We start from the raw sequence: 144,179 nt of genomic DNA on the forward strand, positions 1-144,179 counted from the left end.
CTTATCTTGGGTGTGAAACAAGCCAGAAAGTATAACATAAAAAAAACGTAAAACATCTGAATATAATACTCACTACCCTCATCATTTATCAGCAGACTGTCAAAATAGGTAAATGTATTACAGTAAACTAGAACTCCTAATATTTACAGAATTAATACTCTGTCAGGATGCAACACAGCTCTGCACTTTTAATAAATTTATCATTCACAAAATACCTAATCTTGTCAGTTGTGACCTATTGCTGTCAAAATTGAAATCTGAAATTTTTACTTAAGCTGGTCTAACAGTTGCTGTTAAGAGATTCATCTGTAGAGTAGAAGGAGCTGCCTACCAAAAAGTCTTTCAAACTCTGTTTAAACTGTGCTTTATCTGAAACCAAGTTTTTAATGGTTGCTGGCGATTTATTGAAAATGTGTATTTCTGAATATTGGACCCCTTTCTGGGCCAAAGTAAGTGATTTTAGGTTTTTATGTAGATTGTTCTTATTCCTAGTACTGATAATATGTATTAAGCAATTGGTTGGAAATAGAGATATATTACTTGCAATAAGTTTCATTAAAAATAAATGCAGTATACTGAGAATCAATAGTTAGAATTCAAAGTTCCTTGAACAGGTTTTCTACATGATCTTCTTGAATTTACGCAACAAATGAATCTTGTTACATGCTATTGGATTCTAAAAACTGTTGCTCAGCTTCACAAGTTACTCCAGAATGTGATCCCATATGACATATTAGAATGAAAGTAGGCAAAATATATAAGTTTTTTGTATCTTCTACATCTGACATCGTTCTTACTGCAAATCCTTTCCCAACAGCATTTATTATCGAATTTTAATCCCAGAAAATTAACCCTGTCAACCTCTTCGATCTGCATTTGCTATGCACATGCTTGATTTGCTATACACATGCTATAACTAAATATCTAACAGGTTCCAGTGGGTCTTTTCAAAGTTTAATGACAGTGAATTAGCTCTAAATCATTTATTAATGTCAGTGAAAATTTGATTAGCAGCCATTTCTAAATTTGTACTTGACCTCCTACTTATTGCAATGTTTGTCTCATGTGCAACAAAACAAACTTAGCATCTGGTAATGTAATTGGCGAGAAGTCATTAAGGCACACAAGAAAAAGCAACAGACCAAAGATGGAACCTTGAGGAACACCATATGGAATTAATTCCCAATCAGATGAAGGCTGACTGTTTACTGCACAGATATTTCGCAACACCCTTTGTTTCATGTCACAGTAGTTAAATAAGGCTCATACCATTTCACAGCACTGCTGGTGACACCATAGTATTCTAATTCACTTAAGAGAATGCTGTGATTCACACAGTCAAACGCGATTGACACATCACTGGAAATGCCAGTAGCATCTAATTTGTTATATAATTCATTATGTTCATTATCACTGTACATGTAAATAGCTTTCTCTCTATCAGAACCCTTAAGAAACCCAAACTGTGATTTGGACAATATATTATTTGTAGTCAGATGCTTAAGGAGACACTTGAACACAACCTTTTCAAATGTTTTTAGAAAAGCTGGCAAAAGTGAAATTGGTTGATAGTTTGATGGTATCTCGTTATCCCCCTTCTTGTCAAGAGGCTTTATATTTTAGCCAGCATGGAAATGTTTCACTGATAAGAGATTGATTACACAAATAGCTGCAGACAGAACTCACCTTGCATGAGCACTCCTTGATTAACTTTGTTGATATATTACCATAACCACTAGAATACTTAGATGTTAAGGATTTTATGATGAATGCCACTTCTTTGTAAGATTTGAGTGTCATTGCCATTTTACTGCAGTTATTTGTAAAGAATGGTCTCAGGTACTCCATTGCACTGTTTACTGAACCTGAAAACCCCAAGCTGTCAGTAACAGAAACAAAGTACTTGTTTAAGTGATTTGCAAAACAACATGCACTTGTCACCAAAGTCTCATTTATTTTTAGAGCTATTTGTTCCTCTTGCTTTTTGGCCCTACCTATTTCAACTGCACAAACAAGGCACAAAACACAAGATTATTGTTTTATGTGTATAACTTGTTCTACTTCTGTATCTGTTCAACAAATTGACTTGCCCTGCAAAAAGTTGTAATTTGCTTATTTACCTGGCAGCTGCAGTTGAATGTTTTGCAGTGCCACATTACAATAAACTGGAACTGCTAATATTTACAGAATTAATACTCTGTCAGAATGAAACCAAGTTATAAACTTTTGATAAATTTATCATCATACACAACATACCTAATCTTGACTGTTGTGATTTCTCTGCCTCGTGATGGCTGGGTGTTGTGTGCTGTCCTTAGGTTAGTTAGGTTTAAGTAGTTCTAAGTTCTAGGGGACTGATGACCATAGATGTTAAGTCCCATAGTGCTCAGAGCCATTTGACTGTTGTGACCAAGTACTGTCAAAACTGAAATTTTTATTAAGCTAGTCTAACAATCGCTGTGAAGATATTCATGCACAGAGTAGATGAGTTGTCCACCAAAAAGTCATTCAAACTCTTTTTAAACTGTTCTTTATCTGAAACCAAGTTTTTAATTATTGCTGGTAATTTACTGGTAATGTGTGTTCCTGAATCTTGGGCTCCTTTTGGGACCAGGGTAAGTTATTTTAGGTTTTTATCTAGGTGTAATATATACTATTTTTATGTAAATATGCTATATATTGAGCTATTGGTTACAAATAGAGACATATTACTTGCAACAAATCTGATTAAGGCATACCCGATCCTTGTGTCTGTTCACTTCTACAATAACTTTGTCTTGACTTGGAAAGTGAACACACTAGCCTTTAGTCCTGACAAGTAAGTTCTTTGGTGCTGTTGCAGTGATAGATAATAGCAGGAATTGCCATAAGTGCAGAGGGGGAGAAAGTTATCCATTCATAAACTGTTATATTTAGCTGTTATAAGAATAGTATTAACCACAAAAAGTTTTATTCAATAGAAACTGTTATGCCCAAAAGTGTTTGTGTTTTGGTTGAATAGATTCTGGAAGCTCCAGCATTCCTGCTTGTTATGTTCAGTCCCTCTGATGGCCACATTCAGCAATAAGACTATATTTACAGAGGCGTGAGATACTGGTAGCTGCTTTATTTGCATCACGCAATTAAGTTGAAAATATATGGGTTAATCGCTATTATTGTTATTATTATTATTATTGTTATTATTATTATTGTCATCATCATCATCATCATCATCATCATCATCATTATCATCGTCATCATTGCAACTAAGGTATTAAACTTTACTGGCTCTCTCCTACTATTTTATGTCGATTCTTTTATGGCTTCAGTACTTCGACAACCCTCCACCTTTCTCCAGGCTTGGAACTGACACCATCAACTGCAGAGCTATTTAATTCACTCCTACAGTAACTGCAGGCAGAGTTAAAGTGATTTTCCACACCAACCCTTCAATTTCTACATTCACACTACAAAAAAATTTGCATCAAGTGTTTATGCTTTTAACTCTTATACACTTTAATTTTCTCAATCAATTTCAGTGCCGAAGATTTGAAATTTATAGGCTGCAAGACTGCTGGGCATGACTATCGATAGTTAACGAGTGTCAAACCATTGCAATGAAGTTTATCTTTTATTTCCATGGGCATAGCATACCTTGAATTAGTCAATTTACTTTGTTTTGCAGTATGTGTAAATATGTAATAAACTTATATAAGCACAGTGTTTGGTGGTGAATTGCTTATCTTACTCAGTTGTCAGTGTGTTTCTCAATAGCTATAAGAGATGGCACTATGGGTAGGCTTTCACTCTCCCCCGAGTCCTTTTGCTTTCCCCTCCCCTGCCTTCCCCACTCCTTCCCGTGTCCACCCTGCCCCCTCCCCTTCCTGTGTCCTCTCCTTCCATTGGCTCCCCCTTTTGCTTTTCCTCTCCTTCCCCCTCCCCCCCCCCCCCTCTTCTGGCCGGATCCACCCCCCCCCCCTCCCCCTCCAGTCTGTCTTTGAGTCTACTTTATAGTGCAGTATTTTAGTGATGTGTTGCACGTCCCATTTTTTTTACATCACTAGGTATGTTTTTTTTTTTAACTCTTGCGAACAGAAACCAGACTGTCACCACGTTTTTTTTTTTTTATTGTCCATGTCTAATTGTATGTGTTTAAATTAGCATCGCCAGCTCTTTGTTTTTATATTTTAATTTCTGCCATTTGTCGCCCTATTACAGTTTCACCCAGTCACTGTTTTATCACCTGTTTTTATTGTTTATTCTCTACTCATTATGTTTTTAAACTCTTCTGTAGGCTGCAGAGCGGCATATTATAATGTTGCCAGCCTGCCACCCCCCCTCCCCCCCCCCCTGCCTTCTCCTCTGGGGGGGAATCTAAATTCAACAAAGAAGAAAAAAAAAGAAAAGAAAATAGCCTTTTACTCAGTGAGAGATACTACCATTTAACTAAGCACACACAGCATCATATAGCGTACATAAATGGTTACTGTATTTTTTCTATGTAGCTGAACAATTTGACACTTTGTGCCGATTCATCATGGTAACTGAGACACCATGCATCACAGCTGTGCTTCGTGTACTACAGGGCCGGCCAAACGCTGCACAGTGTGCAGACGTGCGGAAGTGCTGCACATGTGTGCACGTGTGCGACAGCGAGCGACAGCGAGCGACAGCGACATCTGTTATTAGGCTTGTGTCCTATATGAACGGCGGCGGCTCCTCTTCCCTGTTTATGTGGTACAAGCAAGAGCGCAACATACCCAGTCTCGTTTACCCCTGGTGACCGTAACTTTAACAGAGAAGTACTGAGAAATGGCAGGTACTGTAAAAAAGCAAAGAACGGAAGATCTATGTTCTCAGTCGTTTTGATCAAGCATCAGTGATGAAAATCTCCCGCAACTGCTTGCGTTTGTCAATGAGCCGTGCTTTTGTGCCCGATATTAGCTATATCATTTCTCATGACCAGTGATAAACGTGTTTGGATTTATTCCTTTCATAATTAAAAATTATTGTTTACTAACTGTGCACTATTGCCTCATTCTGCTCCATGCTCCATTATTATAAGGAAAATTGGTCATTAAACCGATTGTTGTATACTTACATTTAGGTTCTTTTTTTAAAAAAAAAAAAATGTGTGAAGGGCTACGCTCAGCTGAAGTCGATAAAACATAACATTCATCTAATCGTCGGTTATTGTGCAGATTTCAGACGGAACTGATGAAAGATATAGCAATAATGGTACAGGTCATCATCGAGAGGTCTGCGGATGTCATTCTGTTCAGAGGTCAGTGAGACAGAAATTATGTGGGTATAACTCAGGGTACCGAGAATTAGTTATAGGAAACCTTGCATTAGTTTAATGTTATTTGAAATCATGACTAAGGTTCGCTGGAAGTCGCCGAGTGCTCTCTTTCTTAAATACTAGATCAAAAACACTAAGCGTATTTATGTACCGTCAGTCAAGCTGCCTTAATAAAAACCCACGGTTGTTAACTGTATTACTTGTCTTACTGGGTTAAACTGTTAACATAAAAGTAGACGTCTCAATGAGTAGACTGTGACAGTATTTTAAATGTTTAATACGCGAAATACCTTCCCATGGTTGACATGCAAGCTGTGGAAAGAGCACTAGAATGCGCCGGTACAGGGTATCTCAGCAAGTGGATAAAGCGACATCTGTGCGTAGAAACATGCACTACATGAACGCTGACGGCTGCGGCGTGCACGCTGTGACCCGGAAGTTGCACATGTGCAGGAGCACCACACGCGTGCAGAATTTCTGGCCGGCCCTGGTGTACTACATGCGCAAACAATGTTACACTCAGTGCGGTGGCTGATGGCAGCGACTGTAAATGGGAAATGCCTTTACGGTCGCTCCCATCAGGCACCGCTCCGATTGTCATCTTTATTTGCATGTGTAGTACACGATGCGTGATGCGTGACATCTCAGTTGCCATGATGAATCGGCACAAAGTGTCAAATTGTTCTGCTACATAGAAAAAATACAGTAACCATTTATGTACATTATATGACACTTTGTGTGCTTAGTTTATAGTCCACTGGTAGCTATTGCCTAGTACCTTCTAACCTTTCCCTGCAACATAAATTTTGCTATTATTCTGCTGTGTTTACATACGTAATTTCTGAACTGCCACTAAAGCTGCTGACAAATTATGCTTCTCAAAAACCTTACCTCTGTGCAAAATATTTTTTGCTTCTTTTTTTCGAATTTTATTTTCTAAATGACAAAACTGTATAGCAGTACAAAATGACAAAAGCATTGACATGAAAAATTTTCTTATTGTAGTTACTTAATCATATATGTAGCGGCACCACAGTTTAAGATAGGGAAGTTAGATTTGGTGCAATATTTCACAGCGCACGAGTTACAACCAGGTGCGGGCTGGATTGCAGTAGGTTACGCTGACCAGCAGTTGCGAAGTGGAATGGAGGTCACAGTGGCCATCAAACCGCTGAAAAGAGTAAACACAGTGGTTCGCATGTCGCAAGTTACAGGAAGAAGGGGCCCACTGGCGCAATCGTGGTGTGGGACGTACATGACTGTGAGTGATTGCGCAGCCGAGTATAAATAAGTGTTGTTTTCTAAAGAGATTCATTCAAGTGTGGCAGCTCTCCTGGACGGCGATACATGTCACACTACCGGCGACATATGGCAGCAGATGGGGCGACAGTGTCCCAGTCCATGGTGGGTCGTTGGTGCGAGCCTCTGAGGCCGACGCGGGGTCCGCAGACAGCGAGAGCGGGCCACTCTTCGGGTCACTACCATGGGCAGTTGTCTCGTCTCCCAACACACGCTGCAAACTTACGAGGCCAGGGCCGCAGGTTCGGATGCCAGAACGGGGGTGGTCGTTGCCGCCGCGTTCCCAGCTATGCCAGCCGAGGTAGAAACAGCAGCGGGGCGACCTACATCTCCCGGCAGAGCAGCGCGGAATCAACAGGGACGGTGGGCCCTGAGTCGGCTGCTGGCACAGCCATCCTGATGTAACTGGAATTCTACAGCTGGTGAACAAGGCCAGCACAACACAGCATTGCGTTTCACAGGCCGCTGGGGGTACTTCCTCAGCAATGCAGGGACTGTGATGGAGACTGAGGTGAATCAAACAATGTAGTGGAAACGAATAAATCATTTGGAAAGTTCTCGCCGAGTTTTAATATGGCACCTCCTGGCACCCACACACTACATTTGGTGTCAGGACAGCGGACGTCGTCTGTCCAGTACGGCGTTCGAGCCCACCGCCTGCAGGACAGTCACAAGATGTGTTGAGTGCTGTCAAAATGGTTCTTTTGAGTGTTGGACGTTTTCTTTCTTGTTGGTGTTTTGAGTATGGCTTGCCAGATGTCACATTTTAGATGTTTTGCGTATGCATATTATTTATTTTGTCAGAATAAGTGTTAGTGTATTTGGGACAATAAGATGTTTTTCGTGGCATTTGATTACTTTGTATTGGTTTATGATGTTACTGATTATGATGATATGGCGTTGTAGGAAGTCAGATTGTTCTGGTACTTAAATTTTTTTGTCGGGTCTAACTAAGAAAGGAGGCAACACAATGGCAGAGTCAAGGATGCAAAGTGTGTCAGAACCAGAAGCGATGCGGATTTTGTTGGAAAAAGTAGCACAACTGACAGCGGACAATACTCAATTGAGAAATGAATTAACATCTAGAAGTGAACGGGAAACCGCATGTGATAAGTCGTTGTTGCCTAAGGTGCAGGAGATTTATCCAGCCGCCGTGAGTTTGATTATTCCGTTTTCTGGCAAGGCAACATATGTAAGGTGTTCTGAGGCTTTGAGGAAGGCAGGACAGTTTAAGCAGTTAAAGGAAGGGCTTTTACAAAGATACAAGCAAATGCTACGAATACGTATGCAGAGGTGGAATGTTCAGTGGTAGGATCCGTAGGAACTAAAAAGTTTAAGATTTTGTTGGACGCAGGAGCGCAAGTGTCAGTGGCTACTAAGAATATAATGGGACGTAGGAAGTTAGACCCACCACGTTACATGTTGCGTGGAGTGGGGGATAAGGAGGTCATGCCTCTGCGGTCGGTGACAGTTGACTTTCGCATAGGGAAAGTCCGATTGTTTGCATGCATGGAGGTAGTACCATGGGTGAGCGAGTGCTACAACATGATCCTAGGAGTAGATTTCTTGCATCAACATCATGCCAAAATTGACCTTGGACAACAAACTGTGGAACTTGGTGGAATGTTATTTCCGCTAGGGGTTCAAAAATGGTTCAAATGGCTCTGAGCACTATGGGACTTAACTGCTGAGGTCATCAGTCCCCTAGAACTTAGAACTACTTAAACCTAACTAACCTAAGGACATCACACATATCCATGCCCGAGGCAGGATTCGAACCTGTTCCAGACTGTAGCGCCTAGAACCGCTCGGCGATTCTGGCTGGCAAAACTGTGTGCCAGACCGAGACCGCTAGGGGAAACTGTTGTCGGTGCAGAGCTGTCACCAGGGGCGTTCAACGTAATGAACAAACCAATTGAACCGCGTACATTCGCATGAGTGTGTGTCTAGTGGCACTGAGAAGTCGCTCTGGGTAAGTGTGGAGTCGAATCTACCTGTGGGTACAGTATGTGTTATTGAACCATTGGAGGATAATGAAGTTTTGGGTCCACTGGGTTGTTTTGTGAAACGTAGTGTTGTACGCGTACAGGAGGGGAATGACGGGTGAGTAGTTCCCGAGAAGGTGGATAATTTTAGCGCTGTAGACGCAAATTTGAGGAAAGGAGTTTTAGTAGCAAATTTGGATGTGCCACATGATGAAGACTGGTGTTCGAGAGGTAGACGAAGCGATCAACCACTAACTGACGATAGAACTGCATTGCGTGACAAAATTAAACATTTGAAAGGAGAAGAAAGGGAGCAGATGGAAGAATTATTGTGGGAATCTAAGGATTTGTTTTTTCCACAAGGGCCATTGCCAGCAACTCCATTCGTTCAACATAGGATACCAACAGGGACTGAAGCACCGGTTTACCGTAAACCATAGAGAATACCGAGGTATTTGCAGCCGATTGTGGAGGATTTCAATGATCAGCAGCTTGCGGACGGTATTATAGAGCATAGTAATAGTTGCTGGGGAGCGGGAATTGTCGTTATGCCTAAAAAACTACGGATGGAACTAAGAAATACAGGTTCTGTTGTGACTATCGATACCTCAATAATAAGACAGTAACGGACGCATACCCCATTCCAGACATATCAGAGACTTTGGATCACTTAGGACAGTGCCAGTACTTTCCTACGATGGATTTGACAAGTGGTTATCATCAGTTAGAGGTGGCTCCTGGGGATCGTCCAAAAACTGCTTTCTCTACATCTGGAGGCCTTTACCAGTACATTAGAATGCCATTCGGGTTGAAAAACGCTCCGGCAACATTTCAGAGGTTGCTAGACAGTGTATTTAGGTGTTTGAAACCACGGCAGTGTCTTGTCTATTTGGATGATATTATAGTGTTTTCAAGTAGTATGGAGCAACATAGACAGCGGTTAAGGGAAGTCTTTATGGTGTTAAGAGAAGCTTGTTTGACGATGAGCCTGGAGAAGTGTCACTTCGCGTTAGAAGAAGTCAAAAATATCTGGATCATATTATCAGAAAGACGGAGTGCGAACAGATACGAGGTTGGTACAGGCTGTAAGGGATTTTCGGGAACCGAAAACAGTTAAGGAAGTGCAGTAATTCATCGGAATCTGCAATTTCTATTGAAAGTTAATGAAGGGTTTTGCAGATTTAGCACAGTCATTGACGCAATTGTTATAAAAGGGTGTGAAATTTCAGTGGACAGAAGAGTGTCAGAAAGCATTTGACAAACTTAAAGAAGTGTTAACATCAAGTCCGGTTCTTGTGTTTCCAGATCTTGAAGAGGAGTTTATACTAGCATGCGATGCATCGAATCAAGCATTAGGGTGTGTTCTTAGTCAGGATATTGATGGGAAAGAACATCCTGTAGCCTATGCGTCTAGGCAGTTGAATGCAGCAGAGACGAATTACTCAACAACAGAGAGGGAGATGCTATGCGTAATCTATGGAATCACATATTTTAAATGTTATTTATACGGGAGAAGATTTCGGGTAGTGACAGATCATGCTGCATTGAAGTGGTTGTTGGAGTTGAAGGATCAGTCTACTAGACTCGCTCGATGGGCTGTGAGGCTTAGTGAATTTGACTACGGGGTGGTGCACAAGCTTGGGAAAAAGCACAGTAATGCGGATGCACTATGTAGGAAGGTGGCAAAACTAGAAGTCATAGGTTATGACCTAGCGGTGCGGCAAAAATTATAGGACGTGGACAATGATTGTAAACTGTATCGGACACAGCCACAGTTTAATGTGTACGACGGTCTCCTGTGCAGGGAAACGAAGTTAGGGCCAAGGGTAATAGTGCCAGCGAAGTTAAGGTATGAGGTTTTAAAGGAAGCACATGATCACGTGTTATCCGGTCATGGAGTGTGTAGAGAGACGAATAGGAGAGTGGCGGGGAGATGTGGATCAGTATGTCAAGAATTGCATACCATGTGCGCAGAGAGCAGATTTCAGTCGGAAACAGATACAGCTACAACGATTACCGGGGGCAACATGTTCCATCTCTTTCCTGGGGATTGATGTCTTAGGACCTTTTAGGTGAACACCATCTGGGAACAGATTCGTTCTGACAATAATAGACCATTTTTAAAGGTATGTGGAGATGGTGGCTATGCCAAATCAACAGTCAGCAATGGTCGCGCAAGCGTTAGTAAATAACAAGATTTTGATGTCTGGTGTACCAGAGACAATAATTACTGACCAAGGGACCAACTTCATGTCGGGTTTAATGAAGGAACTATGTAAATTGTTGGACCTAAAGAAGTTGAGGACGAGTGCGTTGCATCCACAGGCCAATGGAAGGACAGAACGGGTACACAGAACAATCGGGAAGATGCTGAGTTTTTATGTGCATTCTCATCACCATCAGTGGGACGAGTATTTGAAGCATATTGTATGCACATATAATGCTAAAGTCCATACAAATACCGGTTTGTCTCCATATGAGGTAGTGTACGGGCGAAATATGCAGTCCCCGTTTGATTTAGTGAAGATACAGAAAAGAAGGATTGGTAAATCTGTACGTCAATTCGCAAGGACAATTCGGGATGTTTGGAAACGAGTACAAAAGGCAAATACAAAGGCTTTGGAAAGGCATGGAAAGGACGTTTACTGCAGTATAGGGTGGGGCAATGGGTAATGCTGTCCAGCGCCTATACGCAAAAAGGGAAAACGAAGAAGTTCCTCACGATGTACAAGGGCCATACCAAGTTGTTCAGACCACATATTCCGTTAATGTGAAGCTTCGGCTGCCAACTAGAACGACGATAGTACACATTGGGCGATTACAGCCATTTAAAGGTTGCCTGCCCGAATGTGATTCCAGGCGTGTCAAAGGTAGGAAAGAGGAAGAAAGAGAGAGTGTAGAATGGTGCTAAGCGCAGATGAAAGATAGAGTACAGCATGAAGTACCATATGCTTTGCGTTCTAGAAAGTAGTAGAGTATTTGTAGTTTTTTTGTTTTCGTGTCATGTATCATTGGGTTTGTATGGATTAATTAGGCATTGTATTTTATATGTGTTTTCGGGTATTGTTAGCCTGCTAGGGGCAGCAGTCTTTTTGAAGAGGGAGGAAGGGTGATGGTGATCCCTGTTCTCAGGTTACTGAAAAGGGAAGTGTAGCGTCTGACGTATGTGGAGTGTTGTTGGAGGAGAAATGAAACGCAGTTCTGGAGAGATAAATGAGTCGGAGTAAATTTTTCGGCAAAGCCGTAATAAGTATGTGTTGGACGATGCCAGAGTCGTACGATTTCTTGTTTAAATTTTTAGTTATCAACAGGGCTGGGTCAGGAAAGTCGTGTTTCTTGCACCAGTTCATATAATGTGAATTTAAGGATAGAAGTAGCCACACAATCGGTGTTGAGTTTGGATAAAAAATAGTGAATGTTGGAGGAAAATCTGCGATGCTAAAAATATGGGACACGTGCATGGTGCAGTTATTTTTAGCTCAGGGGAAATAGAATAGACTGCCCAAGGAACATTGTTTAATCAAAATTGAGCTTGCAACGAGTCGGCATGCATTTGATCTTCTCCGTCTATGAAAATTTGGTAGTAGTGGCAAGTTGTTTTGAGCAAGGAGTGTTTATGGAAGCGAATGGTTTAGAGCTCGAGGGGAGCGGAATTTTAATCAATGGAACAAAGTGTAACATATTAGGACCAACCTTCCATCTGCCAGCGTCAATTTCAGGAGTCACACAATTGAATGTTACGCAGCCACAGCTGTACTGGCCAGAAGCCACTTTAGAGTTTTTGCCAAGGCAGAATCTGATCTTGTTAAACCAGACTCTGGAGCACGTCTGTTGAGATCCATAAACCAGTTCGTTATAGAGCAAGAGGGGCGCATATCAGCTGATCAGCTTGTTCAACATGTCACGCAGTATAGAGAAAGGCAACGGCAAATAACGATCATTTTGAGCACCTCTGGGCCAAGTGACATCGCAGTCTTAACTTTGTTTTGTGTTATTTTCTTTCTGATCAGGCGGAGAGCTAATTCCGAAAGGGAACCAAGGATAGTCCAAGTCCCAGGAGATTGGATACTGAGGGGGTGAGATGAGTAGGTAAGGGGTTGATTCAGCAGTGGTCGTCCAGTAAGGAATTTTTACGTTTTGTTTCATGCCATGGTTTTAAGGGGCACTAGACCACATTTAAGTTTTCTAGTAGTAAGTAAGCATCCAAACAAGTTTAAGAGTTAGTTAAAGGACGACCCGGGGACCGGGTCTTTCCAAAGAGGGGAATAATGTAGCGGCAGCACAGTTTAAGATAGGGAAGTTAGATTTGGTGCAATATTTCGGAGCGCACAATTTGCAGCCAGCTGCGGGCTGGATTGCAGTAAGTTACACTGACCAGTGGTTGCGAATTGGAATGGAGGCCACAGTGGCCATCGAACCGCTAAAAGGGTAAACGCAGCGGTTCGCATGTCGCAGGTTACAGGAAGAAGGAGCCCACTGGCGCAACCGTGGTGTGGGGCTACGTGACTCGGAGCAATGTGTTAGCGAAACAGAGGTGCACAGCCGAGTATAAAAAAGTGTTGTTTTCTAACGAGATTCATTCACATGTGGCAGCTCTACTGACTATTAAAAATTTACACAACTCTGATTGTTCACTACGCACTGGCAATACCACATTTTCTTTCTTATTCAACGGCTTTGATCAACATGTGGCCATCGCACTGAATATGAATGGTGCAAACATTATAAATTCTGGGTATCATGACAACATACTATTCGAAGGAAAAGGCCACCAATCTTTTTCTTTTCACTGTCTTATTTATTCCGATAAATTCTATAACCTAAACACACAAATTCTATAACCTACAACAATAACACACGAGAAATTCCGCCCAGTGGGCATGGCTTTACATTGGTGATTCTCTATCTTATGGTCTCGTAATTACTTAACGCTACAGTGCACTTTCTGGATAGGATGGTGGATCTTTTGCTATATATCACACTTTGACTCTCACACCCATCATCACGAAACTTTCCTCCAGACCGAGTGGTACAAAAAGGAACATGCATAACCCACTGCCTCTGAAACTATCTTGTTACTCTCCCATGCCAACCACACATACTTAAATTTCATGAAATACATCACACTGGCAACATACAATACAAAACAAGGAATAGTCACAGCATAATAATTACATCACTTGCAGCTTTCCCACTTCAATTAAAATTCATCCAAGTTTCACACGACACTGCCCCACTTCATAACTTTTCTTTCCTACTACGAACTCTGGAGGATATATGCATGTCTTCCTGTGCAATGCAAGCCTAGTGGCGTTGCTGAATAGATGGCTGACTCACCTTGCTTCACTCTCAGAGTATTATAGTTTGAATCAAGCGTCACACGGAAACATAACACACAAAGTAATATTAAGAACATATTCATCACACACGCGAGTCCTCAACTGATACCATGGACGAGTACTTCTCTTTATCCTTTGTCTCATACACAGATTGAGATTCACACAGTACTCACCACGTGGAAGCACTCGTCTCTAATTTCAGGTCCTGCACACGCCATTTCTTAAATATTTTCAACTTATAGTAGACACGCTAGTAATTCAGCTTAACTTAAGCACTCGGAAGTATTTCAACTTATTGCTACACGTGGTTTCATTGTGACCATTGGTCACTTCCGAAGATTACTATGATCTCCTTAATATTACCTGCCTGACATTTAATTCTCCCCACAAAAGTTCCTGAAATAGAGAAATTATTATTCCAAACTACTCTTAAGTATTTCTCATGCATACCATGTCTCCACTCTTTTGTCTTTATGAAGCACACCTAAGACAGGTCTTACCAACACAAGATCCAGCAGCAGAGTGCTGAAACATGGCCGTTCTTCAGGTCCTCTCGCACCTCTGCCGAAGTAGGGGAGCACCTTGCTACCGTATTGGTCAGCCACATTTCAGGCGCTCAAAGCTCCGGTAAATTTCATCTCTTTGGTTCCACCAAAGGTGACCAAAAGATCGTCTCAAAGATGATCATATATTCACATTCACTATCTGCGGTTAGCAGACGACCATACATTCATTCATTTCACAGATCTCACCGAACTGGATGTAGGGATTTATTTTGTGGGAGTGCACATGTGATCAGTTAAATAAATAAATTGTCATTCTTTCCCACACTGGTATCCAACTTCGCTGTATTAATTGAAATTGAGTTATTATTAGAAAAAATATGTTGTACTGACAAGAATAACGAAGAATGTTGTACCTATTTTCAATGTCGGGCGGTACTGTACCCTTTCAATATGTTAAAAAATACTTAAGAGGTTTTGTACACCAAAAGAGAAACTTCTGGGAGAGGCTTCTAAGACCATGTATGCAAATAAAAGTACCAGCACAAATGCTTTTAGTGGATGTACTAATGTACAAAGACCATCAATCCTTAGTGTTTGAAGGAATTTTTCCGCAAGACAAAGAAATTCAGTCCAATAATTTGCAGTTTCCGCTCTCAGTCGTTGCTTAAAGCCCTTAACATGAACTCTCCTGAGTTGCACCCATCAAACAGTTTATCAATAATTATGATGAATTCTACAGTGGCAGAGGTGCCATGAATATCTGAGTGCTTGGAACTTGCTAAAAATTTAATGGTATCATGAACGCTGAAGCTCATTTTCTGGGCTGCTAAAGAAACATTCATTTTTGTATTATAGAAATTCACATGTGAATCAGAGACTGAATTGGCAAATTTTAGAGATTCACACTCTTGCAGATAATGTAACTTCAAAATAAAATTCCACTTCATATCTCCAGCTTTAAAGTTAATAATTTTTATCTCAGCATATTGCATGGGTCGAATTGCGTGAACATAACTGTCATTGGCTGGATGCTTAAATTTTCCAGATTCAGTGAGCATCTAATATTTTTTCATTGTCAGTGTTGACAGCAGCACAATCACATATCACTGACCTCACAAGAACACCTACAGTAAATATTGGTTTCATGCAGGCTATTAATGGTACAGAGTTTGGCATTATGACGAGCTTGTACAGTAGAAATTTGAGCCATAAGCCTGTGCCAACTCTCATGTAGCTTCATTATATTAGCAGTAGAACGTGTGCGCAGTCCACATGGGTATGGAAATGGTAATGAATCCTTCAGACATGACACAGTTGGCGTGGCTGTTGCAGATATCTTTGAGTGACAGAGCCCAATAGCGTCGCTCACAACACGAACTGATGCTGCAGAGGTAGTAAGGGAGAGTGGCTCTTTCCGAAGACACTGATGCACTAAATCCATCATGAAAGCAAAATGATAGAAAAAGGCAGCACCGATAATTCCACCTTTGACATCAGCAACCACAAAGGCCAAAGTGGATTGCAGCTCATCACTGAAGTACAAAATCGACTGCATCATTCCAAACATGGCAATGTGGAGGCCGTTAACTGTTACAAGATTAAGTTCTTGCTCACTAGAGCAGTGCATATTATGTGACTTAGGGTAAACACTAATCCCATATCCTGAGTCCACTAAGAAATTATTCCCAATATGTTTGTCCTTCATGAAAAGTCTGTGAGAAACTGTCACTGTGGGTTCAGTTCCATTGTGTATGGCTTGTAGGTACTTTAACTGACCTTGACAAATATGCCCACCTACTGGCATCATCTGGGAAGTATCGGTAAAAGCATGGTTTCATACAATATCGAGCAGCTTTGCCAAAATATTTATGAAACCAGCACCATCTGTATGTTGGCCTGTCATTTGGAGGCTGCTGCTTCTTGTCATTGCAACCTGGCATTAAGGTAGGACAGCTCATCGATGACATGACTCATAGATGGCCCTGGCGCAGGAAGGGAAATGATGCACGGTGCAGGACCCCCAGAAGCTGCTGAGGCTGAAATGCTTGGCTCGAGGCTATCTGCCATAAGCTCAGCTTTCATTTCACACAAATTTGAATCAGCATAAGTGCTAGTCAAAGAGTCTGCTTTTCGTGCCACTTCATCAATGGGAAGGTCTGGAAAAGCTGATAATATTTCCCTGGACATGTGGGAGCAAACATCAGAACCAAAAAAGCTTTAGTGATTGCTCTGATAGTAGATTTTGTCCCACCAAGGTGCATAGGGCGTAGATCAGTTGGGAAGGGGAAGCACCAATCACTAACTCACTCTCCATGGTTTTCTCTAGGTGTGGTTCTGTGGGCAGTACAAAATGTTCCAAGATAGCATTTTGAGGAGTAGCGAAAGACTGTTTGTCAAACACATCTGCCAAAAGTTCACTAATTGTAAGGTCGTATTGCGAAATGGCAATAGTAAATTTCTCCATGTTGGAACCGATACTGTGAAAATGGAAAATTGTGGCAACTTGAGTTAACCACAGTTGTAAGTACTTCAGGTACTTTCTTCTTACGCAGCACACAAGTAAAAATATAGAGAAAAATACTTTATTATTTACTAAATGCACAAATAATGAAACACAATACATAAGAGAAGTCACATATTTGGGCTTCTATTTTCCAACCTGATCAAGGAAGATAATACTAAGAAAATACATTTTTATACAATAGGTTTACTCTTGGTGGTCAGTTGTATGACTACAGTCGACAAACATTCATTAAAGTGCCGGATGTTAATCATAAACTAATTTTTGGTAATTTATTGTATACAGCATAATGGATCAATGCTGGTTCCTTAATTCTATTTATGTTGCATTAGTATTTCTATTTAAGTGATTTCTCAAGTATCAAATGCACATTGTGAAGGAAATGAGACCCAGATGCCCCATTCCTTCGTAATAGCATATGAATATTAACTGTGTTTCTCTCGTAATAGGAGATGGAGAAACTGTATTTATTTTGACTGCGGCTCTTCATGTGACTTTCACTTCTGAAATAGAAGTTTTATTACCGGTATTGTATTACCAGATTCTGATTTTTTTTTTTTTTTTTTTTTTTTTAGACTCAAGCTTTTGATATTAATGGTAAACAGAGTTACTGAACTCCAGCTGAAATTTATTTCCCCAGTACCCATTCCATTTCCCAACAAAAATAGATGGGCATAGTACAACAGTGATTAATAATTTATTTATAAATCTAATATGCTCCCATGAAACAGATGAAACAGATGTTAGCCCAGTCATACATGATTTACCTGACCATAATTGTACTGTAGTAAGAAAGCATTCCTGTTAGCCAGTTCTACCAAGAACGGTAAAAGCACAGTTTCACAGAATTATACAGATGTTGACTGCGTCACAGTATAGTATTTAAAAAGAATTTACTGGATAAACAATGGAAAAGTGTGTGCTCTGATGTCAACCTTCTTGGGAGATTAACAGTTCTGTGTACCAGACTGAAACACAAACCCAGAACCTTTGCTTTTGCAGGCAAATGCTCTACTGACTGGGATACCCAAGCATGACTCTCAACTCATTCTCACAGCTTTACTTCCGCCAGTACCTCATCTCCTACCTAGACTAGCACTACACTGCTGAATGAAAATCTCATTCTGGAAACATCCCTTAGGATGTGGTTAAGCCATATCTCTTCAATATTCTGTCTTCCAGGAGTTCTAATGTTGCAAAATTTGGAAGGTAGGAGGTGAGGTACTGGCGGAAGTAAAGTTGGGGGGTGCTGGTCATAAGTTGTGCTTGGGTAACTCAGGCAGTAGAGCCACTTCTCTGTGGAAGGCAAAGGTCCCGAGCCTGTGTCTCGGCTTGGCACACAATTTTAATCTGCCGGGAAGTTTGAATGGAAAGGTGTTTGCCAAGGGCGTTGGGGCAGACAGTACTTTGATGCAGTGGGATAACTTCAATCAACATTAAAAATTCACTATCTTATGTCCAAATGATATTGGAAAATTCTGCACTGTGCCACCAAAAATTGTACTCTGAAGAAAAAAAAATGAACAACAGAAAGGCAACTTAGATCATTAGGAAAATTATAAACTTGGCAAGGCAAATAATGTTCAGCAACAGGGTGACAGCAGTAGTGAGACAGGTGATGATAAATTCAAACCACTGGGCACAAAATTCAGTGAATTCTTTCATACAGTAGCTGCAGACACTGACAAAAACTGGACGATTGAAAACAAACCCATTACATTTCCTAGTCCACAAGTAGGCAGTAGTTTTATGACATTGACTGTCCAGGATATTACAGATTTCTGTAGTTCACTAAAAAGCAATAACTATTTCAGTTATGATAATTCTTCAACATTGTTACCAAACTCTTGTACATACACATATCAAAATAAGTTCTGCATGAGCTCGGTTCCGAGAGTTCCGGAACCTGTACAGTAAATTGGAGTAGAGATCAACATAAATATCATTTCTGCCCTTTTTATTGCTCATGAAAACCACATGTTGCGTGTTGTACCACCATACAGCGAGACCTTCAGAGGTGGTGGTCCAGATTGCTGCATGCACCGGTGCCTCTAATACCCAGTAGCATGTCCTCTTGCATTGATACATGCCTGTATTCATGGCATACTATCCACAAGTTCACCAAGGCACTATTGGTCCAGATTGTCCCACTCCTCAACAGCGATTCGGTGTAGATCCCTCAGAGTGGTTGGCGGGTCACGTTTTCCATAAACAGTCCTTTTCAATCTATCCCGGGCATGTTCGATAGTGTTAGTGTCTGGAGAACATGCTGGCCACTCTAGTCGAGCGATGTCATTAGCATGTAGGACGTCATTAACATGATGTGCACAATGGGGGTGTGAATTGTCATCCATGAAGACGAGAGGCTCGCCAATATGCTGCTGATTTGGTTGCACTATCGGTCGGAGGATGGCATTCACTTATCGTACAGCCATTATGTCGCCTTTCACGACCACCAGCAGTATATGTCGGCCCCCTCATAATGCCACCCCAAAAGTCAGGTAACCTCCATCTCGCTGCACTCGCTGGACAGTGTGTCTAAGGTGTACAGCCTGACCGGGTTGCCACGAAACATGTCTCTGACGACTATTTGTTTGAAGGCATAAGCGACACTCATCGGTGAAGAGAACACGATGCCAATCCTGAGCGGTCCATTCGGCATGTTGTAGGGTCCATCTGCACCATGCTGCATGGTGTCGTGGTTGCAAAGATGGACCTCGCCATGGACGTCGGGAATGAAGTTGCGCATCATGCAGCCTGTTGCGCACAGTTTGAGTCATAACACGACATCCTGTGGCTGCACGAAAAGCATTGTTCAACATGCTGTCAGAGTTCCTCTGAGACATAATCCATAAGTAGCAGTCATCTGCTGCAGTAATAGCCCTTGGGTGGCCTGAGCGAGGCAGTTCCTGTCTCTCTGTATCTCCTCCGTGTCCGAACAACATTGCTTTGGTTCACTCTGAGACGCCTGGACACTTCCCTTGTTGTGAGCCCTTCCTGTCACAAAATAATGCGGACGCGACCGAACCGCGGAATTGAGCGTCTAGGTATGGTTGAACTTCAGGCAACATGAGCCGTGTATCTCCTTCCTGGTGGAATGACTGGAACTGATTGGCTGTCAGACTCCCTCTGTCTAAAGACACTGCTCATGCATACATCTTTGGGTGGGTTTAGTGACATCTGTGAACAGTCAAAGGGACTGTGTCTGTGATACTACGTCCGCAGTCAACATCTATCTTCAGGAGTTCTGGGAAACGCGGTGATGCAAAACTTTTTTTTATATATGTACATAATTCAGTATTTCAGTCATGATAATATTTCGATACTGTTACTAAACTCTTGTACACATATAATAGAACCAACAGGAATTTTGAGTTATCCTTGTAATTATTTGATGAATCAAGATATGTTTCCTGAAAGATGAAATCTGCAGTACCCTATTTAAAAAAGCGGAGACAAGCAGGTGATTTCTATTATAGACACATTTCCCTCCTTGTTGTGTTCAGAAAACACATTGAGAGGGTAGCTTGTAACAGAAAATTAAACCACCATTCTGATAATAATATTTAACAGAAGCTTTGTCTGACCTCTGAACAGGCTTTTCTACAGATAAATCCGTATACTATTCCACAAATTCCATTCAAGTAGAAATAAACAAGGAAAATTAGTCTGTTGACATATGATCTTATCTAGACTTTGTTTGGACCACATAGATCTTACAAGAAATCGAAAATGTAATGGCATTATAGGCATTCCCTTTAAATGGATGATGTCACATCTTAATTATAGGTAACAGGCATTCATATTAACAATTTATGTCACAGGAATAACGCTATATTCAGAGTGGGAAAACTACAATTATAGTTTCTTGTAAGGTTTGATGATTGTCTCACTCCTGTTATTGACCTACATAAATTATTTACCATGGATGTTGCATGATTTTTCAAATACTCTGATACTTGCTACTCAAAAATAATCCACTGAAGAGCTCAAGCTTTAAGGCTTAATCATACAAAGACTGATATTACACATTTCCAAACAGACACAAGTGACTTTAACGTATTTTAATTAGAGGTCAGTGAGCATACATTCGTTGAGGCTCCATATGTGGAGTTCACAAACATTCAGGTGGCTCCCACATATGAATGTATTAATCAAACAATTCAGTTCAGTTTAGAACTCTCTGTCATTGTGCTGATCTGCACACTGGATTTCTACAATGTTTTCATTCACACCCTCCTATACCATTCTCTTGTGGTGCTATCCAGCCAAGATAAAAAAAGTACCTATTTAGTAAACAGAATCATGCAATAGGAAGATAACGTAAAGTTTATTAAACAACCATCTTGCAGAAGCCTGTTTAAGGAGATACAAATTGTAAAACTTATGCCAATGCTCTTACTCCCTAATGATAATTGATGTTAATAAAAAGTATTAATCTAACATGAACTGTGCATCGTTAGTCTCTTGGAGAGAAGCTGCCATAAGGCCTGTGGTTTTCAATCATGATGAAATTCCTGTGTCCCATCGTCAATGTGAAGGTACGGGGGATATAGTAATTGTGTAGTAGTGTATCAGTTACAAGGTCCTGGTCTTCCAGGTGAGGTTACGTGCAGTGACCGTAGTATTGTTAGTCTCTTGGTGAGAAGCCGCCATGAAGCCTGTAGTTTTCAATCACATTGCAATTTCTGTGTCCCATTGTCAATGTGAAGGTGTGAGGGTTACAGTATATGGGCAGTAGCGCATCAGATGCAAGCTACCGTGCTGCCAAGATAGGCTATGCACAGTGACTGTAGTATCGTTAGTCTCTTGGTGAAAAGGCGCCATGGGGCAAGTAGTTTTCAATCGAGATGCAGATTTTGTATCGCATTGTCAATGTGAAGGTGCAAGGGATATAGTAATTAGGTAGTAAAGCATCAGTTACAAGGTACTGGGCTCCAAGGTGAGGTTATGTATAGTGACTGAAGTATTGTTAGTCTCTTGGATAGAAGCCGCCATAGAGTCTGTAGATTTCAATCGCGATGCAATTTCTATGTTGCATCGTCAATGTGAAGGTGTGATGTGTAGTAAATGGGCAGTAGTGCATCAGACACAAGTTACTGACTGCCAGGAGAGGCTACGAACAGTGAATGAAGTATTGTTAGTCTCGTGGTGATAAGCCGCCATCAGCCTTTAGCTTTCAATCGCAATGCAATTTCTGTGTCGCATCGTCAATGTGAAGGTGTGGGGGTTACAGTAATTATATAGTAGTGCATCAGATACAACATACTGGCCTCTCAGGTAAGGTTACGTACAGTGACTATAGTATCTTTAGTCTCCTGGAGAGAAGTCGTCATGGATCCTGTAGTTTTCAATCGCTATGCGATTTATGTGTCACATCGTCGATGTGAATAAGTGAGGGATGTACAATGGCCGCATCGTCAATGTGAAAGAGTGAGGGATATACACTCCTGGAAATTGAAATAAGAACACCGTGAATTCATTGTCCCAGGAAGGGGAAACTTTATTGACACATTCCTGGGGTCAGATACATCACATGATCACACTGACAGAACCACAGGCACATAGACACAGGCAACAGAGCATGCACAATGTCAGCACTAGTACAGTGTATATCCACCTTTCGCAGCAATGCAGGCTGCTATTCTCCCATGGAGACGATCGTAGAGATGCTGGATGTAGTCCTGTGGAACGGCTTGCCATGCCATTTCCACCTGGCGCCTCAGTTGGACCAGCGTTCGTGCTGGACGTGCAGACCGCGTGAGACGACGCTTCATCCAGTCCCAAACATGCTCAATGGGGGACAGATCCGGAGATCTTGCTGGCCAGGGTAGTTGACTTACACCTTCTAGAGCACGTTGGGTGGCACGGGATACATGCGGACGTGCATTGTCCTGTTGGAACAGCAAGTTCCCTTGCCGGTCTAGGAATGGTAGAACGATGGGTTCGATGATGGTTTGGATGTACCGTGCACTATTCAGTGTCCCCTCGACGATCACCAGTGGTGTACGGCCAGTGTAGGAGATTGCTCCCCACACCATGATGCCGGGTGTTGGCCCTGTGTGCCTCGGTCGTATGCAGTCCTGATTGTGGCGCTCACCTGCACGGCGCCAAACACGCATACAACCATCATTGGCACCAAGGCAGAAGCGAACCTCATCGCTGAAGACGACACGTCTCCATTCGTCCCTCCATTCACGCCTGTCGCGACACCACTGGAGGCGGGCTGCACTATGTTGGGGCGTGAGCGGAAGACGGCCTAACGGTGTGCGGGACCGTAGCCCAGCTTCATGGAGACGGTTGCGAATGGTCGTCGCCGATACCCCAGGAGCAACAGTGTCCCTAATTTGCTGGGAAGTGGCGGTGCGGTCCCCTACGGCACTGCGTAGGATCCTACGGTCTTGGCGTGCATCCGTGCGTCGCTGCGGTCCGGTCCCAGGTCGACGGGCACGTGCACCTTCCGCCGACCACTGGCGACAACATCGATGTACTGTGGAGACCTCACACCCCACGTGTTGAGCAATTCGGCAGTACGTCCACCCGGCCTCCCGCATGCCACTATACGCCCTCGCTCAAAGTCCGTCAACTGCACATACGGTTCACGTCCACGCTGTCGCGGCATGCTACCAGTGTTAAAGACTGCGATGGAGCTCCGTATGCCACGGCAAACTGGCTGACACTGACGGCGGCGGTGCACAAATGCTGCGCAGCTAGCGCCATTCGACGGCCAACACCGCGGTTCCTGGTGTGTCCGCTGTGTCGTGCGTGTGATCATTGCTTGTACAGCCCTCTCGCAGTGTCCGGAGCAAGTATGGTGGGTCTGACACACTGGTGTCAATGTGTTCTTTTTTCCATTTCCAGGAGTGTAGTAAATAGGCAGTTGGGCGTCGGATACAAGCTACCATGCTGGCAGGATAGGCTACGTACAGTGATCGTAGTATCGATAGTCTCTTAGTGAAAAAGTGCCATGGGGTCTATATTTTTTAATTGAGATGTAGTTCTTGTATCGCATCATCAATGTGAAGGTGCGAGGGATATAGTAATTACATAGTAAAGCATCAGTTACAAGATACTGGGCTCCAAGGTGAGGTTACGTACAGTGACTGTAGTATCGTTCGTCTCTTGGAGAGAAGCCGCCATGCGGCCTGTAGTTTTCAATCGCGATGCATTTTCTGTGTCACATCGTCGATGTGAATGAGTGAGGGATATACTATTGTTGCATTGTCAATGTGAAGGAGTGAGGTAAATAGGCAGTAGGGCATCGGATACAAGCTACTGGGCTGCCATGTGAGGCTACATACAGTGAACCTTGTATCGTCAGTCTCTTGGTGAGAAGCCGCAATGGAGTCTGTATTTTTCAATCACGATGCAATTTCTGTGTCGCATTGCCAATATGAAGTTGTAAGGGTTATAGTAATTACGTAGAAGTGCATCAGTTACAAAATACTGCCCTCTCAGGTAAGTTTAAGTACAGTGACTATAGTATCTTTAGACTCCTGGAGAGAAGTCGTCATAGAGCACGTAGTTTTCAATTGCGATGCAATTTTTGTGTTGCAACGTCAATATGAAAGTGCCAGCAATATAGTAAATGGGCAGCAGTGCATCGGATGCAAGCTACTGTACTGCCAGTATAGGCTACGTACAGTGACCGTAGTATCGTTAAGTCTCTTGGTGAAAAGGCACGACGGAGCCTGTAGTTTTCAATCGCGATGCGATTTCTGTGTCGGCTCGCCAATGTGAAGGTGTGAGGGTTATAGTAATTATGTAGTAATGCATCAGATACAAGATACTGGGCATTCAGGTGAATGAGTGAGGGATACACTATGGTCGCATCGTCAATATGAAGGTGCCAGGGATATAGTAAATGGGCAGTAGTGAATCGGAGGCAAGCTACCGTGCTGACAGGATAGGCTACGTACAGTGACCGTAGTATTGTTAGTCTCTTGGAGATAAGCCCCCATGGAGCCTGCAGTTTTCAATCGTGATCCAATTTCTGTATCGCATTATCAGTGTGAAGTTGCGTGGGATATAGTAATTATGTTGGAGAGTGTCAGTTATAATGTACTGGGCTGCCAGGAGAGGCTACGTACAGTGACTGCAGTATCGTTAGTCATTTGGTGAGAAGCCGCCATGTAGCCTGTAGTTTTCAATTGCGATGCAAGTTGTGTGTCGCAGCGTCAGTGTGTAGGTGTGGGGGATATGGTAAATGGGCAGTAGTTTATCGGATACAAGCTACTGGGGTGCCAGGAGAGGCTACGTACAGTGGCTGCAGTATCGTTAATCTCTTTGTGAGAAGTCGCCATGTAGCCTGTAGTTTTCAATCGCGATGCAATTTCTGTGTCGCATCGTCAGTGTGAAGGTGTGGGGAATATACTAAATGGGCAGTAGTGCATCAGATACAAGTTATTGGGCTGCCAGGAGAGGCTACGTACAGTGACTGCAATATCGTTAGTCTCTTGGTGAGGAGCCGCCATATAGAATGTATTTTCGAATCACGATGCAAATTGAGTGTCGCATCGTCAATATGAAGGTGTGAGGGATGTTGTAAATGGGCAGTGGTGCATCGGATACATGTCAGTGGGCTGCCAGGAGAGGCTACGTACAGTGACTGCAGTATCGTTAGTCTCTTGGTGAGAAGACGTTATGTAGCCTGTAGTTTTGAATTGCGATGCAAATTTCGTGTCGCATCGTCAGTGTGAAGGTGTGGGGGATATAGTAATTGGGCAGTAGTGCAACGGATACAAGCTCCTGGGCTGCCAGGAGAGGCTACGTGTAGTGATGGCGGTTGCGTTAGGCTCTTGGTGAGAAGCCGCCATGTAGCCTGTAGTTTTGATCGTGATGCATATTCTGTTTCGCATCGTCAGTGTAAGGGTTCGGGAGATATAGTAAATGGGCAGTAGTGCATTGGATACAAGCTACTGGGCTGCCAGGAGAGGCTACATGTAGTGATGGCAGTTTCGTTAGGCTCTTGGTGAGAAGCCGCCATGTAGCATGTAGTTTTGAATCGCGATGCATATTCTCGTCGCATTGTCAGTGTGAAAGTGTGGGAGGGTGGGGGCAGTAGTGCATTGGATACAAGCTACTGGGCTGCCAGGAGCGGCTACGTACAGTGACAGCAGTATCGTCAGTCTCTTGGTCAGAAGCCGCCATGTGTCCTGTATTTTTGAATCGAGATGCCAACTCTCTGTCGCATCGTCAGTGTGAAGGTGTGGGGCACACAGTAAATGGGCAGTAGTGCATCAGGTATAAGCTACTAGGCTGCTAGGAGATGCTACGTGTAGTGATGGCAGTTTCGTTAGGCCCTTGGTGAGAAGCCGCCATGTAGCCTGTAGTTTTGATTCGCGATGCACATTCTTTTTCGCATCGTCCTTGTGATGGTGTGTAGGATATAGTAAATGGGCAGTAGTGCATCGGATACAAACTACTGGGCTGCCAGGAGAGGTTATGTGCAGTGACTTTTACAATCGTTTGTCTCTTGGTGAGAAGCCGCGATATAGGCCGTAGTTTTGAATCGCGATGCAAATTCTGTGTTGCAACGTCAGTGTGAAGGTGTGGTGGATATAGTAAACGGGCAGTAGTGCATCGGATACAAGCTACTGGGTTGCCGGGAGAGGCTACGTGTAGTGATGGCAGTTTTGTTAGGCTCTTGGTGAGAAACCGCCATCTTGACTGTAGTGCTGAATCGCGATGCATATTCATTTTCGCATCGTCAGTGTGAGGGTGTGGGGGATATAGTAAATGGCCAGTATTGCATCGGATACAAGGTACTCGGCTGCCAGGAGAGGCTCTTTGTAGTGATGGCGGTTTCACTATACTCTTGGTGAGAAGCCGCCATGTATCTTGTTGTTTTTAATCGTGATGCATATTCTGTTTCACATCGTCAGTGTGAAGGTGTGGGGGATATAGTAAATGGGCAGTAGTGCATATGATACAAGCTACTGGGCTGCCAGGAGAGGCTACGTGTAGTGATGGCAGTTTCATTAGGCTCTTGGTGAAAAGCCGCCATGTAGCCTGTTGCTTTGAATCGCTATGCGTATTTTATGTCGCGTCGTCATCGTGGAGATGTGGGGGATATAGTAAATGGGCAGTAGTGCATCGAATACAAGCTACTGCGCTGCCAGGAGAGGTTACGTGCAGTGACTTCCACTATCGTTTGTCTCTTGGTGAGAAGCCGCCATGTAGCCCGTAGTTTTAAATCGCGATGCAAATTTTGTGTTGCATCGTCGGGTGAAGGTGTGGGGGATATAGTAAATGGGCAGTAGTGCATAGGATACAAGTCACTGGGCTGCCAGGAGAGGGTACGTGCAGTGTCTGCAGTATCGTATGTCTCTTGATGAGAAGACCCCATGTATCCTGAATTTTTGAGTCGCAATGCCAATGCTTTGTCGCATGGTCAGCGTGAGGGTGCATCTTATACAAGTTAACAGGCTGCCAGGAGAGGCTATGTGTATTGATGGCATTTTCGTTAGGCTCGTGGTGAGAACCCACAATGTGGCCTGTAGCTTTGTATTGCCATGCAGATTCTATGTCGCATCGTGAGTGTGGAGCTTTGGGGAATATAGTAAATGAGCTGTAGTGCATCGAATGCAAGCTACTGGGCTGCCAGGATGGGTTATGTGCAGTGACTTTTACTATCGTTTGTCTCTTGGTGAGAAGCCTCCATGTAGCCTGTAGTTTTGAATTAGGATGCAAATTCTGTGTCGCATCGTCAGTGTGATAGTGTTGGGGATAAAGTAAATGGGCAGTAATGCATCGGATACATGCTGCCAGGGGAGTTTACATGCAGTGACATTTACTATCGTTTGTCTCTTGGTGAGAAGCCGCAAAATAGCCTGTAGTGATGAATCGCGATGCAAATTCTGTTTTGCATCTTCAGTGTGAATGTGTCAGGCATATAGTAAATGGGCGGTAGTGCAACAGATACAAGCTACTGGGCTGCCAGGAGAGGCTACATACAGTGACTACAGTTTTGTTAGTCTCTTGGACAGAAGCCGCCGTGTATCCTGTATTTTTGAACCGCGATGCCATTCTTTGTCGCATTGTCAGTGTCAATGTGTGGCGGATATACACTCCTGGAAATTGAAATAAGAACACCGTGAATTCATTGTCCCAGGAAGGGGAAACTTTATTGACACATTCTTGTGGTCAGATACATCACATGATCACACTGACAGAACCACAGGCACATAGACACAGGCAACAGAGCATGCACAATGTCGGCACTAGTACAGTGTATATCCACCTTTCGCAGCAATGCAGGCTGCTATTCTCCCATGGAGACGATCGTAGAGATGCTGGATGTAGTCCTGTGGAACGGCTTGCCATGCCATTTCCACCTGGCGCCTCAGTTGGACCCGCGTTCGTGCTGGACGTGCAGACCGCGTGAGACGACGCTTCATCCAGTCCCAAACATGCTCAATGGGGGACAGATCCGGAGATCTTGCTGGCCAGGGTAGTTGACTTACACCTTCTAGAGCACGTTTGGTGGCACGGGATACATGCGGACGTGCATTGTCCTGTTGGAACAGTTAGTTCCCTTGCCGGTCTAGGAATGGTAGAACGATGGGTTCGATGACGGTTTGGATGTACCGTGCACTATTCAGTGTCCCCTCGACGATCACCAGTGGTGTACAGCCAGTGTAAGAGATCGCTCCCCACACCATGATGCCGGGTGTTGGCCCTGTGTGCCTCGGTCGTATGCAGTCCTGATTGTGGCGCTCACCTGCACGGCGCCAAACACGCATACGACCATCATTGGCACCAAGGCAGAAGCGACTCTCATCGTTGAAGACGACACGTCTCCATTCGTCCCTCCATTCACGCCTGTCGCGACACCACTGGAGGCGGGCTGCACGATGTTGGGGCGTGAGCGGAAGACGGCCTAACGGTGTGCGGGACCGTAGCCCAGCTTCATGGAGACGGTTGCGAATGGTCCTCGCCGATACCCCAGGAGCAACAGTGTCCCTAATTTGCTGGGAAGTGGCGGTGCGGTCCCCTACGACACTGCGTAGGATCCTACGGTCTTGGCGTGCATCCGTGCGTCGCTGCGGTCCGGTCCCAGGTCGACGGGCACGTGCACCTTCCGCCGACCACTGGCGACAACATCGATGTACTGTGGAGACCTCACGCCCCACGTGTTGAGCAGTTCGGCGGTACGTTCACCCGGCCTCCCGCATGCCCACTATACGCCCTCGCTCAAAGTCCGTCAACTGCACATACGGTTCACGTCCACGCTGTCGCGGCATGCTACCAGTGTTAAAGACTGCGATGGAGCTCCGTATGCCACGGCAAACTGGCTGACACTGACGGCGGCGGTGCACAAATGCTGCGCAGCTAGCGCCATTCGACGGCCAACACCGCGGTTCCTGGTGTGTCCGCTGTGCCGTGCGTGTGATCATTGCTTGTACAGCCCTCTCGCAGTGTCCGGAGCAAGTATGGTGGGTCTGACACACCGGTGTCAATGTGTTCTTTTTTCCATTTCCAGGAGTGTAGTAAATGGGCAGTGGTGCATCGGATAGAAGCTACTGGGCTGCCAGGAGAGGCTATGTGTAGTGATGGCAGTTTCGTTAAGCTCTTGGTGGGAAGCCACCATGTAGCCCATAGTTTTAAATCGCGATGCAAATTCTGTGTTGCATCATCAGTGTGAAGTTGTGGTGGATATAGTAAACGGGCAGTAGTGCATAGGATATAACCCACTGGGCTGCCAGGAGAGGCTAAGTGCAGTGTCTGCAGTATCGTATGTCTCTTGATGGGAAGCCTCCATGTATCCTGTATGTTTGAATTGCGATGCCAATGCTTTGTCCCATCGTCTATGTGATGGTGGGGGGGATATAGTAAACAGGCAGTAGTGCATCGGTACAAGCTACTGGGCTGCCAGGAGAGGCTACGTGTAGTGATGGCAGTTTCGTTAGGCTCTAAGTGAGAAACCGCCATGTAGACTGTAGTTTTGAATTGCGATGCATATTGAGTTTCGCATCGTCAATGAGAAGGTGTGGGAGATATAGTAAATGGGCCGTAGTGCTTCGGATACAAGTTACTTGGCTGCCAGAAGAGGCTACGTGTTGTGATGGCAGTATGTTTAAGCTCTTCGTGAGAAGTCGCAATGTAGCCTGTAGTATTGAATCACTATGCATGTTCTATGTCACATCGTCAGTGTGGAGGTGTGGGGGATATGGTAAATGGGCAGCAGTGGATCGAATACAAGCTACTGGGCTGCCAGGAGGGGTTACGTGCAGTGACTTCCTCTATCGTTTGACTCTTGGTGAGAAGGTGCCATGTAGCCTGTAGTTTTGAATTGTGATGCTAATACTATGACGCATCATCAGTGTAATGGTGTGGCTCATAAAGTAAATGGGCAGTAGTGCATCGGATACAAGCTAGTGGGATGCCAGAAAAGGCTACGTGTAGTGATTGCAGTTTCGTTAGGCTCTTGGTGAGAAGCCGCCATGTAGCCTGTAGTTTTGAATCACTATGCATATTCTATGTCGCATCGTCAGTGTGGAGGAGTGGGGGATATAGTAAATGGGCAGTAGTGTATATGATACAAGCTACTAGGATGCCTGGAGAGGCTACATGAAGTGATGGCAGTTTCGTAAGGCCCTTGGTAGGAAGCCAGCATGTAGCCTGTAGTTTTGAATCGCGATGCATATTCTTTTTCGCATCGTCAGTGTGAAGGTGTGTTTGATATAGTCTGTGGGCAGTAGTGCATCGGATACAAGCTACTGTTCTGCCAGGAGATGTTACGTGTAGTGATGGCTGTTTCTTTAGGCCCTTGGTGAGAAGCCGCCATGTAGCCTGTAGTATTGAATCGCGGTGCATATTCTGCTTCGCATCATCAGTGTGAAGGTGTGGGGGATATAGTAAGTATGCGGTAGTGCATCGGAACAAGCTACTGGGCTGGGAGGAGAGGATACGTGTAGTGATGGCGGTTTCGTTAGGCTCTTGGTGAGAAGACGCAATGTTGCCTGTAGTCTTGAATCGCGATGCATATTCCGTTTTGCATCGTCAGTGTGAAGGTGTGGGGGATATAGTAAATGGGTAGTATTGCATTGGATACAAGGTACTGGGCTGCCAGGAGAGGCTACGTGTAGTGATGGCAGATTCGTTAGGCTCTTGGTGAGAAGCTGCCATGTAGCCTGTAGTTTTGAATCGCGATGCATATTCTTTTTCGCATCGTCTGTTTGAAGGTGCGTGCGACATAGTAAATGGGCAGTAGTGCATCGAATACAAGGTACTGCGCTGCCAGGAGAGGTTACTTGCAGTGCCTTTTACAATCGTTTGTCTCTTAGTGACAAGCCGCCATGTAGGCTGTAGTTTTGAATTGCGATGCAAATTCTGTGTTGGATCGTCAGTGTGAAGTTGTGGTGGATATAGTAAATGGGCAGTAGTGCATAGGATATAAGCCACTGGGCTGCCAGTAGAGGCTACGGGCAGTGTCTGCAGTATTGTATGTCTCTTGATGAGAAGCCCCCATGTATCCTGTATTTTTGGATCGCGATGCCAATACTTTGTCCCATCGTCTGTGTGAAGGTGTGGGGGATATAGCAAATGGGCAGTAGTGCATCGGTTACAAGCTACTGGGCTGCCAGAAGAGGCTACGGGTAGTGATGGCAGTTTAGTTAGGCCCTTGGTGAGAGTCCGCCATGTAGCCTGTAGTTTTGAATCGCGATGCATATTCTTTTTCGCATCGACCTTGTAAAGGTGTGTGGGATGTAGTAAATGGGCAATAGTGCATCGAATACAAGCAACTGGGCTGCCAGTGGAGGCTACGAGTAGTGATTGAGTTTCGTTAGGCTCTTGGTGAGAAGCCGCCATGTATCCTGTAGGTTTGAATCGCTATGCATATTCTATATCGCATCGTCAGTGTGGTTGTGTTGGGGATATAGTAAATGGGCAGTAGTGCATCGAATACAAGCTACTGCGCTGCCAGGATAGGTTATGTGCAGCAACTTCTACTATCGTTTGTCTCTTGGTGAGAAGCCGCCATGCAGCCTGTAGTTTTGAATCGCGATACAAATTCTGTGTTGCATCATCAGTGTGAAGGTGTGGTGGATATAGTAAATAGGCAGTAGTGCATCGGATACAAGCTACTGGGCTGCCAGAAGAGGCTACGTGTTGTGATGGCAGTTTAGTTAAGCTCTTGGTGAGGAACCGCCATGTTGCCTGTAGTTTTGAATCGCAATGCATATTTATTTTCGCATCGTCAGTGTGAAGGTGTGGGAGGTATAGTAAATGGGCAGTATTGCATCGGTTACAAGCTACTGGGCTGCCAGAAGAGGCTACGGGTAGCGATGGCAGTTTCGTTAGGCTCTTGGTGAGAAGGCGCCATGTAGCCCGCAGTTTTTAATCGCGATGCAAATTCTGTGTTGCATCGTCAGTGTGAAGTTGTGGTGGATATAGTAAATGGGCAGTAGTGCATAGGATATAAGCCACTGGGCTGCCACGAGAGGCTAAGTGCAGTGTCTGCAATATCGTTTGTCTCTTGATGAGAAGCCGCCATGTATCCTGTATTTTTGAATTGCGATACCAATGCTTTGTCCCATCGTCTATGTGAAGGTGGGGGGGGATATAGTAAACAGGCAGTAGTGCATCGGATACAAGCTACAGGGCTGCCAGAAGAGGTTACGTGTAGTGATGGCAGTTTGGTTAGGCGCTTGGCGTGAAGCTGCCATGTAGACTGTTGTTTTGAATAACTTTGCATATTCTATGTCGCATCGTCATTGTGAAGGTGTGTGGGATATAGTAAATGGGCAATAGTGCATCGAATACAAGCTACTGGGCAGCAAGGATAGGGTACGTGCAGCAACTTTTACTATCGTTTGTCTCTTGGTGAGAAACCGCCATTTAGCCTCTACTTTTGAATCGCAATGCAAAAATTCTGTGTTGTATCGTCAGTGTCAACTTGTGGGGGATATAGCAATTGGGCAGTAGTACATCGGATACAAGCTACTGGGCTGCCAGGAGAGGCTACATGTAGTGATCGCTGCTTCGTTAGGCTCTCTGTGTCAAGCCGCCATGTAGCCTGCAGTATTGAATCACTATGCATATTGTATGTCGCATCGTCAGTGTGGAGGTGTGGGGGATATAGTAAATGGGCAGTAGTGCATTGAATACAAGCTATTGGGCTTCCAGAAGAGGTTACGTGCAGTGACTTTTACTATCGTTTGACCCTTGGTGAGAAGCCGCCATGTAGCCTGTAGTTTTGAATTGCGATGCAAATACTGTGTCACATCGTCAGCGTGATGGTGTGGGGGATAAAGTAAATGGGCAGTAGTGCATCGGATACAAGCTACTGGGCTGCCAGGAGAGGTTACGCGCAGTGACTTTTACTATCGTTTTACTCTTAGTGAGAAGCCGCCATGTAGCCTGTAGTTTTGAATTGTGATGCAAATTCTGTGTACCCTTCGTCAGTGTGATGATGTGGGGGATGAAGGAAATGGGCAGTAGTGCATCAGATACAAGGTACTAGGCTGCCGGGAGAGATTATGTGCAGTGTCTTTTACTATCGTTTGTGTCTTGGCGAAAAGCCACCATGTGGCCTGTAGTATTGAATCGCTATGCATATTGTATGTCACATCGTCAGTATGGAGGTGTGGGGGATATAGTAAAAGGGCGGTCCTGCTTCGGATACAAGCTAATGGGCTGCCAGGGGAGACTACATAAAGTGACTGCTGTATCGCCTGAGTCTTTGACAGAAGTCGTGATGTATCCTGTAGTTTTGAACCGCGATGCCAACTCTTTGTCTCATCGTAAGTGTGAAGGTGTGGGGAACATAGTAATTGGGCAGTAGTGCTTCCGATACAAGCTACTGGGCTGCCAGGAGAGGCTGCGTGTAGTGATGGATGTTTCGTAAGGCTCTTGGAGAGAATCCGCTATGTAGCCTGTAGTTTTGAATCACTATGCATATTCTTTGATGCATCGTCAGTGTGGAGGTGTGGGGGAGATAGGAAATGGGCAGTAGTGCATCGAATAGAAGCTACTGGGCTGCCAGGAGAGGTTACGTGCAGTGACTCTTACTATCGTTTGACTCTTGGCGATAAGCCGCCATGTAGCCTGTAGTTTTGAATTGCGATGCAAATTTTGTGTCGCATTGTCAGTCTAATGGTGTGGGGGATAAAGTAAATAGGAAGTAGTGCATCGGATACAAGCTACTAGGCAGCCAGGAGATGTTACGTGCAGTGACTTTTACTATCGTTTGTCTCTTGGTGAGAAGCTGCCATGTATCCTGTATTTTTGATCCGCGATGCCAATTCTTTGTCGCATCGTCAGTGTCAAGGTGTGGGGGATATAGTAAATGGGCAGTGGTACATTGGATACAAGCTACTTGGCTGCCAGGGTAGGTTAGGTGCAATGACTTTTACTATCGTTTGTCTCTTGGTGAGAAGCCTCCATGTAGCCTGTAATTTTGAATTGCGATGCAAATTCTGTGTCGCATTGTCAGTCTAATGGTGTGGGGGATAAAGTAAATGGGCAGTAGTGCATCGAATACAAGCTACTGGGCTTCCAGGAGAGGTTACGTGAAGTGACTGTTACTAACGTTTGACTCTTGGAGAGAAGCCGCCATGTAGCCTGTAGTTTTGAATTGTGATGCAAATACTATTTCGCATCGTCAGTGTGATGGTGTGGGGGATTAAGTAAATGGGCAGTAGTGCATCGGATACAAGCTACTGCGCTGCCAGGGGCTTCTACGTACAATGTCTGCAGCATCGTCTGTCTCTTAGTGAGAAGCCGCCATGTATCCTGTATTTTTCAATCGCGATGCCAATTCTATGTCGCATCGTCAGTGTGGAGGTGTGGGGGATATAGTATCAGGTACAAGCCACTGGGCTGCCAGGCGAGGCTACGTGTAATGATTACAGTTTCGTTAGGCTCTTAGTTAGAAGCCGCCATGTAGCCTGTAGTTTTGAATTCCAATGCTTATTCTATTTCGCATCGTCAATGTGAAGGTGTGGAGGATATAGCAAATGGGCAGTAGTGCATTGGTTACAAGCCACTGTTCTGCCAGGAGATGCTACGTGTAGTGATGGCAGTTTCATTAAGTTCTTGGTGAGAAGCCACCGTGTATCCTGTAGTTTTGAGTCGCGATGCATATTCTGTGTCGCATCGTCAGTGTGAAGGTGTAGGGGATATAGTAAATGGGCAGTAGTGCATCGGATACAAGCTACTGGGCTGCCAGGAGAGGCTACATGTAGTAATGGCAGTTTCGTTAGGCTCTTCATGAGAAGCCGCTATGTAGCTTGTAGTTTTGAATTGTGATGAATATTCTGTTTCGCAGAAATCAGCAGCCAAAATCATCACAGAGCCAACATAGACTTTGTTTGAGACAATCCACTGGTCTTCAAACCAAAGGAACCCAATCACCTCTATAAACAATGCTGCAAATTGCCAGCTGTGATTGCACCCCACAGGCGAGGCCAGCAGGCTTGTCCACTTTCAAGAGCCACCACCATGAACTGAGGATAGGCTCAGAACCCATGCAACAGGCATCATTGGTGCCAAAAGCAGCCAGAACTCACAGATGACTGCAGCCTGCATGCTTGATAGCTGCATGCAAGGCCTCCTCCACTTTTTTGGATGTGGCCTTCTGGCAGATACATTGAGTACACATTGGCTTTCTTACCGGCCATAAATGCTATTTCTCTATGCAGCTCTATAACATACTTAACTGTGGAGATCCCAATAGGCAGCAAATCCCAACCCCCATTTGCCTGTTCAGACCCTGCTGACAGACTGATGTGAAAGCATTATCACCCACAATTCTCACTGCAGTCAAGGTGGACACCCCTTGCTGGGCCATCTGGAGGCTGCCTCAGTAGCAGAGCCTGTGGGTCTAACAAGTGACACCTGAGGTTTCTCATGCGATATGCTAGATGCTCCACCACTGCTACACCTCAAGTCAGCAGACTCAGGATCGCTGACTGTAGCCAAAAGTACCTTCAGCTGTTCGCAAACTGTGGCCAGCTTCTCCTGCATCTGCACCAAAGCATTTAAACATCCTTTACACCCCAGGACTCGTAAGAAAGCACAGAAAAAGCTAAATACATAACTTGCTGCTCTGCAGGTATGTAGCAGGCAACAGTTGGAACCTGGACCATATTGCAAGGTTAATTGGACTTCTCAATTAAATCAATGAATTACATGACTATAAATACGGAAAAAATTGCAACAACTTTAGTAACAAAGACATTTATGAGTATATTAAAGAAAAAATGATAGAAATAATAAAAGTACTGCACACTGAATTTAGTGATGTATTCTGGAATCAAATCATGCCTTCATAGTGAGACCTAGTGCATTGGATAGTTTGGCAATTATTTCAGTTAAAGCAAAAAAAGGTATCTCCTTCTGCTGTTGCTGCAAATTTTGTAGTATAAACTACTGTCTTATATAATTTTACTTCATAGTCATCAACATACATTTTAATCACTCCAGAAAATAATTGTGACTACTTGTGACAGTTTTATCTTGTACCTTAACTACAATGAAGTCACCTTTGTGCACTGTTTCATCATTTACAAAAGCACTTGTGTACAAGTTAGCATCAGAGGAATCAGCGTACTGGACATGATCATGATCTTCAGAGCTACTGCCGCTTTCTGCCAGTATTTGGCATACTTAATTTAATTTATGCTTTTTTGGCAATAGCTTTGCTATTCTGCCTTTTGGTGCTGCCTCTGTCCATTCCATCTATATCTCGTTGTGTTCCTCACACCAGTCTTAGTAATTTCTGTTTACTTATCTTCTGGCTGGTGTCCAAGATTCTCAACATTGCCATCTGCAGATGTACTTGCATGCTCTCCCAATAAATCTTTGTTATTTGTTGCTGAATTGGGAGAGGTCTGTCCAGCACATACAACAATAAAAATATTAGGCATTAAATATGCGTGAATTGGTAGGTTTGATACTACTAATACTAAAGCCTTTCCAAATATCAGAGGCAGTAAATACCAAAGGAAATGCTACACCAACAAGGGCTGTAGTGTTATATATGGTAATTCTTGGGCACTATAATGTGTTTCTTTGAAATTACTCATGAAATCAGAGCAGGTTAACATAAAGTTGAATTTCCAGGCATTTTCTGACAGAAAGCAAGTGAAACTGCATGAAAAATGGTTTTTCCGTGAAAGTGCAAAGCTTACATTTATGTAATCTATTAGATGTTTGTATAAAAGGCATTTTCATTCATTAGCAACTGTCTGGGTTTGACTGAACCAATCCACTTAACCCCAAATTTTACTGGTACAGTTAACCCCACTTTCACTTTATCAACAATTTTCAACATGAAGGGAAAATGACTCCATGCACATATTTCATGGAGTATCATAAAGCAATAAACACTGAATCTAACTCAAACAAGTAAAACTGTAGGAGAAATTGTTGAATGCAAAAATAAATTACTCTTACCAGCGGATTTCAGTTTTTTATCTATATCTGCAAATGTAGCTAACAAAAAAAATGGTTCAAATGGCTCTGAGCACTATGGGACGTAACATCTATGGTCATCAGTCCACTAGAACTTAGAACTACTTATACCTAACTAACCTAAGGACAGCACACAACACCCAGTCATCACGAGGCAGAGAAAATCCCTAACCCCGCCGGGAATCGAACCCTGGAACCTGGGCGCGGGAAGCGAGAACGCTACCGCACGACCACGAGCTGCGGACAAATCTCTGTAGCTAACAGACAGCACCCATATTAGCTCACACAGTACAGCCGATCTAAAGGAACATGTTTATGGTACGAAAAAAATTATAATTTTTACTCTTGAATTGTTTATAATTGTGATGGTCCAATTAGCTTTGAGAATCAGTTAACCCAACTTCCCATAAATATATGAAATTCAGAAAGTCATTGGTCTCATGTAAAATGTTATTATCTTTAGTTGCATGTATGAAAGTTCATCTTCTCAGTACGTGTGTGCCATATTATAAGTCTTTCAGGCCAAGATAAACAATATTGTATTAAAAATAAATGTTGTGGAGATTAAATTTTTGTGAGATCATTTGAATAAGTTTTGCTCTGCTGTGTAATAGAGGGAAATGTCTTGTCTTTAATGTGGGTGGCTGCTGTTGAGAATTATGCCGTAGAGTCATTTTTTTGTACACAAAGTGAAGCAGAATGAATATATGAAGCAGCAATGTATTATGTAATGGAGAAATATATAATAATGAATCAATGAAATATTAAATGAATGTGAAGTGACAAAGTGAATGAAGTTCTATGAAGTATATATGAAACAGCAATGATTATGGACCACGTCTTCGTAATAGCTTCTTTTGCAAAAGTACATCTTCAGTCAACATGTTTATAAGGGAATAAATAAGCAGTATAATGAGCATTGATAAATTGGAAAGTGAAATGATATACAAGAGAATATTCTTTTGTTGTGATGACATACCTAAGTAAAATGACGTAGCTTGTTGTTAAGCTGTTGGACATTACTGCACTGTATTCAGAAACAAAATGATGCTTTTATAATAAAAAAAAATGATAAAATACTGAAAATTATTTAATGAACCTACATGAAGTACTAATTTTTTTAATGAGTTGTTTAATATAAATTGCTGCAAAGTTCATTTCTCTGATACTGTACTGTTTACCTCCTACTTGATGTTATTATTTTCTAACAGGAATTAAACATGCAGAGAACTTCATTTCAAGAGGGTTAATTGGCCATAGTCAGAGGAGACCAATTGAGTAAATAAAGCAGCTTCCATTCTCATTTGATTTATAGACATGCTTTGTTGTAAATTTTCTGTGTGACATTATACTGATAGTCATGTACATTTATAATGAGTAAATTTCCAATTAATGAGTAATCATTTGTACTAGAAATTTAGAGACAGGAATTACTAGTGCACTAATTTAGAAAATTTGTTGCCTTTTTGTTTGTAAATGCTGAAACCACTTTGGATCAATACAATACAAAACAATACAATGGACATGAGTGAAAATTTGAAGCAGAAATCACAGAAAGAGCCTACAGCAGACTATGACAGTGGTTTTTGTGATGATGGTGCCAATAATGAGTAATGAACTGTGTCAACAGAGTGAAAAATTTGTGAAATATGAAGACTAAGTTGTGGCCCATGACGTTCTCTGATATATATGTGTTTTGAAATATTATAGTTATGTACATATAATGCTATGCACTTGTATGTTTAGAAATTTTATGAAATTTTATGTCATAAGACGGCCACGGATGGCTGTTAGGTAACATCTATTTAGGATACCTGATTTGAAGATCAGTTTAAAGCATTATGATAACAGTGTTTCTTTTTTACGTATATTGATACATGTAATAGACTCTTACAGGCCACTGAATTATCCAGTAAGCTAATTGTCAATAACAGTCTGTTTAATTCAGTTGGTGGGTGAAGAGATGTACCAAGCTGTAAAATGTTCCAACAGTTGTGTTTTCTGCTCACATGAATAACTAAAATTCTTTCACTTTTTCATTCTGTTTCTAATGCTGTCACACACGTAATTGTTCGTTGTTTGTATTTATCTCCCTGATTAAAATTATATAGTATCACTAGATGGCTCAGAAATTAAAAGTTATAGCTAATTAATGTTCCTATGACATCACTTAAGGGATTTTGAGCTAATTGGCAGGATAGGAAGTATTATTACTACTCATTCAAAAACATACATTCCCAATTTTTCAAGACCATATTTTGAATTATCTGACATTAATTAACGTACAGAATAATTGACATTAGAAGTTTGGACACTCATAATTTCAGTGTCTGTTTTGCTTTAATTTCGGTGAGATTTTGAACTTTGATGATATAATTTTTTTGCTTTATTTTTTTCTGAATCAGACAACAGCTGTCACTAATTAATTCAGTCACTAATTAAGATTTTGGATAACAGAGGTTCATAAAATATGGATTTCATGATAGATGCCCTACTTGTAGGTAGGGGATTTCAGACTACAAAAACATAATGATGTTCCACATGCTTTTATCATTTTTTAACCTGAAACGTTTTTCATAAACCGAATAATGGTAAAGTCCTTGAGTCCATGCAAAATAATGAAATCTAACCTAGCAAAATTTAAAAACATTAAGTAATTTCATAAATCACATGATGTTCTTGTGCTGTCTTTAAAAAGCCACCCCTCCCCCAGAATCTACGGTCTGTGTCCAACTAGTATGTTACTCACATCTCTGTGTCAATTAAAGGGAAAGTCTGTGAATGGTGAGCAATCAGGTAACATCTCTATGTTGAGTTGTGTTAGACTCATGGGTGCACTACCGAATGAACAACATCAATGTATCAGAAAGTTCTGTGACACGCTAGCACTCAGAAACATACTATATCATTGAGAGTGAAAGTCCCAGGCTAAATATCAAAGACGTAATACCTCATGTGAAAATCTGTGCTTTGACATCATCTGCATGACACCTATGTATCACATATGTAAACTCAAAGTGTTATCTTACTGGACAGTATAATTCGTTTTGGTGATTGTATAGCAAGTTATATAATGCACACTGTTGACTGCATATTGCTGTCACTGTCGCATAAGAGGGCCGCTAGTAGTGCCACTATGAGGATTCAAATCAGGTTTCATTAAACACACGCTGTAATGACCATAGCATTGGTGACCTTTAGGACTAAACATAATGAGTTGATGTTAGTCAAGTACATCTTTAAGGCAACAAAGTGCCATTATCAGCACCTCACTGAGTTTGAGCGAGTTCATGTAATAGAGCTATGAGAAACTGGATGTTCCTTCTGTGATATTGCCGTAAGACTTGGCAGAGATGTAACCACTGTACATGATCACTGGCAGCAGTGGTCACAAGAAAGTACAGTCACAAGAAGATGAGGGTTCTGGATGGTCACATGTCTCTACTGAGAGGGAAGACCATCATATTCGGTGTGTGGCTCTGGTGAATTGTGCTGCATCTGCAGCAGCAATTTGAGCAGCAGTTAGCACCACAGTGACACAACGAATTGTTGCAAGTTGGTTTCTTCAAGGACAGCTCTGAACCAGATGCCCTGTAGTGTGCCTTCCAGTGACCCCAAAACGTCTGTCGTTTGTAGCTTCAGTGGTGTCAAGTGGCTCATTGGAATCTGTTGTGTTTTGAGATGAAAGCTGGGTCTACCTGAGTGCCAGTGATGGCTGTGTGTTGTTATAAGGAAGCCTGTTGAGGGCCTGCAGTCAACCTGTTCAAGTGCTAGACCAGGCTCATCCAAGAATTGCACCCGGCAGCATAGGGGCGAGAGAGAGAGCTGCAGAGCGAGTGAGACCGCACAGCACTGCTCTGTGCTGGACTGTTCCACAGTCAGATCCAACGCAAACAAAAGGACAGAGGAAGCGCACCTCTGTAAAAGAGGTCCATGAGCGGTAAAACAAGCAAACCATTTGCTGTTTAGGTAACAACTAGTGTACGTGTGGCAGAATTACTACGCAAAGCTAGAGAAAAGAATATCCAAAACAAGAATCGAAGAATAACTTAGTAGTTTTCTGACCCACAGGTTGATTCTATTAGTACTGCACATGCACACTTGTCATATGTACCATAGGTGTCTTCTGAAAAATATATCAGTTTCTTAAATGAACTAGTCATAAATACTCTATTTTTGAAATAATTTTATGTAAGGGATATAGAGTCTCATTCTTGCTGTTAATAGTTACAAGTAAATATTTTCTGTTGTACTTCATGCTACAGCTTTTTGTATTCCTTCTCAGAGTTTAGAAATCGGGTGCTTAGTTTGCTGTTTTGTACATAATAATTTTAACTGACCAAGTTTGAAAACTTATTAAAAAATAAAATTAAGGTTATGAATCTCTTTAATTCTTACAGTCAACATTTTTAAAGAAGACAATTAACATTTTACACTTTTTTCTTTTTCGAGGAAATGGTTTTGTCAATGTTTGGTACAATATTCCCTGAGACTGATAACTTCAAAGAATTAGTCAAATTTTCATTGCCAAGTAATGAACGGTTCTTAGTTTTAGCAAGCTTTAAAAGAGAGAAAAAGCACTCAACACTGAGAGAACTTAGGCCGCGTGCTTGTGCAAAAGAGGATATTTCTCTCGTGGAAGACAGCTGTAAAAGTCATTCAAAGTTTTACACATGAGAAAGCGGTCCTTCAGGCGGATATCGCACTGCAGGTCAATCAGTTCTAGTTGAAGCACTTGTGAGACGTCCTATGCCGAAGGGAAAATGGGCGAACAAATATACCTAAGGCCAATTGAAGATCATTTGTCTCCAAAAATCTGTTTTCAAACCGTTTTTGTAATTCGCAAATGATTGCAACATAATCTGAAAAATCCACATCTTCTTTAATGCTGTCTAATGCAGGAAAGTGTCCACAATTCTTCTCGCACAATTGTTTCTCCCACAAAATAAGTTTTTCTTTAAATGCTTGAATCGTCTGCACTAAATCAACGACATAGTGATTTTCGAGTTGGAGTGTAATGTTCAAAGTATTTAAATGACCAGTAAGGTCACTCAAAAAAAGCCAAATTCACCACCCACTTAGGATCACAAAGTAATTCTTCTGGATGTCCTTTCATTTCCAAAAAGGTATTTATTTCGCCCCTCAAGGAGAAAAACTGATGAAGCACCTTTCCTCTGCTCAGCCATCTTACTTCGGTGTGGTAGGGGATATCTGGGTATTCCGCTTCGATATCAGCTAGAAATTTTTTAAATTGGCGATGCGTGAGTCCATGCGAGTGAAGATAATTAACCGTTCGAAGAACTGCGTCCATAACATTTTTAATGTTGACAATCTTTCCACAAAGTGTGTCCTGGTGAATCAGACAATGGACTGTCGCAAATAAGGAACAGCCAACTTCAGCCATTTTTGACCTCACGTAACTCAGAAATCCAGTGCGTATCCCTCGTAGCACAGGGGCTGCATCACGTTTTCCACGGCTAGAAAAATATCCAAACCCATGGTTGTGTCTTTTAATGGTATAAGATCGAGAAATTCTTCGGTGACACGCAGAGTGCCGTCAACACCTCGAATGAATATGACGAGCTGAGATATGTCCGCAACGTCCGCGGACTCTTCAAGAGCGACAGAAAGTGAAATGAAGTTTGCCGCTATCTCCATTAATTGCTGCTCCATATCTGAGACCATATCTTCAACTCTGTGAGCAACAGTTTGAGGAGAAAGAGCTATTTTTTCAATTTTTTCCGTGAGGTCTGGTGGACAAATACAAGCCACCAAGTCGACCAGGCAACCCTTGATGAGATTCCCAGCAGCAAAGGGTGTCCCTGCTTGCCCAATTCTCAGCGATCATTTGTAATTTGCGCACAAACTTTGCCCACCTGTTTCCTGCTCGTACCATGCCAAAAAAGAACATACAATTAATTTTGTACAATCCTGTTTTTAAACACTTTAACATTTAATTGTTTCGTTCATTGAAACTCAAATAAAAAACTAACAAAAAAGATTGGTTTTACATACGTTTTCCCCCAGGTCTGCTGAAAAGGACAGCGATGTGAGGTCGCAAAATAGATTTTTATCTATTGCAATATTTGCATACCGGCATGCCGAGGCTCGGCGGGCAGTCCGCACGGCCAGCTAGGCGACACAGCTCGGCCACTACGACACCACACGAATTCGCCCGGGGCGCTGGCCACGGGCGATCGCGGGTGCTAGCGCCCCAGGGGCACAGTTTGGACGAGCCTGTGCTAGACACACAGTACCTACATCTGGAGTTATGGTCTGGGGTACGGTTCTGTATGACACCAGAAGCAATCACATGATTAGTCCACGCATCCTGACTGTAAATTTGTATGTCAATCTGGTGATTCAACCTGTTGTGCTTCCATTCTTGAAAAGCATTACAGGGAGTATTTTTGAACAGGATAAAGTTCACCTATGTACTACTGTTGTAACCCCACATGCTCTACAGAGTGATGAAATGTTACATTGGCCTACCCAATCATGAGATCAGCATTCAATCAAGCACATATGGGACATCATTGGACGACATCTCCAGTGTCATCCACAAGGAGCACTAAACATCCCTGTGTTCATTGGTCAAGGGCAAGACCATGAAGCTCCATCCCACAAACTGTCATCAAGAAGCTGTACAACACAGTGCATCATGTGTGAATGGATGCATTCAGAACTGTGTCAGTTAAACTGGCTATTAATGTACCAGCGTTTCATATTTGCAATGGCTTGTCTCGCACTTACATTTACCTGTGATCTTGCAATGTCAATCATTTAAATATGTTACCTACACAAATGTATTACTGAAATTTCAATAGTCTACATTAATTATTGTTTGGTGTTTTGATATTTTTCCTGGCAGTGTATCTTCCTCTCAAAGGAGAAGTATTTGTGGGTGAGGATGTAATCGGTAAGGAGGATACATACATCCACCCTCCATCGCATGGAATCCCTGATGCGCTGATGTAGCCCTGGAGAATGGCGTATTGAATCACAGCCATCCACAATACGAGCACGAAGAGTCTCTACATTTGGTACCGGGGTTGCATAGACAAGAGCTTTCAAATGTCCCCATAAATGAAAGTCAAGATGGTTGAGATCAGGAGAGCTTGGAGGCCATGGAATTGGTCCGCCTCTACCAATGCATCGGTCACTGAATCTGTTGTTGAGAAGCGTACGAACACTTTGACTGAAATGTGCAGGAGCTCCATCGTGCATGAACCACATGTTGTGTCATACTTGTAAAGGCACATGTTCTAGCAGAGCAGGTAGAGTATCCTGTATGAAATCATGGTGGTGAATCGAGGAAGTACTGTACATACTGACGAAACTAAAATGAGCTCTAACATGGAAATTAAGCGTTTCCGGACACATGTCCACATAACATCTTTTCTTTATTTGTGTGTGAGGAATGTTTCCTGAAAGTTTGGCTGTACCTTTTTGTAACACCCTGTACATTAAGCCCAAATGACTGATGGAAAGTGAGCTAAACACAAGGTCCTCAAAATATGGTGTAGAGACAGTGGAGGTCCTGAACCAAAGATTAAATGTCCTTTGCCATGTTGCTACGAATGATCAAAAGTAAAACATGGTCAAAAATCCATGTGTCCTTCACTAAAACAGCCAACAAATCAGACAGCAAAAATATATGAGAACATAAATGGTTAAAAAAAAAAAAATACCTGCCAGGTTAGCCGAGCATGTCAATGTGCTGCTTCCTGGACTTGGGTAGGCTAGCCGGCCCCAGATTGGACCCGGTGAATTAACGATGAGGGCTGGTGTGCCGGCCAGCCTGGATGTGGTTTTTAAGCGGTTTCCCACATCCCCCTAGGTGAATACTGGGCTGGTCCCCACATCCCGCCTCATTAACATGGCTCGCAGACATCTGAACACTTTCGCACTATTCCATGGATTATACTAGTCGCAGACAGTTGGGGTACACTAATTCCTTCCAGGGGCGTACGGGGTGGTGATGGTTCAAATGGATTTGAGCACTATGGGACTTAACATCTGAGGTCACCAGTCCCCTAGAACTTAGAACTAGTTAAACCTAACTAATCTAAGGGCATCACACACATCCATGCCCAAGGTAGGATTCGAAGCTGTGACCGTAGAAGTCGCGCAGTGCTAGACTGAAGCACCTGTAACCGCTCAGCCACCACGGCCGGCTAAGTTGTTAAAACGAGGACATTCGGTCAGGAAATGGTGAACCAGCAAAAATTGATGACAATGAGCACAAAATGGTGGGGGATCACCACTTAACAAATGGCGATAACTATAACAATACTGCCAAATATGCAACCTAGCTAAAATGATTTCCTCATGGCAAGGGGGGCTGAGATAAGCTTGGTTAAGCCACTGGGAGGGGTTTAATTCCCCGGAGCTTGTTCCCATGAAGAGTGCACCAGTGATGGTGCCAAAGTGACACCACCTGCCGACAGATGGCAACATAGAGATCATCCAAAGGGATGGAAGAGCAAGCAGACTGAGGTAAGAAGACTGCAGCCTCGTGAGCAGCATCAGCAGCCTCATTTCCCATCAGACCGACGTGACCACCATTCTAAATAAACATCACAGTGCCTCCCTCAACACAGAGCAAATGGAAGCTTTCTTGGGCCCATTGCGCTAAAGGATGGACTGTGTACAGCACACAGAGGTTCAGAAGGGCACCAAGAGAATTAGAGCATATGACACAATAAAAAAGGCTGTGTCGCTGGATGTATTAGGTAGCCTGATAGAGGGTAAAGAGCTCTGCTGTAAATATTGGGTGGTGTTGTGTAAGCTAATACCAAAAATGGTCAGTGACAATGACAAAGGCACACTGGACACCACAGTCAGTCTTAGGACCATTACTGTACACAAAGGTGCTGTCACTATATTGAGTGTGAAGGTCGAGTGTGAAGTCCAAGATGAACACAGGCCACTGCGTGATGCCAAGGTGGTGAAGGGTTCACACCCACTGGAAAATTGGCAGGGAATGTGAAATTAAGCTGCTGGAATAGGAGTGGAAAGCGAACCTGGGAAACGGCAGAGAAGAGGGATGCATCCCATACTGTCAGCCAAGGCAGCATCGAAAAAGGAGGTGCAGGATGGGTGGCTAGGCATGGCAGACAAATGTCAAGCGTATCTACTGAGGAGAGCATCACACCCATATAGCAGCAGTTGTCTGGCAGCTTCTGCATAGGGACTCTCAACTGGGCTAGTGTAACAGGCACCAGTGGCCAAACGGATTCCATGATGGTGGATTATATTAAGGTGGTGTAAAATGGATGGACATGCACATGAATAAATGAAACACACATAGTCTAATTTCAAATGGACAAGGGATTGGTACAAACAGAGGAGGGTGGTCCGATTTGCTCCCCAGAAAGTAGTGCTTAGATCATATAAGACATTAGGAGACTGGGTAAAGCATGCAGCCAGGTAAGACACATGGGAGGACCAAGAAAGTTTTCTATGAAGCATGAGCTCCAGGAATTTCATAGTTTCAGCGAATGGAAAAGCAACAAGCCCAAGATGTAAAGACAGTGGAAGAAACCAATTGCGTAGCCAGAAATTCATACAAACTGTCTTGCCAGTGAAAAATCGAAAGCCATTGTCGATACCCCATGAGTGAAGACGATGAAGCCATCACTGTAGAAGATGTTCCAGAATACAAGCCAGCGGAGATCTGCAATAAATCGCAAAGTCATCGACAAAAAAAGGAGCTTTTGATGCCTGGCAGGAGACAGACCATTATAGGATTAATGGCTATAGCAAAGAGTACGATGCACAGGATGGAGCTTTGAGGCACACCATTCTCCTGGATGAAGGTGTCTGACAAGATCAAACCCCCACATACCTTGAATACTTGGTTTTTAAAAATTTCCAAATGAAACAGGGCAGGCAGCATTGAAAGCCCCACATGTATAGAGTGCAGAAGGATACCAGTCCTCCAGCAAGTGTCATAGGCTTTCTCCCAATCAAAGAACACAGCCACCATTGGGTATTTTGTCAGAAAACGGAATGACATGGGTTGACAGAGTGATGAACTGGTCAACAGCAGAATGGTGTGCTCGAAATCCACATTGTGCAGTGGTTAGTAGATTGTGAGGTTTGAGCCACTATACCAACCAGCCATAAATCATACATTCGATCACCTTGAAAACATAGCTGATGAGAGAAATGGGGCAGTAGCTAGAAGCAAGGTGTTTGACCTTACTGGGCTTAGATATGGGTATGATAGTGACTTCACATCAGCATCTGGGAAAGGTGCCATCTGCCCAATTGTGACTGTATTTATGAAGGACAAAGTGCTTGCCCATGAGAGAAAGGTGCTGCAACATCTGAATGTGAACATCATCTGGCCGTGGGGTGGAAGATTGGGATGAAGTGAGAGCGTTATCTAGTTCCCTCTTGGTAGAGGCAGCATTGTAGCAATCACAAGAGGAGAAGCGTATCACCTGAGCCTCCCCAACACATTTCCAAGGGAGGAAGGTTGGGTGATAGTGGGTGGAGCTCAAAATCTTCACAGAATAGCAACCCAAGATGTTGGATATAGCTATAGGGTCCACAATGACACCACATGCTACTGTCATACTGGAAATCAGGGAATGGATCTTAGTCCCACACAGATGATGAGAATTGCCCACCACACGATGGAAGAGGAAGTGGAACTGTTAAAAGAACTAGTAAATGAAATCTAGACAGCTGTTTTGCCATAGTAAAGAATGAAATGACACTGTGCATGAAACTGTTTACAATGAATACAGTTCAACATCATAGCATGATGGTTAAAATTGCAGAGAGCAAGTCTTCACAGCGGTGTCGCAGCATGTCTTAGTCCACCTGGGGTCTGGTACACAGCACAGTAGAGATGAAGTGTGAGTTATGGAATGCTCTATTATGGTAAGGACAACATTCGTGACATACTCTGCATGGTCATCACAACTGGGGAAATCTTTGTTGAAGGTCTCCAGGGAGGACTGAAGCCTGCAGTTGGCCTTAGAAAGCTGTCAGTTGGGTTTACATGTAGATGGGATAGGAGTCAGCAAACAGATAGCACATGGCAGATGGACGCTCGAGTACACATTAGAGAGAATGGACCACTCGAGATGACAGGCAAACTGGATGCGGCAGAGCAAAAGGTCCAAATGGGAATAGGTGTGTGTGGAGTCTGAGAGGAATGCAGGTGTTCTGTTATTAAGATAGAGAGGTTGAGCTGATTGAGGTCAGCCAAAAGGGCACTCTCTGACAGATTCAGGAAGAGCCACAAATGGGACAGAGTGCATTAAACACACGGAGCAGATGTGAGTGAGTTGATCAGTAACATGGAGGTAGTTTGCCCCGGTGACACCAAATGATGGAGGGATGTATATGCTGCAAAGAGAAAATGTGAAGTGAGGAAGGATAATGTGGACTGCAACAGTTGGCAGCCAAGTATTCAGTAATATGGTTTGGCTATGAATGTCATCCCTGATGAGCAGCATGACTCCCCGATGAGATGGAATGCCATCCTCGGCGGGAAGGTCAAAGTAGACTGGAAGGAAATATGGGAGGTCAGAGTGGTTTCGAGGATGACTTTTGTTTCTTGCATGCGGAGAAAGAGTGGATGCTATGATTTCAAGAGCAGCCATAATTTCTCCATCTTGGATCTACTGGCGTGAACATTCCATTGGGGGAGGATCATAACAGCAAAAGGGGACGAGAAAAAAAAAAAAAAAAAGAAAAGAAATGTTGTCACCTCTGTGACTGGTGAGTGCCAGCCTTCAAAGACTCACTGTTACAGGGTGCACAGGCTGGAGGAGCCTGTTCCATGAGATGTACAGAGGCACTGGAATTCTCATTGGGTTGGCCTGCAGATTCTACAGAAGCAAAGCAGTGGGCAGTGCACACTGGCGAAATGTCGGTCAGCCAGGTGAGAGTATCATGTAGTAACACCATTGAAGAGGACCTCTGAGTCAGGGAATGAGAAGACTGGTCATGTTGATTGATTTCTTAGAGCCTTTGCGGTTGGCAGATGAAGACTCAGATGTTTGTTGCCTGCAGGGACATAAAAAACCTTCAGGAGAGTATTCCTTTCTTCCTTTCCAGCCTGTCAGTTGTGTAGCAGGTGGTTTCACTGCAGGAGGTGAAGATTTGGCGGTTTGTTGCACAGCTGGAGGAGAAGGAGATGGTTATGCTACCACAATACCCAGTGATTTTACAACTGCAGTGCTGAATTTGAAGTTGCAATACTGCACGGCCATGACATCCATGGAGTCACTCATAGCGAGAATGGTACTGTCAGTGTATATGGTCTAGCCAACAACTTGTGAGCAACAGGGTAAGGTACTTTTTGCTTTGGCCAGATCTCCTGGATGGCCTGCTCATCAAGGTACATGGGACATTCTCAGGATGAGATGCCTGGTCGCCATTGCAATTGATACAGCAGGGAGAAGGAGGCAGGCAATTGCCCTTGCGGGCATCACTATCACAGGTACCACATTTGGTCATGTTTCAACAGGACATGTGAGTTTGGTTGTAATGTTGACACTGGTAACAACACATCAGGTTTGGAATGTACAGTCAGACTGTGATCACTTCATAATCTTCTTTGATTTTTGGTGGAAGCACTACTCAATCAAATGTGAGAAAAAGAGTGTGTGTAGACAGTAATGTTGCATCAACCTTTTTCATTACCTGATGGACTGCAGTGATGCCCTGCACAGAGAGATAAGTTTGGATTTCTCCCTCCATCAGACCTCCAAGCAGCCTAGTGTAAATAACACCATGCAAAGAATTCAGCATTCAGTGAGCCTCAACATGAACAGGATAGCTGTGGAGGAGTGAAGCAGCAAGCAGTTGTTGTGCCTGAAAGACACAATTGGACTCCTAAAGCAAAGTCCCATTACATAAATCGGAGCACGATTTCACAGGGCCTGCAATTGCATCGACACTTTTTTGAATAATAAACACAAAATTTAAACTTGAAGTTAATTATTAAATATAGACGATTAAGAGGAAAAGACATCTTTATCACGTTTGTTGACTTCAAGAAGGCGTACGACTCCGTTGACAGAACAACCTTGGTTAACATCCTTAGTGAGTTTGGAGCAGACAAGAAAACAGTCGCAATTGTCAAAGAAACACTTACGGATACCTATGCAAAAGTAAAGTTCCGTGGTGAGGTATCCAGACCATTCAAAATCAGAACAGGATTAAGACAAGGAGATGGGTTGTCACCTACCCTATTCAACTGTGTGTTAGAAAAAGTTATTAGAGAGTGGAGGAAGAAAACGACTGAAGAAGGAATACAAAAAATCAGATTAGGAAGAATAAAGGATGGATTAGAAGTAGATTGCCTCACTTTTGCTGATGACTTAGCAATTCTGGCAGGAAGTTTGGAAGAAGCAGTCAAACAGATCAATATTCTGAATGAAACAGCAGAAAAAGCAGGACTGAAAATCTCCTTTGAAAAGACAGAGTACCTAACCAATGTAAAAGAGGCACCGAACAATATGATTACAAAGTATGGCCAGATAAAGAAGGTTTCTAATTTCAAATATTTAGGGGAAATCATCCAGCCCAATGCTTCAGATAAAGAAGGAAATAAAACAAGAACAAGAAAAATGGAAATGGCATTCCAGCTAACAAAGAATGTGTACAACAAGAAGTCAGTATCAATTAACGCAAAAATAAGGCACTACAACACTGTGATTAAGCCAGAGTGTCTGTATGCATCTGAATGTTTAGCAATGAACACTAACAAGGAAATGGAAGCTATAGCAAAAAAGGAGCGAAAAATCATTAGAAGAGTACTTGGGCCGAGGTTTGAGAATGGGACTTGGAAGCTTAGAAGTAATAGAGAAGTGTATGACAAAATTGAGAAAGTGGGAGATACTATGAGGAAGAGAAGAGTAAGCTTTTACGCCCATTTGAAAAGAATGAATGATGAAAGGCTGACAAAGAAAATATTCATGTTTTTTGACAAGAACCCCAGAACCCAAATTACCTGGTTCAAAGAAGTCAAAGCAGACTTAGAGGAGACGGGTACAGGAGAAGATGATATAACCAACAGAGACTTAATGAGAGACAAAATTCAACATTTTGAAGGATTTGAAATGAAGAAGAGAAGAACTGGAGGAACAGTGTGGACAGAAGACCGAAGGGAGCATCACAGAGAGAGGATGAAGACATATTGGCAGAAGAGAAAAGAGGAGGAGTGCAATAGGAGAAATGTACATTGAAAAATAGTTGTTTAACGCAGTCCCTAGACGGCCAAAATCGGAAAAAAAACAACACATTAACAGTAGCAAAGGACTGATCTTCTTCAGTATTTGATACCATGAGGGATGAAGGTGCAGCTAGAAAGTCATTGAATCTTTAGGCTCATTCCATTTGTGTGTAGTAGACATAGACTGAAATGATGATTGGCTCATTTTGAGGAAATCTCCAATGATTGCCAGCATCTGCAATGGCGTGCTCCTTCCAACTGGGGTCCCTCCGAGGGGGATCACCTTCCTTAGGTGATTGTTCAAACCCCAGGTCACACCTGCCAAACTCCTGATAGAGTGATGAATTGGCAATTCGGGAAGGTAACAGCTCGGGCAGGCACTCCTCCCTGGGCCTGGCCTGTACGAGGAAGTATGTGCAAACCCCACCTGTCAACATGGGGCTGGGAATTATGCACTACCCAGTCACCTGTTACATTTCAGACATGTAGGTCAGCCTTCAGGAGCACACAGGGAGGAAGAAGAAACAAAGAGGAATCTCAAATGTTGAAGCAGAAGAAGGGTAGGGCATGGCGAATGAAGAAAGAAAGAAAAACAGTTGAGGGACTGTTCTGATGTCAAGATACTAAAACTTCAGAACACATTCCCAAAACTATCACAGACATATTCTTCAAGGAAGAGCCAAAAGAACAGCAGGAGGACAGGAATGCAGCACAGAAAGGGAGAAGTTGCTGCAAAAGTGTGTCACTGTCTTCATCTTCACCAAGTCACACTGTTGAAATATCATGCTAGAACAATGCTAATATCTGGCAGTTTAACTGACCCCTCAAGGTGTCGACAGATTGCCAGGAAAGTATGAAGCATTACATCAAAAATAATATAGAGTATTCACTTTCACACATGTGCTCCATGAAGCTGGATGGAAGGGTGTACATTGTGATTGTGATGTTGACTGTAAGGTACAAGAATTTGAGTATTCTGTAGAAACATGAAGATGTAGCATTTCCAATCAAACTTAGATCTAAGCCAAATATATGCAAAATGCCTAGTAATAAATTGCTGACATCAGGAATACAAACCTTTTGTAGAAATAAGAGACTGCAATATGCTTACAGTAAAACTACAGACAGCAAGCTATTCAATAACTATTTCAAACTGAACACATCTGCTGTGAAGCCAAGAAAATGTGCAACTGGCAGTTTATACTCAATTCAAGTAGCAAAGCAAAAGCCACATTAAAAGCCATCAGTGAGACTGTTGGTAAAAATGAAAAAAACTCAATCAATAACATGCATTGAGTATGAAGATGGTCTTTCCTCTGAGCAAAAAATTTATGTGAAATATTCAACAATCACTTCATGAACATTCATGACAAATTTCTTCTTTTATCAATCCTTCTGTACCCAGTCATTGTAAAAACTTTGTGCTGTTCCCAAGGTAACTTTTTTCTTTGCCCACTCACATCTACTGAAATTTGCAGTATTATAACACAGAGCCAAACAAATAATCCTGTGATTTGGATAATATTGCTTATATCATCAAAAAGCAGTCTGACATCATGTCCGTTTATTACCAGCTCTGTGTTGTTAACCTGCCATAGCTGGGCAGACTGCATCAAGATTACAATAGTATTACCACAATAAAATGAATGCAACACTTCAATTTAAACTATGATACTACAATTGGTGCTATACAATATACTAAAGAGAACAACTAGATTATGATATACTGTGCAATGATAATAGAACTATGAAATCAGTACTAGAACATAGTGTAGTTAAACATCAGAGCTGCTGTTCTTGCCATAGCACTGAGTTCCGGTCCAGGTAGACACCGTCATATCACCAGAGAGGAATTATTCAGTACTGTACAAAGGTTGCCCTTTAAATGTACACAGAGACGGAGCGCAAGCTCGGGTTAGGGAAGGATGGGGAAGGAAATCGGCCGTGCCCTTTCAAAGGAACCATCCCGGCATTTGCCTGAAACGATTTAGGGAAATCACGGAAAACCTAAATCAGGATGGCTGGAGACGGGATTGAACCGTCGTCCTCCTGAATGCGAGTCCAGTGTGCTAACCACTGCGCCACCTCGCTCAGTTAACAGTTCGAGAGCCACCACGTGGAAGCTCTTTTTGTCTTTGTTAACAGCCAGGGCTTTCTATTCTGTCTCTATTGCCAGTGCTGTGTTGATGAAATTTATCTCTCTTTCTGTAGTGTTCATGATTTATCTTTGTATGAGCAAGGCAGTTGAATAAATATTGGCTAAGAACAGCCATAAATCCTAATCTAGAAACAATTGGTTTACAATTATCATTCTTTTGCATTTCTTTTACAGACTGCAGAAAGACTCCACAGCAGCAGCTCATGTCTCATTACAGAGTACACTGTTAGTAGCTACCGGCACTGGTCTGATATTACACCTTTTAATTTCCTCAGGAGATACAGGACCCAGGAAAGTTTGGAATATACAATTTTTGTGTGGTGTTGCCATGTTAACATAGTATGAATGAAAAAGCCCATGAGTTTAGTGGCTGCTGTGCCACCCAGTGATCCAGTATCACTGTGGCTGCATGTCATTCTCTGTGTTTTGTATTAATTAATTTTTATCTTGTTCATAGGAAGCCAGACCCTTGCCAAGCTTAATAGGGCTTCTGCTTGTTGAAAAGCCTGAGCAACACACTTGCTTGTTGAGAACAAATGTGGTTATCTGCAAACTGCAAGGTGTGCCCATTGGTACTTACGTCATTAACAAAAATCAGTAACAACAAAGGCACCATTACAGTTTGCTATGGTGCACTCTGTTTCAACTTCTTTTCAGTTGAGTCTGCTCCTTGTCCTAATACAATTTTCTGTTTATTATTGAGGTAGAATTCAAGAATTTGCTCAACAGCTCCCCATCACCATATGATTTTATATTGCTGAGGAGGGCCTTACATGAGGTACAACTGAATAACTTACTATGATCAAAAAGTATCAGTGCTGTACACTCTTTTCTCTTCAAAACCCTGACTTATATTTGTAACTAACTCAAGTACTGCTACTGTCATTGACCTGCCCTTCTAAAGGCCATATTGTGCATCACAAAAGAAGTTACATTCTTCAAAATGACTTAACTGTCTTAGAAAACTACTAAATATTTCAGTGAACAATGCATTTATTGTATATTAAGACACTTAAAAGGCAAAGGAAGATGCACACACAAACTTCACACTGACTTTTGTAACAGAACTGTTGGAAACTCACAGTGAGAGACTGTGGTGTATGTGTTTTGTTTCAATGGTCACTTTAAAATATAGCACACTGGAAGTTCATTTTAAGTTATCTTCAGTGTTTTGTGCATAATAAAGAACTCTTGCTAACAATTCTCAAAATTTTCATTAATTATTAACAAATCATACCTGTGCTAGAGTAATTTAAAAGAAATTCCATGAAATTCCACTTTTCTGTACCAGCTGGTCATATAAACTAGTGTGGGTTGGTTAGCTACGAGTGCAACAACTACTGGCCTAAGAGCTTCCTCGGAACTTATTGCTTATTGAGTCTCCGAAAGTTAATCTTTTGAGAAAGGATATTGATAAATGGAGCTTTATATTCATTTTAATTAATTCTATAGTGAACTTTATGAAAGAAAATACACAACAGGTTATTCCTTTAGCTCACAAACTTTGGCAACCATACATTATGTTTGAGAAACTATGGTAGTATGTAACTGGAGAAAATTGTAGTTATAGGTTCAGATCAAATCTTTGGAACAGTGTTCCAAATGTTGTAACCATCAAAAATGGTGAAAGCATTGGTTAAAAGAGCAAGTAGTAACACAAGGGGTGCCTCAATTGTCACACTTTGAGCAATTCTGTTAATTATATTTTGCAATGATCTGTCCCTAAACATTCAGAAAGGTCTGGTGGTAATGTCTTCTGGTGATACTAATATACTGTTCTTATCAACTCAAAACTCTGATTTTTAACAGAATTTACATTCGTCACTTCAAATATTCTGATAAATAGTTGAAAGAGTGGCTAATGAAGTATTATTTTATTTTGTTTTTAAATATTTGCAGATGTTCAGTTTTCGGTGTGCAGCCCACTGGTTACCTTTTATAGACTTTTGTACCTGAAAATAAAACTCCATTCTGAACCCTAGAAAGGAATACATAGCTGATATAGGAATTATTACTTCATCTAGTTATGTGATTGTGAATTGCTGAGAACCAGGAACACCACAAGGGAGTATATACATGTAACAATCCCTAGATCCATAAAGAGGCTTCTAAAAGATGTTCAGTTGCAAAGTTTAACCAATATACACATTTTTTTAATTTTATTGTGTACATTTCAGTATAGGCTTATAGAATGAATTGCTGTACAATGTGGGACCATGTAGGGAGACCATCTACTACATATAAAATACATACAGGGGATAACAGTGTATTAGTGAACAAACCAGAACAGGAAGTAACAAAGAATATGAGAAATTAAAGCACACTGCACTTTTCACACATCTATTAGTTGATTGTATCCCCCCCCCCCCCCCCCCCCCAATCCACTCACCTAAAAGATGAGATGGATTTCGAATTTGACCTCAAAGCCAGCTTGTGTGTGGGTGGCTGTGCATGATGGACATGTAACTGCAGTCAGTGACACAGCCAGTACCGTAGAATGATGGTTGGGAGGAGTGCCATTGGTAGCAGACAGAGGGGGAGGGGTGTGAGGTGATGGTTCCCCTGGTGCCATTGCGTAGCCACTGAAAATCGGTGGTAGTCATTTCCATGCATTCCAATGGGCTCATGATGAAGTTGCAGACCAGGTTTGGTACAATTATGGTGCACCGTAGTACGTGTGCCCCTGCCCTGTAGTTTTACGGGCCACTGTTAATCCATGGACACAGTCATGTGCAGAGCATGGATGCAATGCGGTGTCCTATGTTGTTCTAATGTTTTACGGGCCACTTGGAGTTTGTCTTCTGTTACCAATAGGATATTCTTCAACACCACATTATCCCCATGTGACTTGATTATTTCACACCTCATTGTTATGTAATCTTTTCTCATGGTCTGGAGGTGTGATTTCAAGTTGTGGCAGTAGGACTCCCAGTAATGACGATGGTCATTTGAGGTATTAGCACTTAAATTATACACTCTGGGCATTGTGTACTTTGATGAATGACCCTTTCCTGCAAGAATAGTAAGTCTGTTGACAGAGTGTATCAGTCATTCATTTAGTAAATTGGTGGTCAGTGCAGGCTGTGTGATGAAATCGGCACCCAAAATGGGTTGAGCAATGTTGATTAACGCAAAAGTCCACTTGGAGTTCTTGAAGAGACCATTGTCAACCTCAAATATTTGGTGACCATATGTGTATATGACGGACTTGTTAACTGCCACTAAATTGGCCATAGTGTGTTGTTTTGCATCTGGGTAGAATGTAGTCAGCAGTGTGCTGATCTCTGATCCTGTTCGATTTAGTAAATTTAGTAAATTGGTGGTCAGTGCAGGCTGTGTGATGAAATTGGCACCCAAAATGGGTTGAGCAATGTTGATTAATGCAAAAGTCCACTTGGAGTTCTTGAAGAGACCATTGTCAACCTCAAATATTTGGTGACCATATGTGTATATGACGGACTTGTTAACTGCCACTAAATTGGCCATAGTGTGTTGTTTTGCATCTGGGTAGAATGTAGTCAGCAGTGTGCTGATCTCTGATCCTGTTCGATTAATAATGTTTGGTAACGAACAACCTTTGTGATGTACTGTTATGTAGCCATTCAGTAGTTGGCAGCTTTGGAGTCATGCCGATACAAGCGGTAGGCTGAGCAGTCCTATACTTTATTTTTGATGTAGTCGGCTAACTGTTCTTAAACAGCAGGTGCTGTAAGTGGGTGTCCTGCTGTTGCACCTGAACCAAATCGTGTCTCGGCATTTGAGTGCAAACATGATTTCTTGCAATTAGCTGTCAGGTGACCAAAAGGTCTGAGGAACAGCTAACATTAGTCTAAGTGGTCCCATGGTTATGAGACCACTGTGGGCATGTGCAGGGGGTACGTTTGCTCTCAGCTGTCACAATCCATAGCTGTAACATTTCCAACAGCTTAGTTAGCCTCTTGACAGTAGCACGGAGAGTCCACAGGTTCTCGAGAACTCTCTGTGACTTTCAGGTGGAGGTGGCACGGTGGCGAGGCAGCAGCACGTTGGGCTGGTCTGGAATGGTTCAGCTTTCTTCAGAGTGAATGGAAGTTATCGTGGCAGCCACTGTGGCATATGTGTCAAGCAAGGTGTGTGCTTCATTGGTAACTAGTATAGTGGCTGCTCATCCTGAGCAATTAAAGTTAACCTCACTTTGCTAGCAATTGTTGTTGTCAAATGTGTAACAGCAAAGCATCCAAACTGATAATCATTCCATGTAGATGTCTCCAGAATTCAGATGGTATCATGTCCTCATGCCTTTCATTGTATAGCATTTGCATGAGCCTTTGACCCATCGATTTTGTGCAATGTGAAATTAGCACCACCATGAGAGCATTGTAGGCTTGGTGCAGGGACGATTGTAATACAATGTCCAACACCACTGAAGTAACATGTTGATCAAGATCACTGAATGCTAAAGTGAACTGTTCAAAAGTGTCACAAATTTTCTGTTTGAGAATGCTCTCCATTTACTGCAACTGAATTGACAATTGACTAGGCGCAAACAGTGGGGCCTGAACTTGCAAATACAGTGTGGGACGACTGTGAAAGCTGATGAGTGGATATTTCTGTTGATCTCACATGTGGTACCAGGGGACATGAAATGACTGGAAACATGTTCATTCTGAATATGATGTCTTACAATACTGTTGTAATTATGTGCAAAGCGTTGTTATGTGGTTATATCACTGTGTCATGACCAGAGAGGTTGAAACCATCATGTACCAAAATGGATCAGTGTGTGGCATGGAATCTAGCGGTCGAAACACGAGAGGTGGTCACTGTAGAACTTAATCTCATTTTTAATGACCTGGATGGCGCCACTGACAGAATATAGAACATTATGAAAGGTATATTATGACTGTACTTATCTATATGAATTGCAGCAGATAACCTACCCAAGAGAGTAGAGTTTCTTCTTTGGGTTCACAAATTATGGAAGGGCACTATCTCCTAAACATAAAATACATTCATGGACTAACAGTGTAATTCACTGAGGTGTCAAAAATTATGGGATGCCTCCTGTTATCATGTTGGACCTGCTTTTACCCGGAGTAGTGCAGCAACACGTCATGGTATGAACTCAATAAGCCATTGGAAATCCCTTGCAGAAACATTGAACCATGCTGTCTCTATAATTGCGAGTGTTGGTGGTGCACAAGTTTGCGCATGAACTGACATCTCAATTATGTCCCATAAATAGTTGAAAGGATTCATGTCGGGCAATCTGGTGCCCAAATCATCCACCTGGATGTTCTTTAAACCGACCGCGAACAGTTGTGGCCCGCTGACGAGGTGCACTGTCATCTATAAAAATTCCATCATTGTTTGAAACATGAATAGCTGCAAATGGTCTTCAAGTAGCTGAACATAACCATTTCCATTCAATGATTGGTCCAGTTGGACCAGAGGGGCAAATCCATTGTATAAAAACACAGCCCACACAAATATGGAGCCACCACCAGCTCCCACAGTGCCTGAAATTTGGTACTGTTGACACATTCTTGACACTGTGGATCTCGGAATATTAAAGTCCCTAATGATTTCTGAAATGGAATGTCTCACAAAACTAGCTCCAGCTACCATTCTATGTTCAAAGGCTGTTAATTCCCCTCATGTGGCCACAGTCAGGTTGGAAACCTTTTCACATGAATCACCCGTATACAAATGACCACTCTGCTAATGCATTGTCCTTTTATACATTGTATACGTGATACTACCGCCATCACTAGTCTATGACTTTTTTCACCTCAGTGTAAACCACACTTTATTGTGCCCAAATACAAAAGACACAGGTATACACATTACCAAACAAACCAGAACAGAAGCAACATGAACATGAGAAATTAGAGAGACACTGCACTTGTCACATATCTATTAGTTGATTACATCACTTCCACAATCACATTTTGTCAATTCCCAATGTAAAAGTTGTTATCAAAATTATTCATGGAGCTATTGACTACATGTGAATGCTTTGGTGTAGATGAAAATAACTGAATACCTTGTCCCCACTCAGTATTTCAATTCTGCGGGCAAGTAATGTAGAATAAGTGTTTGAGTCTATTCTGATATGACACTTATGGCAAAATTGCTATATGGGCAAGAGATGTTTATAGGACCTGACAATGTCAACACAGCAGTAGGACTACTACCTAGAAAGTATTGTGAATAATTGTGAATATAGTGAAATGGAATTAGATTAGATTCAGTTTTCGTTCCAGGGGCCCAAAAATGAAATGATTCTCTTGGGTGTGAAACAAGTTAGAACGTGTATTTTTTTTTTTTAAATAATCTGAATATGAAACATAGCTATGCACTTTTAATAAATTTATCATTCACAAAATACCTAATCTTTTCAGTTGTGATCAATTGCTGTCAAAATTGAAGATCTAACAGTCACTGTTAAGATAGTCATCTGTAGAGTAGAAGAAGTTGCCTACCAAAAAGTCTTACAAACTCTGTTTAAACTGTGCTTCATCTGAAACCAAGTTTTTAATGGATGCTGGTGATTTATTGAAAATGTGTGTTCCTGAATATTGGACCCCTTTCTGGACAAAGATAGGTGATTTTAGGTTTTATGTAGTTTGTTCTTATTCCTATGTATTGAGCAATTGGTTGGAAATAGAGATATATTACTTGCAACAAATTTCATTAAGAATAAATATACTTGGAAGAAATGGTTAGAATTCAAAGTTCCTTGAACAGGTTTCTACATGATTTTCCTGAATTTACACAAGAAATGAGTCTTTGTTACATGTTTTTGGATGCTAAAAACTTTTGCTCAACTTTGCAAGTTACTCCAGAATACGATCACATATGATATAATAGAATGAAAGTAAGCAAATTACGCAAGTTTTTTTTTTTATATCCACTACATCTGACATCATTCTCATTGCAAATCCCTTCCCAGCAGCATTTATTATTGAGTTGTAATCACAGAAATTTACCATTGTCAAACTCTTTGATCTGCTTGTCTTCATGTGCTGTACACTTGCTAGAAGGAAATCTCTAACAGGTTCCGGTGGGTCTTTTGAAAGTTTAATGACAGTGAATTAGCTTTAAATCATTTATTAATGTCAGTGAAAATTTTATTAGCAGCCATTTCTAAATCTGTACTTGACTTCCTACTTGTTGCAATGTTTGTATCATCTGCAACAAAACAAACGTAGCATCTGGCAATGTAATTGGTGAGAAGTCATTAATGCACACAAGAAAAAGCAACAGACCCAAGATGAGGTATGCCACATGTAATTAATTCCCAATCAGATGAAGGCTGACTGTTTACTGCACAGGTATTTCTCAACGACACCCTTTGTTTCCTGTTACGGTAGTTAAATAACACTCAAACCATTTTGCAGCACTGCTGGTGACACCTAAGAGAATGCTGTGATTCACACAGTCAAATGCTTTTAGCACATCACAGGAAATGCCAGTAGCCTCTAATTTGTTATATAATTCATTATGTGCATTATCACTGTACATGTAAATAGCTTTCTCTCTATCAGAATTCTTAAGAAACCCAAACTGTGATTTGGTCAATATATTATTTGCAGTCAGATGCTTAAGGAGACTCTTGAACACAACCTTTTCAAATGTTTTTGGAAAAGCTGGCAAAAGTGATATTGGTTGATAGTTTGATGGTATCTCATCATCCCCCTTCTTGTAAAGAGGCTTTATATTTTAGGCACTATGGAAATGTTCTACTGGTAAGATATTGATTACACAAATAGTTTCAGACAGAACTGACCTTGCATGAGCACTCTTTGGTTAACTTTGTTGATATGTTACCATAACCACTGGAATACTTAGATGTTAAGGATTTTATGATGGATGCTACTTCTAAGGGAGATGTTAGTGTCATTCCCATTTTACTGCACTTATTTGTAAAGACTGGTCTCAGATACTCCATTGCACTTTTTACTGAACCTGAAAACCCCAAGCTGTCAGTAACAGAAACAAAGTACTTGTTTAAGAGGTTTGCATCACTACATGCACTTGTCACCAAAGCCTCTTAATTTTTTTTAGAGCTATCTGCTCCTCTTCCAATTTGGCCCTACCTGTCTGTGACTGCACAAACAAGGCAAAAAAACACAAGATTATTGTTTCACATGTACAACTTGCTCTACTTCTGTATCTGTTCTACAAGCCGATTTGCCCTGCAAAAAGTTTAATGTTTGCTTATTTACCTGGCAGCTGCAGTTAAATGTTTTGCAGTACCACAGTGAATTCGCAAGAAAGATATTTCCTTTGATGGAACAACCATCTATGCAACTAAACACATCTTTAACTGTAGGCCTACTTCCCCGCCTTAATGCGCATCTACACTACATATACCTGCATGTAATCAACCTTAATGCATCGACACCTATGCATGAACAAGTCGTTACTAATAAGAACATGGCAGAAAATTTTGGTGTATGGCATATTTCCACAAGCAAGAGGCAAACACAATTGTCATTATGATGCACAAGTGAATCAAAATATATTTTAAATTACTTATCATTTGTTTCTGGTCACATGACGACTTGAATTTAGGCACTCAGTTTGAACACCTATGCTTTAATATACAGCACTTTTAAACAGTGAGTATGCTAAACATTGTCTACAATCTTCACCAATGGGATTTACTCCCCCAGATGATGATGATGATGATAGAGAAAGGGGGCAGTAATGCATCAGAGTGGGAAACAAATCTCCAAAATCCCTATGATTATTTCAATTTTCTACTAATCAAGTAAACAGCAATGTTACTTTCGGTGTAATCAGTGCATTTCTGCAAATGGAAGGCAAGGTTGGTCATAAAATTAGCAAATCAACAGTAAGCTCAATTATAAATTAGAAAACCAACTTTTCTTCAGATGAGGGCACTCTAAGGGATCACTGTAATTTTCGCCAAATTTACTACTGGTCATACTTTGAATTCTTTCTCTGTCATGCCTGAAAATGTAGCTGAGACACAACTAAACATTACAAAGAGGTGATAAATCATATTCTAAATACATACTCATACTGGACTACATGGTATTTTAATTCATGATTTCTATCAACTGTTTTGATGAGATGAAATTTTCTTTCTGGATTAGATTAAGTTTTCGTTCCATAGACCCAAAAATTAGACAAGTCCCATGGGTGTGGAACATGTCAGGAGATTCTCACAGTATGTGAACACATTACAGTAAATTAGAACTGCTATTTTCAGAATAGATAAACAGTCATAATGAAACCTAGTTATGAAATTTTGACAAATGTATCATCATACACAACATACTTAATCTTGACTGAAGTGACCAAGTGCTGTCAAAACTGAAATTTTTCTTAAGCTGGTCTAACAATCCCTGTGAAGATATTCGTGTACAGGGTAGAAGTTGTCTACCAAAAAGTCTGTCAAACTGTTTAAACTGTGCTTTATCTGAAACCTAGTTTTTAGTGGTTGCTGGTGATTTATTGAAAATGTGTGTTACTGAATATTGCGGTCCTTTTTGGACCAAGGTAAGTGATTTTAGATTTTATGTAAATTGTTCTTATTACTGGTATTGATAATATATATTGAGCTATTGGTTGCAAATAGAGATATATTATTTGCAACAAATTTGATTAATTAATAAATATACTGAGAAGCAGTGATTAGAATACCCGATTCCTTGTGTCCACTTCTACAATAACTCTGTCTCGACTTGGAAACTATACAGGCTATTCTTTCGAACGACAGATCCTTTTAGCGCTGTTACACTGACAGATAATAGCGGGAATTGTCAAAAGTGTGAAGGGGGTGAAAGTTATCCATTCATAAACTGTTATAAGAATAGAGTTAACTACGAAAAGTTTTATTCAATAGAAACAGTTATGCCCAAAAGCGTTTGCGTTTCGGTTGCATAAATTCGGGAAGCTCCAGCATTCCTGCCTGATATGTTCGATCCCTCCGATTGCCACAAGCAGCAATAAGACTATATTTAGAGAAGCGCGAGGTACCGGTAGCTGCTTTATGTGCATCACGCAATAAAGTTGAAAATATATGGGTTAATCTATATTATTATTATTAACGTCGTCATCATTACAACTAAGTTATTAAGCTTTACAGGATCTCTTCAACTATTTTATGTCGATTCTTTTACGGCTTTTGCGCCAACCCTCCTCCTTTCTCCGGGCTTGGGACCGGCAACAGCAACTGCAGAGCTACTTAATTCACTCCTACAGTAACTGCAGGCGGAGTTAAAGTGGTTTTCCACACCAACATTTCAATTTCTACCTTCACACTACAAACAAATTTACGACACGTGCTTCAACTTTTGAGTCTTCTGCACTTCAATTTTCTGTCACTTGTGGCGCCGAAGATTCGCTATTTATAGGCTACACGACTGCCGGGCTCGGCTATCGATAGTCAACGAGTGTCGAACCATTACAGTGAAATGTTATAATCTTGTATTTCCATGGACCTAGCATACCTTGAATTAGTCAATTTACTTTGTTTTGTAATATTTGTAAATATGTAATAAACCGATATAAGCACAGTGTTTGCCGGTGAATCGCTCAATACTTTAGCGACAGCGAAACAAGTGACATAGTTCAAAGTAGTTACCACAGCCAGTTGAAGGCGTTGTGAGTATTAACTTTGAAGAGGTAAATTTTGGCGGGCAGAAAGATCTGTGTTATTGTTTCGGTCAAGATAGCAGACGCTGCATTGAATAGTTATAGTAGTAACGTAGTAATAGGCTTTGTGCTATTCCGATTTGAAAGAGACGAAAAGTGGGTTGAAAAATTGTTGGAGAGGGAATAAGACGCATAATATACGTTCACATTCTGGGAGTAAGTTGATCAGTGAAAATGATTGTGGGGCAATAGCCGTGGCGCGGTACCTTTGTATTGAGACAGATTTCCAGAACGAAGGTATCCCGACAGGAAACGTTCGAAGCAATTGATCAGCGTCTTAGGGAGCACGTAATATTCCAGCCTATGACTCGCAGCTGGGTGAGAACTAGAACGACGAGGACACCTGCAATGGACGAGGCAATTCTTCGTGCAGTTGACGATAACCCTAATGTCAGCGTCAGAGAAGTTGCAGCTTTACAAGGTAACGTTGACCACGTCACTGTATGGAGAGTACTACGGGAGAACTAGTTGTTTCCGTACCATGTACAGCGTATGCAGGCACTATCAGCAGCTGATTGGCCTCCATGGGTACACTTCAGCGAATGGTTCATCCAACAATGTGTCAATCCTCATTTCAGTGCAGATGTTCTCTTTACGGATGAGGCTTCATACCAACGTAATCAAATTGTAAATTTTCACAATCAACATGTGTGGGCTGACGAGAATCCGCACGCAATTGTGCAATCACGTCATCAACACAGATGTTCTGTGAACGTTTGGGCGGGCATTGTTGGTGACGTATGGACTGGGCCCCATGTTCTTCCACCTACGCTCAATGGAGCACGTTATCATGATTTCATACGGGATACTCTACCCGTGCTGCTAGAACATGTGCCTTTAGAAGTACGACACAACATGTGGTTCATGCATGATGGAGCTCCTGCACATTTCAGTCGAAGTGTTCGTACGCTTCTCAACAACAGATTCGGTGACCGATGCATTGGTAAAGGCGGATTAATTCCATGGCCTCCACGCTCTCGTGACCTCAACCCACTTGACTTTCATTTATGGGGGCATTTGAAAGCTTTTGTCTGCACAACCCCGGTACCAAATGTAGAGACTCTTCGTGCTCGTATTGTTGACGGCTGTGATACAATAAGCCATTCTCCAGGGCTGCATCAGGGATTCCAAGCGATGGAGGGTGGATGCATGTATCCTCGCTAACGGAGGACATTTTGAACATTTCCTGTAACAAAGTGTTTGAAGTCATGCTAATATGTTCTGTTGCTGTGTGTTTCCATTCCATGATTAATGTGATTTGAAGAGAAGTAATAAAATGAGCTCTAAGATGGAAAGTAAGCGTTTCCGGACGCATGTCCACATAACATATTTTCTTTCTTTGTGTGTGAGGAATGTTTTCTGAAAGTTTGGCCGTACCTTTTTGTAACACCCTGTATAGTCTCTTTATGTTCTTTTACTTATTTATATTCTAAGGTTATGACATGGGAACTTATGACCTTAGTTGTTTTTATGTCCTAAAACAAATAACACACACACAAAATGTATGGGATTTATTTAATACTGTGCCTCAAGGTGCAAGTGTAATGTTTTACTGATGAACGTTATAAACTGCAGAATTAGTTACATAGTTGTAAGCATGTATTAAAGAGTACACAACTGTGTTGTGTGCAACTTAGTACTGTTGTAATGAGTGTTGGAAGGTTTCTTCAAAGTGAACTCTCATTTAAACATTTTGAGTTGTTAACTAACAAAGTTCTTGGACTTAATATTCATTCACTGAAGTATTTAATGATGAAACTTGCTAAAAGCAGAATGTAAAATGAAGCAGAACTGGAGATACTGTGGGAAAGTTGCATTTGCCAAACAAGATGTTGAAATAGTAGGTAAAGGTTTATGCGAATGTCTCAGCTTACGTTCAGAAAATTCATAAATCAAATCAGTGCCTACGAAATTCACTCATTATAAGTACTACTAGGAAGTAAATGGTTTAGGATTAAGTATAAGAATTTGTGGTAGAATGGACAATTTTTAGATCTTATCTACGCCACTTACAAAGAAAATGCTGTAGGACAGATTGAATAAAAGTATGCTGTCAGACCTGCTTGTGGGGCAGTACAGTGAGAAAGATTTCAAAGTGCAAAGCAGGCAGTATTGACCTTTCTGGGTTGTACAAAGAAGACGCACACTCTGAAAAAATGTTCCAACAGTAATTAAGCTTCATTCTACATAATTTAGACCTGTTTTCTTGCCAACTGGCAGTTACTGTCTCATCACTATTTACTATCTGACGCTAACGTCAGGTTATTCGCACAAGGTCAGGTACTGATGTTACAGCCATCTGCTTAGACCTACGACGTAACTGTGATATGGTGTGTGATGTCATGATGACGTTTGATGTTTTTGAGTCTGTCTGTGTTTGTAGATGGTGTGTTGTATTTGGTGGTGCTCTCTTGTGCTAGATGTTTGTTATCGAGTTGTTTGACAAGAATTGAGTGTTTCAGGTTGCTATTGTGCTGGTTTTCTGGTGATAGTTTGAATTTGCATATTGTGGCTGATGGATTCATTTTTATGTTTGGAAATATTAGTTTCGTGTGTTTCTTATGGTCGGAGATTTAATATTAATTTTTATTTTTTGTTCAGTTGTGAATAAGATACAGATATTTGAGTAGATCGTTGCTTGTTGCAGTGGGAGATGGTATTTTTGTTTTATTTTCTTTGTATGCTATGAGTTGATTATAGTTTGTGTATATTGAAATTGGTGGTTATGCAATTTTTCTTGAATTTTGGAATTTTTCTTGTTAGTATGTGATAATTGTGTTGGATTGTGATTGGTTGGTATCAGGGGTATTGATGTACCATTAGAATATGTTTCTGGTATTAGCCATATGAGCACGGTTTGGTTTGTTGTACTATGGGCTTTGCTTTATGTAAAGTACGTGAAAGTGTGGATAATGGATTTTAAAATTTGTGTGTGTTGGGTTTTTGTACATTCGGCTTTGTTTTTTGCTGCCATATAGGTCAATTTGTGTCAGCGGGTTTTGGAGTTGTGTGCAAGTTCAGCTTTGTTTGAGGTATATTGGTGAAGTGAAATTTGCAACGCAATGTTTGAGTTTTATGTAGGTTCCTGGTATCTAGGGCTTTGTTGGAGCTATGTCGGTAAAGTGAAAATTATGATGTTGAGTTTTTGAGTTGTTTACTGGTTACAGGTGTTGTAGTCTCCATTTGAGACATCAAAATTTACAACACTACTAGTTTTCGTTTCTGTGAGTTTGTGTGTTACATTTTGAGGATTTTGTGTGCTAGATTTTTGGGCAAACATTTGTTTGGCAGTAGTGTCATTATTCTTATTGTTATATGTTTCATTTGTCTGTACCCGAAACCACCTTCTTCATTCAGTTGTCTACATCTACATCCATACTCCGCAAGCCACCTGACGGTGTGTGGTGGAGGGTACCCTGAGTACCTCTGTCGGTTCTCCCTTCTATTCCAGTCTCGTATTGTTCGTGGAAAGAAGGATTGTCAGTATGCTTCTGTGTGGGCTCTAATCCCTCTGATTTTATCCTGATGGTCTCTTTGCAAGATATACGTAGGAGGAGCAATATACTGCTTAACTCCGCGGTGAAGGTATGTTCTCGAAACTTCAACAAAAGCCCATACCGAGCTACTGAGCGTCTCTCCTGCAGAGTCTTCCACTGGAGTTTATCTGTCATCTCTGTAACGCTTTAGCGATTACTAAATGATCCTGTAATGAAGCGCGCTGATCTCCGTTGGATCTTCTCTATCTCTTCTATCAACCCTATCTGGTACGGATCCCACACTGCTGGGCAGTATTCAAGCAGTGGGCGAACAAGCGTGCTGTAACCTACTTCCTTTGTTTTCGGATTGCATTTCCCTAGGATTCTTCCAATGAATCTGTCTGGCATCTGCTTTACCGACGATCAACTTTATATGATCATTTCATTTTAAATCACTCCTAATGCATACTCCCAGATAATTTATGGAATTAACTGCTTCCAGTTGCTGACCTGCTGTTTTGTAGCTAAATGATAAGGGATCTATCTTTCTATGTATTCGCAGCACATTACACTTGTCTACATTGAGATTCAATTGCCATTCCCTGCACCATCCGTCAATTCGCTGCAGATGCTCCTGAATTTCAGTACAATTTTCCATTTTTACAACCTCTCGATACACCACAGCATCATCTGCAAAAAGCCTCAGTGAACTTCCGATGTCATCCACAAGGTCATTTATGTATATTGTGAATAGCAACGGTCCTACGACACTCCCCTGCGGCACACCTGAAATCACTCTTACTTTGGAAGACTTCTCTCCATTGAGAATGACATCCTGCATTCTGTTATCTAGGAACTCTTCAATCCAATCACACAATTGGTCTGATAGTCCATATGCTCTTACTTTGTTCATTAAATGACTGTGGGGAACTGTATCGAACGCCTTGCGGAAGTCAAGAAACACGGCATCTACCTGTGAACCCATGTCTATGGCCCTCTGAGTCTCGTGGACGAATAGCCCGAGCTGGGTTTCAGACGACAGTCTTTTTTGAAACCCATGCTGATTCCTACAGAGTAGATTTCTAGTCTCCAGGAAAGTCATTATACTCGAACATAATATGTGTTCCAAAATTCTACAACTGACCGATGTTGGAGATATAGGTCCTGTTAGTTTCATCCTGTTGCTGAAGTTATACTTCATGTTACTTATGTTTGTTTGCAGGTGTAATGAGTGATGTCGTGGTCGTCATATTGTATGAGCCGGCCGGTGTGGCAGTGCAGTTCTAGGCGCTACAGTCTGGAACCGCGTGACCGCTACGGTCGCAGGTTCGAGTCCTGCCTCGGGCATGGATGTGTGTGATGTCCTTACGTTAGTTAGTTTTAAGTAGTTCTAAGTTCTAGGGGACTGATGACCTCAGATGTTAAGTCCCATAGTGCTTAGAGCCATTTGAACCATATTGATATTGTATATGCTTGAAATAGTGTAAACCACGCTGATGGCAGTACTGGTTGAAACAGGTGGATAGAGTTATGATTTTGTTATGCCAATCTACCTTTTGTAATAGTTAGAGCAGCAGATCCTTTTTTATAGAATGATTTTGTTCTTCAGATATAGTTTGTGTGTGTTTTGACTAATGATGGGGTGAATGTCGGAGAGGAAAGCGGCTGGGATTTTGAGAGACACTATAGTCCTGTATGAAAGGCACAGGGCGGGAGCTGGGTGGCTATATACTAGCTACTTACAGATTACCAGATAGCTCACTGGCTGGAAAGTAATAATAATGAACATACTGGTCTCTGTCAGTGCTCATGTTACTGTTAAGGAATATTTACATCTAATTCTAACTAGAATAAGCAATCATTGTAGTCTTTTATGCTATAAGGTTTTTGTTAGATATGTCTTCAGAGTAGAAGTTGCCAGAAGCAGCAATTCCAGTTCAGATTTAAAAGTGTGTTAGTTTCCAGCAGCCAGTCACCTTTGATTTTTTTCTTCATTTACTATTTACCATGACCGGTTTTGAGTTGACAAGCGATTTATTGTTAGATGGTACATATTTATTGCATATTTGCAGCATTGTTGTGGCTTGTGTAGCTGTGGCAATAGAACGAAATATGTACGCACTGAAGGTAGAGAGAAGTTTGTACAGTTCACACCTGGCTACAGCTGTGCAGCTCCAGCAATGCTGCAAACATGCAATAAATATGTACCATCTGATGATAGTGATTCAAAACTGATCATAGTAAAGAAAGATTGAAAAATAATACAAAAGGGGGCTGATAATAGTAATTTCTGGAGACCTTTAACCATCACAGTCACAGTGCCTATACAATGGATAGATCTTTAAAGTTTCAAAATTTTTTGGTACTTGTCAGATTATATTAGTGGGAAAATAATAGAAAGCTTTTGTGGTTATTGTTAAATGCTTTCATGGGCCTTTGCCATATTTAGTGATAAACGATTATTATGTTCCATTCTAAATTTTGATTGAATTAACTTCATGGCTGACAAACAACTATGGTGGCGCAGGATTGTTGGTTGTATACAACATTCCACATACTTAGAATGAGAAAGAGCTGCACATGCAGTTCAAATAGAACAAGACATACATTCAAATTATTTTCATTGTCGTCGTCAGCAGCAGTGGGAAGTACATCAGTGGGGGTGGTAGATGGGGCAACAGTTGGCTCTCCCCTCCCTGTGCATCCTACTGCACCTGAGAATGCTGTGTTGTGCTTAAAAAAATCAGTAATTGTAGTGGGCATATAGGTATCAAGAAAGAACTGCAGTTGGCTGACTCCTAGCAACTGCCACAATCAGAGTTATTTTAGTCAAGGTGTAGTGTGGTTGTGAGAAATCAGTTCAAGCAGAACTGTGATCTGCGCTATCAATACAAGACAGAAATATAACTTTTGTGTAAACTTTTCATTCTTACGTAGGATTTAACAAAGTTATATACTATGGTGTGGAGATATTTGAGAAACAAAACATTCCTCATGAGTGACCTCTTCCACTGATTATTTTAGTGCAAGGATTTGATTCCTCCTTTAGATGGATGGCAAGTAGTGTGTTGTAAACTGTTCTGTGTAATTACATATTTAGGTTACCATTTTCTTTGAATAATACTTGACTAATGAAGTAAATATTAGGTTTCTGAGGCAGCCTGCAGCTACCTAATATAACTGAAGTATCAGCAGCTTTCTTTCTAATTCACTAGAACACACTTAACTGGCATAAAGAGAACTAATATTAAGCAGTATTGTGATAATTTCTTGTTAATATGGTGTAGGGCTTAAGCAATGTTTAGTTGTCTTTTGTTAATGTGTATCTTTACTTGTTTCGTAGGACTGTAGGTTCACTTTCTTGGTGGGATGTACAGAACATGGTGAATGAGTAGAAGAAATCGCTATTCTCTTGAAATTGTGATGTCAAGCTACATTAGTAAATGTATATATTGTGAAGTTGCTGTTAGCATGTGTGACATTCTCTTGCTTTATTTCTTCCTTGATAGTCCTCTGTGTCAACATGCTGCATTGTTATAGTGGCTGAAAAATAGGAAGTGGAAGCTCAACACTGTCTACTGTAAATGATTTAGCAGACAGTCGCACAATTGTGATTCTCAGTTCTTTACTTTCAGTGTTCACAACCCCACAATATTACACAATTATATAGCCAGTTCACTATTGGTAAATATCGAAAAGCCTCATTAATACATTGCAGGCAACATCAGCATACAGGTACAATAGCTTGCCACTGAATATCTATGAGCAGTAAAAACCTAACCACGCAGTTCTTGCAGAATAATATGGTATGTGTGACACTATTTCCCAAATAAATTGAACAGACATTGTCATTAATTGTTCTAACACACTGCTTATTTGTTTTATACTTATTCCACTGTTAAGTTGATGCCTTGTTATTAATTTAACCAATGCATAACTCCTGTCTGAAAATCGGCCATGGACTGACTGTCTCGGGACCAAAAATCAGTCCTTAGTATAGCCTCATAATAATAGGCACTGAAACTATACATTGTTTGATGTTTAAGTTACAGAAATTACAATTAAAACGTAACTCATTCAATGAACTGAATACATGGAAAAATTCCTTCTTTTTAATAGTTCCATCTACCACAAAGATTAGGATGAAACATTTGTATAAATAATAAAATTAACAGATATACTTACACAAACAATACTTTTGACAAACGTGGTAATTATTTTGGAATTAAGGGCTGGGCTTTGTTATTATGTTTTCAAATAGAGCGAAATAAATAGTTTAAGAATCTTAGTAGTTTTTCTTCCCAATGTTTATATTTACTACAGAATTTATATTTGTTTATTAGTCAACAATAGAATCTAAGTCGTGAAACAATTACTGATTTCACCCTATAACAAAAATATTAACTATGAATGGTCAAAATAAATTAGGAAATTAATTACATGTACAAAATTAGACCTGGTGCTATATTCCTTAAGATGGAGGACCACCCTTTCTCTTGTATGGAAATGAAGATAATATTCATGCGTGTTAATGGTAATTAGACTGAAATGAAAATAAAATGAATTTAAGGAGGCAGATCGCAAAACGAGAGGAAGTGAAGAGATACCAGCTTGCTTTGTCACAAATGCTTAATACCTTGAAAATGCCCCCTGCAGGTCCGGGGTTAGACTCAGCCCAAGGTATTCCTGCCTGTCATAAGAGGCGACTAAAAGGAGCCTCTGATGGCTCGGCCAATTTGTGATGGCCCCCTGTCGGGTTTCACCTCTATTTTTCAAAATTTTTCCTGAAGAGCGAGCCAACTTGGGTAGAGAGCCTTATGTGGTGCATCATACCCATCGTGCATTGAGATCTTTATCCCACTTTCTCGTCGTTGCATTGCAGCGCCGCCCATTCTCCATCTCTTGGGTGAGGACACCTTCCTGGGTGTGTTTTCCACCATGCACTATGCAGTTTCACTTTCTGTGCCGACAATCGCCATGGACTTTTTTGCACCTCATATCCAGCACAGGAGCCAGTCCATTGTGATGAGGCCGCCATGTTCCCTGTTGGTTGTAGCCCCCTGACATCACAGGGCTCACTCTGCTGGTGCCTGTGCCGTTAACTCACTACGTATGCCAAGGAGTAGATGCCCGTCACCCTCGGGCATCAGGACTCCTGGCAATGGTCATCCTGCCAAGTGGCCTTTGCTGAAGCTGTGTTGCGTCCATGGGGAGGGCCCCTGGTCAAGTGGGTGGCATCAGAGTGGGTGACACGCCATGAAGCGTAGTACGTCATCCCTTGCTTGTGGTCCGCCTCCAGCAGTCTCTAAGTGGGCAAAGTATAACTTAAATGCTAAGAAATATGACCCCAAGTCATTCCCCTCCCTGGCCATACCATGGGAGGAACACCAGGCTAAGGATGGCAGTGAAACTTATTCGCCCTGATACCTCGTATGTATGAGAGTTGATGAGGAATCTTTAATGTCCATGAAGCCTCAGTTTTTTGTGGAGCAATTCGAGGACAAGTTTGGGGAGGTGGAGGGCTTGTCCAAAATCTGCTCTGGGTCAGTTTTGTTAAAAACAGCATCCTCTGCCCAGTCACAGGCATTACTCGCTTATGGCAAGTTGGGAGATGTTTGTTACCATCACGCCTTATAAGAGCTTAAATATGGTCCAGGGGATTATATTCCACAGGGACCTTCTTTTGCAGTATGACGATGAGCTGCGCACCAATTTAGAGTAGTGAGGTGTTCATTTTGTCAGGCGCATCCATCGAGGTCCGAGGGATAACCAGATTGCCACCGGTGCCTTCATCTTGGCCTTCGAGGGTGAAATTGCCTGAGAAGGTCAAGGTGATGGTCCACCGCTGTGACATCAAGCCATATGTCCCTCTCCCAATGGGGTGCTTTAAGTGCTGGAAGTTTGGCCATATATCTTCTCGCTGTACTTGAAGTGTCACATGTCAATATTTTGGACGTCCATCGCATCCCAGTACTCCATGTGCCCGGCCTCTTATCTGTGTCAACTGCGGAGAGCTTCATTCACCTTGCTTCCGAGACTGCAGGATTTTACAGAAAGAGAGGAAAATCATGGAATATAATACCCTGGATTGACTGACTTTCACTGAGGCTAAGAGGAAATTTGAGCACCTACATCCTATGGCTATGACCACCTCATATGCCGCTGCTATGAGAACAGTTGTCGCCCCGTCAGTTCCTCGAATTCCTGTTGCCTCTCAGAACCAGGAGATCACACCTGTTCCCTTGATGGCGGGGAGCCACTTCCATTCCTGTTGCTCCCATATCACCTACTTCGGCAGCAACAGTCCTCCAACTATTGAGGATTTCAGTTCCCACTTCTGAGCCAGAGAAGCGTAAGGCTTCTTCAGCTCCTCTCGATAGGAAGGGTCACTCCCTTTCCAGGTTCCTGCTAGTGGGAAAGATGACACCTGCCAGCAGCAGAAGAGCCCAAAAGCAGCTGGTCATAGGGCTTCACGCTCATCCTCAGTCCAGGAGACTGATTCAGTGAAGTCCTCCCAGCCAGGGAAACCCAAGGAACAATATGAGAAATCGAAAAAGAAGACCCCTAAGAACAAGGAACTTACAATGCCACCAACACCACCACTACCTACAAGCTCTATGTCGGAGGATGGGGTGGAGATTTTGGCGTCTGTTGAGGACCTGGATCTCGCTGGACCCTCAGACACAATGGATATAGGCTGCTCAGTCAAAAAGTCGGTGGCAGCAGGTAACCCTGAGGTGTATGCTGCCTCATTGGATGTTCCATGCCTTCCCAGCCTCACGATGATGTCATCCTCCAGTGGAATTGCGGCAGTTTTTTCCACCGCCTGGCTGAGTTACGGCAACTGTTAAGCTTTATGCGTGCTTTCTGCATTGCCCTCCAGGGAACCTGGTTCCCGCCAATGCGGACCCCTGCCCTCTGTGGCTATAAGGGATATTACAGGAACTGTAGTGACTGTAATCAAGTGTCAGGTGGAGTTTGCATTTATGTCCTAATCCCAGTCTGTAGTGAAACTCTGCTGCTTCAAACACCTCTTGAAGCTGTGGCTGCGCAGGAAATAACTGTCTGCAATGTATATCTTCCTCCAGATGGTGCAGTACCCCTCAATGTAATAGCTGCGCTGATCGATCATCTCCCTAAACCTTTCCTACTTTTGGTAGATTTTAATGCCCGTAACCCCTTATGTGGTGACACTGTGCTTGCTGGCTGAGGCAAAGATGTCGAAACTGTACTGTCTCAGTTCGACTTCTACATCTTAAATACTGGGGCCGCCACACATTTCAGTGTGGCTCGAGGTAGTTACTCAGCCATTGATTTATCAACTTGCAGCCCAGGACTTCTCACATCTATCCACTGGAGAGCACATGACGACCTGTGTGTTAGTGATCACTTCCCCATCTTCCTGTCAGTGCCCTGGTGTCAGGCCCGCAGATGCCTGCCCAGATCTACATCTACATCTACATTTATACTCCGCAAGCCACCGAACGGTGTGTGGCGGAGGGCACTTTACGTGCCACTGTCATTACCTCCCTTTCCTGTTCCAGTCGCATATGGTTCGCGGGAAGAACGACTGTCTGAAAGCCTCCGTGCTCGCTCTAATCTCTCTAATTTTTCATTCGTGATCTCCTCGGGAGGTATAAGTAGGGGGAAGCAATATTTGATACCTCATCCAGAAATGCACCCTCTCGAAACCTGGCGAGCAAGCTACACCGCGATGCAGAGCGCCTCTCTTGCAGAGTCTGCCACTTGAGTTTATTAAACATCTCCGTAACGCTATCACGGTTACCAAATAACCCTGGGCACACTGGGAAACTTTCACATCTGTCACCGTTGACTCTCCCCCACATGGTAACATCAATGTGATGGTTGAGCATGGTAACATTGATGTGATGGATGAGCAGGTGACTATAACAACCGTTTCTGTGGCAGAAAACGCAATCCCTAGCTCTTTAGGGTGCCCCGGCAAAAGACAGTCTCTTTGTGGTCGCAGGAAGTCGCTAAGGCAATTTCAGTGTGTCCATGAGCTCTACAGCGACATAAGCGACACCCTTCCCTGGAGCATCTGATAGCCTTTAAGCGGCTCCGTGCCTGTGTATGCCAGTTTATAAAACAACAGAAACAGTTGTGCTGGGAGAGGTATGTGTCGACCATTGGGTGCCATACATCACCTTCCCAAGTCTGGACGAAGATCAGACGTCTTGTTGGGTGCCAGACCCCAATAGGTGTCCTCTTCATTACCATCAATGGCATCTTATGTACTGACGCAAGTGCGATTGCCGAGCACTTTGCTCAAGCCTCTGCGTCGGAGAACTACCCCCCAACCTTTCACACCCTCAAACAATGGATTGAAAGGAAAGTCATCTCATTCACTATACTCCACAGTGAACCCTATAACGCCCCGTTTACAGAGTGGGAACTCCTCAGCGCACTTACACATAGCACTGACACAGCTCCTTGGCCAGATTGGATCCACAATCAGATGATTAAACATTTCTTATCTGACTACAAGTGCCATCTCCTAATCATCTTCAACCGGATCTGGTGTGATGGTTTCTTTCCATCACAATGGCGGGAGAGCACCGTCATTCCAGTGCTCAAATCCGGCAAAAACCTGCTTGATATGGAAAGCTATCAGCCTCACCAACAGTCTTTGTAAGCTGCTGGAATGTATGGTGTGTCAGCGGTTGAATTGGGTCCACGAGTCATGTGGCCTACTGGCTCCATGTCAGGGCAGCTTCCGCCAGGGGTACTCTACCACTGATGATCTAGTTTCCTTCAAGTCTGCCATCTGAACAGCCTTTTCCAGACACCAACACCTTGTTACCGTCTTCTTTGATGTACACAAACCATATGACACCACCTGGTGACATCATATCCTTGCCACATTATACAGGTGGGGGCTCCGACGCCTGCTATATTTTACAGAATTTCCTGTCGCTCTGTACTTTTAGTGTCAAAGTTGGTGCCTCCCATAGTTCCCCCATATCCAGGAGAATGGGGTCATGCAGGGCTCTGTATTGAGTGTATCACTATTTTTAGTGGCCATTAATGGTGTATCAGCAACTGTAGGGCCGTCCGTCTCACCCTTCCTGTATGCAGATGACTTCTGCATTTCGTTCTGTTCCGCCAGTACTGGTGTTGCCAAGTGGCGCCTACAGGGAGCCATCCACAAGGAGCAGTCATGGGCTTTCGCCCACAGCTTCCGGTTTTTGGCCACTAAGTCATGTGTAATGCACTTCTGTCAGCATCGTACCATTCATCTGGAACCAGAACTTTACCTTCATGATGATCCACTCACTGTAGTGGAGACATATCGATTCTTACGACTGGTTTTCGATGCCCAATTGACTTGGCTACCTCACCTTCATCAGCTTAAGCAGAAGTGTTGGCAGCACCTCAATGCCCTCTGCTGCCTGAGCAACAACTGGGGTGCAGATCGCTCTGGTCTGCTGCAGCTCTACAAAGCCCTTGTTCAATCCCGCCTTGATTATGGGAGTGTGATTTATGGTTTGGCAGTGCCCTCAGTGTTGCGTGTACTCGACCCAGTGCACCACTGTGGCGTTCACCTAGCGACGGCAGCTTTTATGACAAGTCTGGTGACCAGTGTCCTGGTGGAGGCCAGAGTCCTTCCATTGCAGATCTGACATGCACAACTGCTCATTAGTTACGTTGCACACATTCGTAGTTGTCCCGAGTATCTGAATTACTGTCTCCTATTTCCACCTGCGGCAGTCCATCTCCTGCATCGGCGGCCCAGGTCAGGGCTAATGAGTGCGGTTCGCGTGAGATCCCTTCTGTGTGAACTGGAGTCCTTCCCCTTACCATCTCCCATCCAGGTCTGTCTGCATACACCTCCATGATGTATCTGTCTGCATACACCTCCTTTTGTACACCTAGACTGCAGATTCGTCTGGACCTTTAGCATGACCCTAAGGACTCAGTTACTCCTGCTGCTCTCTGCTGTCACTTGCTCTCGATATTTGACCTGTTCCAGGGCTCTGAAGTGGTTTACACCAACGGCTCAATGGCTGATGGTCATGTTGGCTTCGCCTGCATCCACAGAGGCCATTTTGAATAGCATTCCTTGCCTGATGGCTGCAGTGTATTCCTGCAGAGCTGGTGGCCATCTCTCGTGCGCTTCAGTATATCCATTCATGCTCCGGGGAATCACTTCTTGTGTGTAGTGACTCCTTGAGCAGCCTACAAGCTATCGACCATTGCTACCTTCGCCACCCTTTGGTAGCGTCCATCCAGGAGTCCATCTATGCCTTGGACTGGTCCCGTTGTTCAGTGGTGTTTGTGTGAACCCCAGGACATGTTGGCATCCGATACAATGAACTTTTTGACAGGCTAGCCAAACAAGCTATGCGGAAACCACTTCTGGAGATGGGCATCTCTTAACCTGACCTGTCGTTCTAACTTATGCTGTAGGGTTTTTCGGCTTTGGGGGATGGAATGGCATAACAGTACACACAAAAAACTGTGTTTCATTAAGGAGACTACAAATGTGTTGAAGTCTTCCATGCGGGCCTATCGAGGGAATCAGTTTTCCTCTGCCGGCTCCGCATTGGCCACACTTGGGTGAAGACCCGCCCGAGTGTCGGTTCGGCGCCAGTTGACAGTGGTCCATATTCTGTTGCACTGTTCCACTTTGACTGCCCAGCAATGAAATCTACATCTACATTTATACTCCACAAGCCACTCAATGGTGTGTAGCGGAGGGCACTTTACGTGCCACTGTCATTACCTCCCTTTCCAGTTCCAGTAGCCTATGGCTCGCGGGAAGAATGACTGTCGGAAAGCCTCCGTGAACACTCGAATCTCTCTGATTTTACATTCGTGATCTCCTTGGGAGGTATAAGTAGGGGGAAGCAATACATTCGATACCTCATCCAGAAACGCACCCTCTCGAAACCTGGACAGCAAGCTACACCATGATGCAGATCCCATCTCTTGCAGAGTCTCCACTTGAGTTTGCTAAACATCTCCGTAACACTATCACGCTTACCAAATAAACCTGTGATGAAACGCGCCACTCTTCTTTGGATCTTCTCTATCTCCTCTGTCAACTTAATCTGGTACGGATCCCACACTGATGAGCAATACACAAGTATAGCTCAAACAATTGTTTTGTAAGTCACATCCTTTGTTGACGGACTACATTTTCTAAGGACTCTCCCAATGAATCTCAACCTGGCACCCACCTTACCAACAATTAATTTTATATGATCATTCCACTTCAAATCGTTCCATATGCATACTCCCCAAATATTTTACAGAAGTAACTGCGACCAGTGTTTGTTCTGCTATCATATAATCATACAATAAAGGATCCTTCTTTCTGTGTATTCGCAATACATTACATTTGTCTACGTTAAGGGTCAGTTGCCACTCCCTGCACCAAGTGCCTATCAGCTGCAGATCTTCCTGCAATTCGCTGCAATTTTCTAATGCTGCAACTTCTCTGTATACTACAGTATCATCCACGAAAAGCCACATGGAACTTCTGACACTATCTACTAGATCATATTATCTTGGGTTACTGGAATCGTTGCCACTAATTTTATCTGACAATGTCTCATCGGCTGATTTGGTTTTACGTTTTATTCGTGAGGATTAGTTATATTATTTGATCTAAGTTTTAGCACATGTCCTTTGTCCCTCTGTATCCTCCACCGTAGTGCTTCTAGGGTGGAGGTTTTAATGTGTTGCAGAATTGCTGACTTCTCCTTTTTTATTCTCATCATCAGCCAGCCATGGTAATCTGCTTTGTTGTTTTAATACCTTCATCCCATGTCTTTCATTTCTGTGGTTTCCTTGTCCCCTTTTGTCCATTTACATGTTTGTTGCCCTTCATCGTTCTTGTGATTTTTCTTTTCATTCTGTTTTGAGTTGTCAGTCTTGTTCATTTTTTCACATTTGTGCCATTGTTTTATTCGGAACAAGGCTCTGATGACCTCAAAGTTTGCTCCCTTTCCCCCTCTCTCAATCAAACCAACCAACTGTTGAAGATGCACCTACAAAATGACTGTTGGTAAACACTATAAACACTAACATCACTGTCTGCAGCTGCCCATTTACAAAGTGACTGCAACATGCCATCAGATTAGCTGATTATATGCTTCAACATTTCACAACTAAATATTTCCTCAAATGCAGGAGTTTTTACTCCTCAGTGCTTCATTTGAGATTGATTTGTACCTCATTGGTGATTGAGTGGTGTACTCTACATACAAAATTCATGTTACTAATCAGTACATACTTAACCCTTTTGTATTTTGACGTGTAGTGATGTTATTCTACTTATGTTTGTTTTTTCCATTACTACCAGATTCTATCAAAAGATATGCAATAATTCATTCAATATACCTTTGATTTATTTTCAGAAACACATCGCAAATCCAGTACCACAACAGAACAACTACAGGATTGCACAACCAGAATTTCTCTGCCACCAACATATATTTTATGGGATGCTTACAAGTGATAGGCCATGGCCAGTACCCAAAATTATTATTTTATATTTTACCATCTGTGCCAAATTAATTTGTCTGGTAATATAGTAATGCTATGGTACTGTCAATAATAGTCTCATAGATACACTTTAAGAAAATGGAATGGTGTACATTCCAATGTGAAAACCCACTGTCATAAAATGTTTATTGAAGTGGATGACACTTGTATCCCATGTGCTGGAGTTACTGTTGTAAGGAATGTGATTTTTTAGTATGACATGTTAAAAACAACTGCAGTAAAATAAATTTGTTTATTGCAAAAGGAGTTATGTTTCTTACATATATTATATTGACCAATTTTATATGAGAGTTGTTCACAATCCCTGCTCCCATCCCCACCCAGAGAAATTAATTACAGAATCATTGCATAATGTTACATGTGTGTCTCTTGGAAGGGAGGGGGAAGAATACACACTTTTGAGAAGAGTTTACTGGTCCGTCCAAGGGTAATTTTGTTTGTTTCTTCAAAAGTAAAGCTGTGAGAAAGGATGAAATTAAAGTATTTTATGATTTGTTCTGCATGGAATGTAGAATGTTTTGTTATAATACATTCAATTATTCAAAATGTATTGTCTTACTGCAAACTGTTAGACATCAGCTGTATTAGGTGTAGATGTAACACATATTAGTGACATGTGAAAATTTCTGCCGGACTGCGACTTGCACTTGCATTTCTCTCTTATTGCGAGGAAATATTCCATGAAGTTTAGGGTTTGCAGTCAGATGTTACTGAACCAGTCTTTTGACTGCATAACTTCCAGCAATCCAAATGTAAATGGGATGAAAAAATACTGAGTATTCATCTGTCCTAGAAATCTCATCAAAGATTCACTGTGGATGTGTTTAAAATAAGGTATAATGAGCCAACTGTAACACATTCAACCAATGTTACACACCTTCTTATTTGTCTTGTGTTCAGTTCTTTTTCTTTGGTTCTTTCCACGCATCACCTCTACTCTGCTTGTAACTTCAGATTGATCAGTCTATGATAGTATATAATGGGCTATGAAAATGAACACTTATTTGCAAGAGTTTCTTCTAGATATGTTCAGTTTGATTTGACCTTTTGGATGTGACATGACCTTGAAGAAGAAAAAAAAAAAAAAGCAGAAGAAGCCACAGTTACGACCATGCTTGATTTGTAAAAAAGAGAGGTGCCAGTACTGTGACCTGCCAGGTAGTGTTTTTTTTAATCAAAGTTTTAAACCATTATTTTAATGCTTTTTTTTTTATCATAGGTATTGGTGCGGAATACCATCACAAATCAAGCACTGGTTATAACAACAAAAGCAGTTGTTTAGAATAGTGACACCAGTAACTGTATGTGGCTTGCTTTGTCATCTCACAGCAATAAAAAAGGAAGATCAATGTTTCACAATATTGTGAAAAGGATAGTTGCAACTCACCATGTACTGGAGATACTGATTCACAGAGGGGTTCAACAAAAAGACTGTTAAACAAAGCTTTTGGCCAAATAGCCCCTCATCAGAATCAAACGTGGCTGCAGTCTTTGGTTGCCAAGGCAAAATTTGAGCATCGTGCAGTGCTGCTCACAGGCTGGCCTTGGCAGCCAGAGACAGTGGTCAGGTGTGTCTTGGACTGAAAGCTTTGTTTTACATTCTTCTTGTTGTACCTATCTGTGACTCAGCATCTCCAGTATGGATTTATATAACGTCCAGTTTTATGTGTATTTTGTCAGTTATGTCCTTACTCCCCACTGCCACCCAAACCAAAGAAACTGGTAAAAGAAATTGGTCTCATGAATTTCTGTGTGTTTGTGGTTGGGGGCGGGGGGGGGGGGGGGTAGACAGAAGGGACGGTTTGCACTACTCACATGGAAAAATCTATCGTGGCATGTGTTAAAAATATTTAATTGGATAGATAAAAAAATCTACTCGCCAAGCAGCAGGAGAACTCACACATAAGACTGTTGCGATTGGCAAGCTTTTGGAGCCAGTGGCTGCTTCTGCAGGCAGAAGGGTCAAAGGAGAAGGAAGCAGGGTGAAGGAAAAAGACTGGCGAGGTCTAGAAAAAAGGGGTAGATTTTGGGCAAGTCACCCAGAACTGCGGCTCAGGGGAGACTTACCATGATGAGAAGGAAAGATTGATTGTTGTGGACTGCATACAGCTTTGGCATCCAAGATACATGTATTTGTTCGGTTGCAGACTCCATTACAGCAATACACCACCATACTCACCTCAGCCATCACTGCACGTAATTACCTCACCAGCCTATTTAAAAAGGTTTCCTGGGCCATCGCATCCAATCTTGGTACTGCTGATCCCTCCACAAAACACCTTCAGAGCACACTATTGGTGACTCAGTATTATCCTGGTCTGGAATACATTAATCAGCTACTTTGACTGGGCCAAGACTTCCTAAAATGATGACCTGTCTGACATTTTGCCCACCACACCTAGAATAGCTTTCCAACACCCCCTTACCCAAATTTCTGCAACATTCTTGTCAGACCCTTTGCTCCACCTGCAGCCATCTTGCTACTGTATGGCTCCTACCCCTGTGACCGTCCCCACTGCAAGACTTGCCCTATGCACCCTCCTACCACCACCTATAACAGCCCTGTAACAGGCAAAAAAAAAAAAAAAGGGAGAGCCACCTGTGAAACGACACACACCATATACTAGCTGTTATGTAAACACTGTTCAACCTTCTACATTGGCATGACTCCCACCAAATTATCAATTACAATGAATAGTCATACGCCCAGGGTATGTACTGGCAACTCACAATATCCTGTTGTAGACCATGCTCTACAACATTACATTCATGACCTTGATGCCTGTTTCACCATGTGCGCCATGTGGATTCTTCCCACCGGACACCAGTTTCTCAGAACTCCATATTTGGAAACTAGCACTACAACATGTCCTTGATTCCTGCCCCCCCACCTGGCCTTAATTTATGCTAATATCGTCCTTCTCAGCTTTTCTTCACTGTAACTACTCTTTGCTTCACTCCATTTTAGTTTTCTACATCTTTTGTTGTCTTTCACATCTATTTTTCACCCCCCCCCCCCCCTCCCCACCTCTGTTACGTACAAAGCACTTAGCTTCTCATGCTTATTAACTCATGCATGATGTTTTAGTAGTAATCTCTGTCTCGCATATTACCCTGTCTTCTGCCTTTGAGCTCTCAGGTTTTCAAATCTCGTCCAATTCAGTTGTCAACAGTCTGTCTTTCCTTCTCATCCTGTACAGTAAGTCTCCTGTGACACATGGTTCTGGGTGACTTTCCCAAAATCTACCCCTTTTCCTAGACCTCTCCAGTCCTTTTGCTTCACACTTCTTCCTTCTTCTTTAACCCTTCTGCCTGGAGGAGGAGCCACTGACTTTGAGAACTTGCCAATCACAACAGTTTTATGTTTGTGTTCTGCCAGCACTTGGTGAGTAGATATTTTATCTATCTAATTAAATAATTTTATCAATAATTTATTGTTTTCATTGTTATATTAGTATGTGTTAATTAAGAAACCCCACCTAATCATGAATCTGCCACTATAGATTTGCCATTGAGTCAACATACCAGAATTAGAAAATAATTTAAAAGTCATGAATGAAATCAAAATATTTTGTGATTGGCTCTTCATGGGATCTGAACCGTGTTACATTCATCTCTTTTTGTAGTGTGTTTGGTTACACTGATACAAAACTTGAGGAAGAGTTCATGAGATGAAAGCTCCATGTATAATGGGCAATCAAATGAAAACAAGACTGATGAGAAAAAAGTAAGTAAACTGTTTATTATTTCAAAAGTAATCACCATAGCTGTGAATACATTTATGCCACTGCGAGACAAGATAGTCAATTCCTTTATGGAAAAATGTTTTGCAGTTGTCTACAGAACCATGACTGTACCTGTGTGTGCACCTCTTGGTGTGAAGCAAACGGATGGCCAAGAAAGTCTTTCTTCAGGGCTCCCAAAATATGGAAATCACATGAGACTGGGATTGTATGGAGGTTGTGTGAAAGCTTCCCAGACAAAACTCTGCAGCATAGTTGAAGCAACCTGCCAATAAAATGCCTGCTAAGGTTGTATAGTGTGTGCTGCAGACGTTTTGCTGGGAAAACCCTTACATTTTCTCTGTAAAGTCCCAATCTCTCCCCATATGAGTTCCATATTTTTAGAGCCCCGAAGAAAGATATTCATGGCTGTCCTTTGCTTCAGATAGACGTGCATGCCTTGGTACAATTATGTTTCCAGATGCAACTGCCAACAGTTTTCCATAAAGACATTGACCACCTTGCCTTACAGTGGAATACATGTAACAACTATGGCAATTACTTCTGTATTAATGAATAGTTTACTTACATTTTTTCAATATTTTTCATATTACTTTGACTGTCCTTGCGTGCCACTTTCGCTAAGTTTGCTTTTGTAGATCTGTGTACTATGTAAGCAAGTGCTCTGTTATTATTTTACAGCATTTTATTATTATTTTAAATACTGTGTTAACCTCAAAAACTTGCATCTGTATGCTAGGTTAAAGATTCCCAAATTTGGTGGTTTTCATAATCCAGCTAGCTTATCTGCAGTACTAAAGCAATCAACAGTAACTTCATAAACACTGATTTACATGCACCATTTTGGATTCGAGAACTGTAGGCTCACTTTTTTGAGGTGGGGGCAGTAGAAGACATGTTTCACTGCACAGCTGAGCAACTTGAAACTTAGCAAATGTGGATAACTCAATTTGCTATAACTCTACTCCTCACATAACTTTGTTATTTCCTTTTTGTATTATGCTGGTAGTAGATGTATCACATTTACATAAAGCACCCAAATTCATATTTGAGGTGCATTTCAGTAAAATTCATTATTCATTGGTTGGAGTTCTGCTAATGCCAATGATATAGTTAATTTCTCACTGTACATGTTCCTTTAAGAGAAATCTTTATTCAAGAGCCATATATGCAGAAACACATCGTGAGGTAACAATTGTTTATTTCCAGAATGACATAAATTATTTGAAAGTCCTCATTTAACTCTTTCAGTGACCATTTTATTATGTGTGAAAATTCATTAACTAAAAAGTTATTCGTAATTAAAGTTTCCACCACCCAGAAAATATTATTATTTGGACCATTAAGTATGTTTATGACATTATAACTGTAGTTATAATTTTCTTGCTCTAATTTTTCTGAACTGGAAAATAATTTTATCAGAGTAATTTGGCAATTAAGAAAACTACCATACTGTGAAATTTCCAAGAAGCTCGGTAAATTCTCACAGCAGTGCATCTGGTATGAATCAAATATTCCACCCAACTTTATTTATTTCCCAATCATCTATCACATAGACAAACCAAATTATTACTTGCTTTCCCATAATGTCATTGCCACTAATTTTGACATTGTCCTCTTTATATAGCAGTAGGAATTTTGCTCCTAGTAATTGTTACAGTAAGTTCTCCTTGGCAGAGTCTTGATTAGCTATTTTCATCTTAATATCTCACTGTAAAAATTCATAGCATGCACTCATCCATTCCACATTTCAATGTCAAAGTCACTAACATGAGCAGATCTTACTGTTACACTCACTCAGTGTGATTATTTCATGTACTTGTTTGGAAAATCTGGCTGTAGATGTCCATGTAACTTCCCTGCATTAAAGTGTTAGTAAAGCTTCAGTGACAGAGTTCTATCAAATGCTATTTTGTGAAGATTGATTTTTTGTAGACTTGAATGACAACTTCACCATGGAAAGAACCTGCTGCTGTTTAGAGTTCATCAAGTGTAGTAGCTGACTTGGTTTACTTGAACTATAAAAATAGTTGGTAGCAGAAGTAAATATTCATCATTATATGTTTTGGTGCTAAGAAATTTGAAGTAATCTCAAGTTTAAATCAATGGTGTCATATCCATCACTTAAATATTAGGTTAAATCTCCAACCAATTTCAGAGAATGAGACTTCAGAAGTTTAGCATTACCAAAGAATACCAGCAATATAACCAGGTCAGTGATGTTACATAGTGTGTTTAGCTTTTCACTGGCCAACTGTAGAATCCCTAATGATGAAGAAAAGCTTCTTAATAAGGCATTAAACATAAAATGTGGCTACCCGTGTAACTAAATATGAGAGGAGTGCACATTAAAGAAAGCATTTTGTAAGAATCTTAATTTCTAACTGGAAAAACAGGTTGTCCAAAACTGCAATACTAAATACTATATGGTACAGTGTGCTCATTGACACTTAAAGTGTTTGTTTCTATTTCATGCAGTGAACAAATCATATGAGGAATGAGTCAGTTTTGTAAAGATTTCTATTCTTCATGTACAAGATATTCCTGTAAGAGTTGCTGTTAATTCAATTACAAGTTCATCTGGCAAATTTAGGAAAACTAAAATTACGAGCGGGGGCTAAATATGTATACAGTGTTAATATGCACATCTTACACTGAAATTATGGAGTAGTCTACATACTAATGCAACAAGTTTGTTGACGAGTTGAATCCATAAACAATAAACACATTCCGAATACAGGCAACCTTGGCTAAGTAGTTTACACTGCTGAAGGCCAAATAGAATAAATAAAAAGGTACAGGAAACCATTCATTGCCCTTACGTATCTCCCTGGATTTAAATTATCTTTGATAGATGAATAATATAGAATTCGATTTGTGTTAATGACAAAAATTTTAATTAGCTAGGGATAAGCATTACAGTTCTTGGATCAAACATAATTCCCACCTTTTGACAAAGTGGTATCGTGTTCTAATAATAGTATTTCTTTGGATTAGTACACACCATAACAGAACACTATTGTTGTGAAAGAAAGCAACAACACTTGTGCCAGACCTCCATCCACAGAGGTAGTATACAGCATAAATATTCACATGTACCTAAGAGAAAGAGCTTCAAAAAAGTATGTATAATCTTGTGCGGGAAGGACCTCATGTCAGGACATGATACAAGAAAACATTATATAGAATTTACTGTCACATTTACTTTTTATTTTCTGTATACCATTAAGATTAATCAAATATGTGTAATAAGATACATGATCACGCTACCTTTACTTCAGACAAACAAAAAAATATGAATAGGCACAAGTGGTACAACAGCCTACCAAAATATTTTAAGAGCAGTAACAAAAATTTGTTTTAAGTAAAGTTACGACATACAGGTAGTGTATAAGCAACATGGCTTATGAACTTATCAGTACTGTATGGCATAGTTCAAAATAAAAGAACAGTGACTTTACAATTGAGAGACCGCAGAATCCAAAACCTGAATCTTACAATTCTGCAAATGGCAACAGTTGCACACCTGTTGCAGTGAAATATACATTAAATCATGATTTCAGTCTGAGATATCACTATGAGTGATTCATGCTTACAATGAAAAGAAAATTATGTGCATTTTATGTAATCATGTAGAACTAACAAAAACTGTTTGTGTGAACATTTTGAAATTCCACATGTGAAAAGTGAACAACAATATTTTAGGGTCATGGCAAAGTTGGAAAATAGAAAAAGGGAACTGAGCAGGATTGGTCAGTTTTGCGGTGGCTGTTGATGCGGACACACAACTTGTTAGTGGTTATGACCTTGTAAAATGCCAGAAAGTGGTTGCAGATAACTTCGTAGATCACATGACTGCTTTCACATTTGTCTCTGCCTTTGATGGGATGGGAGATGCTTGGGACAGGACTGGAGCGTGTTGTTATATGGGCCAGGTTTTGCATCTATTGCAGGATAAGCCCCATGAGCCTATTAGTTCGGAATAGGGGCAGACAAGGATATCACATGAATTGGGTAAGCAGTGGAATACCTCTGTGGGGGGGGGGGGGGGGGGGATAGTTTTCATTTCAGAATACAATGCGAGGTAGTCGAAACCCAGCTGTTCTCTGAAGTATCATTAACGAACACTGGTGATGACAGAAAAATTGTTATGAACTATCATTATTGCAATAAAAGTCATCCAATCTAAGCATTTTAGGATAACTAAATTGTGTGGTTGCATTAGTCTTAAATCAGTATTTATGTCTCCAAGAATATATATTCTGTCCTCAGACCATTTTGCAAAAAACTAGTCAATTTTCTCCAAGGTCTCTGCAAATGCTTCAGTATTAGTGTCTGGCATACAGTACAAAAATATAGTTATGATTTTTAACATGGGCTGTAACAGTGCGGCTGCTTACATTGAATATTCTGTGTTTGTGTCACCCACACTGAGGACACTGTACTGCACAAGTACTGTAAGCCCACCAACCTGATTTATGTAGCCTCTTCTGTGATGCCTCTTCAGTAGCACATCAGTCTGAAGTCATAAAGCTGAAAATCTTAATGAGTGCAGGTTGGTGTTCACCAAAAAATGTACGCACCACCACTATTTTTGTTTCACTTTTTCACATATTGTCTTCAACATCCTATTGTTGGATGATGACCAATTTCTAACTTCACAGGAAAAAAATTTACTATTCAGGATAGACTAAAATTAATAATAATAATTTGGCCTGTAAAAAGTGTAGTGATCTAGGACTTTGGAAAAGTATATGGAATCATTTTATGAATATGCATTGGCCATTTTATGAATATGCATTGGCACTAATCTGTTTATGGGCACAAGTGCAATATTGAACATCACGGTAGATTATCCAAAATTCATAACTAATGGCTCAATGAGTTAATGAAGTAAGCCACCTTGTTTATAAAAATAGGAGTAACAGAAGTATAGCAGTCAAAGATGGAATATAATAAGCACAGAGTCAAACTCTGCAAGTGGTATCATCTGTGACAAAGCAAGCTGGGATAATTTTACTTCCCCTCTTGCTTTGCCATCTGCCCTCTTAATTTAGTTTCTCCAATTTTAACTAATTACCATTAATATACGTGAATATAATCTGCATTTTCATAAAAGAGAGAGGTTGGCCATCAGTTTTAAAGAATATAACACCAGATCTAATTTTGTGCTTTGTTTTATGTATGTAATGGATTTTCTGATTTATTTTGAGTATTACTAGGTAGTATCTTTCATTATATGATGAAATCAGTAATTGTTTCATAACTTAAATTCTGTTGTTGACTTTATAAACAGATAAAAACTCTATAATAATTATAAACATATGAAAGACGAAACACTAGCATTCTTTAAATATTTATTTGGCTCTTGGAAAACTTGTTAGGAAAGCCAGCCCTTAATTAATTCCAAAGTAATTAACAGTTTTGTCAAAAGCATTGTTTGCGTAACTATATTTGTTAATTTCACAATTTAAACAAATAATTCAGCCTAAACCTTGCAGTAGAAGAAACTGTTCAAAGGAAGGAATTTTTCGATGTATTCAGTTAATTTAATGACTTAAGTTTTAATTGTAATATCTGTAAATTTAACTTCAAACAATGTGTAGTTTCAGTACCTATTATTGTGAGGATACACAAGGGCCAAGTTTTTGGTCATGGCCAAGTTTCAGACGAGGAACCTGTGTTGATTAGAACGGCAGCAATGCATCAACTTAACAGTGTAATAAGTGTTACACAATTAGGCCGTGTGTTAAAACAATGACTGTGTCTGCTCCATACGTACCTTTCTATTCTTCAAGAACTGTGAACTTTGTGGTTAGGCTTTTACTGCTCGTAGATGTTAAACAGTAAACTATTGTAGCAGTATGTGGATTTTCACCTGCTAACTATTAATGAGGCTTATAGGAAGTTAGAACAATAGTGCACTGGCCATATATAGCTCTGTGTTATTGGGAGGGGGGGGGGGGGGGGGGTTGTGAAAAGTGAAAGTAAAAGATTGTGAAACAGGACTGCACATCTGTTGGCTACATCATTTATAGTAGACAGTACTGCACTTCCATCTCCTATTTTTCCAGCCAGTACATCGACACCGAGAGCAACAAATGAAGAGATAAACAAAGCAGGTGAGCATTGTCACACATCATTACCAAATCTATCTATTAGCTCAAAATACTTTCTCTTCTATTTACAATAGTAAAATTTGTAATCAGACATAACTTTTAACTAACAAGGTTTTAAACAAAACTAATTTCATTTCTGCTGTCAGATTTTGAGACTACAACTGTAACAGTGAAATCTGTCCAAAATAACAAATGGGCAGATTTGTGCCTACATCACATATGAATATTACTGCAAGTCAGAACCAAAAGACCCCCAGAGACAGAAAAGAGAGAGAAAAATTTTGGTACTAGTTTGGGTGTAAGAAGAGCAGGTGGAGGATGCCAGCCTGATCTGCGACAGTATCCCAGGACTCATATATATCTACTATATGCTACTCTACAAATCAAAATGTTACATTTAGCTCAAAATACCTTGTCACCCACATGGAATCAGTCTTGTTCTCAGCCCCATATTTGTGTACCTTTTTGTTCTGAAGGAGTGACCATCTTAGTCTGCAGTAATCTGCTGAGCAGTGTGCTTTGTCCACTATCAGCAGTTGTGTTAATTGTTAATGCAGTGATTTTCTTATTAGGTACTCCAGTCACTGGGATGAGTTGTCCATATGGTCATTGCAAACTTGCTAACTGTAGCTTAGAAGTTGTGCTTTTGAGTAGGCTTCATCTGTTGAACTGCATCTCCCCTATCAGGTTGTCATGTCTGATTGGTTTCCTGCGAGCGGATCAGGAAGAGGGAGCTAGACACTAACCTGGCTGAGGTGGAGTGGGCTCGTCCAGCTTGTAGTTCTGGAGCAGAATCTGTAAAGCTGGAATAACTTTTAAACCAGGGAACTCGGTGTGATCATAAATAAGCTTCTAATGAAGAAGAGAGAGAGTTAGAGTAAACATTACTCAAGCTTACAAGGCACTGACACCTGAACTAAACTGTGGGAGGTGTAACTACTACTCTGTGCAACTAGATGCCGTGAGAGTCTAAGTCCCGCCCCTGAGGCAGAGTAGCGCAGTGACCTCGTTGGAGGCAGAATGCTAGTGGAATCCTCGACAGGCTGTTAAGCTGCCATTTATATAGTCTCCTGTGACATTACTATGATGCTTGGGGAATCATCCATCGCTCTGGCTGCCTTCCGATCCCTGAGTCTGTCATGTAGCCACTCTGAGTGGAAGTTTCCTGTTATCAGGCACTACGTCGCGCCGGCTCTTTCCGTTGTGTACTAACTTTGTGTGGAGGCTTTCCATCTGTTTAATGTATATAATAGCGGCTCCTACTGCTATGTCACAGGACCATAACTTCACAGGCAGCTTAACATACGCCTATTCGTAATTTATTCGCCACACCTCCCCCCTACGGGGAAAATTTTGCTATCTCCATTCTCGAGAGTGCAAAATTTTCAAGTGCTCCAAGTGCCTTATAAACTTGTTATGCTTTATTTATAAATCTTCCACACATCAGTACAGTTTTCTTTGATTACAACTGACTTTACAATTATTTCAACCTTTGTTTCAATAAATGAACAATACATTTCATTATCATTTTAAGTTTCTCAGATAATGCACAATTTGAATTCGCACTTTTATAAATCTTCATATCTCTATACAATTTTCCTTGATTGCAACTAACTTATACAATTATTTCAACCTTTGTTTGAACAAATGAACAATACATTTCACACTCGTTTTAGGGCTCTTAGATAATATACAATTTGATAATTCATTTTCATAAGTCTTCCATGTATCAATACAATTTTCCTTGTTTGCAACTGACTTATACAATTACCTCAACCTTTGTTTGAGCAAATGAACAATACATTTCACGCTCATTTTAAAGCTCTTAGATAATATACAATTTGAAAATTCATTTACAATAATATACAGTATACATATTTTCATTAATGTTTGTTAGTCTTAGATAAATACATTAAAGATTTTCTTTGCTCTAAATCAATATTTCTCTCTGGAACATGACTGCATTCCCTTTAAACTATATCACTAGGATTTTCGGTGTATCTACTCAACACTGGTTCGAACATAATTCTTTCCTCTTCTTTATTAGTATTACCACTATGCTGATATCGAACTATCTCTTTGTCTACATATTGATTCACAATTTTATTTCTTACACATATTCTTCTACAACAATCATCGTCCATACTTTTGAACAGGAATTTGAAACAACTTCGACAACAATTACAATATCTACAGATACGCAATACCACAATCAAAATGACTATACCTGTACTATAGTAACTGAGATAGGTATACTATCAACTGTAAACATTTTAAAAGTGTTTCTTTGTTGATACGATATCTCATTTTCCAATTCGTCCAACTTACGTTCTGCTGCTGTCAAATCATCTTACTGTCTAACAACTGGTGTAATAGGTAAATACAGAGGTAAGTCTGATATGTTACATTTTCATCATTTACCATACAACAGTCTATATTCATATTTAAATTTGGCACAGTGTCATTAATAGATACATTTGGTCTAATAATATGTTCAGATTAGATTAATATCTGAGCTCCATAACCTTTACACTTGCTCAAAAATTTCAGTTTACCGGTTCCTCGTGTAATTATGTCTGATGGCGTTTGCTCGTTACATAATATTGTGAATCCCTCGTCCTTACGTGCTCCAAAAAGCCATTAATTTCCTCTAATTTGTGTCCAGACACTTTCATTCAATATTATGTACTTTTGAATGCAATCAGCAGGAATTTTAATTATTGGTTGAAGCATTCTAGCTTCACCAACTTCATGATCATAAGTGGAAAGTAAGACAAAGGTCTGTTTACATATACTATGATCAGGTTCAATCTTTTTACAAACCAACTGTTCATTGCTTAATTTTACATACTGTCTTTTAGCATCGTCCATTAATAAAAATTCCTTCTCTGGTGCTATATATGTAAACAACCATTTATTTCTATCAACCTCGACTGGTAATGGCCAGAGCTTGTATATGTGAAACACACTGTTATCGACTAATGGAATGTTTAGTACATAACTTAATATATTACCAGCAACAAATACATCTAAATCAATCACCTTCATTAACTGGTGCCCCATGTCTTCAGTTAGAGCTACTGGGAATTGCTTATCTTTAATATCATCTTTAATTAGTTCAAGATATTTTACAACTTGAATAGGATTTATTAAGTGTGATTGTAATATTCCCTTCTGAGCATTGACAATAGCTGTTATCAATAAATCATACTCTCTCTCTAGTTCATTGAATATTGATATTAACTGTGTAAGTTGCTCATTTAGAGTCACCAAAATAGCAATTTTTCTTAATTGTCGATCTCATATTGCAACACCTGCTGATTCAGTTTCAATATCCCTTGTCTTTTCATTTCTTGCTATTGAGTTTACAGTATGGTTGAAACTATGTAACGTTGCCTTAACAATAGTTACCTGTTCTTTTGACAACCTAAGTAATTCCTTCTGTTCTCCTTCAAGCAGGTTGATCTTGCTTTTAAAATAAGGTGCATCATCTTCATCTAGTGTTCCAAAACGCACTTTGGTTACTCCACCAACAAAGTTTAAAATTCCACGCTTTCTAATCCTGTGTCCGTGATGTGCTAATTGCCCTATTAGGCCTTGTGAGTTTGTTATCTTACGTACATGCTACGGTAGCGCCTGTTTTGCACTATTGCATTCTATCATGCTCATATTCAATTGTAAGAGCTTTTGCTGGCAAAACTCTACTGCTCTTGCTGCTAAGGTTCCAGTGGACTCAAATTTTTGTTTTAGCTCTACCAGATTAAAGTAGCTTACAATTCTCCAGGTAACGCTATATAAACTGACCGTACCTTTGTTATCATAATATAAACCTGGAGACGACTGGAATTTGGTAACCTGTAGATGCGGTTATGTCCTTACTGATGCAAATCCCGTAATTAGGATGACCAATCCTATCTTCATGAACGTTGTCATTTTCCTGCAATTTAAAAGAACTCCTTTAATCCATTTGCGTGCACTTTTAGGTACTTGTCCCCTCTTAACCGAATTACTACATTAGGACCCTTTACTTCAGTTACAAGATATGGGCCTCGCCATTGACTATCTAACTTCTTCGAGCGGCCTCTTCGTACACTCTCATCAAATAGAAGCACCTTGTCTCCTATCTCAAACTTCCATGGATTTTGTGTTTTGTCATAGTACCCTTTATTTTTAACCTTTGTTTGTGTCGTTAATTCTCATGCGCTCTGATGCACATTTCATAATCTTTCTTTCAGTTCAGTACCATAATTGTGGTGTCACCGCCAGACACCACACTTGCTAGGTGGTAGCTTAAATCGGCCGCGGTCCATTAGTACATGTTGGACCCGCGTGTCGCCACTGTGTGATCGCAGACCGAGCGCCACCACAAGGCAGGTCTCAAGATACGGACTAGCACTCACCCCAGTTGTACGGACGACATTGCTAGCGACTACACTGACGAAGCATCGCTCATTAGCCGAGCAGATAGTTAGAATAGCCTTCAGCTAAGTCCATGGCTACAACCTAGCAAGGCGCCATTAGCCTTACATAGTTTGACAGTTATCGTATGAAATGTCTCATCAAGAACGCTGTATACAAATGGTGGATTAAAGTTAAGTATTCCAGTAGCTACGTACTTTTCTTTATAGCAATTCATTGAGCATCCTGTTTCAGACCATCAAGTCCGCCTGCTTGCTTAATGGCCGCCTCCCTTAAATAATGTGCGTAGTGTTGGCAATCTGTCAACACTACAAATGGCGACGAGGATGGGATTAAAAGAGGATTTCACGTTCGTATTGCTCTAATTTCTGGCGACGTTACAATCCGCCTTCTTTCTCTTTGATTGATTTACTTGTGTCATGGCTTCGCCACAATCTCCCGATGTACTGTCCGAATTTTATCGCTTGCAGAATCAGCAGACGCAGGCGTTATTGGATGCCCTTGGACAGCTCATCCAGGGTCAACATGCACTGCAACATGATGCGGCCGCCGCCGCTTCATCGCTACCGCCGCCACAACATGCAGCTGCACCGCCATTCCGTAATTTTCAAGCATACGTAGAATCCTGGACGGAATGGTCATGCCAGTTTGGATTTCATCTCGCCGCCTACAGAATTCAAGGTAACGAGCGGCAGCCTCATTTATTGGCGTGTGTAGGGGTGCAAACGTACCGTGTGATAGTGAAATTGTTTCCTCGACGTGACGTAGCAACTCTGTCCTACGAAGAAATTTTGTCTGCTTTAGATGCCTATTTCAAGGAAACAGTTAATGTAGTTGCAAAAAGGTATACTTTCTTTTGTACAAAACGTACGGCCGGTCAGACTAATAGGGAGTGGGTAGCAACATTGCAAGGCCTTACAAGGGATTGTGCTTTTGAGTGTGAATGTGGACTCCCTTATTCAGATACAATGGTACGTGATGCAATAGCACAGAACATTTCTGATGTTCGCATACGGGAACAGATTTTGAAACTTGTCAATCCCTCCCTTCAGCAAGTGATAGACATATTAGATAGACAAGACACACTTGACTTTGCTCAGGAATCATTTGCAACTTCGCCAGCCGTGTGTAACATTAACCGGCCCGCCGGGCGCGCTGCATGGCCCGGTAAACTGCCCTCGCACACGTCCGCGCAGCTGCCGCCACGCTCTAAACCAGGTGTGCCGCGCCAGCACACAAATAAAGTGAAATCATGCCCGCGGTGTGCAACTAGACATTCGCGTGCAAATTGCCCATCACGCCAAGCTATTTGCTTTTTCTGTAATAAGAAAGGACATGTTCAAAGTGTTTGCCAGAAAAACCTCAGATCAGACAATCACAACCATTCCAGGCCACTTTCTCTAACAGTGACTGTGTTCGTCCCACAAATACTGTGCGTCGACGTCGCCGGAAATCACGTCAATTAGCAAGTGCTGCTGTACCTGTATCAGTTCAAATTGCACGAGACAGTCGCTCTTGTCGCCAGCAGGACAATAAACTTTTTGTAGATTTGGACTTTAATGGCAAGGCCATACCATTCCAGCTCGTTACCAGAGCTGCTGTTTCATTGATCGATCACGACACGTACAAACAACTGGGCAAACCTCCGTTGCGTTCCGCCAATGTTAAGCTAACTACATATTCAGGACAGCAGATCCCTCTGTTAGGACAGTGCAGCCTTCTTGCAACATACAAGGGACAAACAAAACTTGTGTCATTTTACGTTCTGCGTTCTTCTACTGCAGTGAACTTGTTTGGTTTAGATTTATTTCAGTTGTTTAACATGTCTATAGTAAATCAGGTCCTATCAGTGAATCAGACTGTGCCTTCAGACAGTGTTTCTCGTCTGTGTGAAGAATTTGCAGACATTTTTGCACCGGGCCTTGGTTGCGCTAAGAATTATGAAGCACATTTGGAACTGAAAGTAAACGCGCAACCGAAATTTTTCCGAGCGCGCAATGTTCCCCACGCATTGCGTGATGAGGTCGCACGAACATTAAACGATTTAGAATCACAAGGTGTAATTGAACGTGTGCAAGCTTCTCTCTGGGCCTTACCCTTACTAATTTTGCCAAAACCTTCCGGAAAACTGAGACTTTGTGTGGACTTCAAGGCAACAGTGAATCCACAACTCGTGATTGCAACTTTTCCCTTACCCCGCCCAGAAGATCTTTTTGATAAACTGTGCCCGGGTAAATACTTTTCGAAGTTGGACCTAGCAGATGCGTACTTGCAAATCCCCGTGGACGCCGAATCCCAGCGCGTCTTGGTGGTTAACACACATCTTGGTTTGTACCGATTCAAAAGACTGCCATTCGGGTGTGCATCCGCCCCTGCATTGTTTCAGCAATATTTACAAACTGTTTGTGCATCGGTCCCTACTGCTGCGAACTATCTGGACGATATTGTGATATCCGGAAAGACAGCCGACGAGCATTTAGCACACCTACGAACATTATTTCAGGTATTGCGACAAAATGGTCTTCGCTTGCGGATGGACAAATGTGTGTTTTTTGCTCGTGACTTACCATACCTGGGACGTGTAATTGATGCCCAAGTCATACATCCGAGTCCTGAGCACCTCCGTGCCATACAGGACTTGCCTTCGCCGCAGAATGTGAAGTAGCTACAGAGTGTGTTGGGTAAAATTAACTATTATCATCGCTTTCTGCGCAATGCCTCTTCCATTTCAGCTCCGCTTCATAGCTTACGCCGTAAGGGTGTTCCGTTCGTCTGGACAACGGAATGCGAACGCGCCTTTTGCCAGTTGAAATCGGCGTTGCTTTCTAATACTTGCCTTACGCCATTCGATCCCCAGAAACCCCTTTTGTTGATGGTAGATGCATCGGATTTCGGGATCGGTGCTGTGCTTGCGCACAAAGTTGGCTCGCATGATCGCCCTATTGCCTTTGCGTCAAAATTGCTCTCGTCTGTGCAAAGAAATTACTCGCAAATAGAGAAAGAAGCTTTGGCTCTCGTGTTTGGTGTTACTAAGTTCCATGATTTCTTGTATGGTCGTCAGTTTACCATCATCACAGACCACAAACCTTTGACGTCGCTTTTTCATCCGAACAAGCCCGTACCTCCGCGTACAGCGCAGAAATTCATTCGCTGGTCTATTTTCCTCTTGCAGTACCGCTACGATATGTTGTATCGGTCCACTGCTAAGCACGGAAACGCCGATGCGTTGTCCCGTTTGCCTGTTGCTGAGGATAAAGCATTCGATTCTTCCGAATTTGCTTGCATGTTCATTGATGCGGAAACCGATGAAGTGGTCGAATCGTTTCCAATTGATATTCGTCGTGTAGCTACAGCCACAGCTGCTGACCCGGTCCTTGCTACCGTTTTGCGTTTTGTTGTTACGCAATGGCCATTGTCAAAGTCTCGGATCGAGGATCCGTTGGTTCGCCGATTTTTTGCTCACAAGGAGAGACTTTTTGTTCGACGTGGTGTTTTGTTGTTGCGTTCTGATGATGATCAATCCAGGGTCGTGCTACCACGTTCGTTACAGTCCTCTGTCTTACGGCTTCTTCACCAAGGACATTGGGGTATAGTGCGAACGAAACAACTTGCTCGTCAGCACTGTACTTGGTTCAGAATCGATGCTGCGATTACGAATATGTGTTCTTCTTGCATGGCGTGTGCCAGACAACAATCCGCACCGCCACGGAAAGTCTTTGCATGGCCAAAAGCCACTTCCCCTTGGCAACGCTTGCACATCGATTTTGCTGGTCCATTCTGGAATGCTCGATGGTTGGTTCTGGTAGATGCTTTCAGTAATTTTCCTTTTGTTGTCCGGATGTCTTCCACGATGTCAACTGCCACCATCCAAGTGTTGTCTGCTATCTTTTGCATTGAAGGTCTTCCACAGACAATTGTTTCCGACAATGGCCCACAATTCATGCCCGCAAAATTTCAGTCATTCTGCCAGGCCAATGGTATTCAACATCTGACATCCGCGCCGTTTTCGCCTCAGTCAAACGGTGCCGCTGAACGATTGGCCCGGACTTTCAAGTCACAGATGTCGAAGTTGAAAGAGTCGCATTCTCGGGAGGACACGTTGTTGCTCTTTTTGCCATCGTATCGCTCTCAGCCCCGAGATGGTCGCTCGCCGGCTGAGTTGCTCCACGGTCGTCCTCATCGAACCTTGATGTCTTTGCTGCACCCGCCGCATCAGGTTCCTATGCAGCGGTGGACTTCTGCTTTTGCTCCAGGCGACGTTGTATTCTATCGCAACTATCGAGGTTCGCGGCGTTGGCTCGCAGGGCGCATTCTTCGCTGCCTCAGCCGCGCGATGTATTTGGTTTTGGGGGCCTCTGGTGAGGTGCGTCGGCATCTCAATCAGCTGCGCCTCTGTCGTCGCACGGGTTCTGCCGCTCCCTGTCTGCTTTCAGCGACGGTGCCGTCCGGTCGGCGCCCTGGGGACCCATCTACTGGCTTGCCTCATCCCCAGGTGTTACCGACGATGCCTTCCATTTTGCCCCATGGCGACGCACCGCTGCCGCCTCCGCCGGTGCCACCTGTCCTCCAGCCGGCGCCGCCCGCATTCGACGCTTCGCTGCAGCCGCCAAGCGCCTCCCTGGGTCACGTGCCGCCGATCACTTCCCGTGACCAGCTGTCCTCCGCCATGGAACTCTTGCCCGCTCCGAACCACATGGCATCTTCGCGCGTCGGATACCCCGACGCAATGGAGGTCAACCCTTCGGCCCCTCCTGTCTCTTTACGGGCGCATACACCGCATGTTGACGTGCACCCTGGACTAGGCTTTCAGGCGTTTCCTAGCTCCCCTCGGACCGAATGGCCGGGTGCGGGTGGCACAGCATCGCCTGTTGTTAGGCTCCCCACCTCCTCATATACGTCAACATGGGGTCCTCCCCACGGCGGGCGGAAGCCTTATCACACGACCGTTTGCTGATTTGCGGGGGAGGAATGTGGTGTCACCGCCAGACACCACACTTGCTAGGTGGTAGCTTAAATCGGCCGCGGTCCATTAGTACATGTTGGACCCGCGTGTCGCCACTGTTTGATCGCAGACCAAGCGCCACCACAAGGCAGGTCTCAAGATACGGACTAGCACTCACCCCAGTTGTACGGACGACATTGCTAGCGACTACACTGACGAAGCATCGCTCATTAGCCGAGCAGATAGTTAGAATAGCCTTCAGCTAAGTCCATGGCTACGACCTAGCAAGGCACCATTAGCCTTACATAGTTTGATAGTTATCGTATGAAATGTCTCATCAAGAACGCTGTATACAAATGGTGGATTAAAGTTAAGTATTCCAGTAGCTACGTACTTTTCTTTATAGCAATTCATTGAGCATCCTGTTTCAGACTATCAAGTCCGCCTGCTTGCTTAATGGCCGCCTCCCTTAAATAATGTGCGTAGTGTTGGCAATCTGTCAACACTACAATAATCATCATCATTGTAGTTTACATCTGTGGGCCTTTTTTGTAATACATCTGGAATGTTGCATACTCTTCCAAAGAACAACTCATGCGGGGTATAACCTGTGGCACTATGTGGAGTAGTGTTAAATACAAACACTGCATATGGAACCCAAGTGACCCAATTCATTTGATTTCCATTTATATAGTGTGTCAGTGTCTCTGTCAAATTCTGATGTGTTCTCTCTAATGCTCCATTGGCTTGCGGATGGTAACTAGTAGTGTGGATCATTTCTATATGTAATAATCTGCACACTCTTCACATTGTTTCACTCATAAAATTGCTTCCCATATCACTTAGTAATGTTGATGGTATGCCATAGCTTAAAATAATTTTCTCTACCAATACTCTAGCAACTTTTTCTGCATCTTGTTGCTGAATTGTTTCCACTACTAGAAATTTTGTTAATGCATCTTAGAACGTAAGTATGTACTTATGGCCTTGATCTGTTAGTGTGAGTGGACCAACTATGTCAACATCACAACGCTCAAATACATGTTCTGGGGTTGATGTTATTTCCATAGACATCTTAGTTTCACTTTGTGTTAACTTATTTCTTTGGCAGCTTTCGCACTTGCGAATGTACTGCTCAATATCTGCTTTCATACCATCCCATGTACAATATTGTTTAATTCTTTCATACGTCCTACCAATTCCTTGATGTCCCCCAATTGGTGAGTCATGGTACTGCTTAAGAATTTTCAATTTCTCTTCTGGGGGTTAGACTTTTTGATTGTTCTTGGGCTTTACTTTCATCTACGGCTTCTCCTGACTCGACACTATCATTTACTTCTTGTGCATTTACATTCATTTTTACATTCTGATTTGTTGTCTCAATGTTTCGTATTCATGATAGCACGTCTGCTACCAGATTTCTTTTGCCACTTTTGTATACAATCTGATAGTCATACTCTTCAAGTCTGAGCCTAAATTTTAACAATCGGGATGAAGGATCTGATACACTACTTATCCACAATAGTGGTTTATGACCTGTACAGACAGTGAACTTACGTCCAAACAAATATGGTCGAAAATGTTTGACTGCCCAACATATGGCTAACATTTCCCTTTCGATTGTACTATAATTTTTCTTCGCTTTATTCAAAGGTCTCGATGCCTATGCAACAGGTAAATCACTTCCTAACTTACCTTGTGATAAGACTGCTCCAAGAGAGGTCTGACTCGCATCTGTGGTGACAATACAGTCCTTACTAAAATCAAGGTATTATAAAATAGAGGGCTTCAACAGTTTTTCTTTCAACTGTTGAAACGTCTCTTCTTGCTCATTTCCCCACTTATAGATAGTTCCCTTTTTCAGCAATTCGTTCAATGGCTTTGCTATCTTACTATAATTGTCCAAAAATCACTGTTAATAGCCACTTAATCCAAGGAATGCCTTCAACTGAGTTGTGTTCGCTGGCCTTGGATATTGTTGCACTGCTTCAACCTTACAGGGGTCTGGCTTCAGTCCATCGGCTGTAAGTACATGTCCCAGAAATGTAACTTCTTTTCACAGGAATTCACATTTGTCTATCTGCAATTTTAAATTATACTGTCTGAGTCTCTCAAAAACCTCTTCTAGCCTGTGATTATGTTCTTCTAATGACAAACCGAAAATTGTCACATCATCAAAATAAATGAATACCTTCTCACCTTGAAGTCCCATTAAGACCATATTCATTAACTTTTAAAAAGTATTTGGAGCTGTTTTAAATCCCATAGGCATCCTTTTATACTCATAATGGCCTTAGGGAGTGCTAAAAGCAGTCTTTTCTTGGTCTCATTCGTCTAATAGCACTTGATAATAGCCCTTGGCTAGATACAGAGTGGAGAAATACTTTGCTTTTCCCAATACGTCTAAAATTTCATCTATCCTTGGTAAGGGAAATACATTATTAAATGTTAATCATCTGTAGTCTGCTACTACACGCCATTTTTGATTTCGACTGGTGTCCATCTTTTTGGGCACTAATAGTAAAGGTGACACCAGGCACTACTACTAGGTACTACAATGTCATCTTGTAACATCTTATCAATTTCGGCCTGCAATAGTTCTTTCTGTGCCTGTGGTATTCGATAAGGCCTCACGTTAACTACCTTTCCCTTGGATTCTGGAATTAGTGGAATTTCATGTTTAACAGCCTCTGTATAGGTTAACTTATCTCCCAGCAATTGGAACACTTCATTGTAAGCTAGACATATCTCTATTATAGCTTCCTTCTCTTCACTACTTAAGTGATTTACATGCAGTACTTCTTTTAATTTACTGGTTCTGGATTTCCTATCTGAATGTACTTTTTGTGCTTGTCTTACCATTGCTTCTTCCACCAGAGGTAGCTCCTCGGTTAACAATACAGGATCTTCTAATTCAACTTTCTTTTCATTAGTATTTAAGACACTTATTATACATTTATCTTCCCTTACAGCAACTAATGTGTTCGGTACAATTAAACCTGCCTGTAATTCCCGTCTTGGAATGATCACTTCCGATGAATCCAATAAACTTACTCGTACTTTTACAATCCTTTCTTCTCTAGGGCCTACAATTAATGTACACTTTTGTTTCATTGTACATCCTTCATGTCTCACAGTAGGCTTACTATCATAACAGTTTTCTAATTCCGCAGCGTAAACTGCAGCTAAATCGACCTTCAAATCTGTGTTCTGCAACACCTCTGCATAACTGTGTCTAGACCTTTTGTCAGGCTCTATCTTTACTAACTTGGCTTTTACCGAAACTGAATCATTACACTTTTCATTTCTTGCCTTTGCAAAATCATCTCCTTCTAAGCAGCTATGATTGCACCTTTCCTTTGTGGGACTCATCAACCTCTTACTAACATTTTTCTTGCGTCTGGCTCTTACCGCCATAGACTTCTTTCTAACATTTTTCTCATACGCGGCTTTTCTTACCACCATAGATTTCTTACTAACATTTTTCTCACACCTGACTCCTATCGCTGTCAAAGTACTTACACTTTGACACATCTTGACCTCCTTTAACGATTCCTTCCATAAATGGATAAACATTTTGTGGTGTCTCTATCCTGCTAGCAGCTGCAGTACTCTTCACGTTTCTAGTAGCGCTTCCTAACACTCTCTTAACAACTACTACTCAACACGACTCTTGGGCTGTTCGCAGCATAAATCGTTTTCCCACAAATCATAACATCTCTTGTTCCATAATCTATAATTTCTTATGCTTTGCAAGAAAATCACTGCCTAAAAGTCTATCTAATGGCAGATCCACTTCTGCCCCTATTACATGGAATTGGTGTCTTACAATTCCGTCTTCAACCTGTAACTCAATTTCTAGGGCGCCTTCTGTTTTAACAACATCTTTACTAATACCTTTAATTCTAATACTCTGAGTAGGATCGCACTTTTCTGATCCCTGTACACTATTCGTTTTCAACAGACTTATTTGTGCCCCACTATCTATCAAAAGTCTCATTGGATTCTGTACGCCCTTTTCACATCTTACCATGATATACTCATTTTTGTTAGTGTAATCTTCCTTTTATACCTTGCCAGATAGGTCGCAATGCGACTGCCTCATTGCGCCTCCTCTTAGTTTCCCTGTGCCCCATATTTCTTCTGTATTAAGGGCCAATTCTTACAGTTTCAAGCATAATGACATTTTTGATTACACTTAAAACACACAATATTTGTCATTGGGTCGTAATGTTCCCCATAAACCTTACCTTCTTTCTGCTTTTCTGCAAAACGTTCTTTGTCGCTCTTTTCTTCTTTTCGCGGTTTCATCTGTACTGGTACCATGCCTACACTGTGTACCCTCTTATTATCAGAACACTTCTTTGCTATGTGCCCCAGTTTTCCACAATTAAAACACTTTTGAATTTTATGAGATGCTATTTTCGGACCCCCCTGCAGGTCCAGAGGTAAGAATAGGCCCGCAGTATTCCTGCCTGTCATAAGAGGCGACTAAAAGGAGTCTCAACTGTTTCGGCCTTTAATGTGATGGTCCCCATTGGGGTTTGACCTCCATTTTTCCAAATTCAACAGAAGTACGAGCCTTTTGGGGAAGGACACCTTACGTGGTGCACCATCAGTCCTCTGTGTCCTAAGACCTTGGCACTCTTTTTATCATCTTGGCGTCATAACTGCACCCTCCATCCCTCATTTTGGACATGCACACCTGATGGATTGTGTAAGTTACGCCCTTAGTGCGTCACCATCTGCACCTACGATCACTATGGATTACCCATGGCACCCAAAATCCAGCATGGTAGCCAGCCCGTTGTGGTGGGGTCGTCATGTACCCTCTAGGTTGTAGCCCCCTGACAACACAGGGATCGTACTGCTGATGCCTGAGCTGACACCTCCCCACGTAAGCCAAGGAGTATATGCCCGTCTCTCTGCGGCATTGGGACTCCCGGCAACGGCCATCCTGCCAGGTGGCCTTTGCTGTGGCTGGGTGGCGCCCATGGGGAGAGCCCCCGGTCGGAGTGGGTGGCATCGCGGCGGATGCCCCGCAATGAAGCGGGTGAAATCTCAATCTGGTGGTCGCCTGACCGCCAATGTCTCTAAGCGTGGTAAGGTGGAATTTAACGCTGTGACATATAACCCCAATTCGTTCCCTGCCCTCGCCACACCGTGGGAGGAATGTAGGGCTGCAGACAGACAGGAACCATACTCACCGCAGTACCTTGTATGCAGGAGACCTGATGGGGATTCATTTTTGGGGACTAAGCCTCTTCTCTTTGTGCACAATCTTGAAGATAAGTTTGGGGAAGTGGCGTCTCTTTCCAAAATGATGAGTGGGGCCATTCTGATACAAGCAGCTTCATCTGCACAGTCCCGGGCATTATTTGCCTGTGAGAAGCTCGGTGACATCCCCGTTACCGTCACTCCCCATAAGTCCTTAAATTTGGTCCAGGGGATTATTTTTCATAAAGATCTTCTGCTACAGTCTGATGACGAGCTACGGGAGAACTTGGCACGACGAGATGTACACTTTGTCCATCGTGTCTTTAGGGGGTCCAAGGATAATAGGGTCGCTACCGGTGCCTTTATCCTGGCCTTTGAGGGTGACTGCTTGCCTGAGAAGGTCAAGGTCATGATCTACCAGTGCAATGTCAAGCCCTATGTCCCACCCCCTATGCGATGCTTCCACTGCTGGAAATTCGGACACATGTCCTCCAGGTGCACTGCCAGCCTCACGTGTCGTGATTGTGGACGACCTTCGCATCCTAATGCTCCATGTGCTCCGCCTCCCACCTGCGTTAACTGTGGGGAGCATCATTCTCCCTGCTCACCAGACTGTGCAGTCTACCAACGAGAGTGGAAGATACAAGAAATTAAGACCTTGGACCGTTTAACTTACCAAGAGGCAAAGAAGAAGCTGGAACGACTCAATCCCACACCTATGTTGAGGAGTTATACTACCGTCACATTGACACCACCAGTTCCTGCAAAGACTCCCTTCTCCGTTGGCCCACAGAGAAATCAAGTTACGCCTGCCCCACCACTGGTACAGGCCACTCTCTCTAACACTACTCCCGAAACGCCCAGTTTGGGAGCAGTGCGGCCCGAACAACTGGGGACGTCAGTCCCCACCTCTCAGCCGGAGAAGCGACAGCCTTCTCCAGCTCCTCAGCCGGAGAAGTGACAGCCCTCTCCGGCTACTCCACCGGAGATGCAACAGCCTCCTCCGGCCTCCTTCGTTCGGAAGGGGTCCCTTGGGGGAGTCCCTTCCAAGGACTCTACCAATGTCTCACAAGACACTAGCCAGTGGCTGAAGAAGCAACCAGCTGCTGGTCGAAGGGCTTCACACTCTTCCTCTGTTCCCGATAATGCGCCAGGAAAGCCCTCCCAGCATGCAAACCCTCCTCCCAAAGACAAGAGATAGAAGAGGAAGCTCTCCAAGAAGCATAAGGACCCAGTGGTTCCCGCGCCACCGCTTCCTGTCAGCTCAGCCTCTGAGGATGAGGTCGAGCTCTTTGCGTCCCCTGATGACCTGGATCTCGCCATCTCCTCAGAAATGATGGATGTAGCGATGTGCGTCACTCAGTCGATGGCAGCATGTGACCCTGTGACGTAATTTGCCTTTTCAGTGCCTGCATGCCCCTACAGGACACGCTTTGTACAATCCTCCAGTGCAATTGTGGCGGTTATTTTAGCTATGTCAGCTTCTAAGCATGACACCTGCTTTATGCATTGCCCTCCAGGAAACCTGGTTCCTGGCAATGCGGACCCCTGTCCTTTGTGAATAAAGGGGTTATTACTGCAACCGTAGCACTTACAATAGTGTGTCAGGTGGAGCCTGCGTGTACGTCCTTACCTCTGTATATAGTGCTCCTGTGCCCCTTCAAACATCATTGGAAGCTGTGGCTGTCCACGTAAGGATTACCCAGGACATAACCGTCTGCAGTGTCTATCTCCCTCCAGGTGGTACAGTCTCCCTGACCGAATTGGCTGCACTTGTCACCTAACTTCCCACGCCTTTTCTTCTCCTTGGGGATTTTAACGCCCACAATCTCCTGTGGGGTGGAACGAAGATTACTGGCTGAGGCAGAGATGTCGAGAATCTCATCTCCCAAATCGACCTCTGCCTCTTAAACACTGGCGCCACCACACATTTCAGTGTGGCGCATGGCACGTTCTTGGCCATAGATCTGTCATTGTGCAGCCCAGGGCTTGTACCATCGGTCCACTGGAGAGTCCATGAGGACTTGTGTGGTAGTGACCATTTTCCCATCTTCCTTTCACTACCCTAGCGTCGCTCCCGAGAACACTTACCTAGATGGGCATTTAGCAAGGCAAACTGGGACACGTTCTCCTCTGCTGCCACTGTTGAATATCTCCCCCATGGTACCATCGATGTGGCGGTTGAGACACTGACTGCCGCAATTGTTTCCGCTGCGGAACATACCATTCCTCATTCGTTAGGGTGCCCCCGGCGAAAGTCAGTGCCTTGGTGGTCTCCGTAGGTCGCTGAAGCCATTAAAGAACGTCGGCGGGCTCTTCAGCGACATAAGCGGCACCCGTCTTTGGAGAACCTCATTTTATTCAAACGTCTCCATGCTCAGGCCCGGCGGCTCATCAAAAGGCGGAAAAAGGAGTGCTTGGAGAGGTACGTTTCCACCATTGGTTCCCGTGCTTCACCCTCCCAGGTGTGGATGAAGATTCGGCGCATCTTTGGATTGCAGCACTCTACAGGTGTCCCAGGGCTTACCATCAACGGGGCGCTATCCACCGATGCCGATGCAATCGCTGAGCATTTCGCACAGCACTATGTTCGGGCCTCTGTGTTGGGGAATTACCCGCCCGCGTTTCGCGCACTAAAACGCCGGGAGGAACGCAAATGGCTTTCTTTTGCTTCTCGCCACCCTGAGGCGTATAACGCCCCATTTAGTTTGTGGGAACTCCAAAGCGCCCTGGCACAGTGCCCCGATACAGCCCCCCGATACAGCCCCTGGGCCAGATCGCGTCCACAATCAGATGCTCAAACACCTGTCCCCGGACTGTCAGCGATGTGTTCTTGCCATCTTCAACCGCATATGGGGCGATGGTGTCTTTCCGTCGCAGTGGCGAGAAAGTAACATAATTCCGGTGCTGAAGCCTGGTAAGGACCCACTTAATGTGGATAGCTATCGGCCCATCAGCTTGACAAACACTCTGTGCAAGCTACTGGAACGTATGGTGAGTCGACGGCTGTGTTGGCTGCTCGAGTCTCGGGGTCTTCTGGCTCCGTGCCAGAGCGGCTTCCGTCAGGGCCGTTCCACCGTCGATACTTTGGTCTTCCTTGAGTCTGCAATCCGCACTGCTTTTTCCAGGTGCCAACACCTCGACTCCGTCTTTTTCGACCTCTCCAGAGCATATGACACGACATGGCGGCATCATATTCTCGCCACGTTGCATGGGTGGGGTCTCTGGGGCTCTCTCCCCATTTTTATTCAGAATTTTTTTTCTGTTCGGACATTCCGTGTTTTAATTGGCACATCCCATAGTTCACTTCATATCCAGGAGAATGGAGTTCCACGGGAACAGGACAGTAGGGTTGTCTGTCTCACCCACGTTATATGCTGACGATTTCTGCATCTTTTTCAGCTCCTCCACCATTAGTGTTGCAGAACGTAGGTTGCAGGGAGCCATCGCAAGGCGCAGGTGTGGGCCCTAGCCCATTGGTTTCAATTTTCTCCTGCGAAGACGTGTGTTATGCACTTTTGTCGGCGTCGAACTGTCCATCCCCACCCTGAGCTCTATCTTCAGGATGCCATGCCCAGGGTTGTTGACACTTACCGTTTTCTGGGATTGCTGTTTGATGCCCAGCTTACTTGGCTTCCACATATTCGTCAGCTCAAGCGTCAGTGCTGGCAGCATCTGAATGCCCTCCGCTGCCTCAGCAACACAACTTGGGGTGCAGATCGTAATACGCTGCTGCAGCTCTACAAAGCCCTTGTGCTGTCCCGACTGGATTATGGGAGTGTGGCGTATGGCTCAGTGTCGCCCTCAGCGTTGCAACTGCTGGACCCCGTTCACCACTGTAGGGTTCGATAGGCGACAGGAGCATTCTGCACCAGCGCTGTTAATAGCCTACTTGCTGAAGCTGGCGTTCCTCCGCTTCGCATTCGGCGTCAACAACTGTTAGCCAACTATGCTGCCCACATCCGTTGTTCGCCCCGTCACCCTAACTACCGTCTCCTTTTCGCTAATGCGGCAGTCCATATCCCACACCGGCGGCCGCGATCAAGCCATACCATTGGGATCTGTTTTTGGTCACTCCTTAGTGAACTCGAATGTTTGCCTCTTCCATCTGCTTTTCAGGTCCACTCACATACACCACCTTGGTGTATTCGTTGGCCACAGCTTCGGCTGGACCTCTCACAATGGCAAAAGGATTCATTTCCTCCTGCAGTCTTGCGTCGCCAATTTCTTGCTCTCCTCGACGCATCCCGCGACTCGGAGGCTATCTATACAGATGGCTCGATGGTTGATGGCCGTGTGGGGTACGCTTATGCTCATGTGGGCTATGTAGACCAGCACTCCTTGCCGGAAGGCTGCAGTGTTTACACTGCAGAGCTAACAGCCATTTTTCGTACCCTTGAGCGTATTCGTACCAGCACTGGGGAGTCTTTTGTCATTTGCAGTGACTCTCTCAGTAGTCTGCAGGCTCTTGACCAGTGCTACCCACGCCATCCCACTGTTGTTACCATCCAGGACTCCATTCATGCTCTTGAACAGTGTGCACGTTCAGTGGTGTTCATATGGACCCCGGGACACGTTGGGATAGCGGGAAATGAACTCGCCGACAAGTTAACCAAAGAAGCTACCCGCAAACTGCCGTTGGAGATCGGCCTCCCGGCAACTGATCTCCGATTGGTGTTGCGCCGTTGGGTCTTTGGGATGTGGGCAGACGAATGGCGCACTCTGTCTGTACCCAACAAGCTGCGGCGAGTAAAGGAGACCACGACTGTGTGGGGTTCCTCCATGCGGGCCTCTCGTAGAGATTCTGTTATTCTCTGTAGGCTCCGCATTGGTCACTCTTGGCTGACGCATGGTCATCTGTTGCGTCGAAAGGACCCCCCTCATTGTCGCTGTGGTGCAACCATGACGGTGGCCCATGTGTTGTTGGAACGTCCTCTTTTAACCGCTCTCAGGCGAGCTTTTAATCTCCAGGGTTACTTATCATCTCTTTGAGGTGACAATGTATCTATGGCAGATCGGGTTTTAAGTTTTATTCGCGCATGTGGCTTTTATAGGTCCATTTAATTTTATTATGTCACCCTCTTTTGAGCTGTTTCTTTTAATTAGTTTTGTGTTCTAATTCGACTCCACCCTAATCTTTTCGGCTGGAGGTTTTAACGTGTTGCAGAGTGGCTGGCTCATCCTATTATTTTTGTGATCAGCCAGCCACAGTCCTCTGTTGTACAGTTTTAATTCCTTCTGCTTTTCTTCTATGTGTTGTTTTTGTTGCTGTGCTCCGTTTTCCGTGTTGTCTTACCATTGACCTTGGGGCTTTTCTTCCCCCGGAATTTTTTATTTTAGTGCTTCGCCTGACTGGTGGATAGATTCAATGTGCTTTGTGTTTTTATGAAACAAGGGACCGATGACCTTTGTAGTTTGGTCCCTTTAATCTTTAAACCACCCAACCATCTGTTTTCTGAGCTCTCCTTTCCATTGGTTTCTCTCGTGCAGACGCAATCGTGCTTTCTTGTGTTGATGCAATATCTACTGCTTCGGAGAGAGTTATTGACTCACCTCTAGCCCTTACTATTGTCTTAATATTAGTGTCATACAAGCCTTGTGTGAATACTGCACGACCTAATTTGAACACTAATGCAAGGCTGCCTGCTAACTATGATTCCGTCATCACCTCTTTTATTGCCTCGCAGAACTGGTGCTGAAGTGCGTCTATTCGCGAACCCCATTGGGCTATGTTTTCCCCACGGTTCCTTTCTGCTCACGAACATTTTGCAAGCGTAATAGTCTAGCATTCTCTTGCATGCGTAATTTTCTACTAAGACAGCTCTGACTGAAGGCCAAGTAGCAGTTAAATCTTGCACTAGCAATTTGCTTCTAGTAGCCCCAACTATACGTGCTTTTACAAATTTCAACAAAACATCATGCTGCTCTGGTGCTACCAAGTCGAAAGCACTGTCGCAATTATCCAAAAATTCATTTAATTCTGCCTTATTTCTATTAAAAGGATGTGATAGCAATTTGATAGCCTCACTAAGGATAATATATTGCCTTGGAGGTGCATATGGATTTGCCTGACTATCACAAACATTTTTTTCATTAGACATGATGTTATTGTTAAACTTTTGTCTCACCTTTACTTTAAATTTTCTTCTGTTGTTGATGTGTGTCGTTGGCTGCGGCAGACCCACAAGGGTGATGTAGCTGCTTCTGATGGACTGCCTTGTCCACCTGATGGCCTCGGAGGTTGTCTTCTTCCGTGGGTGGAGTGGAAGGAATGGCGTGCCCTCATGCCCATAGTCAACCCACTACTAATTTCTCTCTCTAAGCCATCAGTCAATCTCAACTTCGGGCTGAGCTTTATCCAAAATATGAAGCTTCACACCTATTCCTCAAGTTTATGGGCTGTAACTAAATGGTTGGCAAACCTATGCCAAATCTTGTAAACGAATGTCCAAACAGCTGTCCAAACACACACAACTGGCACCAAATTTTTATGTCGTGTCTGATTGGTTTCCTGCAAGCAGATCAGGAAGAGGGTGCTAGACACTAACCTGGCTGAGGCAGAGTGGGCTCATCCAGCTCGTAGTTCTGGAGCAGAATCTGTAGAGCTGGAATAACTTTTAAACCAGGGAACTCAGTGTGATCGTAAACAAGCTTCTGATGAAGAAGAGAGAGAGTTAGAGTAAACATTACTTAAGCTTACAAGGCACTGACACCTGAACTAAACTGTGGGAGGTGTAACTTCTACTCTGTGCTACTAGATGCTGTGAGAGTCTAAGTCCCGACCCTGAGGCAGAGTAGCGCAATGACCTCGTTGGAGGCAGAATACTAGCGGAATCCTCGACAGGCTGTTAAGCTGCCATTTATATAGTCTCCTGTGACGTTACTATGATGCTTGGGGAATCTTCCATCGCTCTGGCTGCCTTCTGATCCCTGAGTCTGTCATGTAGCCGCTCTGAGTGGAAGTTTCCTGTTATCAGGCGCTACGTCGCGCTGGCTCTTTTCGTTGTGTACTAACCTTGTGTGGAGGCTTTCCATCTGTTGAAGTACTTTAATGTGTATAACGGCAGCTCCTACTGCTATGTCACAGGACCGTAACTTCACAGATAGCTTAACATATGCCTATTTGTAATTTATTCGTGACAAGGTAGTGCACTTCCACTGTACCCACCCATACAATACTATCTGCACAGGTATGGGACAATTTATTTTACTCTTAACATTCTGCTTTGCCATTCAGCTTAGCCACACACAACCGAGCTCTCACCTTCCAGCCTTACCTAGTCCTCAGGCTGCGCCAACCCCCCCCCCCCCCCCCCCACACACACACACACAAAAACTGTCCACCATCTGTGTGAGTAACTGCAGAAACTTTATAACAGCCATCATATTGTCTCCCACTGCAACAAGCAATGACCTACTCATAAATATCTGTGTTTTATTGACAACTGAAGAAAAAAGAAAAATTAATATTAAATCTCTGACCATAAGAAACACATGGCACTAATATTTCCAAACATAAAAATGAATCCATCAGCCACAATATGAAAATTCAAACTATCTCACCAGAAAACCAGCACAAATTCTTCCAATAGCAACCTGAAAGATTCAGTTTGTGTCAAACAACTCACTAACAAACATCCAGCATGAGAGAGTGCCACCAAATACAACATACCATCTACAAACACAGACAGACTCAAAAACATCAAACCTCACCATGACATCACACACCACACCACATCACAGTTACGTCACAGGTCTAAGCAGATGGGTGTAACATCAGCACCTGACCATGTGCAAATAACCTGACCTTGTGCAAATAACCTGACGTTAGCCTCAGATAGTAAATAGTGATGAGACAGTAACTGCCAGTTGGCAAGAAAACATGACTAAATTATCTAGAATGAAGTTGGAACATTTGTTCAGAAAGTGTGTCTTTTTGGTAAACCCAAAAAGATCAGTACTACCTCTTTTGAACTTAGAAATCTTTCTCACTGTACTGGCCCACAAGCAGGACTAACAGAATACTTTTATGTAATCTGTCCTACAGCATTTTCTCTTTAAGCCTCACAGGTAAGATCTGAAAATCGTTCAGTATAACACTGGAATTCTTATACTTACACCCTAAACCATTTTTCCCTAATGGTACTTAAAATTAATAATAAACACTGAATGTAGTAGACACTGATTTGATTTACAAATTTTTTGAATGTAGGCTGAGACATTCGCATAAACCCTTACCTGCTATTTCAGCATCTTGTTGTACAAATGCAAATTTCCCCACTGTATCTCCAGTTTTGCTGCATGTCTCCTTCTGCTTTTAGTGAGTTTCATTATTATGTACTTCAGTGACTAAAAATAAAGTTTGAGAACTCCATTTCTTAACAACTCAAAATGTTTAAATGAGATTTAATTTTGAAGAAGTCTTCCTACAGGCTTCCATCTCTTAGAAATCAGAATAGCTAAGTTATTACAACAGTTCAGTGCAGCATATAGAATTTTGATGAAAACCATAACAAACACAGATCGTACCGGCCTCAAAAAAATTCTTCTTCACAGGTAATACACACAACACTATCAACTGGATGTGGTAACTTCTGTGAACTATGTTACTTCCCGTTTCTTGCTGTTGCTAAAGTCTTGCCCCTTCGTGGGGGCATAGGAGTCTCTACAGACTGGTTTGAACAAGATGGGACAGAGCAAGGTATCTACAGAAAGTTCTGTGACATTAGGGAGTTGCATGATACCTTCTCTGTTCTAGTGTTCGGAGACAAGTCCAGGCAGACCAGCCTCCTCTGGTTGGGACAGGTGGAATGCTATCCCCAACCCATCATTGTGGATTTAGAACATATAGAGACCAGCATTTTTAGGACATCAAAAATTCTCTGAAAATTCCAGCCATTTTTCTCATCTGTAGGATAGTGCTTTGGATTCTAGGAGAATATTTTAGACATCAGATCTGCTGTATATTTGTGTTTATTTCATGATCTGTTTTGGGTTTCAAAATATGTCATGAACTTTTAGACATGTAATTGTTTTGATTTTCCTGTCTGTTCTAGACACGAGTGTGCATCGAAAAGTGAGGAAAATAAAACTGTCGATCTTCTCTTTCTAACAAAAATACTCTCCAAGCCTTTTTGATTGATTTATGGACCATAGTAAGCAAAGTTGCTATGATGACATCATTGTCACTAATCCCTGTCTCTATACTGATGCCATCAATTAGTTAAGGCCTGTTTGTAGCTATGAAGTATAAAATATTTGCATCGTGTGTGGGCTCTTGAACTAGCTGCTCAAGACAGTGTTCGGAAAAAGGATTTAAAGTATGAGGGTGGTTTCAAAAGTTCTCGGAATCATGGTGAGAGGTCAGTGCTAGTGCAACAAGTTGTTCACATGATATTCATTGGACTGTTGACTGTAAATACATGCCACATCAATCCTGTTGGAAGAGAGCTGTGGTGGTGACGTGGCTCTGTTGTTGTTCCCGCTTAGTGATTTGTGAAGGTGGTAAAAATCGAGATTCGAGGAATGATTAAGTACTTTGCAAAGAAAGGTATGAAAGCAAAGGACATTCATGCCTATTTCCAGAATACACTGGGGGACTCTGCTCCTTCATATTCAACTGTTGCCAAGTGGATAAATGAATTTAAATTTGATCAGGAGAGATTAGATGATGATCCGTGCAGTGGTCGGCCAAGATGTGTCACTACTCCTGAAATCATTGCAAAAGTGCACAAAATGGTCATGGAGGATCACTGACTGAAAGTGCGTGAAATTGCTCATGCTTGCCAGATGTCATCTGAAAGGGTATATCACATTTTAACTGAAGAATTAGAAATTTAAAAAAAAAAATTGTCTGTAAGATGGGTGCTGTGACTCTTGACACTGGATCAAAAATGCATGAGAATGGACATATCGGAACAATGTTTGGCCCGATTTAGGAGAAATGAACAAGATTTTTTGTGCCAGTTTGTGACCATAGATGAAACTTAGGTGCACTGCCATTCCCCAGACACAAAACAACAGTAAAAGCAGTGGAAACATGCTTATTCTCCACCAACAAAGAACACAAAGACAATTCCTTCGGTGGGAAAGGTCATGGCGTCAGTGTTCTGGGATGCGAAGGAGATTCTGTTTGTAGATTATCTCCCACTGGGTAAACAATTACTGGAGAATACTATGCTAACCTCCTGGACAAATTGCAACAAAAGATATGCAAAAAAGGCCATGTTTAGCAGGAAACAAAGTCATCTTCCATTGAGATGATGCGCGCTCAAACATATACCGTTGCCATGGCAAAATTACATGAACTAGGGTATGAATTGTTGCCACACCTGCCTTATTCACCTGATATGTCTCCATCAGACTTCCATCTCTTCCCAAAACTGAAAATTTTTCTAGGTGGACGAAGATTCACTGCAAACAAAGAACTGATAGCCGGAGTTGACAACTATTTTACAGGCCTGTAGGAAACTCATTTTCGAGATCAGAGCAAGGCACTGGAACATCGTTGGACCAAGTGCATTAATCTACAAGGAGACTAAATTGAAAAATAAAAAAGTTTCAGTGATGTAAGTACTTTTTTCTATTCCTTTCCAAGAACTTTTCAAACCACCCTCAAATTTCACAAGACTGTCTATCCATATACCCTGGAATGAATCCATAGATGTCCCAGTCTATACTTAGTACGTTACAGTTACCTTCAACTAATGTAGCATGATCTTGGTATTTCTGCACTACTGGGCATAGACTTTCTTTGAATGACTCAAAAATTATCACTGCAGAATCAGGTGACTGGTGAAAATATCCAATGATTAACTTGATCTCACATAGACTTGTCGTATGTGTCCAGATAACTTCAGAGTCACACTCAAAATCAGTCTCATTAGAGACAATACTTTTGTCAGTTGCGTTGAACACTCCCCCTCCTATGGTGCCTAATCTGTCTTTGTGATACATATTCCATAGCCCACTAAATACTTCAGAGCTTTCTACATGGCTTTGAGCCAGCTTTCAGTCTCAAGAATGATTTGAGCATTAGAAATTACCTAGAGGGGAGTAAACTCAGGAACTTTGATACAAATGTTTTAACAATTTGCTGATAAAATTTTGACAGTTGAAGTGTCTTTACTCTGAAGTTATCTAATTTTGCTGTCTGCATGTCATCTGTTGAGTGTTCATCAGAGTACCTCATACTAGAGGGCACTAGTTCAAAAGAAAACATAGCAGTTGACAACATTACTTTTGAAACATGTAAACTTCCCTTAACAAGTGCAATAAAATTGATCTGTTTGCAGATAGTCAAGAATGAGGAATAGCCACCAAATGAAGTAATAGATGTACTTACAAAATCAACGCCATTGTGAAACAGGTGCCAGTTTCAAAGCTGTGACTGCAGTAAGCTGTGAAAAACTATTGGAGCTGAGCACAAATGATTTCTCTGTTTTCCTCACAGGAACATACGACGTAACAGCGAACGATAGAAATGAACTCATTTTTCTTATGCCAAGATTGCTTGAGTTTAGAAACACAAATGTGATCATTTTTTTCAGTTGCACATTGTCATGACCTACCAAACTGGTCCTCTGTAAATGAAAGGTACAAAAAGCAAACAAAGACATTCAAAATATCTGCAGACAATTTAAAAATGCAACATTTGTGGATGTGTGTGAACTTGGAAGAAAATTCCACACAAATTATGGCCACCATCTGAACAGAGTGTGAAAGAAATTAATTATTTGCAAGCTTTTAGAAATAATTTGTCAAAAGTTATGCTTTAAGCAGGATATCTAGGTAGCCATGCCTCTCAACGACAAGTGTGTTATGTCTAATTCTATAAATAAGACGTGTGTGGTAACAGAAGTGACATCTCTCAAGGCCGGAAATGGACCATTTATCTTCATGCCAGAAACCTCAGAAACAGAACCAAAAGATCACTTAAAGATTGACAGTACATATACACTGTCAACAACAGATACCACACAAGAAATATGTCACAGGAAAAGTTATGCTAGCACTCTGAAAACAGCAGCAGCAGTTCAAGCTTCTCCTGTGGAAATAAATGAGGAAGGAACAGCACCAGTTGCAGTGTGTAGTGACGGGAGCCAAGGGGAAAAAAGCAACACCAATAATGGAAACTATATCAACAACAGCAGAAGCAACAGGAGTCACTTGTCTCCCTAATAAGAGAAGAGTCGCACCACTAGCCCATCAGAAGCATCTTTTTTATTAGTAAGTGGTATGAAGAAAAAACTGAGGTAAGAAATCTATGAAAATGTGTACTTAAACAGATAAAGAAAGGTGAAAAAATTATTGAATGCATTGGAATATAAATGATCTGAAGGCAGATAGTTTAAAAATAAAAGACCTGCAAATTATCCACAATCAAAGCAAAAAATCAAGGTTGTCCATTCAAGTGAGCATCGGTTAACTAGTGACTCTATAAAAATGTTAAGTAAACTGGAACATTTCAATGTAGCATGCACCTTTTGCAGAAAAGAAAGATCCGATGGGGGGCTTGTGCATACTCCCGATACCAGCATAACATATGAAATAAAGACAGATTTTGATTATTTAAGTTAGGAATTCTTCTTTGAAAGTTGTTGTGCTGAACTAAAAGTAGTCATATCAATTTACAGAATTCTGGGAAGTGCAGTAACTAAAACTTTCTTGTCTGAACTCCAGTGTCTTCTTGATAAACTTAAGAAAGAAAGGAGAAAAAATATCATCATAGCAGCTGATTTTAATGTAAATATGATAAGTCAAGACAGTGGCTCAAAACAGTTTGTTGACATAATTCATAACTCTGGTTTTAAACTAAATTTTTGTGAATTCACTAGAGATAATGCCATTTCAACTACTTGTATAGGCAACATCTTAACAAATTATGCTGTGCGGAGTAGCCACACAGTCTGAGGTGTATTGCAGCTTCCCCTGTTGGAGGGCATGGATGCGTGTGTTGTCCTTAGCGTGAGTTAGTTTAAGTTAGATTAAGTAGTGTGTAAGCTTAAGGACAGATGGCCTCAGCAGTTGGGTCCCATAGGATCTTACCACAAATTTCCAAAATTTAACAAATTATGTGTTCGACAGTGTAACCAAGTCCTGTTTAGATTTAGGAATTTCTGACCATTCTGCATTGTTTATTCAGGTGCCAGAAAAAATAAACCAAATGTTAGTAGAGGTTTTATGAAAAGAGGCTTTAGTAAAACTAACTCAAACCTATTCCGCAACAAGATAGATGCAGTGAAATGGCCCATAAATAATAGTGTGTCAAGTACTGAGAAGTATGATAATTTTCTAAAAAGTTTTCTATGGGTATTCAATGACTCATTCCCACCTAGGATCTGGCACCAAAAAGTTAAAAGTAAACTAAATTGGATGACTCCACGCTTAAAAGTGTCTAATGCTCGAAAACGAGATGTACATAAAGAAATGAAACACAATAAAAACCCTGAATTTGTTAATTATGTGAGACATTATAAAGTTGTATTTAAAAGTGCTATTAAAGCTGCCAAAAGAATGTCAAATGATGAGTTCATTTTAGGACATAAGAATAAAACTAAAGCAGTATGGTCTTTTATTAAATCGGAATTAGGTACAACAGTTAACCACCAGGAAATTTCAAAAAACATACAAAACAACGTTACTATTTCAAACTCTTCTCAAATAGCTCAATGTTTTAATAAGTTTCTCATAAATGTAACAAACTTTGGTTTAAATGTGATTACTTATCAAAACAGTGTGAATTTCTTTGGCCTGAACAAGAATAGTGACCACTTTGTGATATTTAGTAAAATCTCAGCTGAAGATGTAAAAATGCTATTTTGTCATTAACAAACAAAAATGCTCCAGGATGGGATCAAATACCCACCAAAGTAATTAAATTTGTATATGTTAAAATAGCACACCCTCTGTCCTTAATAATCAATCAGTCATTTGAGCAAGCAAACTTCCCTGATGTGCTTAAGTATGCAGAGGTAAAACCACTGCACAAAAAAGGATCAATAGAGTGTATGTGAAATTACCACCTCATCTCTATCCTCCCAGTGCTATACAAAGTATTTGAAAAAATAGCTGCTGTCCATATAATAAATTTTATTGTGAAACATGGTTTTATTCTTAAAAACCAATATGGGTTCCAAAAAGGGAAAAGCACCATGAGTGTTGTTAATGAATTCATTGAAAAAATCTGCTCATCACTAGATAAAAGCAACAAAGTAGCAGGTGTCTTCTGCGACCTTGCAAAGGCAATCGATTCTGGGAATCACTTCATGCTGCTTCATAAACTAGACAGATATGGCGTCAGACCAAATGCTCTGCAGTGGCTCAGATCTTATCTGACAAACAGGAAGCAAAGGGTAATCATAACATCTAACACTGTAAATTATCATCTCAGTGGGGTACAATACCACAAGGAGTCCCTCAAGGCTGAATCTTAGGGCCAATATTGTTTCTCTTTTACATAAATGATTTACCTCTTAGTATCAATGCAAATGGCCTTCCTGCAGTGGTAACACCTGTTCCCATCAGATCACCGATGTTAAGTACTGTCGGAATATGCTAGCACGTGGATGGATGCACTCAGCGCCTGTAAGGAAACTTAGAGCTACTTGATTGAGAAGTAGCGACACCGGTCTCACAAACTGAAATACTGCCGGGAGAGTGATGGGGTGACCACATGCCCCTCCATATCCGCATCCAGTGATGCTGGTGGGCTGAGGATGATACAGTGGCCGGTCAGTACCGTTGGGCCTTCCAAGGCCTGTTCGGATGGAGTTTAGTCTAGTTTCTTAATATCAATGCCTAGCCAGTCATGTTTGCTGATAGTACTTATGTACTCCTTGAAAAACCTAGATACATGGTTTCAACATAATGGCCATAAACTTAACTTTTCAAAGACCTTGTTTACACAATTTAGAACCAATCAATCAAAACTCAGTGACTTCAGTATTGTACATAAAAATCAAGTTATGGACCAAGCTCAGTTCTTTAAATTCTTGGGACTAAACTTGAACAAAAATCTAAGCTGGCAAGCACATATAGATTATTAACTGCAACATTAAACAGCCTTGCCTTTGCAATGGATCTGGTATAACAGACGTAAGCTGCAATGATGAACCACAGTTACTTTGAATGTGTACTTAGATACGGTTTAATTTTTTGGGGAAATTCAAGCTACATGTCATGAATCCTGCTACTTTAAAAAAGAGTTGTTAGAAAAATGTGTGCTGCCCCTCCCAGAACATCCTTCCACCCATTATTCAATAATCTAAAAATATTACCTATCCCTTCACTGTACATATTTGAAATTATCATTTTTTTACATAATAAACCTGAGCTAATGGAAGAAAACCATTTCAAACATATGTACAACACTAGACACAAAGATAATTTCATGCTTCCACAACAGCTCTTGAAACTCTACCAACGGACACTCTAGTACATGGGACTGAAAATTTACAATAAACTCAAGGGTAGAGATGTACTGACCATGAAGATAGGTTCACTAAAGAGAAAACTATGTGATCTCCTGGTGGAAAATACTACTATTCAACTGAGGAATTTATGAATGATGAAATCATCATTTGACTAGTGTGATTGTTTAATATTATGGCATTGTGCATAATATTGTACACACATGTAAAGATAATGTACTATCACATCATAAGAAAAACAATATCAACCAGTACTGGTAAAAATAGTGGTAGGGAATTGTGTAATTATGTATATCATAAGGCTAAAATTTATGTCTCCTGTACAGCATCATCAGTAGATCTATAAATGTATGTTATGAGACAAATAAAATGGAAATACAAATACAAACTATCACCTAGCCTTTAAAAAAAAACCCTTGTGCACTCCACAAATACTCTTGGTCCCTGAGTAGCTCCTACCTTTGTGTAGTGCACCCCTGACCTGTCAAGAGGAGTCCTACAACTCTCCACCCAATAACATAGCTCCAGAAATCTGCAGCCAAAATCATCACAGAGCCAACATAGCCTTTGGTTGAGACACTCCACTGGTCTCCAAACCAAAGGAACCCAATCACCTCTGGAAACAATGCTGCAAATTGCCAGCTCTGGTTGCGCCCCACAGGCAAGGCCAGCAGGCTTGCCCACTTCCACGAGCCACTGCTATGAACTGAGGATAGGCTCAGAACTTATGTAACAGGCATCATTGGTGCCAAAAGCAGCCAGAACTCACAGATGACTGCAGCCTGCATGCTTGATAGCTGCATGCAAGGCTTCCTCCACTTTTTTGGATGTGGCCTTCTGGCAGATATATTGAGTACACATTGGCTTTCTTACAGGCCCTGAATGCTATTTCTCTATGAGGCTCTATAACATACTTAACTGTGGAGATCCCAATACGCAGCAAACCCCAACCCCCATTTGCCTGCTCAGACCCTGCTGACAGACTGATGTGAAAGCATTATCACCCACAATTCTCACTGCAGTCAAGGCGGACACCCCTTGCTGGGCCATCTGGAGGCTGCCTCAGTAGCAGAGCCTGTGGGTCAAACAAGTGACACCTGAAGTTTCCCATGTGATATATCGGATGATCCACCACTGCTACACCTCAAGGCAGCAGACTCAGGATCGCTGACTGTAGCCAAAAGTACCTTCAGCTGTTCGCAAACTGTGGCCAGCTTCTCCTGCATCTGCACCAAAGCATTTAAACATCCTTTACACCCCAGGAATCCTAAGAAAGCACAGAAAAAGCTAAATACATAACTTGCTGCTCTGCAGGTATGTAGCAGACAACAGTTGGAAACTGGACCATATTACAGTGTTAATTGGACCTCTCAATTAAATAAATGAATTACATGACCATAAATACCAAAAAATTGCAACAACTTTTGTAACAATGATAAACACACATTTATGAGTATATTAATGAAAAAAAATGATAGAAATAATAAAACTAGTGCACACTGAGTTTAGTGATATTATTCCGGAACCAAATCATGTCTTCATAGTGAGACCTAGTGCATTGGATAGTTTGGTAATTATTTCATTTGACGCAACAAAGGTATCTTCTTCTTTTTCTGCAGCTGCAAATTTTGTATTATAAACTACTGTCTTACATAATTTTACTTCACAGTCATCAACATACATTTTAATCACTCCAGCAAATAATTGTGACTACTTGTGGCAGTTTTATCTTGTACCTTAACTACAATGAAGTCACCTTTCTGCACTGTTTCAATATTTTCAAAGCCACTTGTGTACAAGTTAGCATCAAAGGAATCAACGTACTGGACATGATCGGGATCTTCACAGCTACTGCTGCTTTCTGCCAGTATTTGGCATACTTAATTTAATTTATGCCTTTTTGGCAATAGCTGTGCTCTTCTGTCTTCTGCTGCCGCCTCTGTCCATTGATGAACTGTTGTACTATTAAGGACAGTTTGTTTTCGTTTCCTTCTGTGTCTCATTGTTTTCCTTGCACCAGTCTTAGTACATTGCCAAGCTTATAATGTATGTGTAATTTCTGTTTGCTTATCTTCTGGCTGGTGTCCAAGATTCTCAACATTGTCATCTGCAGATGTGCTTGCATGTTCTCCCAGTGAAATATTTGTTACTTGTTGCCAAATTGGGAGATGTCTGTCTGGTATGTAAGACGATAAAAATCATAGGCATTAAATATGTGTGAACTGATATGTTTGATACTACTAACACTAAAGCCTTTCCAAATGTCAGAGGCAGTAAATACCAAAGGAAATGCTACACCAGTTACTAGGCTTAAAAAACCCAAAACAGTTACACATACACAGGGATACAATTATTTAACATGCTACCACCTACAGCACACAGTGTATCATTGAATGTCTTCAAAAATATTACAAAAAGGTGGCTTGGACAAAAAGCATCCTATACAATAGAAGAATTTACAGTATGTAATAAAAATGATGTAATCTATTAAAACTGCTGTATGACATGACCACCATATTACATGAGCACTTCTGAAAATGTTATTGTACCATGCAGTTGTGCTTTATTTACATAATGTATTTTTACTCAATAGCTAACTGCTGTATGACATGACCACCCTATTACATAAGTTCTTCTGAAAATGTTATTGTACCATGCTGTTGTGCTTTATTTACATAATGCATTTTCCCAATGGTTAACATGTATTAAGCCTGTTTCATTTATATTTGTTAAAATGTTTTTCTTAGCATGTGTATTGTGTTACACATACAGTATCTCCTTTTGTCATTCTGCATGACACATTTATGTTTAATGACTACTAAACGAGTGCAGTATAAAACATATTTACTCATTCAGAATGTTTTTTTGTAGTTATATAGTGTATGTAAAATGACGACATCAACTGCATGAAAATTGCTTAAAGATGGATCAATAAACCAATAAACCAACAAGGGCTGTAATGTTATATGTGGTAATTCTTGGGCACTAGAATGTGTTTCTTTGAAATTACTCATGAAATCAGAACAAGCACTCCTATATTTAGCCTTTAGAGGTCAACATAAAGTTGAATTTCTAGGCATTTTCCAACAGAAAGTAAATGAAACTGCGTGAAAAATGGTTTTCACTTGAAAGTGCATAGCTTACATTTATGTAATTTATTAGATGTTTGTATAAAATTGTTTGGTGTTAACTGAACCAATCCCCTTAACCGCAGATTTTACTGATACATTTAATTCCAGCTTCACTTTATCAACAATCTTCAACATGAAAGGAAAATGACTCCATCCACAGCTCATATTTCATGGAGTGTCATAAAGCAAGAAACACTTAACCTAAGTCAAACAAGTAAAACTGTAGGAGAAATTGTTAAATGAAACAATAAATTACTCTTACTAGTGGATTTCAGTTTTTTATCTATATCTGCAAATGTGGCTAATAGACAACATTCATATTAGCTCACTCAGTACAGCCCACCTAATGGAACATATTTATGGTACAAAAAAAAAATTTTTTTTTACTCTTGAATTGTTTATAATTGTGATGGTCCAATTAGCTTTGAGAAGCAGTTAACCCAACGTCCCCTAAGTATATGAAATTCAGAAAGCCATTGGTCCAATGTAAAATGTAATTACGTTCAGTTGTCTGTATGAAAGTTCATCTTTTCAATATGTGTGTGCCATATTATAAGTCTTTCAGACCAAGATTAAGAATATTGCAGTAAAAATAAATGTTGCATACACTAAATTTCAGTGAGAACAAAGTGTGTCAGAGACTTGCTCTTCAGACACGAGGAAAATAAAGTGATCATTTGAATAAGTTTTTCTCTGTTATGTGGTAGAGAGCAACGTCTTGCCATTAATGTGGGTGGTTGCTGTTGAGAACTATCAAATAGAGTCATTTTTTTGTGTATAAAGCCAAGCAGAATGAAATATATGAAGCAGCAATGTATTATGTAATGGAGAAGTATATAATAATGATTTGGTGAAGTATAAAGTGAATATGAAGTACTAGGAAGTATATATGAAACAGCAATAGTTAGGGACCCTGTCTTTGTAATAGTTTCTTTTGCAAAAGTATCTCTTCAGTCAACATGTTTGTAAGGGAATAAATAAGCAGTATAATGAGCATTGATAAATCGGAAAGTGAAATTATATACAAGAGAATGTTCTTTTGTTGTGATGACATGCCCAACAAATATGACATTACTTGTTGAGAAGCTGCTGGACATTACAGCACTGTTGTCAGAAACAGAGTGATTCTTTTATTAAAAAAAAAAAATGATAAAATACTGAAAATTATTTAATGAAGCTGTGTGAATTACTAATTTATTTAGTGACTTGTTTAATATAAATTGCTGCACAGTTCATTTCTTTGATGTTGTTATTTTCTAACAGGAATTAAACATGCAGAGTATTTCACTAACTTCATTTCAAGAAGGTTAATTGGCCAGAGTCAGAGGAGACCCGTTGAGTAAATAAAGCAGCTTCCATTCTCATTTGATTTATATACATGTGGTGTTGTAAATTTTCTGTGTGACATTATACTGACAGTTATGTTCATTTATAATAAGTAAATTTCCAATTAATGAATAATCATGCTTACTAGAAATATAGAGATAGAAATTACTAGTGCACTAATTTAGGAAATTTGTTTGTCTATCCATGTTTGTAAATGCTGAACACCACTTTGCATCAGTACAATACAATACAATGGACGTGAGTGAAAATTTGAAGGAGAAATCACAGAAAGGACCTACAGCAAACCGTGAGAGTGGTTTTTGTGAAGATGGTGCCAATAATGAGTAATGAACTGTGTTAACACAGTGAAAAAATTGGGAAATATGAAGAATAAGTTATGGCCCATGAAGTTCTCTGATATAAATGTGTTTTGAAATATTATAGTTATGTACATATAATGCTATGCACTTGTATGTTTAGAAATTTTGTAAAATTTTATGTCATAAGATGGCCAGGGGAAGCTGTTAGGTAACATTTATTTAGGATACCGGATTTGAAAATTAGTTTAAAGCATTATGGTAACATTGTTTCTTTTTTATGTATTTTGAGACATGTAATACACTCTTATAGACCACTGAATTATCCAGTAAGCTAATTGTCAATAACAGTCTGTTTAATTCAGTTGCTGGGTGAAGAGATGTAGCAAGTTGTAAAATACTCCAACTGTTGTGTTTTCTGCCCACATGAATAACTGAAATTCATTCACTTTTTCATTCTGTATTTATTGCTGTCACACACAATATGTAAGATATACAGGAATATGTAAAATTTTTATTTATGTGAAATGCCATTTAAAATTGTTGTTCAATTGTTTGTATTTATCTTCCTGATTAAAATGGCATATTTTCATTAGAAGGCTCAGAAATTAAATGTTATGGCGAATTAATGTTTGGACACTCATAATTTGAATGGCCTATTTTGCTTTAATATCGGCAAGATTTTGAACTTAGAAGACATAATTTTTTTGCTATATTTTTTTCTGAATCAGAGAACAACTCTCACTGATTAATTCAGTCACTAATTAAGATTTTGAATAACTGAAGATCATAAAATATGGATTTCAGGATAGATGCCTTACTTGTAGATAGGGGATTTCAGACTACAAAAAGGTAATGATGTTCCACATGCTTTTATCATTTATTAACCTGAAGCATTTTTCATAAATGAGATAATAGTAAAGTCCGCAAGTCCACATAAACTAGTGAAATCTAACTTAGCAAAATTTAAAAACATTGAGTAATTTTATAAATCACATAATGTTCTTGTGCCTGTCTTTAAATAGCCACCCCTCCCCCAAAATCAACATTCTGTGTAGTAGTAGTATTAGTAGTAGTAGTTTATTCATTCAGCGACAATGTACATTGTATGGATTTTGTCAAAGAACATAGTATAACAAAAATAAGATAAGGGTGTACAGTTTCCTACATACTACAATGGTTCATTGTACCCATCACAATATTTTTGGGCAGTACAACTTTGATTACTGTAACAATATAAAAGTATGAGAAGGATCGTTTACATGAAATACATTACAAGTAAATAATTGATTTAACACTTTTGTTCAGAAAAATTTTCATTGAGGCTGTGACAAGCATTTGATTTGTGGTACTATTAACTTACAGTAAATGAATGTAGTTACTTGCTACAAGGGCAGGTATTCATTTATACTGTAATAGCAGTTGGTCATTAAGAATTTAAATATTGTTTCCTTGAATGTAGACAATGTTTTTATTTCTCTTAGCTGAGTTGGAAATTTGTTGTACAAAATAGTACCCTGAATATTGGTTTGTTGTTGTGTTAAAAGCCTTGTTTACTCTTTTTATGTGGATGTCATTGCACATTCTTGTATTGTAGGAATGAGGATCTTAGTTGGTTTTATAATTATCAATGTGCATTTTTATATTAACAACACTTTTTTTATATAAGGCATGGTAAGAGTAGAATATTTAAGTGTTGCAATAACTGTTTGGAAGGTGTTAGCCTTGTACTGTTTGAAATTATTCTAACAGCCCATTTTTGTAAGGTGAATATGGTTTTCACGTTTGCCTTATTATGACCCCAGAGGGTTAGACCATAGGTGATAGCCGAATGGATGTAAGCAAAGTAGACAGTTCTGCTACACTCTCTACTAATAATGCAAAGCAAGCAGAGTTTAACTTGTTAGTGAGGTACTTATGTTGATTAAAGTGAAAGTCTGTGAATGGTGAGCAACCAGGTAAAATCTCTATGTAGAGTTGTGTTAGACTCATGGAAGTAATACCAAACGAACAACATCAATGCATCAGAAAGTTCTGTGACACCCTAGCTCTCAGAAACATACTATAACATTCAGAGTCAAAGTCCAGGGTAAATATCAAAGACCTAATACCTCATGTGAAAATCTGTGCTCTGACATCATGTGCATGACACCCATGTGTCACATATGTAAATGCAAAGTGTCATCTTACTGGACAGTATAATTCGTTTTGGTGATTGTATAGCAAGTTATATAATGCGCACTGTTAACTGCATATGGCTGTCACTGTCGCATAAGAGGGCCACTAGTAGTGCCACTATGAGGATGCAAATCAGGTTTCATTAAACACACGCTGTAATGACCATAGCATTGGTGACCTTTAGGACTAAACATAATGAGTTGATGTTAGTCAAGTACACCTTTAAGGCAACAAAATGCCATTATCAGCACCTCACTGAGTTTGAGCGAGTTCATGTAATAGAGCTATGAGAAACTGGATGTTCCTTCTGTGATATTGCAGTAAGACTTGGCAGAGATGTAACCACTGTACATGATCACTGGCAGCAGTGGTCACAAGAAAGTACAGTCACAAGAAGATGAGGGTTCTGGATGGTCACATGTCTCTACCGAGAGGGAAGACCATCATATTCGGTGTGTGGCTCTGGTGAACTGTGCTGCATCTGCAGCAGCAAGTTCAGCAGCAGTTAGCACCACAGTGACACAACAAATTGTTACAAATTGGTTGCTTCAAGGACAGCTCTGAACCAGATGCCCTGTAATGTGCCTTCCACTGACCCCAAAACCTCTGTCATTTGTGGCTTCAGTGGTGTCAAGTGGCTCATTGGAGGCCAGGGTAGAGGTCTGTTGTGTTTTGAGATGAAAGTTGGTTCTACCTGAGTGCCACTTATGGATGCGTGTTGGTTATAAGGAAGCCTGTTGAGTGCCTGCAATCTACCTGTTCATGTGCTAGACACACAGGACGTACATCTGGAGTTATGATGTGGGGTACAGTTTTGTATGACACCAGAAGAAATCGTGATTAGTCCATGCATCCTGACTGTAAATTTGTATGTCAATCTGGTGATTCAACCTGTTGTGCTGCCATTCATGAACAGCATATCAGGGAATATTTTTGAACAAAATGGTTCAAATGGCTCTGAGCACTATGGGACTTAACATCTAAGGTCATCAGTCCTCTAGAACTTAGAACTACTTAAACCTAACTAACCTAAGGACATCACACACATCCTTGCCCAAGGCAGGATTCGAACCTGCGACCATAGCGGTCGCGCGATTCCAGACTGAAGCGCCTTTAACCGCTTGGCCACACTGGCCGGCTATTTTTGAACAGTATGAAGTTCACCTATGTACTACTGTTGTAACCCCACATGCTCTACAGAGTGATGAAATGTTGCATTGGCCCACTCAATCACGAGATCAGCATTCAATCAAGCACATATGGGACATCATAAGACAACATCTCCAGTGTCATCCACAAGGAGCACTAACCGTCCCTGTGTTGACTGATCAAGTGCAAAAGCATGGAGCTCCATCGCATAAACTGACATCAAGAAGTTGTACAACACAGTGCATGCATGTCTACATTAATTATTTTTTGGTGTTGAAATTTTTTTCCTGGCAGTGTACATTCCTCTAAAAGGAGAAGTATTTGTGTGTGAGGATGTAATTGGTAAGGTTTAGAAGGAATGAAGTAGTGGGTCTATGTCAGAAGGACATTGAGATCAGTAGTGTTGGATGGCAACACACAATGGGAGATCTAGGATTGTCGGGTTTTTAGATTTTGGGGAGCTCGTAAAATATGTGTGTGTGTGTGTGTGTGTGTGTGTGTGTGTGTTTTTGTTTTAGGCCACAAAAGCAACTATGGTCATACGTTCCCATGTCGTAACCTTAGAATATCAAGATGTAACAGAACTCAAAAGAGACTATACATTAAGCCCAGTTGATTGATGGAAAGCAAGCTAAGAATAAGGTCCACAAAATATGCTGTAGAGACAGTGGTGGTCCTGAACCAAAGATTAAATGCCATTCGCCATGTTGCTATGAAGGATAAAAAGTAAAACATGGTCAACAACCCATGCGTCCTTTTTCTAATACAGCCTACAAATCAGAAAGCAAACATATATGAGAATGTAAGTGGTAAAAACAAGGATATTCGGTCAGGAAATGGCGAATCATCAAAGGTTGACAACAGTGAGCACAAAGTGGCAGGGGACCATCACTTAACAAATAGCACTGACTAAAACAACAGTGCCAAATATGCAACCTAGCAAAAATGATATCCTCGTTTGATGAGGTTGGCCAAGCAACTGGGAGAGGTTTAATTCCCCGGAGCACGTTCCCATGAAGAATGCTCCAATGGTGATGCCAAGCTGGCCGCTGTGGCTGAGTGGTTCTAGGCGCTTCAGTCCGGAACTTCGCTGCTGTTTCTGTCGCAGGTTCGAATCCTGCCTTGGGCATGGATGTGTATGATGTCCTTAGGTTAGTTAGGTTTAAGTAGTTCTACTTCTAGGGGACTGATGATCTCATAATTTAAATCCCATAGTGCTTAGAGCCATTTTTTCATGATGCCAAAGTGACACCACTTGCCAATGGACGACAACATAGAGATCATCCATAGGGTTGGAAGAACTAGTGGACTGAGGTTGGAGGACTGCAGCCTTTTGAGCAGCATCAGCAGCCTTCCCATCAGACTGACATTACCAGGAGACTGTATGAACATCACAGTGTCTCCCTCAACAGAGAGAAAATGGTAGCCTCCATGGACCCATTGCACCAAGGGATGGACTTTGTACAGCACACAGAGGCTCTGAAGGGCACTGAGAGAATTGGAATACGACACAAATAAAAACTTGTCTCGCTGGATGTATTAGGTAGCCTGATACAGGGTGAAGAGCTCTGCTGTAAATATTGGGCAGTGTTCTGGAAGCCAATACCGAAAATGGTCGGTGTCAATGATGAAAGCACATAGGACTCCAAAGTCAGTCTTTGAACCGTTACTGTACACAAACGTGCTGTCAATATGTTTTGTGCAAGGGTCAAGAAACTTACTATGATACATCAAATCAGGAGAAGTTTGCTTAGGAAGTAAATGAAGTCCAAAATAAACACAGGCCCCCACGTAATCCAAGGTGGTGAAGGGTTCATACCAACCTGGAAAATGGCAGGGAGTGTGAAGTTAAGCTGCTGGAATAGGTGCCGAAAGCAAACTCTGGGAAATAACAGAGAAGGGGGATGCGCCCCATACTGGCAGTCAAGGGAGTCATCGAAAAAGGAGGTGCAGGATGGGTGGCTAGGCGTGGGAGACAAAACAGCAAGCATATATTCTGAGGAGAACATCACACCAGTATAACAGCAGTTGTCTGGCAGCTTCTGCATAGAGACTCTCAATTGAGCTAGTGTAAAAGGCACCAGTGGCCAAACAGATTCCGTGATGCTGGGTTGTATTAAGATGGCGTAAAATGGATGGACATGCAGAGGAATAAATGAAACACACATAGTCTAATTTCGAATGGACAAGAGATTGATACAAATGGAGGAGGGTGGTTCGATCTGCTCCACAGAAAGTACCGCTTAGAACATGTAAGACATCAGGAGACTCGGTAAAGCGTACAGCCAGGTAAGACACATGGGAGGACCAAGAAAATTTTCTGTTAAGCATGAGCTCCAGGATTTTCATAGGTGGAAAAGCAACAAGCCCAAGATGTAAAGATGGTGGAAGAAACCGATTGCGGTGCCAGAAATTCATACAAACTGTCTTGTCAGTGGAAAAGTTAAAGCTATTGTCGATACTCCATGAGTAAAGATGATCAAGATGTTGCTGAAGATGCTGCTCAAGGATACAAGTATGTGGAGAACTGCAGTACATTGCAAAATCGTCAACAAAAAGAGAGCCAGTGATATCTGGTGGGAGACAGGCCATTGTAGGATAAATGGCTGTAGCAAAGAGTACGACACACAGGACGGAGCCATGAGGCACCCCATTTTCCTGGATGAAGGTGTCTGGCAAGAATGTACCCACACGTATCTTGTATACCTGGTCTTTAAAAATTTGTGAATGAAACAGGGCAGGTGGCCTTGAAAGCCCCACATGTATAGAGTACAGAGGATACCAGTCCTCCAGCAGGTGTCGTAGGCTTTCAACAAATCAAAAAACATGGCCACCATCGGGTATTTTGTTAGAAAACGGTTAATGACATGGGTTGACAGGGTGATGAGCAGGTCAACAGCAGAAAGGTGCGCTCGAAATCCACATTGTGCAGTGGTTAGTAGATTGTGAGATTTGAACCACCGTACCAACCAGCCATAAATCATATGTTCTATCACCTTGCAAACACAGCTGATGAGAGAAATGGGGCAGTAGCTAGAAGCAAGGTGTTTGTCTTTACTGGGCTTAGATATGTGTACGATAGTGACTTCACATCAGCATCTGGGAAATGTGCCATCTGCCCAAATGTGATTGTATGTATGAAGGAGAAAGTGCTTGCCTGTGATAGAAAAGGGCTGCAACACCTGAATGTGAACATCTTCTAGCCCTGGGGTGGAAGATCGAGATGAAGTGAGAGAATGATCTAGTTCCCTCAAGGTAGAGGCTGCATTGTAGCATTCACTACTCTGAGAGGAGAAGGGTATCACCCAAGCCTCCTCAACTCATTTCCGCGGGAGGAAGGTGGGATGATAGTGGGTGCATCTCGAAATCGCCACAGAATAGCAGCCCAAGATGGTGGAGATAGCTAGCGGGTCTACAATGACATCACCTCCTACAGTCATACTGGAAATCAGGGAATGGACCTTAGTCCCAAATAGGTGATTGACGCTGCCCCCCATACGACAGAAGAGGAAGTGCAACTGTTAAAAGAACTAGTAAATGAAATCTAGGTAGCTGTTTGCTATAGCGAAGAATGCAATGACACTGTGCATGAAACTGTTTACAATGAAAACAGTTCGACATCATAGCATGATGGTTAAAACTGCAGAGAGTAGGTCTTCACACACAACACATGTCGCAGCATGCCTCAGTTCACCTGGGGACCAGTGCACCTCGCGGTAGAGATGAAGTGCGAGGTATGAAATGTTCTATGATGGTAAGGATAATGTTCACGAGGTACTCTGCCTGATCATCACAACTGGGGAAATGTTTCTTGAAGGTATCCAGGGAGGACTAAAACCTCCAGTCGGCCTTAGATAGCTGCCAATTGGGTCTACACATAGATGGGATAGGGGTCAGCAAACAGATACCACATGGGAGATGTATGCTTGAGTACATATTAGAGAGAATGGACCACTCTAGATGACAGGCAAACTGGGCACTGCACAACAGGAGGTCCATATGGGAATAGGTGTGTGTGGAGTATGAGAGGAACATGGGTGCTCCATTATTAAAATAGAGAGGTTGAGTTGATTGAGGTCAGCCAAGAGGGTGGAAGATCGAGATGAAGTGAGAGAATGATCTAGTTCCCTCAAGGTAGAGGCTGCATTGTAGCATTCACTTCTCTGACAGACTCAGGAAGAGCTGCAAATGGAACAGTGTGCATTAAAGACACTGAGCAGAGGTGAGGGAGTTGATTAGTACGCTGGAGGAAGTTTGTCCTGGTGACACCAAATGATTTATTTATTTATTTATCTTACAGCTCGAAACATGTATTTAACATGCATGGGCAATGTTATAATAATTACATTCAGATTATTGATACACAATATAAATAGATTACATGCTACTAAGTAAAATATCATTGAATTATATTTAATATAGCATTCCTGAGGTCAAATCATGTCAGCACCATACTGTATGGGCACTTCAATACAAGCCATTTTTTTAACTCGTTTTTAAAAATTCTACCAGAAAGCTGTTTCAGGTTGTTTGGCAGAGAATTATAAAATATTGCTCCCTTAATGAATGGGGTATTTGTTGTTAGATTCAATCGTCTGCTCACCATATGAAAGTCTGATTTTTGTCTTGTATTGTAATCATGGATTTCCATATTCCTGTTTGTCACTTTTTTGTCTTTTTTCACTAATAATATTGATTGAAACATATATACTGCATAGATAGTCATAATATTAAACTTAATAAACAGGTTTTTACATGAAGTTCTGGGTCTTACTTTTGCCATAGTTCTTATTACTCTTTTCTGCAATACAAATACCCTTTTTATATTGTATTGGCTACACCCACCCCACAATACAATTCCATAAGATAGATGGGGATACACCAACCCAAAATACGCTATTTTTATTGCTTCTATATCTAAATATTGAACTAATCTCCTTAGTAAATACAGACTAGATGTTATTTTACCACAGACATGATCTATTTGCTGATTCCATGAAAGCCTGTCATCTATATATATCCCCAGAAATTTACATTCTGAACAGGTATTTTCCTGAATGTCCTCATTTAGAAAAGTATTTTTATTTGAACTACTTGTCTTAAAATAAATTAAATTAGTTTTGTTAATATTGACCCTCAGGTTTTCTTTTTCAAAATGTGTTTGGGCTTTTTCAACAAAATTCTGTACCACTGAATTTAGGTCATCATTACTACGTGCCCAGCAAACCCCAGAGGTGTCATCAGCATACATAGTAATACGATGACTGGTGTCTAATACTTTTGGGAAATCATTCACGTAGCAAATAAACAAGAAGGGGCCCAAGATAGAGCCTTGTGGCACACCAAAATTTATGTTCCTTATCTTTGATCTTCTTTTTGCAATTACCTCTCCATTATCATACACAACTTCTGTGCATTGTTGTCTATCTTTAAGGTAAGATTCTATTAAGAGCAACAGTTTCCCACTGACACCATTATAAGCAAGTTTACTTAAAAGAGCGCCATGATGGACTCTGTCAAACGCTTTGGAAAGATCTAAAAACACTCCTGCTGTTTCGTATCCCTCATTTATTTTCTCCATCAGACAGTGTACAAACTGTACTGCTGCAGATATGGTGCTCCGACCACTTCTAAAGCCGTGTTGGAAATCTCCTATTAAGTTATTCATATTATAGTGCTCAATTAAGATTTCTAGCATTATTTTTTCAATTAATTTACCAAACACTGACGTTAAGGCAACTGGTCTGTAGTTCTGTGGTTGTTTTCTTTCCCCTTTTTTATATAAAGGTTTAACTAAAGCAAGTTTCAGTTTCTTCGGAAACACACCTTCTTCAAGTACACAATTTATTAGATGGACTAACGGTCTGGCTAACTCACCCTTGCATTTTTTCAGTAGAAAAGGAGAGAATTCATCCCATCCAGCTGATCTTTTATTTTTTAAGTTGTCAATTAGCTCTGTTACGTCCTTGATGGTTACTGTAGGTAGCATACAAGAGTCCCTTTCCTTTTCCTTATCATATTTAAACGGCCTCTCCTGTTTCATGCAAGTATCATTTTCAATAGCATCTATAAAGTAATCATTAAATATATTGCTAACTATATAAGGATCAGAAAAATTATCATTATGTATACTTAACTCTATATTATTAATTTTAGTTTTTGAATCAGTGTTCCTCATATCATTAACTACTGCCCAGCACGACTTTGAGACACAGTCAGAATTTCGGATCTGTTTACTAATATGTTCTACTTTCCTTCTCCTTACTTCCTTGCGATACTCATATTTATATTTTTTATAATCCTCTTTATATGAATCAAGACTGGTTTCTCTGTGTAGCTTATACATATACTCCATTCCTTCTTTGAGTCTTTTCGTTTTTTCATCAAGTTTTACATGTTTGACTATTGGAGGTTTATTTTTATTTACATTCATCTTCTTTGCCGGGATAGTAATATCAATATGTCTAGTTAAAATTTTTAAAAATACTTCCCATTTGCTGTCAACTCCCCTTTCTCTATAAACTGATTCCCAAGATTCTTGACCCAACGTATTCTTTAGCAAGGTGATGTTGTATTCAGAAAATAATCTTCTATTCTCAAATTTTTTGTTTTGTTTAAGTTTATTAAGACAACCAATCACTAATAATTGTCCTAGATGATCAGATATGTGCCCGTTTACAGTCTGTGCCGAAACAACATTTTCATAATTGGTCATCACATGATCTATGGAACTGCTGCTTGACTCAGTTATTCTAGTGGGCACATGACCAAGTAGATCTTTAATATCATAGGATCTTATGCAGTCTTGTAAACCTTTGCATTCCTGGCTGTTGCTTAGTGTGTTTATATTAAAGTCTCCTAACATTACAATATTTACTGTATTGCCACCCTTGCTTAGCTTCCCCAATACACTATCCAGTGCTTCCAGGAAAACCTCGAGATTACCAGAAGGGGCTCGATATATACCTAGCACAATAAGTGGGACGGATACAATCATTAACTTAATTATCACTGCTTCAAAGTCTTTCTCGATACAATAATCCTTAACCCATGATACGTTTTCTACAGAACTTATTAGGTTACATTTCCTTACGTAAGTAGCAACACCCCCTCCTTTATGTTCTGTTCTACAAAAAAACGATGTAAGATTATACTCCTGTAACTTATAATACTGAATATTATGGTTAGCTTTTTGATGCTCTGTAACCATGATTACATGTGGAGCTAGATCTGTAACTAAGGCCTCAAATACATCGATTTTGTTACCTAAGCCCTCAACATTATAATGTAAAAATGATACATTGGTACAATCATGAGAGGATATATCCTTCTCAAGGTTAACATTATCACACAAATTGATAGTTTCTAAATTGGGAACACTGAGGGACTTTTTTATCCTAAAAAATCAACAGTCTTGACACTGCAGTGAGGAATTATTTCGGTTTGCTTGCTCTGCAGGCATATATAATTATCACTTCCGTCTTTCGTGTGTATGACATCTGAGGTACAAGGTATCACATTTGAATTATCGCATTTTGTTTCCTCAATAGCTCTGTTGATGTCAGTTGCTAGAGTATTCTTGCCCAGACGATTAAGATGTAGTCCATGTACAGAGAAGCTGCTTCTTTGATAACTGTTAAGGTCCAGCAGTCTCACATTTTTTAACTTGGAGCAGAAATGTTTTAATTTTTTATTTGTAGATCGGATTTCTCGGTTCACACACGACCAGTCAGGCAGATCAAATCTCGCCGGAATATTTGACAAGATCACATTTGTATGGGACAACATCATTAACATAACAATCAACTTTTTAATAAATGAACTGGCCTCGTTGCAATAAACGTCATTTGAACCTGCTATAATAACAACGACATCACTTTCTGTAAAATCGGTGCAGTCGTTGTTTACAGAGCTTGTTACATCAACAAACTTCGCCCCTGGTTTAATAACGGATGAAATGCGCACGTTTTCTGTGGTCGAGTTAGACATACAATCTGAAATATTGCGTGCATGACTATCTCCGTAAATTTTAACATTCTTTTTAGACTGAAATTGAGCTTGTTTAACCTTAGGACCACTTTTTGTAGTTTTGGTGACACTACTTGCATTTGCAGTTGCACTTTCACACGTGGTTTTCAATTCTTGTTGTTGTTTTGTTTTATGTATTTCACCCACATCGGACTGTTTTTCAACTATTAATCTAGAATTTTCTTCCTTTAAACATAGTATTTCAGTTTTTAATGCCTGAATGTCCTTTTGAAGTAATTTTATAATTTCATTTTTGGAGTCCACTATAGTTGCAAGATCGGCCGTTTCGTTACGTAAACAAGCGTTACACGTCCACGGAAAATCTTCACTGACGTATTTTAAGTTTATTTTCGCGCACTTTTCGTGTAACCAATAGTTGCACTTGACACACCAAATACCTTTCATAACTCGCTTTTCACATTCTTTACACGAACTGCTTATTTTTTGCCTTTTGGACGAGAGCACAGTGCCACTACACTTTTCTATCGGCGCCATCTTGTTACATGATGGAGGGATGTATACGTTGCAAAGAGAAAATGTGAAGCTAGGAAGGCTAATGTGGACTGCAACAGCTGGCAGTAAGATGGTATGGCTATGAACGTCATCCCAGATGAGCAGCATGAGATGGAATTCTGTCCTCGGTAGGAAGGTCAAAGCAGTCCCAAGGATGCAGTTTTGTTTCTTGGAGGCAGAGAAAGAGTGGACGCTACAATGCCAAGAGCAGCCATAGTTCCTCCTCCTTGGATCTAATGCCATGAATGTTCCATTGGAAGAGGGTCATAATGGTGAAAGGGGATGAGGAAACAAATGGTTTGTCACCTCAGTGGCTGCTGAGTGCCAGCCTTTGAAGACTCACTGTTACAGGGTGCACAGGCTGGCAGATCTTGTTCCATGAGGTCTACAGAGGTGTTGGCATTCTCACTGAGTTGGCCTGCAGATTCTACGTAAGGAAAATGGTAGGCAGTGTGCACTAGTGAAATGTAGGTCAGCTAGGTAGGGGTATAATGCAGTGACACCATTGAAGAGGAGCTCTGAGTCAGGGAAGGAGAAAACCGTCTGCCTTTGTTTGATTTCTTAGAACTTTTGTGGTTGGCAGAAGAAGACTCAGAACTTTGCTGGCAGGAGTTACATAAAAAATCATCAGGAGAGTATTCCTTTTCTCCTTTCCAGTCTACCAGTTGTGTAGCAGGTAATTTCACTGCAGGAGGTGAAGATTTGATGATTTGTTGCACAGCTGGAGGAGAAGGAAATGGTTATGCTACCACAATGCTTGGCGAATTTACAACTGCAGTGCTGAATTTGAAGCTGCAAGACTGGGTGGCAAGGTCCTTCATGGAGCGAGGCGTAGCAAGACTGGTACTGTAAGTGCCAGATGGTGAAACACAGGGCTTTTGTCTAGCCAACAACTTGCAAGCAACAGGGTAAGGCACTTTTTCCTTCTACCAGATCTCCTGAATGGCCCACTCATCAAGATATATGGGACATTCTCTGAATGAGGCTGATGATCACTGTTGCAATTGATGCAGCACGGAGGATGGTGTGGGCAATCACCCTTCTGAGCGACCCTACCACAAATAAAGCGTTTGGTCATGTTTCAACAGGAAATGTGACTTTGGTTGTAATGTTGAAACTGGTGCCTACACATTGGGTTTGGAATGTACAGTTGGATCATGTTCACTTCACAATCTACTTTGATCTTCGGTGGAAGCAGTACTCAATCAAACACGAGTAAAAGAGTACATGTAGGCACTAATGTTGCATCAACATTTTTCATTAGCTTATGGACTGCAGTGATGCCCTGATCAGAGAGGTAAGTTTGGAATTCTCCCCCAGTCAAACCTCCAAGCAGCCTAGTGTAAATAACACCATGCAAAGAATTCAGCATTCAGTGGGCCTCAACATGAACAGGATGGCTGTGAGGAGTGAAGCTGCAAGCAATTGTTGGGCCTGAAATCACAGACTCCAAATGCAAATTTCCATTGCATAAATGGGAGCAAGATTTCACAGGGCCTGCAATTGCATCAACACCTTTTTGAATAATAAACACATTAACAGTAAGAAAGGACTGACCTTCTTCATTATGTGATACCATGAAGGTCTGACGTACTGCTGGGAGATTTTTGAAACTTCATCTTCATTCCATTTACATTTAGTACAAGATGTAGACTGAAATGATGATTGACTCAGTGTGAGAAAATCTCCCATGACTCCCAGCATCTCCGTTGGCCTGCTCCTTCAAACTGGGATCCCTCCAAGGGGGGCTCACCTGCCTTAGGTGATTGTTCAAACCTCAGGTCACACCTTCGAAACTCCGGATAGAGTGACAAATTGGCAATTTGGGAGGGTAAGAGCTCAGCCAGTCACCCCTCCCTGGGCCTGTCATGTACCAGGGGATACGTGCGAACCCTATGTATCGACCCGAGGTTGGGAATAACACATAACCTGTTACACTTGGGAGGAAGAAGAAACAAAGGGGAATCTCAAATGTTGAAGCAGAGGAAGGGTAGGAGATGGCAAATGAAAAAAGAAAGAAAAACAGTTGAGGGACTGTTCTGATGTCAGGGGCTAAAACTTCAGAACACATTCCCAAAACTAACCCAGACATATCGTCTGAGGGATGGCAAAATGAACAGCAGGAGGATAGACATGCAGTGCAGGGCTGATACCTGGAAGTATACCTGACCCCTCAAGGTGTCGACAGATTGCCAGGAAAGTATGAAGCATTACATCAAAAATAATATAGAGTATTCACTTTCACACATGTGCTCCATGAAGCTGGATGGAAGGGTGTACATTGTGATTGTGATGTTGACTGTAAGGTACAAGAATTTGAGTATTCTGTAGAAACATTAAGATGTAGCATTTCCAATCAAACTTAGATCTAAGCCAAATATATGCAAAATGTCTAGCAATAAACTGCAGATGTCAGGAATACAAACCTTTTGTGGAAATAAGAGACTGCTATATTCTTACAGTAAAACTACAGACAGCAAGTTATTTAATAACTATTTTAAACCGAACAAGTCTGTTGTGAAGCCTATAAAATGTACAACTGGCAGTTTATACTCAGTTCAAGTAATAAATCAAAGGCGGTATGGACTGTTGGTAAAAAGGAAAAAATCTCAATCAATAACATGCATTAAGAATGAAGATGCTGTTTCCTCTGAGCAAAAAATTTATGTGAAATATTCAACAATCACTTCATGAACATTCATGACAAACTTTCTTCTTTTATCAATCCTTCTGTACCCAGTCATTGTAAAAGCTTTGTGCTGCTCCCAAGATAACTTTTTCCTTGCCCACTCACACCTTCTGAAATTTGCAGTATTATAACACAGAGCCACACAAATAATCCTGTGGTTTGGATAACATTGCTTATTATCATCAAAAAGCAGTCTGACATCATGTCCATTTATTACCAGCTCTGTGTTCTTAACCAGCCATAGCTGAACAGAATGCATCAAGATTACAGTAGTATTTGTACAATAAAATGAATGTAACACTGTAATTTAAATTATGATACTAAAACTGATACTATAAAATATACTAAAGAGAACAAATACATTGATATACTGTACAATGATAATACAACTATGAAATCAGTACTAGAACATACTGCATAGTTCAGACAAAATTTTTGTGCTAAATTGCTCCATTGGTTGTTACAGGATACCCTTAGATAGCGCATTCAACAGTTTGAAAGCCACCATGTGGATACCTTTTGTGTTTTCGTTAATCAACATCCAGGGCTTTCTTTGCTGAATCTATTACCAGTGCTATGTTGATGAGATTTATTTTTCTTTCAGTAGTGCTCATGATTTATTTTTGTACGAGCAAGGCAGTTGAATAAACATTGTCTACAAATAGTCAGAACTCTTAATCTAGAAACAATTGGTTTACATGGTCATTTTTTTTGCATTTCTTTGTACAACAATGTATATTCTTGCAGCTTGCAGAGTGACTCCACAGAAGCAGCCCATGTCTCATGCAGCTTTGGAACATTAGAGGGTAAACTGTTAGTACCTTTTAATTTCCTCAGGAGATCCAAGACCCAGGAAAGTTTGGAATATACAATTTTTGTGTGCTGTTGTTACGTTAATGTAGTATCAATGAAAAAGCCCATGAGTTTAATGGCTGCTGTGCCACCCAGTGCTCCAGTATCAATAAGGCTGTGTGTCATTCTCTGTGTTTTGTATTCATTAATTTTCATCTTGTTCATAGTAAACTAGGCATCACCTTTGCTTAATGGGGTTTCTACTTGTTGAAAAGACTGACCGACACTCTCTCTTTTTGAGAACAAATGTTATTATCTGCAAACTGCAAGGTGTGCCCATTGGTGCTTATGTCATTAACAAAAATCAGGAACAATAAAGGCCCCATTACAGGCTGCTATGGTGCACTCTATTTCAACTTGTGGACAATGAGTCTGCTCCCTGCACTGATGCAATCTACTGTCTGCTATTCAGGTAGGATTCAAGAATTTGCTCAACACTCCCACAACACCATATGATTATACATTGCTGAGGACCACCTTACATTAGGTACAATTGAATACCTTACTAAGGTCACAAGGTACCAGTGCTATAGACTCTTTTGTCTTCAAAACCCTGACTTACATTTTTAACTAAGTCAAGCTCTGCTACTATCACTGACCCGCCCTTCTAAAGGTGATATTGTGCATCACAAAAGAAGTTACTTTCTTCAAAATAACTTACCTGTCTTAGAATTTCAGTGAACAATGCTTTTTTTCATGTATTAAGCTACTGAAAAGGCAAAGGAAGATAGACATACAAATTGCATGCTGACTTTTGTAACAGAACTGTTGGAAACTCACAGGGAGTTACTGTGGTGTGTTTTGTTTCAATGGTCGCTTTAAAGTATAGCACACTGGAAGTTCATTTCAAGTTATCATGTGTGTTTTTTACATAATAAAGGAATCTTGTTAACAATTCTCAGAATTCTCATTAATTGCTAGCAAATTATTCCTGTACTAGAGTAATTTAAATGATATTCCATGTTTCTGTACCAGCTGGCCACATAAACTAGTGTGGGTTGGTTAGCTGCTAGTGCAACAACTATTGATTTGTAGAGCTTCTTCAGAAGTTATTGCTTATTGAGTCTGCAAAAGTTTGTCTTTTGAGAAAGGGTATTGATACATGGAGCTTTATATTCATATTTATTAATTCTATAGTGCACTTTATGAAGTAAAACACAAAACTAGACAGAAGGAATACATAAAGAGAAGTCATTAAATGGACTGAGCAATTTTTATTAAGCTTTTAGTATTCTCAGTAAAGACATCAACACAGAAACAGTAAAATGTGCCTGCTTTGCACTTGTACATTTCGTAATCCCACACTGCATTCAATTTTGGGACATACCTCTCAAAAATATATTTATTATACAAAAGTGAAAATAATGAAACAAATGCCTTTCTCTTCCCTCAGTTGACACGTTTTAAAGAAGTTGATGTCTTGCCACTGTCATGTATCTATATGAAACAGTGTGCTTAATTTTAATGGAATTTACATGCTTCACTTCAAATATTCTGACAAATCGTTGAAAGAGTAGCTAATGAGGTGTTATTTTCTTTGGTTTTTAAATATTTGCAAATGTTCAGTTTTCTGCCTGCAGCCCACTGGTTACCTTTTATAAACTTTTGTACCCAAAAATAAAACTCCTTTCTGAACTCTAAAAAGAGATACATAGATGATATGGAAATTATTACTTCCTCTAGTTATGTGATTATGAATTGTTGACGTCATCCTAAATGCACTCTTCCTGTTAACCAGAAACACCACTAGGGAGTGTATACATGTAACATTCCCTAGGTCCATAAAGTGGCTTCTAAAAGATGTTCAGTTGCAACGTTTACCCAATATATGCATTTGTTAATTTTGTTGTGTACATTTTAGTATAAGCCTACAGTATGAATTACTGTGCAATGTGGGACCATGTAGGGACACCATCTACTACATATAAAATACATACAGGGAATAACAGTGTATTAGTGAACAAACCAGAGCAGTAAGCCACAGAGAACATGAGAAGTTAAAGACTCACTGCACTTGTCACACATCTATTAGTTGATTATGTCACTCCCACACAACACCCGCCCTCCCCTGCCTAAAAAATGAGACGGAGTTTGAATTTGACCACACAGCCAGCTTGTATGTGGCTGGGCATGATGGACATGTAACTGCAGTCAGTGACACAGCCAGTACCATTGAATGATGGTTGGGAGGAGTGCCACTGGTAGCAGATAGAGGGGGATGGGTGTGGGGTGTTGGTTCCCCCGGTGCCATTGTGTAGCCACTGGAAATCGGTGGTAGTAATGTTCACACAATGGTATGGGCTCATGACGAAATTACAGACCAGGTTTGGTACAGATATGGTGCATCGTAGTATGTGTGCCCCTGCCCTGTAGTTTTACGGGCCACTGTTAATCCATGGACACAGTTGTGTGCAGAGCATGGATGCAATGCAAAGGTGTTCTATGTTGTTCTAATGTTTTTCGGGCCACTTGGAGTTGGCCTTATATTTCCAGTAGGGTATCCTTCAACACCACATTATCCTCATGTAACTTGATTATTTCACACCTCATTATTACGTAATCTTTTCTCATGGTCTGGAGGTGTGATTTCAAGTTGTGGCAGTAGGACTCCCAGTAATGACGATGGCCATTTGAGGTGTTAGCACTTAAATTATACACCCTGGGCATTGTGTACTTTGATGAATAACCCTTTACTGCAACAATAGTGTGACTGCTGATGGAGTTTATCAGTCATTCATTTGGTAGATTGGTGGTCATGGCAGCCTGTGTGAGGAAATCAGGACCCGAAATAGTTTGAGCAATGTTGTTTAATGTGTAAGACCACTTGCAGTTCTCAAAGAGATCATTGTCAAACTCAGACGTTTTGTGACCATATGCACATATGACAGACTTGTTAACTGCCATTAAATTGGCCATAGTGTGTTGTTTTGCATCTGGGTAAAATGTATTCAGCAGTGTGTTGATCTCTGATCCTGTTTGATTAATAACACTAGCCTTGAATAGTGGTTGGTAACGAACAACGTTTGTGTAGCCATTTAGTAGTCGGCAGCTTTGGAGTCATGCTGATACAAGTGGTAGGCTGAGCACTCCTATACTGTTTTTTTGACTGTTCTTAAATGGTAGGTGCTGTAAGTGGGTGTCCTATTGTTGCACCTGAACCAAATCGAGTCTCGGCGTTGAGGTGCAAGCATGATTTCTTGCACTTAGTTGCCAGGTGACAAAAATGTCTGTGGAACAGCAAACATTAGTCTGAGTGGTCTCGTGGCTATGAGGCCACTGTGGGCATGTGCAGTGGGTCCGTTTGCTCTCAGATGTCATGATCCATAGTTGCAACATTTTCAGCTACTTAGTTAGCCTCTTGACAGTGGTATGGAGAGTTCACTGGTCCTCGAGAACACACTGTGACTTTCAGGTGGAGGTGGCATGGTGGCTAGGCAGCAGCATGTTGGGCCGGTCTGGGATGGTTCGGCTCTCTTCAGAGTGAATGGAAGTTATCATGGTGGCCATTGTGGCATATGTTTTGGGCAAGGTGTGTCCTTTATTGGTAACTAGTATAATGGCTGCCCTTCCTGAGTAATTAAAGTTAACCTCACTTTGGTAGCAATTGTTGCTGCCAAATGTGTAACAGCAAAGCATCCCAATTTGTAATCATTCCATGCAGATGTCTCCAGAATTCAGATGGTATCATGTCATCATGCCTCTCATGGCACAGGATTTGCATGAGCCTTTGA

The sequence above is a fragment of the Schistocerca serialis genome, chromosome 3 (genome assembly GCF_023864345.2).
Source record: "Schistocerca serialis cubense isolate TAMUIC-IGC-003099 chromosome 3, iqSchSeri2.2, whole genome shotgun sequence".
NCBI lineage: Eukaryota > Metazoa > Arthropoda > Insecta > Orthoptera > Acrididae > Schistocerca > Schistocerca serialis.